The sequence below is a fragment of the Aythya marila genome (assembly GCF_965140915.1).
Source record: "Aythya marila genome assembly, chromosome: 3".
NCBI lineage: Eukaryota > Metazoa > Chordata > Aves > Anseriformes > Anatidae > Aythya > Aythya marila.
The window spans coordinates 19,215,217-19,359,395 of NC_139044.1; the positions used below are offsets into that span (position 1 = coordinate 19,215,217).

A 144,179-nucleotide genomic window follows, 5' to 3' on the forward strand; every position below is an offset into this window, starting at 1 on the left:
GCAAGTTCATAATTCTGATTATTCTTACACATAAAAACAAGTCATATAAATGCCTAAATTAATTGTGGATCTAGTACAGTCTTGTCACAATGTAAACGATTTTCTCTTTCATTTTGAGTTCATCACTGTTTACTTTCACTGCAGCTATGGTTGTGTGCCAGTGTAGTATGATCCTATTGTGAAGCAACACTTTCCATGTTAACATATATGTGTGGATATCTGTCCTTTACAAATATAATTTTACATCTAAAATCTACAATTCAATTCCTATGTCTCTATTTTATTCTAATTTCTTAGGAGAAAACAATCATTAGCAAATAGTTTCATTGCAACTGGAGTCAGTGTTGCTACTTGTATGGTTATGCCTGTGCTGCTGCTGTTGAATGAAGGTACATATATCACAGAATCACAGAATCACACAGAATTTCTAGGTTGGAAGAGACCTCAAGATCATCGAGTCCAACCTCTGACCTAACACTAACAGTCTTCCACTAAACCATATCCCTAAGCTCTACATCTAAACGTCTTTTAAAGACTTCCAGGGATGGTGACTCCACCACTTCCCTGGGCAGCCCATTCCAATGCCTCACAACCCTCTCAGTAAAGAAGTTCTTCCTAACATCTAACCTAAAACTCCGCTGGCGCAACTTTAGCCAATTCCCCCTCGTCCTGTCACCAGGCACATGGGAGAACAGACCAACCCCCACCTCGCTACAGTCTCCCTTGAGGTACCTATAGAGAGCGATAAGGTCGCCCCTGAGCCTCCTTTTCTCCAGGCTGAACAAGCCCAGCTTCCTCAGCTGCTCCTCGTAGGACTTGTTCTCCAGACCCCTCACCAGCTTCGTCACCCTTCTCTGGACTCGCTCAAGTACCTCGATGTCCTTCTTGTAGCGAGGGGCCCAAAACTGAACACAGTATTCGAGGTGCGGCCTCACCAGAGCCGAGTACAGGGGGAAATATATATTAAAAAAAAAAAAAAAAAAAAAGAAAGAAAAATATATACAAACTTTTCACCACCCTCATAGTAAGGAGGAAATTCTTTACTTAGAGGGTGGTGAGGCACTGGCAAAGGTTGCCCAGAGAAGCTGTGGATGCCCCATCCCTGGAGGTCTTCAAGACCAGGTTGGATGGGGCTTTGGGCAACCTGGTCTAGTGGGAGGCATCCCTGCCCATGGAAGTGGGGTTGGAACTGGATGGTCTTTAAGGTCTCTTCCAACACAAACTATTCTGTAATTCTATGATTCTATGATCTTACCTTCCAACAGTACCACAGTAAGAGGGAGATGTGTAATATAGGGACTGAAGTTAGGAGCCCGAACAATTTGATTCCTACTTCTTGCAGTTCTGGCACAGCTAACGCACCTTACTTGTGTCTGCAGAATGGACTAGGATCAGTTCTACCATAGTCAAATGATGTGAGAATGAAGAGAGAGGCATTGTGAAGAATTCAGAGTGTTGGTTAGGTAGAATTCATATGTCTTTGAAAGTAGACAAATGTTTATTTAGACAAATGTTTATATTTCTATCTCTTAAGTGTTGTAAGAGAGAATTTTCCAAACTGCTGTTTTGCCAATGATTTCAGAAGAAACAGTATTACCCTGATAAGGCTTTTTTAAAGAAAAACCTTACTTTGAATATTTTTCTAATGAGATAATGATGCCGTTCTGTCAGCTGTTCATTTTTTCTTTATCCGTATAAATGCCATAGCTGCTATGAATATATAAAATGTGACATTTTTAGGAAATTTACATCTTCACAGGGAAAGAGAGTTGGTATCTTTATCTAAATCAGGAAAACATGCAGTATTTAAATAAAGATACCTTCAGGTTCAGTCAGCACTTTGGTCACAACAACCCCATGCAGCGCTACAGGCTTGGGGCAGAGTGGCTGGAAAGCTGTGCAGAGGAAAAGGATCTGGGGGTGCTGATTGATGCTCACCTGAACATGAGCTGGCAGTGTGCCCAGGTGGCCAAGAAGGTCAACAACATCCTGGCTTGTGTCAGGAATGGTGCAGCCAGCGGGAGCAGGGAGGTGATCGGCCCCCTGTACTCTGCTCTGGTGAGGCCGCACCTTGAGTGCTGTGTTCAGCTTTGGGCCCCTCACTATAAGAAGGACATCGAGGCCGTGAAGTGTGTCTAGAGAAGGGCTACGAAGGTGGTGAGGGGCCTGGATCACAAGTCCTGTGAGGAGCGGCTGAGGAAGCTGGAGTTGTTTAGACTGGAGAAGAGGAGGCTCAGGGGAGACCTTACTGCTCTCTACAACTAGCTAAAAGGAAGCTGTGGGGAGCTTGGGGTTGGATCTTCTCACAGGTGACTAGGCCTAGAGGGAAAGGCCTCAAGTTGCGCCAGGGGAGGTTTAGGTTAGAAATGAGGAGACGTATTTCTTCTCAGAAAGAGCAGTCAGACATTTGCTGACATATTTCTTCTCAGATAAACTTGTCAGGCATTTTGCTATCAATGGGTTGCCCAGAGAGGTGGTGGAGTCACCATCCCTGAGGATGTTAAAGGAAAGGTTGGACGTGGCACTTAGGGACGTGGTTTAGTGGTTGACATTGGTAATAGGGTGATGGTTGGGCCAGATCATCTTGGAGGTTTTTTTCCAGCCTTAATGATTCCATGACTTTGTGATTTATCTGAGCTTATTTAGGGCTTGTTTGCTCAGAAGCTGAGTTTGCCTCTCCAGTTCATGGACTAGTGTGTTTACAGCCTACCTATAGGACTGTTTTCAGATGTTGTGTCTGACGTGAGGCCTGAGAACTACAAGAGGCAGACAAAAACAGCTTACTGAGCACAGACTCACTGTAAAACAGTGTGTGAGCACTCCGCAGCTGTTTCAGGACAAAGACTGCTTAGTTGAAGTCAACTCCAGCAATGTCTGAAACTCATCTGTTTGACTTGGTGGTGAAGCAGAAAGCATGAGATGCTTTTGGAAGCTGCCGAGGACTGATTCTTATTTTATTTCTTCTGAAACAAATTAAGGGATGAAACTATGAGAGAGCAGCTTTGCCAGGCAAGCCCTGCCCCTGGGGCAGCTGTGTGTGTCGCTGTGCAATGGGTTTGAACCTTGGCCACCTTTGGACTTAGCCCATTTTCTCAGATACAGGGAACTGAGGCCAGCTACACCTGATATGAAAGTTAGGGGATGTCTTTAGCCTAACATTTATGGTAACTGGCCCCGTGTTAATTGTCTTGTGATGTGACAAGGGACAAACAAGTGTTTCCTGCTCTTCTTTTTTGGTAGCTTTCCATGCATTAGGTGTGAGAAAAACATCTGAACTTTCTTGAATTTTGTAAACAGGAAAGGCTTTTATTACCTTCTTCAGAGAAGAGTGATTTGAGTAATTTATTTGTAATAAAATGTCAACAGATTTATGTGTGATGGTACAAGACCAAAAAGACACTTGAAACTTTGAATATATTCTTGCATTGTCTTCTCTCAGCTCATATAGCACAACATAAACCTTCTTTAATACGTTCGAGAAAATGCTTCTGGATCTAGACATATATTGCTACTGTGCTCAAATGTATAAATTACTATGCATATGCACTGTATGCAAAGGAGAGATGTTCTGTTCGTGGTAAACCATACAAAATTAGCTGTAGTTTTTGTTCTAAAATTCAATCAGAAAGAGAAACCTGGAATTGTCTGATGGAGTTTTTGATGGAAAAGACGAAAAAGGTAGAATTATTTTGAAGGTTTGAGTATTTTTGAATTGTCTTGAAATGAATAATTCAAGCTTTTGGGGAATACATTCATAACTGCAAATTGTGATCAACACAGGAATAAAAACAACACAGATAAAAGGTTGAAACATGAAAAAACAAAATAATAAAAATAAAAAATACCCAAGCAATTTCATAAACCAGATAAACTTATGGGACTAATTATTACTGTTGTTTTTGTTTGTTTGCTTGCTTTTCATTTTGAATTGCCCTATCTGACATTGTCTTCTGGTATAAATGTATTCTATAGAAGAGACTAAAAAGACCCTGAAAAAGTTTTTTGGTAACAGGTTTGGAGAGAAGAGGGAAGAGGTAGTGAACAGAAAGGAACGAAATAAACATTGAGGGCAAAATGGATGTTGATGTAAGATCTACTAGCCATAGTACTTTTCCAGTCTCGAAAATTCAGATGACTACATGTTGCAGACTGAGATACATGAAGTCAGAGTTATGGCTGTATAGGCTTAATATATAATATATATATATATATGTGATGCAAATATAGTGATATTTCCATTATTTTATGAAAGTAAAGAGAATTTAATGTACCCCAATTCTCAGGGGATAACCCAGCATAGTTCCCATTCCTTCAGGAATTTCAAGAAAACCTGTTAATTAGTCTCTGATGTATAGAGCCTGAATCTCCCCCATCATGAATTTACACTGTAAAATCTTCATTAACTGCAGCAGATTCAGATTAAGTGAATTTGTTTAATACACCCCTAATTATTGTTAGTACCAAGTGCAGGCACACAAAATTTATACAGAGAGTTGTGGCAATTGCTCACAGAAATGAGTAACACAACTTACAGAAATGAGAACAAGCAATTTGTTTGTTTGTGTAATAACCAAATGATCAAAAATGGCCTAAATGAAGAGAATTGATCATCTGAAAGCATTTTTGTAGATGTACACGTCAGGAATACGATTTTGCCTATGGGGGGAAAAAAAAAAGAGAGAGAAGAAAAAGAAAAAAAGATTAAAGCTAAGCAATCAAAGCAGATTTAGAGCAGAAACTTATCCTATGACAAAAATCTCTCTTGATAATGTATGCCTTCATATCGCAGTGTCAGGCTTGCTTTGACCATCTTTGATACTTCTTATAGTTCCAATAACTTATTTTTGACCTAAAATTCCCGAGCCTTGGTTTTCTGTGGGATATACTGTCATTGGTAGGTAGGTGGCAAGATTTAAATGTTTGCTTTTCACAGAGAGACACACATCTGCATTAAAAGACCTGTATCATTTTAAATGAAACAGGAGCAGAGGAGCATTGTCTATCAAAATGGTTGCTGTAAGCAGTTGATTGCAGAGAAGCTGGCATCCTGTACTTCAAATGTACAACATAGAAAAAGTTCTCTAAAGAGCTCCTTACACTAGTGACTTATTATCAAATAATGCATAGCAAAGTCTGCTGCAAGGCAGATTTTCCTACAATATGTATCTATGTCTTCATCATAGTTGTTCAAAAGCTTAGCTATCAGGCTCCTGGTAAGTATAAAGTTTTAAAGTTAATCAAAAAGACTATTATGGTCTTGCTTTATTTGGTCCTTGTCAACTGTGATTCACATTTCCTGCTCTTCACTGCAAACAAAGGACCAAGAAATCAAATTAAAAATAAAAAAGGTGTTCTAATATATTTGGCTGACATCAGGGCTTTAAGCAAAATATTAAATATTTTAGAGCTTCTGGTAGAAAGTTGTGAAAGTTGGGTATGTGAAACTATTGAGGTATCTGTCATAGGAACTCAGATATGGCAGATCCCCATATTAAGAATTTCTATGAAAATTTTAAGAAATTACATCATATGACTGGCCATGAGTGCTGTAATTGCTTTAGTGCTGTCACATATGGGTCAGTTTCCAAAGTCTGGGCCAGATTACCAACCTGTGAAATTCATCAAAAATTTTTGTGTTTAATTAAATGTGAGGGATTGAGGTCTTTGTAACACAGTCTTCCGAAGCTTTTTTTTCTTTTCCTAATATGGTTATTTTTTTTTGTCTGGAGGAGCTTATCTGTTGACCATAAAAGAAGAATTATAAGTAGTGGATCAGAAATGAAGTGTGCACAAATATTCGGCTACAAGTCCCAAAGGTCAAGTCAGATTTTCTTTTACTGAGAATAATATTATTTTGTTTGTAGCTGGATGTCTATATTTACAAGTGGATTCCACAATGTTCAAGTGCTATAATTACATTAATTCTCTTAACACGTCTCCATTTATTCAAATATTTAAGATGATAGATCAGAAATTTCAGGATAAGGTTAAGGATAAGACTGATGTATCACCACATTACTTAAAATAGCATTGCTTGTCTGTTTTGTTCAGTGGCCATTATCACAACTATTCCTATTTTCTAGAATATGAAATAATTATGCTACCTATATATTTTGAAGGAGTTAAAGAAAAAATAAGCAGTATGCCTCAAAACACCGACATCTGAACTTGGTAAGTCCAAGTGCAACTGAAGTTAGGGAACTAAATAACTCAGGGTCCTTTTTCAAAATTCATAATGGAGATAATCAAAATATTGCACCACATGGGAAGGAAAAATGGATAGATAAAATAGATACAAAACTGAAAAAAAAAAAAAAGGAGGGTACAGAAAAAAAAATCAAACCTTGTGAAGAGTATGTTATTCCCTTCTCCTTTGTCCTAATAAAAAACTATTGATACAGTTGAGAAAAGATACTTGAACCAGGTTTGTGACTGCTACTTAGGAAACTCATGAATTAAAAAAGAAATCACAGAATCACAGATGTAGCAATGTAAGTCTTCCTTCTTTAAAGAATGGATCAAATTATATACTTTGAGGCACACCTGACTCTTAAAATACACTGGGGCTCTTTCAGCAGCAATTAGACTACATGCTGCATATGCATGTTTCATGTGAATGATGCTTAAGAAAGGAAGAATTAATGGGAACACTGATTTTGATCTATTCATTTATAGCAAAGAAGCTGTGGCCTTTTAAAGCCTTCTGGAACATTTGAGATACAATTATTCAATCTTTTAAGGGACTCTGGGTAATTTTCATTCAGGTTTCTGTTTCCTAACCTGTTCAATCAGCTGTTATTTGTAAAATACTTTGAAGATGTAAAACATGCTATAAATGCCATGTATCATAATTAGTAACTCACTGGTTTACTTTTATGTGTCTATTGAGTATTTTGGACAGAAAATACAGAAAGAGAACATACATGTATGTGAGAAGAGAGTATATTATGATGCAATGACTTGTTCAGAAGACTACTTAAAGAGAGCCATGAAGGAAATGCTTTATCTAAGACCAAAAGCATGGTGACTTCTGAATATTACATCACCAAATGAGGAACCTACAAGCAAGACATAATTTCTACTGTAAGTACATTACTACAGACAAATATTTAATTTAATTGAACTTTGCAAATTGTAATCAGCTTTCCTTGCTTGAGATGGTGGACTAGAGTGAAGAGTTAGATTAACTGATTAATAATTACATTGGAGAAAATGCCTCAGTGACATATGTTTCATTTATAAATAAAAGCATCTTATTTTAGTTAATTTTCTTCCTTTTGAAATACTGATTGTCTATTAAGGTCTGATTAGACACAAAGTTGTGTATGAGTTAAGGTTTGAATGGCATGATTTAGGAAAATTGCATCAGTTTTCCAATATGTCATTACTGAGAAGGCTTATTTGGGTAGTTGGAGATATCTTTAATGTAACTTTAATACGATCAAAATTCCACTATAATATGGTGCATATTTATTTCATTATAACAATATGACGATTAATTTGGATCTCGGATTAGAAAAATGTTGAGTAGACTGGTATTTATCCAGAAAACCACTTAAAACATGCTTTCACTTCAACGCATTAGTGTAAGTAGTCCTACCGCAGTCACATATTGGAGGTCTTTCTGTTTTTCCTCGGGAATTATCAGCAGGTATGTAGGTTTTGACTGGAAAGTTTTCTTAAGCCCTGAAGGAAAATCCTATCAAAAATCTGAGAGAGAAAGAAATTAATGCTCTAGTGTTTAGACTGCATGAAACAGGAAAATCTGTTTGCAGATCTCTATTCTGCTTGATTCAGACTTGTACCATAGATTTCTGAATTAGTGATAAGTCTTTGAGCCACCACAAAAGGAGCTGTTCTGGGTTCAGAACATTTCTTTTTGCTTTTGTGTATTTAGTGTTCAAGTTTTTGTCTTTTTTTTTTTTCTTCCAAAACTTCAGAAAATGTCTATTTCCCTCCAGTGTGATGTGCTTTGTTCATGAGTAAGAAATATTCTGCTTCTGCTTGGTTGTCTGTAGTCGTCAATGAGCATAAGGCTAAACATAATCTTGAGTAATTTTTTTGGATTTCTGATAAACTACTTATTATCTTCAAAAAGGAACCTTTAATACCACATAATGGAACTTGATTCTTTAATGCAGTTCAGTTGTTGACACAGTTATGAGTCTGATTTGGATCACTGTATACATTTATGAAAGTGAACAAGAATTTGTATTTATTTGGAATGCTTAATTATGCTGAAATGATATCTCCCAAAATACCTGCTTTTTTTTTTTTTTTTTTTTTTTTTTTTAAGGACCACTTTCCTTGAATTAATTAAATGTTTTATTACGTATTCTTCTACTACTCTAAGGTGTGTACTACACATATAAATGCTGAGGTTGGAATTACTGATTAAAAAGCCCAGCCTATGGTGATTTCTCCTTGTTTGACATTCCTTCATTCTCTGCTCTCTCAGAGTATCAGTGATCATGTTATTTTCTCTAGTATTATTTTAACTTTGTTTTCTGAAGCAATGTCAGAGGCTTTAGATAACATGTTAACCATTAGCTCTACATCTGAAGAAGCTAATTAACTCAAGCATTAAATTTTAATTTCTGAAAACAACTCCTCCCACCCCCCAAGTTATTTTCTGTCAAGTTTTATCCCATGATCCTAAAGAGAATGGAAAACAACCGAGGTAAGTTGTACTGAGGGACCAAAGCTGCTGTTGCACCCAAGTGCAGTTGTTCCATAGCCTGCAGCACCACTACAAACTGTCCATGACAAATGAAGAATGCATTTGCAGAGTCAGGAGGAGACCTCAGGCAGGCAGAATGTAATTACCTAACGAGAATTTGAGAAAGGCCTCAGGACCACCTGGGAAGGAAGGTGTTGTTGCAGTTAGTAGGGTGCCAGGCAGAAAATGTTAGATTATTTACTACACTGAGTAACCTACAGTGCAGTCATAATTTAAAATGATAGAACACTAAAGAGAAAAAATGTACAGTGTCAGTAATTTTCAACCTAGTAATGAAGCATAATGGAACAAAGCCATCATGCTATATTATACAATCTGCATTTTATAGAATGTGTGAATATAACTTCAGCGCAGATATTTGCTGTCTATTGGGTAAAATTGCACCAAATTTATATTTAAAAACAAAAAGTACTTTTCAAAAGAAAAGTGAAGGAAGTAACTACTCTCTCTGCTCTAAAATGGAATTGACATATGGACTTGGAGTAGGACACAGTCTTTTTCAGTATTGGTGGCATTAAATCTGAGGGGTACATTAGAGTACATCTCAGAAGAGAGTTGGTGCACCAGATTTAAAAGGAAGGTGGAGGTGAATATTAGCCATGGACACAAAAGCCTTTCCATATGAAAAATAAAACAGTGTTTATGATCCCACGTCTTTAGGGTTATTGATGCTGTTTCAATATTTGCAGGGCAGGAGCTGCAAGAAAAGCTCCTGCAAGAAAAGGAGAAAGGTGAGGATAAGAGCAGAAATAAGGAAGAATCATAAACTGCCTAATATCACAATACCTCAACTTCTTTTTCTGAGGAGACACTGAGATGACAGTCTGTTAAGAGAGTAGGAAAGAGAAAGTATTTCTTGTATTTTTAAATGCATTAACACTAGCTATTATGTTTGAAAGTGAAAGAAAATAAGTAGGAGGCTGTCCCAGAACTGGCAGCAGTTATATGACGAACTGTTCACCTTGCAAATATTTTTTCTCTAACCAAATGATGCTACTGCCAAATGGATGATGTTTTGTTCTTGTGGCCTCTGTTCCATTATTCCATTGCTCTTCAAACTTTCTAGTTTCCTAGATTAGCTAAGGAGCCACATCAGTGAACATTATCCAGCCATGTTTCAGACAACCACAGCTGTGAGGACTTAGTTTGTAGAGACTATTTTAATTTATTTATGTTTAACATGTATGTTTTGTATTTCTGCTGGCCACTGCTGAGAAATGTACTGTAGTCAAGATTTTAAATTTGGAAGTACATGTATACCAAGTGCAGGGCAGGTGAAATCTGAAAATTGTCTGGGACAAGATAATGAAACAGGTTTTGAAGAATTTTGAGGAAAAAATAGATGGATATCATTTCCTAATAACTGTAAAGTATTAAGTCTAAAAGACTTATAGACAGTACTGGCAAAGCATGTTTGAGAAGTAGAGAGGCATCATATTGAGATGAAATAGGTTCTTCATGCTCTTCTTGTATTTTAATGATTGATTACCACAGATAAAATACATAATAGCTTAATCTCTTCATATGTATAACCACTTCCTATCTCTATTAATATGCAATGAAAAGAGAAGATTTACTTCACGCATCCACTTCTGGAAGAGAAGGGAACTGCTCAATGCTTGCAGGCACATTCTTACAACATTCAACATGTTCTAATGCTAAGATCTTCAGTAAGCCACAAAGTAACATGAAGACAACTACCTTTTTGGCATCCTTCCACTGCTTTATTTATTACATCAGTCTTTATTTTTGACTAGTGGAGAGGAAAAAAAAAAAAGTGATTTAAAGCAGTCAAGGCTACTTTTTCATCATTTTTTTCCATCAATTTTGTGTTTTGACACAATATATACTACATGAAACACTGTACTTAATACATACAGATGTCCATGCATGATTTTTGACTTAAAGAGAGCACCGTGTTCTAAAGGGAGGTCAGAGTGGGCTGGGAGAGGGATGTTTTTAGTTGTGCCTTTTCCAATAACGATGAAATGCAGGATAATAGTGAGATGTAATAGACTGTTTTCAAGGATTCTACAGCAGTCTAGCAGAAGTTTGATTATATTTTTTTTCTACATCTTCCTTCATATCCCCAGGAGTTTAGGCTAGGGTCTAAAAATTTCTTTCCTAACAGTTCTGCCTGTTTAAATAAAATAAATCCTTTTACACTGCAATGATGGATAAAGTAGCTAGAAATGCAGCTTTGCAGGTGGGCGCTGCTCTCCAGCTGTGCAGTACATTTAATTTCTGTTGCCCCACACTCTATGTATAAAATGAGATCATGATGACAATACCCCCTTGCTCTTGCTTTTTGTCTCCTTTATCTAGCTGGACTGCAAAGTTCCCACAGAAGGAATTGTTTCTTGATGTGTACTTCAGTATATAAAATAAAAGGATGTGTGTGTAGGGGAGGCCCTGGAAGAACACTGTCCATTCCCAACTGTGCCTTCTTCCCAGAGCTCCTCCTCCTGCTTGATCTCAAACAGCCATGATCAGTGCCTTCTCAGCCTCATGAAAAATTTGGTGGGTGGTTTGTAGGGTCAGGAAATTTAGCCAACCAAGCTCTGTGCTGAGGCTTTAAGAGAGACAACACAGCAGTCACACCTCAGGAGGCCAGAGGTGGATTTGTTTTCAGCTTTCCTGATATTGGAATAATCTAGGGGTGCAGTTGTTTGGGGACTTTCTTCTCCCAAACAACTTCCATACACTTTGGGCAGGTTTTACATCCTGTCAAGATAAGAAATCCAAAATATTTGGACAGAACAAACCAGTGTGATTTTTGTGAATAAGCACTAAGTGAAAAGAGCTATAACTTTGAGTTTTTGCCTCCTGAAGCATTGTTGCAATTGCTGTCTTCAAAAGCAAAATCAATGGCAAAAGTTTCAGAACATCAGCCTGTCATCAGTGTTCTGCATCTGTTCCTTGTGCTTTGCAAGGAGATGGAGACCAGCTTTCTTGGTCACTATTCCACGAAGGAGCATGTAATGGATCAGGTAGATGGTATGTTCTCTGCAAATTGCTGCAAGTGTGATAGATAAGTGCTGCCCTGCAGCTGTGCAGAGGTACAGTGTGCTGCAAGGGCTTGTAGCGGTGGGAGCAGCGTGGGAGGTGAGCTGGCAGCGACCTGCCGTGCTCTGCCTGTACAGCCCAGGGAAGGAGCAGCAGGAACCAAGTACTCATCCAGGCAAGGGAGACCCCCATGTGAGGCAGAGGGTAGCTGGTGATAGAGGTTTCTGCAGCGAGCTTTCAGCTTGTCTCTGTCAAACTAGGTCAAGCTGACTTCAGCACAGCTCTGAGCTTTCCATCTCTCTGTGCTTCAAAGAACTGAAGTCCTTTCTCTGCATAGACTAAAGCAACAGCACTTTAGTAAAATAAAACAGAGACAATTGTGACAGCTTGAGTTCTGGATTGGTACTTTAATCCTTTAGCTGAAACGCAGAGAATTTCCATAGCAGCATTAATAGTCTTTGTCTTTTATTTCTTTCTGAAACTTTAGTAGAATCAGCCCTCTAAAAGGAAGACTGTCTTTAATTCTTGAAATAAATCCACTGCATTGCAAGGACATATAACTAAGTAATCAACATTTTTAATTTTAATTTTTAAAAAACTCTCATGTGTTCTATATTTTGAAACAATTAGAAAGACAAAAAAAACCACTCTCTTAAAATATGTCTTACACATTCTGCGAGTCTGCACTCTTCGATCTATAAAAAAACATGCTGTTCTTAGGCATAAAAATGATGCTCCTTTGCCAGTCCACAATGTTTTACGCAGAAACCTATCTTAACTACTACATTTATTTTAGAAAAATGTGAAAGTAAAAACAAAGCTCAGAATGAATGAAACCACGTGAGACAACAAAAAATATTAAAATGCCAGCTGAGTTTGAAGCATCAAATTTTGCAAGGTTCCAGTTAAAAATAAGTAGAATGAGAAATAGGTTGTTATTTTAAAGAATGAACTTGATTTCTTTGATCCATGATATCTAAAATGTTTTAACTAATGCCTAGGTTAAAATAAAGGCATTTTGTCCTCTACTCTGGGTTGCAAATTAAATATTGAGCTGGATGGAGTGCTTTTTTCTTAAACTGAAGCTAAAACTGCAGTTTTGTTCTTTTCCTGGATGAATAGTCCTCTTGTAGCAGATAACTATGCATGTGGCCAGCACCCACAAAGTGGCACTTGGAAGCAGATTTCTAGACTTAATCTTGGAGCCACATCTTTGATTCTGGCTTATGAAATGGATTTACAAACAAACAACAAAGACAAAAACCTAGTTGTTTCTCTCTTTCTCTCTTTCTCTCTCTGTCTCTTTCTCTCTCTCTCTCTCCTATTTCTCCCCTTTTTCTTCAGAGAAAAACAACATTTGCTATCACTTTTTATCATTTTTATCATTTGCTACCACAACTATCACTTTTTCTCTGAATAAAACACATATGTGTTAAAATGTAACTATCATGAATCATGATAGGTAGTTTTCATTACTTCAGGATATTTGCTTTTGGGAGTAATAGCCAAAAGAATTGTGATTAATGCAAGTTAAATGTATGGCAGTCAATTGGTGGTCCAAGCTTAACTTTTGGGCTGATTTAAAGGCTACTAACATCACATGGAGTGTCTTCAGAGGATTATCAGGCAGACCAATATATCCCATATTAGTTTATTTATTTGCCATGTTAAATGAAGAATGTCTGTTCCTGGTTACATGTAACAACAAATACTTTTTAGTAAAACTATTTACCCTCCCCCCCCAAAATATGCAAAATATATTCTAATATTTTTAATTTTGATCTGAATTATTATTATTATTATTTTTATCCTAGTCTCTTGGTCTCTTGACAAGTTAGAGTAGTCACTTCTTTAAAAGCTTGGTGGTGAAATCAAGTGATGTAACTAGGAAACTTTTATTTACTTTAGGTTCACGATTAATATTACAATATAAATGCTTTTTACTGACGATGTGAGGTGGGAAAAGAAGCCCAGAGAATAACATTTTTTTTTCCACAAAAACTAATTAGTAGTTTTAGAAGTTGTTGTACTGGAACAATGTATTGGACAGAGATAGAACAGCTAGAAAGCAGTTTAAAGGAATTTATAACCTCAGTTTTTCCTGCTATCTGATATGTATATGAGTCTCCATATATAAAATCAGTGGGATTCCATACAGGCATGGCAATCCATTTAGGATTGATTGACAAATAGAAGAAACCATGTTAACCTGACGTTCTAAGCCAAATATGTTGCTTATTTCTGTATTTAAAATGGACCAAACCTCATGTAAAATTAAAAAAAAAGAAAAAAGAAAAAAGTTTTAATTTCATATATTCCTTCCAGTACTTAAAGGGGGCCTATAAGAAAGATGGGGAAAGACTGTTTATCAGGGACTGTAGTGATAGGACAAGCAGTAAGAGTATTAAACTAAAAATGGGTAGGTTTTTAGATATAAGAAATAAACTCTTTACTCTCAATAACTCTTTTGGGTGGTGAGACACCAGAACAGGTTGCCTGGAGAAGCTGTGGATATCTCCTTCCTGGAAGTGTTCAAGGCCAGGTTGGATGAGGCTTTTAGCAACCTGGTCTCGTGGGAGGTGTCCTTGCCCATGGCAGGGGGAGGTGGAACTTAGATGATCTTTAAGGTCTCTTCCAACCCAAACCATTGTGTGATTCTATGATTCTATGTTCATACTGGAAATGTTGTGGAGATATCAATTAGGGGACAAGTAATTCTGACTCCTCTTCCTCAAACAATTGAATTAACATAGTCTGTATAATACTATAGTCTGAGAGTCTGTTAATACAAAATATACCTTTTATATATATATCTTTTTAACCTACAGTCACTTGAGTGATGGAATGGTGGTTGCTGAACTGTTTATTTGAAAGCTCATCAAGTTACATAGTAATCACAGAATATCCAGTTTTGTTATCCTTTATGCCATTGAGAAATGCCTGCTATTTTGTTCTGTCTTTATTTTCATTTTGTTCCAAACCAGCAGTGTATCATTGCCTAAAAATGTGGTGGTAGGTAATAAAGAAAGGCAAGTGAAAGGTCAAATCTCTTGCAAAGTAGTAAAACCACATAACTTAAATTTAAATAGAAACCACAGTATATGATCGGATATGTACAACTTATGGGTTGTTATATTATTTATAAAATAAAGAACATTATCATTAAGGGTGCCTGGGACTGTAGCGGTGTCAAATAAGGCAAAATTCCCATCGATTTGCCTTTAGATGTGTGTTGGGTTCTCGTTTGGCCAAGGTAAAGGTATTTATTTTTATTTTCTCTGTTGCATCGAATATCCCTTCTATTTTTTCCCCACAGTTTGCAAAAATATGTGTAGGAAATAAAAACTCCTCAGTGGCAGACATGCATATACAATGATTTTATCTTGCTAGTGTTGCCATTATTTCCTCAAATAGCTATTTCAAATTTCCTACCTACCACTTATTTTGTATTTGCTTACAGAAAAAAAATAGTGTATTGTGTGCACTTGTGTACACACAGAAAAACTAGTCAAATGCCTACAGAAATTCTGACACCACACTCTATTTTCTCAGATTTGTAACTTTACCTCCAAAGGACTCTTAAGAGGCTGCTCCAGGATGCTTTCAAAGCCTTGTTCTGCCCCCATTCCTTGGTTGAGGAGGATAGCTTCTGAGATGTTACAGCCATACCTGAAGTGGTGGGAGGGCTGCAGAGAATGTACCCAAGAACATAGAAACCAGGAGCTCAGATCACAACCCTACCTATGAGCACATGAGGTTGTGCAGCCTCAGTAGTTCTGAAAGCTGAATCTTCAGGCCCATTTTGGAGTCCATTCATGGTATAAGTCAAGGAGGCCATGACAACTGTTGGCTGTACTTGCTGAACCACACATATGCCAGAAGAGATCTGTCTTCAGCTCCACTATTACTGTTTCATGAAGAAAGCAGAGCCCTGAACACCTGATTACACACTGGAAGATGATACAGACTATTATGGGACCAGGGGTGCCCAGCCTGCTGCTCTCCAACTCTCCTGTTGAAAAGGAGGCAGATCAGCAGGGTAGGTCTGCAGTGTGCACATCTTGCTGGCTGAGCCTGGTGTATGTAGCCTGATCTCTCATACAAATAAATGTTTACTCCCAAAGAAGTCCAGGTAGATAGAGGAGTGGAGTGCAACATTTTGAAAAGCACAGTGAACTTGTATTATATTCTTATTTTGAAGGCGTGCGACTTCCAATACAACCTTGCTATTACTTGGAAAGAACCAGATCAAATACTGCAACTACAGCCACTACAAATTCATAAAGGAAAAGATTTCTAAAGTTTCTTTTCTTGAAGTCATTTTAGAATGCTTTGGATGAGACACTGACTACTTTCAAATGTTGTCATGGTTACTTTAAGGAATTTGGAAAAACATTAATCAAGAAGAATAGGAAAAACACAGTTGTAGAAATAACCTGGCCTGGGATTGAAGTGTGGAAAGATGTACAACCTTCTTGCTGATGTATATGCAAAAATAACACTATGAAAATTGATAGGTATCATCAGATTTTTGCTTTATTTTGGAAAACACGTTAAAAAACAAACTGTAGGAGACTGAAAGTAAAATCCTATTAATATATGAGTCACTGTTGCTTGGATTTGATGGCTTCTGGAACGCAATTTCCTGTGAATGGAACAGTCACAAGAAAATGGCAGAGAAGAGACTCACTGAAGAGCTCTGCTGAAGTAGCTCAACCCTGTTGTAGTCAGTATTTTGGAATATGAACTATGCTTTACCACCTGTCTTCCAAGCCATGATCATCTCCCCTCATACTGTCAGCAAACACACAGAGGCAAGACACTTGGAGGTTGCTGCACTCCACAGCTTCTCTTGTTCTTTGTATGTGCTACTTGGGGTCAAGTCCTTTATGAGACTGGCAGTTGCCACCTAATGTGACTCTAAAGGCATTGTGCTGGTCCTGTGACTTACTGAGAGATGGCCAGCTCTCGGCTTCAGCAATAAAGGCCACTGAATGACAGTAGAAATTAACAGTTCCTGTTCTCTTTAACGTGGGACAGAACTCTTACCTTGGTGTATATGACAAAAGTAAAATTAAATGTCAAACTCCATTGCAAGCAATATAAAAAGTCAGTAAAAGCAATGTTTCTCTGCAGATGCTTAACTAGACAGATTTTCTTCATCATTGCCTGGGCACTGCACTTGGGCTGTGGTGCTGTTCTCCTGTATAACAAGTGTTCTGGGAGCCCTTTCTTTAGCTGCCTAGGGTTGCCATGAGAGTCTTGCTTCACTCTCTGCATAAATGTGAGCTGATATTAAAAAATCCCAAAGAAGCTGATATATAACCTGTACCTTTTTACCAAGGGTAGGAAAAGATTAATTTCATGAAAACCACAAAACAAGGAATTGTTAGGAATGATATACTGCTGATATTCTTAAAAAATATATATACAAAAATTGCATCAGAAAAATCTGTCCTTTATGAATATAAGAAGAAAAAACTGTTCTAGCATAAGTAAAATCATTGGAGAGAAGAATCCATATGTTACTGGCCTTGGAAAATAAGCATACTTTCCATTAATCCTGTCATACAGAGTGTAAGGAGGTTTGGGTCCCCATATTCAATAATTTACTTCAGGTTTGCATATGTGCTTCTGTTCAACTGAGATAAATATCCTGCACAGGAGTACACCACCATGAAGATCTCATCTCGAGTGCTACTGGGTGGTAAAAAGAAGGCACATATGAATGAAATTCAGTATACAAGTTTTCTGTAAGATGAGTTATGGGTGCTGTTGCTTCCATAGGGAACTAAGCACTGGTGCAAGGAAGAGAATGAAGCATCCAGAACACAAATGCAAAGCCATGGAGTAGGGTGGATTAAATGGTCAAATTGAAAACTTGTGGAAAAAAAGTATGAAACATATCTCAACAGAGATATAATGACAGGAAAGAAAAACGTGCTTATACTCTGGAAATACATTTCTCATCAGTGTTTGTAGAAGTGTTTGGGATTTCCAGTAAACCTTAACAGACACTGCTTTCCCACTACAGAAATCCTGTTTTATGATGTGGGTGCAGAATATCTTCTTTGCAAAAGCTCAGGTATGTGGAAAGCTGTGGGGAGGCAGGACTGTAACATGACAGTGATGGCAGAACTATGAATGCTTCCAGCTGCATGATTTGAGGTTGTGCTATGACGCAGCCTGTATGATCTAGGCAGAAAATCACCAGCTCTTAAGCAGAGTGTCTGTCTCAGCACAGACTGGCAGCCTTCAGAGGTAAGAATGAAGAGAAGTCTGTTGTCTTCTCTACTGAATTCCCAGCCATCCTTTTGAAATTTGCTGACTGGGTGGGGGTTTGTCTGGGAACAAAAGCTTTGGTTTCTCCCCAGAGTATTCACTGATCCATTGGGCACTGTGCATTTGTTATTTTAAAACAACGTGAAGGTGTGCATCAGAGCTCTATTTCCCATAATCTCTGGGAAAATCGATGGGAAAGGAACTCATGCATACAGTTTACTTTTGCTGAGTTTATTCAGCATTGTATATTGCCTTACCCATGCATGGCTTTTGTGTAAGGATGTAATTATACGCTGTACTCTAGCTATGAGTGTCTTATTTGCATCGCTGCAGAGTTAGCATACAGTAATAGGATGTAGGCCACTTGTGGAAGACGAATGCCTTCATCCAGGTTGGTGGCAGACAGAACTAGACAGGAGGAATGCAGATCCGGCATAGCAGGGACAAGGCTGTATTGCTGTTATTTGCTGCCATAAATCGGAACTGGTAAATTTTTTTTTTTTTTTGAGGTGTAACAGAATGTCTTTGAAGACAGAAACAATTTTTTTTCAAGAAAAAACAACACAGGAAAGCACTGGTCTAACTGAAACTTCTCATGGGAACCTGCATTTCAGCTCCACCATGGCCACAGTAGCACACCTACCTTACTTGCTGGTGCTGGGCTGGCCCAGGCACTGGATCAAGCAGATTTATGCTGGCTCTTGAGTCTCCAGTGTTCCCAGAGAGGCTCCTTGACCTACCGTCTGCTTTCTTCTGTGGCATGTGTGTGGGTCTTTCACCTAGCTCTTCACAGAAAAAAAAACACACAAAACTTGTTTTAACAAGTTGTCATTCTTACAGTACAAAGAAGAGGACATTTGCATATATGGAAACATCTAGCTCCTGGCCAGCTGTGGTGCCAGTGTACATGCTGCCTTCATAGTCTAGCTTCAGCAATTGCCTGGCTCCTTAGGTCCTTCTCAGCAACTAAGAAGTCATATCAAGCTCTGACTTCCCTTAGATGACACACAGAAAAAAAAGGACTTTATTTACCCAAATTAAGAAGAATATTTCGGAACAGCAGAGAAAATTGGGATGGAAAATCCTGAAAAAAACAACCAGCATTTAGACAACCAAATAACCCACAATCAACCTATTCTCAGTCTTCTGATTCATTTTCCTAACTGTATCCAAAAGCACTTATTTTGTTCTCTCTGACTGCAGTTCCATCCCAGAAGGGGTTGTCCTCCTTTTCACTATGATATTTTCTCTGTTTCACATGGGAACAAGCACAGTCTCTTCAGCAATTTCCAAACACATATTATCAACAAAAGTATGTTGTAGACATAGGTAACCTTGCTAACCTTTGCAAAAATCATAGAAAAGAGTGTGGGGATTATGTTAGAAAAGGTGAAAAAGGGTTGGTAACAAAAAAAAAAAATGGAAAATGTAGGAAAAGATTGTTCCCACTGCTTTTTAAATTTGTCTTTAAAATTTTTACTTGGCACTTTGACAGCTCACAATTTAAATTTTTTCAATCATCTTAATATTTAATCACAATTTTTAATTATACTAGTAACTCCAGGCTACTTCTTAACTCAGCAATAACTCCATCTTCTATTAATAAATGGCACATATCTTCAGCTTTGACACTTACTTGCTGTGAGTGTTATGGCTTTGGTGGAACATGCAGTCCTGGACACTGTTATTGCCTCTTAAATCACAAATCTTCTCAAGTTATCAGTACAGTGTTTCACCCTGATGATGATAACTTAGTATAAAGATATTCAGTTTTCACTGTGGTTCTTAGTGTTACTGTTGCTAAAAAATACAGGAAATTAGAGAAAAAAGTTCTTTAAAAAATCTTGTTCTAGAACACTTTCTTATTTCAGAAGATTTTTATTCTCCTTAGGCTGGAAAAGGGGCACACTGGTATTTGAAAGCTGTGGATTGCAAGGTCATTACATCTCAGTGTGACAGAGAGGGCTTGGGATTATTATTATTATTATTATTATTTGATCTGTATGCCAAATTGGCTCCAATTCTGGGGTTACAGCACTCATGTGGCAGTGGTTTGGAGGCTGCTGGGGGACATGAGCCAATGGGCATGACTTCTTCTGGGATGCAAAGGCCATCCAGCCCAAATCCACAAGGGAACAGTAAATGATCTGGGACTTGCTGAGCTATCCACTCTCCCCACAGCTCTCTGAAGTGTCTGGTCTATGTGGCTCTGTGAAAATTGGAGAATGTGGCTTATGGAGTCAGGAGGGTTCACCAACTCTCTTGACCCTATGAGACCAATCTCTGTTTTTTTTTTTTTTTTTTTTTTTTTTTTTTTTTTAAAGACTTTATGTCAGATAGACCTCTATATAAGCATCTACGCTGATCAGGCTCTATTTTACAATGTGGGTTTTTTGTTCTCAGCCTCCCTGTTGAGAGATTGTTCCAGAAGCTAGCACTTCTCATGCTTTTTCTGATTTCCAGCCTAAATTTATTCACAGAATGGTTTTGTTTTTGTGCCAGCATGGTCCATTAGCTCAAAAAAGTCATTTTGATGTATCCACACACAGCAATCAGATATTTTCTCAGCTTTCATTTTGCCAGAATAAGGTAGATGAGCTCTTCCAGTTTCTTCTGACACAATCCATCTAAAAATATTTTCTGCTCCACATTGGGTTAATTTTTGTGGAGCACCAATGACTAGAGCTAAGTGCACTTTTCCTGCTTCACCAGCTCCTGTGGGTTAGCATGCAGCACTCTGATAGCATTTGCTGGCCAAACCCTCCCACATATATATTGGTGATGTTAGCAAAAATAATCAATACAAAGATGATTTAACAAGACTTCTAATAAATTTGGTTAAAACAGACTAGGAAGGTCTGGCTTATTATAGGTTTGATGGCTTCCTGCTTGAGGACCAGCAACTTTGGATTCATTGCAGGAAGAGCTAACTGTCCCCTTTCACTTATAGGTGATCTAGTGCTGATAAGAATCTCCATCTTGTGGCCACAAAACTTACTTTAGACTCAGGCTGAAGTGAGGAGTTAAGGGTAATTGGACCTTGAATAGTCTTAGGCAGAAGTGTAGCATTCTCTGTAATGCATTGCCTTGAATCAGAACAGCTCAAGAGCAAGAGGAAGACAAGGGTCAGTTTCCCTCCCTCACAAGCTCCAGTGTTACATATACCCGTTTTCTATGTTAGTTTGCATTTGTTAGTTGGAAAGACTCATAAGAATTACAGGATTCAACCTGAGCATTTTCAGTAATTACTTCCCAAAAACACTCTCTGATACACGAAGAAGACGTTGAAAAAGAAACATGCATCCAATGTTAGAAAAGTAGAAAAAAGAATGTGAGAGGTGAAGAGCCTGGAAGAGCAGCTCAGGACTACAGCTGCTGGAATCCTCTAGAAATGCATCAGGCAGAGGGACTGAAGGAGGATTTTGTCTCTTCAAAAGGAAAGGTTTCTAAGAAGAAAGGTGGGCAAAGCTAGCTATTTTATTTTTTTTCCCAGTAATTTTGGGCCAGAGGCATTGGATACAGTTTAATAGCCTACAATTATAGAAGTTTAATTACCATTTTGTGCTAAAAAATTCAGGAGAGTCACGCTCTTAGAAAGAAAGAAATTCAGAGAGGCATTAATTACCTATGAAATACCTAAAGAGAAATTTATTTAATATTTGTAAAAAACTCATGCTTTTTTCAGTGTTTATGGGAATCTTATTTTGAGATCAGGCTGCGGTGGACTTTGGAGAGCAGAACTGAGCAAAAAACATTGTATGAGTCTGACTTACCTTTAGAAGAAGCAGTATTACTTTGTCAGGTTGCGGAACAAGCTTAGATGGGACTGCATTTTTAGAATGAAAAGAGGTGACAGCAGAGTAGATTGGATGAACAAACAAGTCTTATTAAATAAATAATAATAATATTAAAAAGAAGATTGACAAAGTGAAGAAAATCTTCAACAGATCAATTATCATGGGGAGTGAATTTGCAAGAAGTAGTGTGAAAGTTTACACTTGAAGGAAAAAAATGGGGAACAGAACAATGTCTGGCCTTTGACAGAGCTACTATTCTGGAAAGAAACTAAACTAGCTGTGGGAAGCCATACCTAAAAGGAAATTAAGTATAAGTACTTTGCACAGTGTAGAAGATTGTTCTGTGGAAATTGCTCAGATAGAGACCTATTTCAGATGAGTGGAATGCCCTCTTGAACAAGAATGGAATTGTTGTTGCTTATGAACTGGATATTGATACACCAGTCAATACAAAATTTTAAGTCAATCTGAATACGAACAAAAAAGCCCAGATTGTGCAGTGACAAACTATTTCATAATAGCAGTATACAAACTAAATGTAATTGCATAGAATTTTACTTTTTATTGAAGGAGACAGAGGCAGTGTTTCATCTCACAGGGAGAATATAGAAGCTAGAAAGCCAAAAACACAGGCAGAAAGAAAAACATAGATTAAAAGAAGACAACTAAATGAAGGTATAGCAGCAAAGCAAAAAATTATAAAGAAGCAAATTTCACAAAGAAACAAGAAGATGAAAACAGTCATTACTGTCATAAGAGAATGCTAAGGAAAATGTAGAACAAAGATCAGAAATTGTTAAACATGCGTGTAATAAGGAAACATTCTATTATATCCATTATATGATTTGGAGATTTTAGAAGAAAATGTCCATGACAAAGGAGAAAAATGACCCAGTTCTTTCAGTACACATTGACAACTGAGTATGCAGAGAGCTGAGCCACAACCTGATAATTTTTTTTTTTTCCATAGGAAACTCCATATGTAATGTTTTTAAGTCAAGATTTTCTGTGTCCCTTTGATGAAAATGAAGCACTTTTCTACCTCTAAGAATTAATTAAATAAAAATAAATTCACGAAGTTTTACTTGCATATGATATGGTAATAAGGCCAACACATATCTCTAGCTAGACTTGGCAGTCTCTACTTATGAGAAGATTCTTGGTAAGGACTAGAGGAATAAGCCACTTGGAATAATTGCCATTCTGTCCATTGTGAATTAATGGGTGACTGTGGTTTGGCTTGGTCTGTACACCTATTTTTAATATTACATATAAGTGGGCTTCTATCATAGTTCCAGTTTATCCAAAACCAAGCTGTTTACACTTTTCAGGCATGCATTTTTAGTGTTTGCCTTTTGAGTTTTCATGCAGATAGCATTTTCTGAGAGCTGTGCCCTGTTGAACACCCATGAAAACTTCTTAAGTAGGTAGGCTACTTCTGTGTCATGGTATATGGGAGACCTTCTCATTTTCCTGAGCTCAGAATCAGATGCTGGCTGAGTGCCAGCTCTGTACCGGGGCAAGACCCAGGCATGTGCCAAGCCCCTCATCTCCGCGCCTCTCTGCCCAATTCCCATGCCAAGGAAAACTCAAGCCCAGAGCCTGAGCATGAGCCATGGCATGTTGCCACCAGGCATTGGTCTGAATGATCTGTGGAGCAGGACCCTGGGGCGTGCCAAGGCTTGCATGGGAACATAAATATAGCCACAGCCATAGATAATGTGAGAACTGAATGCCTGTAAGTTTTTAGGCTTCCTTTGAAGTTTATGGGAATTTGCCGGAATAAGTTATGTGTAAAAACGGTATAAAAGAGTTCAGTTGTGGCCTGTTAGGACATGGGTGCCAGTAGTAAATGCTTTATTGCCAAAATCATAAGCAGCTAAAAATGTGGGGATTAAGAATACCCCACCCAATGCCTTGCTGGTTAAAGCACTCAAAGGGAGGTAGAAGTTGTGGGCCCACATCTCCTCTCCTGTCTCCTGGGTGAGTGCTTCAGCTACTGAGTTGCACTGAGCAATGCCTTCTAGCTCTTTGTTCTCTTTCTGCCTACCTTCCCGCTTTTTAACTCTGCCCTGTCTTTCAAAATAAAACACCAAATTGACATCTGGAATCCAATGTGCAAACAGATCCTCCCTTGAGAGGTTTAAATCCTGGAGTTTGACAGGGTTTAGTCCACCTCTGTTCCTGCTGTATTGCCCAGTGGCTAGTTCATAGCGGTTCCTGGAAGCTGAGAGTTCCTTTGTAGGGTGACTGGCTTTCTTCTTTTGTTAAACAGGGAACTTGAGCTGCATATGGCATGTTTGAAAGGTGAATAACATTAGACATGTCAACACAGAGGCTGGTGATTTAAATCATTGTGTTGCCTAAGCCCACAGCCCATAAGCACTGAAGTACAAGAGGTAGTGACCAAACCTTGGATGACTTTATTTGTACTGGTGTAGTCTAAGTCAGTGGGATCACACGGATATGCAGTAAAGAGACACGGAGACATGGATCTGGACTGGGAGAAATACTGGGTCACCGCCCCTCGTCTTCCATTATTGCAGGCTACTGGACCATGCAATGCCTTTCACATACAGGTTAGCCTCCAAGAATCCAACTTGGCATTATAAATTCTGTAGCATTAAATGAATATGAGGCTAAGGAACATAAAGTTAATGATTTTACTTCTACTACATCTGAATGATAGCTATGATCTTTGTTGCGTTATAGTAGTGTATAAGCAAGGTCATTAGGAGTATATAAGGAGTGTTTTATCAAGCTTCCTGTATTTATGTCATTATTATAAACTGATTATGATGTACTAATATTATAATATAATAATAATTACAGACTATAGCTGCTAGATAAAGGAAGTACGTATAGATAATACAGAAGTATACCTATCTATAACGTGCAAGTAATATACTGAAGGATATGTTGCTGTTAGTTCATCAGTAATTGTTGTATATGGCTTTAATGTCATTTACTTTAAGAGAAACATGGTTGGGTGTGACTCTTCAAAATACAAGTTGTGTTTTTCCGTATAAAAGTTTCTGTTAAATATTCTACAGAGAATATGTGTATGTTCTTCCCTAAGCAGTCATTCTGAGTGACTGATAGCTCAGCAGTTATTGACAGGTTGCTTTCTTGTCTAAAACCAGAGGAATGTGTGGACCCTTGTACACAGTAAGCATTTGAGTAATAATGAAAGTGATTGATGAGAATAAGATTTCTTTTTACTCTTCTGTCATGAGCAACCTATTGGGATCAAGAGAACACTGGGATATAAATTAATCTTCCTTGAGTTATTCTAAACAGTCATGTGATGGGAGATTTCTTTGATCTCATTCATTTGAAATTGATTAGTTCTGTTAATTACTCTGCTTGAACTGAGTTAGCAGAAGTTTTCTGCGTGTTGCAACATCCTTGATGGTTTATCTGCTGGCATGCCAAACAAGCAAACTTGTTAAAGAATTCAAAGGGAGGCAGTGTCAGTGTGGTGTTTGCTGACTAAGACTGATGATGACTATCAGTGATAAATACGCGTCGAAGTGATCAGATGTAGTTTGTTTCTGTGCTTGGATTTTTCACTGAAACTGTCGCTGGTTAAAATGCATAAGCAGTCCTTGGAGCAGGAACTCATGTCTTCCTCTGCCAAGTGAATACAGAATCACTAAGCCAGGAGGGTTTTCTCTATAACTCTTTGTGTCCTTTACCCACCTCACAAATCCTGAATTCTACAGGAAGAATTGGGATCTCATGAGATCTGTTTAATGCCCGCTGGATTACGGCATTATTGTATATCTAAGGAGGTGGCTTGAATTTCATGCCATCTACTTATTATTCTGATGTTTGTTGAATAGGTTCTGATTAATACTAATAGTGGAAGCTAATTTTCTACCTGTTGTCTGATTTTTCCAGTAATGAACCTCAGTCTTATAAGCTAGAGGATAAACTTGGGGTGTTTGGGACAGTAAGAACAAGATGAAACACACTGAAGCATTTGCCACGTACTGAGGCGTGGTTAAGCATTTGCCACGTACTGAGGTGGTTAAGGTCTGCTAGGCGTCCTGAAATCTGTCTTAGTTCTAATTAGCTTTCAGTTAAAAAAATGAAATTAATTTATAATACTAAAATGTTAAAATAATATAAAATCAGTGACTATATCTGCAGAAAGGAATGAGAAATGAAACTATAAAACATGCTGTAGCTAAATCTCATTCTAGTTAGGCTTAAAGGTGATTTCTCTTTCCCATGTAGCTGGTAGGCACTTGAGCCAAAATACTTTCCAAAATAATTCCCAGAGCTCATAGCCACTGGAATCCGGTCCTCTCACATCCTGCCTGCCATGCGTTAGTCTTTGTTCTGTAGAGATGCCTTTGGAGTGCCCTTCTGTGGCAGCACAGGCTCAGGCAGAAGTCAGCAGGTACCTGGTTCTGAAGAAACCATAGTATGAAGGCAAGACATAATGACAAGCTCAGTGCTTGGCCTGAGGGTAAACAAGTCATTTACCTGTTTTCAGTAAAATTCTTCCTGCTGAAGGCAAAGGAGGGTAAACTTTCTAAGCACCCGTGTAAGTATATTACAATTTATAACACTCGAGTGTAAAACTAATTTTGCACCAGTACATAGGTAAGAACAATAAACAGCTCAGTAATATCTCTTAGTGACTAGATGCAATCACAGGACAGCATGCGTGGGTCCAGTAATGTGTCAGGAATTGATGATCTCTAAGTGTGGCTTGACGGAACAGGGTAAGTCCCAATGACAGGCTCTCTCCAGGAAGGCAACAGATGTAGATTTAAATTCCTGTACACAGAAGAAATTATTGGAGTCCTTTTCTCCTATATCCTGAAAGAGTTCTCTAGTCATTGCACTGTTGCATAAAAACTGGTAGAGGCGTTTATTTTATTTCTGTTTTAAAAGAAAGTGGCAACCGTCCCTACATTTTACATAAAGTTTGTTCTGCTAGCCTTCCAGAAAAGCCTTCCAAATAAACTCCCCTGAGGAGATAAGTAAGGAAGGCTTATTTTCTGGATCAATTGGGCGTAAGAAAGACATTATTGTTGAGCAGCATGGTGGGAAGTGTTTGTGTCCAGAAGCAGAAAGCTTGCTAAAGAACATCACCAGTGAAAACGCGGAAGTTAAAAGAAATAGGGTTCCTGAAGGTCACAGCTCTGCAGATGGGCACCTCTATCCAAGTCAGATGTTATGTCTGTGATGTCTGTATTCTGCACAATGACTTAGGAGAAAGGAAAGTAGCTGGCATAGAAGCAACTCCAGAACTTGAGGCAGCACAGAAATGCCATGGAAGCACTGTATTTGAGCTAGCTTGCCATGCTGAGAGCTACCAGTTTGTGTTGCTGTGAAGACCATACCTGTCCTACCTTCAGGAGCTGCCTATTTTTGTGTTGTGGTGCCACACAAGCTGACGCATGTAGCAGCTTCCTCAGAATACCCACACAGCACCTTGTGGGGGCACTTCTGATGTGCGGGTATACCCATATCCATCATCTGGATTACACCTTGGGCAGCAGATTTGCTAGCAGGATGTGGGACCTACTCCCTGTGATCCTGTAAGGTAGAAATAAGGGATATTTTCTCCTCAAGTCTACTTTACTAGTCATAGTATTGCAATCACAGTTGACTTACCAAAATCTTATAGGCAATTTTTTATGAGTAAGAAAAATCATCGCATCTTTCCTCTAAAACGAAGAAGGAAATTGCCAATGAGTCCCCAAGAATATAGTGCAAATGTTCAGCCTGAGGCTTCCTCACTCTCTGCTTTTGTTGTGTTTCTTCTATTGAGATATTCTTAGTGGATAAAGCCTTAAGTAAATTTTCCGAGTAATAATCTCCTTAATATCTGAAGTTGTTATGAGAGAGAACATGAAAAGCCAGGAAAGCAATAATTTCAGGAATTGATTTCTTTATGTTTTTATTTTTTATTTTTTTTTCCTACTAACTTCTCTTGGCAATTGTGATTCTTAAATTTGTATTTTTCCATTTTTTAACAAAAACGCATTACAGAAAATTTACTTTTTTTTTTTTTTTTTTTTTACAGTAAGTTATTTATGTTCTATCTGTTGCCAATATAAATAATTTAAAAGAAAATAGATTTTATGAAGAAATGCCATTTACTCTGTCATAAAGTATTTTGTAAAATCTCACTTTGACCACTTATGCAACAGGGCAAATGATCTTTTTGGGCAAGTGATTATGAAAATATTAAAATGTTGAGGATTCTAGAAATAGAGTGTCCTTTAAGTCCAGGCTGCTGACATATCACAGAGATTTTATAATATTAATATTAGGTGTTTTATGTGAAGGGGTCATATAAAGTAACTTTCTCACCAGTACCAGTCTGAAGTGTGTCTGGTTCCATTTGATGCCTGGGGTATTTACATCTGGGCTATATTTGTATTTGCTATTCAAAGTGGAAAATGTGGGCCAATCTTCCCCCAATAGTACCTCTACTTTCCTTAGTGCTAGAGACCAGCTTGTGATATTCTCTCTAACAAATGAAAATAAAAGATGAAACTGTACAAAGCAACAAATCAATTTCTTTGCCTGTTTGACATCAGTGGCAAGACACAATTGAAATCCTTATTTCTAGCAAAAAAAAAAAAAATGTCAAGAGATATTTGAAAACTCTCTAAAACTGAAAGGCTGAGTATGAACCTGTAGCTTGTTCTCTTGCTGGCACTGACCATAGCTTCCAGCTCAGGATTCAACCACCAAACCCCAGCTATCAAGGTCTACACTTGAAGAAAAAGTAGGGAAGTGTGTTCAAGGATAGACGTACCAAACAATCCCAGTGTACTGAGGTATGTGTCAGAATAGCAGCAGTTCATACTTCTTGCTGTCCAAGCATGTTATGAAAACTGGGTTCTGTTGATCCAGACTTCTGCCTGCATCGTGCTGGTGACATTTTTACCAAAGCAGAAAGATTCGGTCACTGGCTGGGGCAGGTGATCATTTGGAGATAAAGCTAAGTTCTTAGGGCAAATATGATACCCTGATTCTTAAAGTCAGAGTCTTCATGTGATAAGAAATTATTTTTTCAGCCTTGTTTAGGTGCTTAAAAGCGAATCTAGGAGTTTTTTTTTTTTTTTTTTTTTTTTTTTTTTTCCTAGTTTTTAAAGCTGGAACTCTGTGCTTCTTTAAATTAAATAACCATTACTTGCAACTGCCATATTTTGACATTAGCATTAGTGCAGAGCTTAGTTTCCCAGTGTGATTTGTGAGCTCTGTGCCTGGCATGAGGGGAGGAGAAAATGACAAAATAATTGAGAAGAGATAAAATAAGAGGTCTATCCTTAGAACAAGTGATCAGATTTAAAAAAAAAAAAAGACTAGCAAATGCCTGTCTTTCTATAAAAAATCTGTAGCATCTTTTCCAGATGCATCTCCATGCAGCTAAGAGCTGAGAGACTGCCAGAAAACTGTGTCTTTTGCGCACATTTGAAAATAATTAATATATTACATTGCAACTTTTCTTATGGCTACTGCCAAGTAGAATAAGTTCGATGCTTTTTAAAACGTAGATGATACTTAATGTTCTTCTTTTTCATTTACTCATTTGTATTCTTTATTTCTACTAACAAGTTCTTTCATTATCCCTGCATGGTATTTAGTAATGCCCAGGCCTGCTCTGCTCTGCTCTGCTCTGCTCTGCTCTGCTCTGCTCTCCTCTCCTCTCCTCTCCTCTCCTCCCCCTTTTCTTCTCTCTTCCTCTCTTCCTTTGTTTTGTTTCTTCTAAATGTTATTTGTGGATTACTATACAAGAAAACCACTAATACTATTTTAGGTGATTTGCAGTGTCTGTCTGTATTTTATTTTATTTACAGATTGTTGCACCAAAGGTATGCGTAATTATTTGCAGAATGCCCTAAAATGTGCATGTGCTATTTTGCAAATATAAAACCAGATTCTCAAGACATAGTTTAAAAATGAGCACCTGCTTACTTAAGAAAACCTGCTTTAGTATGAACCTTAGCCATTCTTTTGGTCAAATCTTCATGTTTGTGGTCTTACATGCATGTTCTTTTTGTTTAAAAATATTCCATGCCTTTTTTTTCCATTCTGCAGAGACAGTACAGAGACTAAGTTTCCATGTCGTAAGTCATCCAGCTGTGCCATGAAAATCTATGAGGACAGTTGCATGATTTGTACTAATGGGTGTGGACAGCCAAATATAAAATCTAGATATTACCATTGTCAGTCTCCTATTTTAAAGAGACCACAACTAGCAAAAATTAAAAATAAATTACAAACAGCAATTTTGTAGAACATTTGGATGAATAACAACAACAACAAATAACAAAACCAAAACAAACAACAACAAAAAATTGTGATCAACTCAAAGCAACACTAGATTTCCCTCAAGGAGATTACTAATTCAAAGTACTAGTAAATTTTTCCTGTGCATAAATAAACCATAATAAAGGTGACATATGGCAATTCACATTTATCATTGATGAGAATGACATTGAAAAGTTAGTTATAATTGTTGCTTCGGAAGCTGCCCAAGCATAACAGATTTGTGAAAGCAAATATGAAAAAACAGTGGCAGAACATGTGACAAATAAATCCCATTAGATCTGGTAACACGACACAGGCAGGGAGGAAACCCACTGGGAGATTTGCAAGCCAGTAAAGAAAAATACACATTCACAATATTAATTACTATAGCAAGTACTTTGTGGATCCTAAAACAACTTCCCACTTGCCACACGTGGATTAATAGATAAGAATTACTTGTGATGGAAAGAATTAGAGTGTAATTAAAACTGACAACTGAGCTGTATGAAAATAGATAGGCACATGTAAACATTTTTTCTATGAATTGATGAGGTGCGGAACAATGGCTTTTCTGCTGAACAAATAATTCATCACACTAAAACAGACGCTCAGGGTAGGTAGAACTCATTAATACATATACCAGTTGCACCACGTAATGTTTAACTCATTTAAAAATGTGAATTAAAAGTGTTCATGCATTTTTAAATATTGCCAACTGATAGGTGCAGTAATAGCGTAAGAAGTCTTCAGTCAGGTTTGCAGGAGTCGTGCTGAAGGTTCGTTCTTGTCTATGCACGTATGTTCGAGCAAGGAGTGGGAAGGAGGCATTAAAAGACTCAGATAGTGTGGATAGGATTAAGTAGGGAGTTTGATGTTGTCCATGCCACTAACTGCTGTATGGATTTCGAGAGGTGAGCAAAGGCTGAGTAGGGATTTACTGTAAGCGCCTCCAGCCCAGCACCTTCTCCATGGCCTTCACTGCTGGTGGTGGGAAGGGAGCGTGGCACCCAGACCCCCCCATCTGTCTCCTCATCCACTGGAAGGAGAAACGGGCTGCATGCCTTTAGTTTCTTGTTTTGTGTAAATTCCCTTGGAAGGATATGACTAACAGTTTAGTGGCAGAACACACTGACATAGCATGGCCCTAATGTCATAATTATCCATAAAGAACTGACAGAGATCTTTCAATGTCTCTGACAAAGTCAAGAGACAAGTCATTTTTAGGTTCTGCTGAATACATAAAAATTGCCTAAAAATTAACCTACAAAATAAGTGCAGCAGTATTTCTTCTGGGCTCTGTTGTAATAAAACTGAGCAGCGCCAATCTTTTCACGATTGGTGAGAAGCACTGGAGGGCCACATCCCTGAAGCATCTCCGGGAGGAAGAGAGCCTAAATTACCACCCATGGGCCCAAATGTGCCTGACCCTTGTCTGAGTCTTCTCCTTCTTCAGGGTACAGCAGCTATGGGAAGCTGTGTTTCTGTGCGGAAACCCAGAGATGCTCTTGTGTTGGGAGTAAGCAGGGAGGGAAATGCCCTCATGGGATGCTGTGCCATAACAGCCCCTTGGGGATGCACAAATCCTTGGCAATTAAACATGAATAAAGAAGGCTGGAAGCTGGGATGCCTCCTATTGTGCAGCTGGATAGAGGAGAACAGAATTTGTGTCACCCAGCAGTGGGGCTGCAGAGGAACCCCTTGCTCTGGGCCCAAAATGCTTCTCCTGGTCTTGCAGGGAGGGGATGGCTCCTGTGACTGAAAATAAGAACAGAAAGCAGCAGCAGATAAGGGTATTTTTTTATGTAGGCTTTTTAAATTAGTCTTTCTATTCTTCTGGAATAACTATTTCCTTACAAGTGCGCTTTTGCCCTATCAGATCTATGCTTAGGTCATGTACAGCTGTTATTTGTATGAATATGTGATTGCTATGTTTATCGTGTCACAGGCACTTCCTCTGCCTACTGCATGCCTGCCTCTCTCGGACAAGCCTACTTTCAGCGTTTCAAAGGGTCGAGCAGCTTCCTGCAGCCGCTCTTTGTGAGCACTGTGGCCATCCCAAGCTCATGCCGCCACATTTTAAGACAGCTTTTGTCAGTCCCGTATTTTGCCAGCCTTTCTCGTGTTAGCGTGAAATACACAAACCTGTAGATACTTTGACTTGTAAGCATTTGAGGATTTTCTTTAGTTTGTTCAGATAAATCTCTTGGCACAGCAGCGAGCCCATTTGCTTTCAAGGCTGGAGCTCTGTGCTATAACCCCTTTTATTACTTAATCTCATCCACATTGGTTGGTGGTGTGTTTTGTCAGTGACACACTGCCAGTGACACGCTGCATTTGAGTGTGTTTGTTTAGAAAAGTTCAGGACTGCTACAGGCCTGAACTTTAAACCATTCAAATGCCAGTTCCAAATTTGAGGGTGAAATGGTCACACACAATATTCAAACTGTGTGGTGCATGTTACAATAAAAATATCGGCGGGCACAACTACACAGAATAAATGTTGGTGCTGTAGAAGGCCTCAAGAACATGGGAGTTGTTACACACAATAGCTTTTGTTGTACATTTTTGTTGTACATTTTTGTTGGATGGTGCTTGTTGTTAAAGGTACCATATGTGGAATGTTTACATCCCTGGTGGAAATGCGATTGCAGAGCTGAAGTCCAGTCTAAGTAAGCAGTGATCTCCAGCTGGGTACTGTGGCTGTGATCACTGTAGGTGGAAAATACCAGGCAGTTCAAAGGAGATATTTAAGATGTTCACTAGATAATTACTTGAAATAATTACGTTCCCAGGGACAGCTTTTCAGCTGTCAGAGGTAGGGCACCATTGCAGTCATTTCTGGAGAGGACCTCTCCTGCTACCCAAAATGGTTCCTGCCCGTTTGGTTGAATGCCTAAATGAAAGGCCTGATCCAAATGCTGCTGAAGCTATCTGGAAGCTTCCCATTGCTTTCAAATTGTACTCAATAAGTCTGACCCTTTTTAAACATTTAATAATAATTCCTCCATTTGCAAAAACAAAATTGGATTCCAAATATTTAGATTGCTAAAGAAAGGCATGTAGTAGTATTTTCCACAATATTTTACACAGACTCAGTGTGCAGGAAAATGCTCATGCCTGATTTCCCATAGGATGCTGGAAGAAATCCTATGAAGTGATTCTTTTCCATGAGCTAGGACCAGGCAGTGTTTACATACGCTTGTGGCTGAGACGTCTTTTGGGGAGAAGGGTGAAAGGCTATGATATTTTTTGGTATAAAAAGAGTTCCAGGCTTGAAAATCCTCTATCTTCAAGAGTCACAGGGCTGACTCCTGCCACCATTTGAGGATTTGATTCTTCGAGGATTTGGATTATGTGAACAAAGTGCTGCATGTGATGGAGGAGCTACTTGCTGTGTTGGGCCCAGCATCTCTTGTCACTCAACAGCTGCTCCATCGGCTGGTGGGATGAGGAGCGGTAGGAAAGGATTTGAGGAGAAATCGCAGAGACGCGAGCACGCCAGGGAGGAGCGGCGTGATTGATGCTGCAGAAATGGGAGTCCTAAGGAACTCGGTATTACACTCATTTGTATTATGTCACATTGATATGACGACGTGCTAAAATAAGTGGCTTCTAAAGCGTTTGCTGATGGTGCTGCTGATCTGAGCAGGATTAAAGCCCATCAAGCACCCGAGGTATGACTGCCTTTGGCCGTTGTACAGAGACAGACTCTGGTGTGAAATTCTTGCGACCTACACCCAGTTGGTATGGTGAGTAAATTCCAAACACGTTTGCGGAGACTTTACACAGTGGTGGAAGCAGTTTTGGGTTGTTCCTGGCAAATGTTCTTCTGCCTTTTAGATGAGCGCAGACCTTCATCACCTGGCCATGAACAACGGACCCGTGGCTCACATCATGCGTGGCTGACACTGGGTTTAGCCCGAGGCCAAAATCACGGGGACCAGTTCAGGCTTCTGGGGGGCAGCAGCCACAGTTCGGGCAGCACTTCTGGCGTCTCCCTCGGGCTGGGGTGACCGGCTCGGGGCTGGGAGCCAGGTGGCCGGGGCTGGGAGCCAGGTCGCCCTCGGTCCCTCGGGTGGGCGCTTGGCGAGGGGCGCGGAGGCGGGCGCGGAGCGGGGAGTGGGAGCAGGGGCGGGGGGTTTTCGGGGGCGGCCGCCCCCCAAAAGGGCCGGGGCTGCTCCGCATGCCCCCGGTGCCCGTCCGGAGCCGCGGGCACGCGCGCAGGCGGGCACGCGCGGAGGCGGCGGAGCGCGATGCGCGCCCCGAGGCACCTCGCCCGCCCCGGGGCCGGGGGGAGCCCGCGGGATCCGCGCCGCCAGCCCGCCCGCCCCTGCCGCTCCCTGCGCTCCGGACCCACCCGCCAGCCTCCTCCTCCTCCTCTCTGCCTTCTTCTCCTGCTTCTTCTCCTGCCTCTTTAACCGGCTCCGACTGCACCCGCTCGAGCCCCGAGAAGATGCCCGCCCGTGGAGCGAGGAGAGGGCAGCGGGTCGGTAAATAAGAAGTGAGTAGGAGCACAATGGCGTGCCTCCCTCCCCGCTGCCAGCCCTGCGGATGCTGCGTGCGCCCCTGCCTCCCCGCGCCCCTCTCCACCTTGCCTGGCCGCCTGCCCTGCCCTTCTTCCTTTCCTTTTTCCCTTCCCTTCCATCCCCTTCCCGTCTCCGGAGCATCCCGGCGGGGGTCCCCCGGCGCATTGCACCGGCCGCGGGGAGGGGGCGGCGATGCCCGGTGCCCGCTCCTTTGTTCGCCGCCGCGGCTCGGTGGGGCCGGCCGGGAGGGGAGGGGGCAGCCCCGGACCCCCCCTTCTTCCCCACCGCAGCCCCCATCCGCGGGGGGCTCGGAGGGTCGCCCCCGGGCACGGTGAGGGGTGCGGGAGGGTGAGGCCGGGGGTGCGCAGCGCGGTGCGGACAGGTGTGTGCAAGGGGGGCGCCGCGCCCGGCCCCCGGCTGGGAGGGGGGTCGTGTTGAGCCGGCCCCGAAGGGGGTGAGAGGGATGCGGGGGTGCCCAGGACCCCCCACTTTGGCCGGGGGTCGGGGATAGATGCTCCCCCCCCGCCCCATCCTCTGCCCCCCGCCACAGCAGGTGCCCGGGGTGCCCCTGCGGGGCCATTGGGTCCCGGCTCTGCCAACCGGGGGGGCTCCGCTCTGCCTCCACAGCTGGGCTTCCACCCCCCCGGCAGCTGGGAGCTGTGCTGCGGCCATTCAGCGTGTACTTGTAATTCAAGACAAATTAAATATAGCTTCTGCAGTCAACTGCTGCGGCCATCATCCCGCAGGAGACCTTTACCTGCACTTGATGTGGTGGATTTTTTTTTTTTTCCATTGCCCGCGTAGTTGCTGGCAGTCACATGAGTTATGGAGACACTTGATAACGCGCTCAGCTGCTCGTTTCCTAACCCTGTGGGTTTTCGTAGCTGTAAATAAAAATACCCGCTTTAACAAATGGGTGACTTTTCCAGTAAGTGCACGTGTTTGACTGGTATTTTCCGAAGGGTTTGATCGATACGCAATTAACGCTTTAGGAGCGGTATGATGAAGAGCGCATTGTTTTTATGGCTGCGTCTGGGGAGTTGCAAAGTGATCGTGCAACTGTTGTAAGAGAGCGTTTGTCGGAGCACAGGGTAGAATAGGTAAGAGAAAGACGGCTTTGCATTTTTCTGCTACTTCTGTAATGCCAAGGAAATACAGCTGGAAAGCTGCTTAGCAGTGCTTAAGGCAGTGGTGGACATAAAGAATCTCTGCAGCAAAATGCCACCTTACACAAATACGCAAATAGGGGGAATCCTGCCTTTTGGAAGTGATCATGTATCGTAAAGGGACACACACAGAGAAAATGTTGCAAATGTGGGTGTGAGTGTAAACAGATAACACTTCCCCGAGCAGCAGTTTTGTTGTAAGGCGGCATGGGATTTAAGGGAAAGATTCCACTATGTAAGAATTCCACTTGGAAGCAGTAGAATTTCTGTAATCTCTTGGCAAGAAGGAAGCTCTGTTAACACACGTTGACCAGCCCTGTAAAAATTAACTTTCTTTTTCTGTTTTGTTAGTGGCGGCACCTGACTTGCTGGATCCCAAATCGGCCACTCAGAACTCCAAACCAAGATTATCATTTTCTACCAAGCCTACCGTGCTCACTTCACGGGAGGAAAGCGATTCAGCTATTAATGTTATGAAATGGAAGACAGTCTCAACAATTTTTCTGGTGGTGGTCGTGTATTTAATAATTGGAGCGACAGTGTTTAAAGCCCTGGAGCAACCTCATGAAACCTCCCAGAAAACCACCATTGTGATTCAGAAGCAGACGTTTGTGTCTCAGCATTCCTGTGTGAATGCAACAGAGCTTGATGAACTGATTCAGGTAATCCATACGACACCTTTGTCGCCCTGCCTTAGAGGGACAAATAATGTATGGCAGCACTGCTGGCATACAGGGGGAGAGCTGTCTTAGCCGAGCTCCGTATTGGCCATGCAATGTAACAAGTGGTGAGGCCAGAAGTTGAGCAATAGCATTTCCACGCAAAGCCTCGTGGTGGAAAATCTACTGCTATTTTTAGGTCCAGTGCACTCAGTAGACAGCCTTTTCATTGAAGCCACCCATTATGGTAATTAAATGATTATTCATCAGCAATATATATAATTAATAGTTCACAAAGGAGTTGATATATTGATTTGTGCCTTACTAGGTCTGTCAATATCTGAGAAGCCCAATTCTGAAGAAGAAAATACACCATCCATTGCCTTAAAGGAGTTCTAATTTACCGTGATTGTATCAAGCTAGCTTTCCTTCCAGCTGTATGCTTCTTTTTATTGATTTTGTTTTAAGTACAGGAAAGCACCATGCACTTGCTATTTTGATCTTAAATCTCAATTTTCTGTGCTTCTTAAAGGTGCATCCCCAGCTGATGTAAATCAGTGTGTTCCTAATAACATGACTTTACCCTTGCAGGTCACCTGGCTTAGAACCATAGGAAATACTTATTTGCAGTAGCACAGAAACAGATTCAGAGCCTCGTGAGGCCCTTTCCAAGTTAAATCCCATGTGCCTGTATTCTTATGGCTATCCAGCAGCACTGCGGGGAACAGCAAGGGGCTGCCAAAAATGTCACTTCTGGGAGTGGGAGGCTGGGGTGAACAGCCAAGAGCTGGCAGGGATTGATCTTTTCATTCACAGAAACCGCGGGGCCATCTGGGGCTGTGGGGCTGGGGGTGGGAAGGGGACGAGCAGAAGAGGGTGGGGGGCATCCGTGTGCCATGGGTAGAGCAGGCTCCAGAGCTGGCCCGTGGCATGGGCAGCAGGGCCTTCTGGAGGTGGATTTTAACAGCAGATCTGGCCGAGAGCTTAGAATTTTATTTTAGCTACCTAGACCAACCTGCCTTGAGCATGGCATTGACACGGACACCTGTTTTTTTGCAGCTTCAAATACAAAGCTCTGGTTTACTGAGTTATTTTTATGACACACCACTTCTAAATTTTGAAGGCAAACTAGGAAAATGCCTTGCAGTTTGTGATTTCTGCCCCCCCCCCCCTTTTCCTTTTCCCTCAGAATTATTCCAAAAGTGGAACCCTTTAAAATGACTATTCAGCAATTCCTATCTCCATTCATCCCAACTAGGCATGCCTGAGGAGGTGCTGTCGATCTGTACAATTTTGATGCTATGTAATAAATATGTGTCAGCGTTTTTACCAGCAGAATGTGAGCTAATCTTTCAAAGAGATACACACACATTCTGATTAAAAATAATCTCTTGTAGCTAGTATAAATATCCCATATAAATTTTTTAGGTCAGATCCTGTACTTTTGAAGATAAAAATAGAAATATGGAAGCAATATTATCTTACATCATCTACGAGATGGTCCTGAAGGCAAAAAAAAAAAGTTGAAATTTGCACTGGAGTATTTAGATATTTAAGCATTTATGATTCCCTACCCAGAAGCACAGACTGGTAGTAGAAAATCACTTAATCAGCATTCAAAGCCCATTTGATGTGCTGTGTAAAATAAATGACAGCTTCAGCACAGCTATCAGTGCACAGATACCCATATCAGAATTAGTTCCCTTCTAGCTAGCAATCTTGGCGTGACCAGAAAAAACAAAGGCTTTTGGAGCATGGCAGGTGATGCAGCCACCCACAGCACGTGAATACGAGTTGGTGCTTGTGGGGAGAATTTGCTGTGCTTGTTGGCTGGCTAAATGTAGAAACTTAATTCCTCCTTGTTCCTTTCTGCTGATCAGACCCCTTCTCAGCACTGTGAAGACCAGGGCATGGAGGTAGGAAGGTGCTGTGGTTCCCCCCTTATATGGGGAGGACAGAGGCAAAAGTGAGCCAAGGCCAAGTCGTACAAGTACATGTAACTGCCTTTCTTTCTGCGGAATAAGTGATAAAGGATTACATCAAGTTGTTTAAGGATCTGGAATTAAGTGGCTTGCCCAAACTAAATAGGAAATCTGTGGAAAAGCAGCATCTCAAATAAATTTTTCTCCAGCTACCCTAACCATGGGGTCAAATTTCTTCCCACTTTGTCACAAAAGCTAAATTATTGGAAAGTGTTTTGTCTCTCTGGGCTTATGTCTGACTGTTAGTACAATATAATGCAGTGTTTCTTCAGTTTCCATTGGATGTCTGTATGAATAAAACTAAATAGTGCGTGTAAGGAAAAAGTAAATGATATTTAAGAATTCACTGAAAGATACCAAACTGAAAATTAATACGTTCTAGCGCAGTAGGAAGCTGGAATGCTTAGTGTGTGTGAAGAAAATTACAGAGCTTACAGACTATAATGTCTTCTTTAATCAAGTGTTTACATTGAGTCAAACTATAATGAAATTCATTATAAAATTTTCCTTTTGAACTTAATGTTCTGGGAATTCAGAAACTGGTTTGGCTCTTGTTTGTTCTAGTCTTTGCTCAAGGTGCTTATCATGCAAGGCATTTTCAATATTTACAGTTTTGGGTCTGCCATTTAACCCTTACTCTCAAGCAGTCTTGACCATCCCATTGACTCCTAACTGACAGTACATTGTGTGGTGGTTCAGTCAGGTGAGCAAGTTGGAAAGACTAGCCTGAGAACACAAATTTAACCAAATTCATTTGTGCAAGTGGAAAAGTCCAATTCACTAGCACACAGGTGCTAGTTCCATCGTCTATTGATAAAATCTTGATTTGCCCAAGAGCTGACTACAACACACAAAGTTGTTAGCTTCTAGCAATGTACACAGGTCAGGGAATTTTTGCTGTCTTTCAGTCTTGTTTTCTCTCACTAGTCACAAAAAGCCTTCCTGGCAAAACTGTATATGCTACTGATAAGTTTTCAACACACAGAGCTTTATTTCTCAGGTTCTGAATTCCTGAAACTAAACATTTTCACATTGATTGTGTGGATCCTCTAGGTGTGCTCAGTGGGAATTATATTTTTATATACTTTATATATCTGATATACATGTGAAGCCAGGGGTGATGGAGAGTTGCTATGCAGTGCAGAGATCATGTAAAGTGAATGAAATAGAGTGCCCTGCTGATGACAGCCAAGCAACCTCATCTGCCTCAGAAAAATGACCTGTGTTTTCTTCGTAACTTCTGGGAGGTCAGCCTAGTCCTGCAGCATTGTGTGTGTGCTGACGAAGAGGTGGTCTTCATGACCTTCTCCATTGCTGACCTCCATGCTCTGGTGCTGCAAATCTCTTTCAGTGCTCACTACTTCAGTTCCTTGTTGCCTCACCTCAATAAAATACACCTGAAATGAACAACAGCAATGCATGACCTTGAGGCCTGATTCCAGAAACCATTTTTTTGATATTCCACAAGCACTGCTATTTAGCACCAACCTTCATATGTGTGCAAGTCATGCAGAGGGTTTCTTTGCACCCAAGAGCCCATTTTTTTCAGGCAACTTCAACTCTCTTTTCTGTAGCCTGAAGCAAGTATTAACAACAATATTAAGTGGATCACTGTGTGCTCTACACACCAATGCTGAGCTTGGCAGTGCACAGCGTTAAGTGCTGGTGTACCCATGATCTACAGCTAAAGAAATCCCCCATCATGGAAACTTGTGAACATACAAATGCTGTCTGGGTGAGTCTGATGAGGATGCAACAGCCCAGCTAACTGTGTGTGGTCTCATGTCAAACTTGCGTTACTAAAGTTTCGGCTGGAAGGTCTTGAAAGGGTCTTGGTTTTTAACAGATGAGGAAGTGTTTGGTGAAAGTTGTGTATAATATCTCACACATTATAAAGCTGTGGAAGGGGGTGTGGCCAGAGACTTTGCTACTATTTCTGCTATAAGAAGAAGAACTCTTGTCAATTTTCATGGATTTTGTTTGTTTGTTTGTTTTTTTGTTTTCTCTGTCCATGCCTGTGCTCGGCTTGACCCTGACATGCCATGCAGATGACAAAATAAAAGAGCAGAGGTAGTCAGTCTGTCTGGATTTCATGTATATGAGAAAGGAAAACAAACAAACAAAAAACAAAGCAACAACTACAGAAACAAAACAAACAAACAAACAAAAAACCCGATCTTTCCTCATGGTAGGGATTTTTTACATCTCCATTGGAACTTTTTTTTTTCTCCACTAGTGAGTTTTTTGTTGACAGAAGCTGATAGAAACCTGGGAGTAATCCAAGGAACAATAAGAATTAGAGAATGAAAAAAAATAATCTCTAATTAGAGCACTTGAATATCTAATTATTTTATTCCAGCTTCATTTCTCCTTTAGTGTGTCGACTATTCCCTCCGCTAAACTTGCCAGAAAAGTTTTGAAAATGTCGGAGGCAGTTTCCAAGCTCAGATGCACAAAGTATTGTCAGGTACCCAGAAAGATCTCCTGCTGTATTCATGCTGTATACATGCACATCATGTTAGGATGTGACCAGCATTGTGTATTGTGGGCTGTCTTGGCAATGAGAGACGAGTATTTGTCCTCCTGCCAAAGAGAAAGCTGATTAAAAAAAAGAGGGAGAGGGAGAGAGAAGAGCTTTTTATATAAATAACACCTAATTATGTATTACTCAGCTGTTATCTGTTTTAGGGTTTGCCTTTATAAACCAAAATGAAAAGAAAGTCCTTTTACTCCCCAAGCATCAAGATGTTTAGTGTATTATTGTACAAAAATTGGAAATAAAAGAAATCTCAGTTAAATTATTTTAAATATCTGAAGTGTCCTAGCAAACTGGTGTGAATTATTTTAGTTATCTTAGTAACTTACTTATGAAACTTAATAAAGATTGTTAAAGTAAAAACTGAAACTAACTAACAGAACATATCTAATTTTTGGTTCTTTTAGCAGAAAATTCCTTCAAATATGTTCATTCTGAAGACCCCAACAAGTGGAAAAATTAATATCAGAATAAACAACACAATCTTTTAATGTGTTCCAAGTGCTGTTTGTGGTAACTCTTGTTTTATAAACCTTGATTCAAAATCTGAGCAAGTTTTCATGGTGCTGCACCAAGCTGTCCCTGCAGTAAAGGACTTTATAGAGATTTTATCCAGCCCCTTTTAGAGTATGTGGCTTCCTCTGGAAACTGAATGCGTACAAAAATGCACTTATATTTAAAAGAAAAAAAGAATTAATGAACCGTCAAGATTAGCTGAATTGATCTTGATCACACCAGTTGATCTCCTTGGGTTCTGCATGGCTTTGTGGTTAACATGAGAAGAAAGCTCTCAGGGTCCACAGTCATGTGCCTTGCCTCTTTGAGTTCTGTGTTTGCAAGGGCTAAATTCTCCCATTACTTTGCACTCATCTTTTGGGTTGTGAACAAGACTAAAATGTGTTTTCTATTTATCTCTCTGGAGGAAAGATTTTTTATTTTTTTTTCTCTTTATCTCTCTTGAGGAAAGCCTGATACAGTTATGAATGTCATGGGACCTACATTCCTGCAATTCTTTCACCAAACTTGTATCACCAGAATGTCATCATGTCTTCTGACGTAATTACTTGTTAAAAATGTTTTACTTCAAAATATGTATTTTCTATGACTTTGTTTCAGTAGATTGAAGTAGCTTGGATGTATTTTTCATTATTGTTAACCTCCACCATTAGCTGAAATTATATTTTTTTTCCATAGGGTTTTTTACAACTTGCATCTTAGCCCTAAGAAACTAATTTTGCTGCATCCTCAGAAGGAAGTTGTTTTATTTCAGCCAGATAAGCTCCTTGAACCACAGCCTCTCAGAGTTAAAATAAAGAAGTGCAAGCCCTTCTTTCTCTCCCAGAGATTAGAAGCTTTTTGAGCTTGCTCTCTCATTTTTGGAAATAACAAGTCACAGTTATGTAAAGATTTTGTTTTCAGGCAAAAAGTCACAGATATGTAAAGATTTTGTTTTCAGGCAAATCTGACATTTAAATATAAATTTATTTATTTAATATATTTTATTTATTTTATTTTATTTAATATAAATTTAAAATGTATTGGCTAAGCCTATTCAACTTGAATGAAATTTTATCCATTCTTCGAATTGCAATGTTGATAGACATTCTCATTCCTGTGATCTTTCTGAGGAACTTTTTGGAACTTTTTGAGGCAGTTTGCCATGTACCAACTCAGTCCCTTCCCAGCTGAGACCAGCTTAGATTCTCCCTTTTGCAATTCCTTCCAGCTTCCCCCAAAAGGAACATGAACTATCCCGTCTTGGTCTAGATCCTAGTCTGCAAGCAACAGGTGTTTGTACTTCATAAACCTTAGATCCTTGAAAAGACTGACAGACCAGCATAAAAGAAATTGATGCTGCAGTGTATTTGATTTATTTATCTGGGGATCCAAAATACTGTTGCATCATTTTTTTTAATGTACAAAGTCGTGCTGCTACATTTCAGACTTGAAGCTTACAACAAATTGCAAACACCAGTCACAGAGCTGCCTGTTAATGCTGTTTGTGAAGCAACATGCAATGCATGACATTTAAAGCAGTGAAAACATGAAGTGCAGGAACTGTAGGCTGTGTTGTTACCCTGTGCAAGTGTCTGTCCTTAGTAAGGAGTCTGCCCATCAAAGCAGGTGAGCTTGTGTATTCTTATTTTGAAGTATAGAGGTAGTCCTGGCTCTTTACCCTCCCCTCTCAGAAGTCCCCTCTTCTGTCTCAGCACAGGGAGAGAGGGATTTTTTGCCAAACTTTCTGTTGCCTGGGACCATTCCCATCATAGCACACTGTCAGTACAAGTCCCTCTTCTGTAGTTATTTTCTTCATGGTGGTTAAACCAAAAGTGATTTTTTTTATGCACATGCTCTTTACCCTTCATGCGCATAAAATCAATACAGACTTTTGGGAGAATAATAAATAAATTCTAACTATCCTTTTCATTTCTCTGTTCAAGGAGAGGGGGTTCTAACTTTTTTTTTTTTTTTTTTCCTTGCTGCTGGCGTTTTGGCTCTTACATGATATATTTACTTCAGATGAACAGTTTTACAGGACCAAGAACCTAGCTAGCTTGAGTGCATCTGAATGACAGCTTTTGTCTTAGAAGGGTGGCAGCTATGACTCATTGGTAAGTCAATTTTCCTGAGCAGCTGTCTGAATAATTCTTCCCGTCTCAAGAAGCTCAAGAAGCAAAGAAAAGCCCTCTTACCTAGATGTGTGTCTATACATATGTATATATATGCATGTAAGCACACACAAAATTTATATACACACAGTTTTTAATATATAGTTAGAAATATACATGTTTTTCAATACGTTTCTATATATTTTTAGTTCAAGTAGATTGTGAACATTGAATGAGAAGTGTTCTATGGCATGCTGGGTATTAGCTGGTAGTATAGATTACAATCATAAGTTATACAAATGAAAAAGAAGTACATGCAGTCACAGAAATACAATGCAAACATCATTGCAGTCTCTTTCAACAGTAAAGCTCTAAAGCATGTGCTTTGGGAGTCCAGGGAGTCATTTGATAAGTGTTAAAATCATCCTAGTGTGCCTCTGAACACAGAACTGGGATTTCCATTCTCTGTAAACCAAAGTACGAAGGTAGGACCCATGCAGTAGCTGGGCAGCATGCGGTATGCAGCTACACTGAAGAGAGAGGGAGAGCTCTTGTCAAAATTGCAGCAGGACAACAAAGGTGGAGAACAAAGTTTCCAAAAACTTTGAGGCATCTCTGACTTTTTGACATCACTTGTTAATTGATTGCCAGGAAGCACAAGCTAACTCCTGACAAGGTGGGTAACAGAACACGCTGCATTTTTTTATCAGCAGCATAATTTAAGGTGAATCTATTTTAATCTTTGGATAGAAAAGCTGAGAGTAATGAAATGTTGTGTTACATCATTTCAGAAAAGTGAAGTGACTGCAGTATGGTACAAAAGCATGCATTCAGAGCCTGGTGGAGAAGAAGATGAGAAGGGGCGGCTGGTTTGACATATGCTCATTTCTGCCTCTTCTGTAGATTAGAAAGTGGATGACTACCAGAGGCTATTCTCATCAGTTTATAAACCTCTATGTATTTGTCCTGTGGCAATGTGGACCCCAGAGTAGTGGATGCAGCTCTGTCATCAACAGGCTTGCTTTTGTCTTTCATCTCTGTTGACTCCTTGCAGGGTCAGAGGAACAAAGGTTGAAATCCCTGACCTAGGAGAATTGGAATTATCATTTTTTTTTCTTCTTCCTCCTCCCCCCCAAAAAAAAAACAAAACAAAAACCAAAACCCAAATCAAAAAAAAAAAAAAAAAAAAAAAGAAAAAAAACACACACAAAAAACTGCTTTTTCAAAGGCTGTTTTGTGTGATAAACTGCAAGGGTAGCTCAGCATGGCATCTTCAGACAGCTATCTGCGTGAACACAGAGATGTGATAAACCAAAACTGCACAATATATTTACCGGAAACTGTTTCTAAATTATATAGGAAATGAATAACTGACATTGAATTAAAATGAGATTTTATGTTGTCACTCCTGTTTTCCCCGTGTTCTTGGAAACAGGGTGAATGCAGTGTTTATGTTTTTGGAACTCAGGTCCTGTTTTTAAAAGTAACACAAGTAATGCCTGGCCCACCCATTCTGTGCTCAAACATCTCTGCCTCTTTTCACTGATGCTCTACTGAGGCTTATTCCTGGTTAGAGGTGCAAAACCAGGTAGTCTGGCTGTAGTTCAACTTAGGACCTGAACAAAGCTTATGCCTATGCCTAAAATACATCACAGAGCTAGCCTAAGGGTCCTAGTGACTTAAAAAAAAAAAAAAAAAAAAAAAAAAAAAAAAGAGAGAGAGAGAGAGAGAGAGAGAATTAAGTTCCTAAAGTTTTTAGATATTTGAAAATGTTATTTCTTTCAAAAGAGCCCCAAATTTCACCATTATAAAGACAAGTAAAAAGCAAGTAGTCAAAAACCTAGTATTTTTACTGAACAGACGTAATAATATTATTAAAACTATTTCACATAGAGACAGACCATGATTGGATGCTGTCTGCAGGGTGATCCCTCCTCTGCACAGTCCTCAGTGATCTCATACAAAAGAGATAAACAAATACACTCAAAGAAGGCAAGACAAGTGAAATAATCTACATGGTTTAAGAATGGAAACAATCCACATTCCTATTCTAGTGGTGAGTGGTTCTGTAGTATTGAAGTGGAACTGAGGTTTAAGCCGGAATTTAGTTTGTACATGGAATACTAATAAGAAAAACTAGAAAAATTCCCTCTAAGGCTGTCAATTAACTGTATTGTTGTACTTTTTTTAGAAGCCAAGAAATTCCAATGTTAAGATAGCACAAAGCCTTTATCAGCTACAACCTACAATAAATGTGAAGATTATACAGAGTTTTCATGATTTTGACTCTTTTAGGATTGAAAATGCACAGAGTTAATAATGGTATTTTATAATTTAGGATATTCCAAAGGGCTCAGAAGACAGAAAAAAAGGTTATAAAAAGAAGGAAAGTCATGCCAAACTTGTGACAAATGAAATGGTTGTGTTTGCTCTTGTAGTAAAGCATCAGTCAATAAATAAGGCTGAAGATCAAGAATAAAGTGACAGAGAAAAGTGGACCTAAGAGCACTAACAATGAATAACAACATGCTTTTTAATCATAGAGGGTGAGATCCCGGCTCTTGATGAAGTTGGCAGAAAACACTGGCACAAGACTGAGTTTTTATTCTGTGCTACATTTGTACCTTTGTATAGTGGAGATGATCAAAAAGAAATATCTGCTTTGCAGATATTGCCCTGAAATGCATGTATGTTAGGAATTGTCATATATATTATTTTCTCTTAGTATTTTGGTTAGGAATAGTCTTAGATGAGGACCTGTTAACCGGCACTGACCAAACTAAGGAGGAAAGATAACTGCTGATCCAAAGAATTTAAGATGAATTTACCCTCCCAGTGAAATCCAGAGGCAACATTCAAAGACTTTATGAGATGTTGTTATTGATCACAGTAAACCTGCGACTTTGCTGCTTTTAGGCCTGTCATCCTTCCTTGTTAGTAAGGAAGACTTACGGACAGCTCTGAAGGAATGTAATGTAATATTTAAGACTAGCTTCTCCCAAACATGGCAACCACAGAGAAGAAAGCATTATAGTGTGTATTTGGAAACTTAATAACCAGATGATAAAGAAAGCATCATCTGGCCCTTTCTGACTAAAATTGTATTTAAAATAATGCTTAAGGTAAATCAGTAAAGGTACAAAGAAGGTCAATGAGAATACTGGCAATAAAGAAATACTGATGTACAATATTTAACAGGTTTATTTAAATAGGTAAATACATTACTTAATAAGAAAGAGCCTTTAACTTGGAAAAGAGGCAGCTGATGGGTCTACAAGATCATGAATGTATTGGAGTAGACAAATAAGAAATTTCTGTTGAAATGTTTCTCATAATATAAGAACTTTATTATGAGGAAGCACATACTAATCTCAAAAAGGAAGTGCTTTTTTAAACAATCCACAGATAAATTGCAGAACTCACTGCCACAGTATTTCTTGGTTCCCAGATTGCCACAGGTCTCCAAAAGTAGTCAAATTCTTGGTAAAATGATCCACCCAATGCAATCTTAACACCATGATGCAGATGCAGCCTTCCATTCAAAGTCCATAAAACTTCTGGTCTGAAGCTGTGTGAAGAAAAAGCCACTTTCCTACTTGCCCTAATTCTACATCCTTTCCAAATTAGCTGTTGGTTAAAACCAGACATCAGAATGACTAATTGTCTTTTGTAGCCATATGTTGTGTTTTGTCCGGTCTGACCCACTGACCCAACAGAACAGTTTTGGGTTAAGTTGCTTTTTTTTTTTTTTTTTTTTTTTCCTGGAATTGTAGTATATTGCAGTTAGGAAATGCATGGATGCCATGGATCTTTGAGCAATTCCAATGAGCATATCTTTCACAGAAAAGACACTGATGCAGTCTGGCTTCAAAACTTTGTGGTGGTGATACAAAGTTCTGAAAACATTTTACATCTGGATCTGCATAAAAATTGGTCTTGTTAGACTGCCTAAACAGGTGCATTGTTCTGTATAGGGCATTCATGCAGTACACTAGACTGCAATAAAATGTGAATGGTCCCATAAAATTATATTGATCCAGTGCTTTACCATATGATGTCCTCAGTGGAGAACTCATTCTCATTTGCAGGTACAAGGACATACGGTGAAAATTCTTGGTTCAGTAAAATGAAAAAAAAAAAACAAAACAAAACTCAAAATGTATTCAGTAGGCTTCATAATGCACTAGGGTTTGTAAGTCAAAGGAATATCTGTGATGTGTAAATTCTGAAATCAGTACAATGTCTGGTTTCCACATGGGGCTTAGTCTGTTGTGTCCCTTCCTACAGGAATGTAGACACTTGTCAGTACTTATTGTTGCCAAGTTGTAGGTAATGTACAAATGTAGAAGCAGCATTATTCTGCAAACCCAAAGGAGAATTAAACTCTCTTCCTCTCCCTCTCCCCATCCTTTTCTCCTTCCTCAGTAGGACTGAAAAATCCACATCTTTGATGTCTGCTTTTCTGGTATTTTAAAGCATTTTAAAATGAAAACAGTTGAAGGTATAGAAGATAGAGTGTGTAAAGTCCATGTAAAAGTACCCCAGCTTGCTTTCTGTTGACAACCCCGGGTGCTGAAAATGGCAGCAAGATCCCCATGGCTGTAGAGATGCAGCTGTGAATTTGGAAATGGCTGCTTTGTGCATCTGAGCTTTGACAATGGCAAACTGGAAGCGGGGGATTTTGGTTGAGATCGAACCACTACAAATTGATAGCCTGGTGATCCCAGCACTGATATTTTGTCATGTCTGTCCACAACAACTTCCACGGGCATTGTTTAGAAACAAAAATGGTTTCATTAGCAAATTATTGATGTATTTTATGATTCAAAATAATAATAATTCTGCAAAACAATCTTCCTCTGAAACAGTGGAACAGTTTCAAAGGGTTTCAGTTTCAGAACAGTTTCAGAAACCAAAACAGTGGGTTTTCTGCCCACACAGAAAACATTCTGGTCTACCCTGTCTTTATCTGCAAAGTAATTTTTGGACAACTCACCAAGCAGAAAGAAAATGTTCGTTTTAGCTATGCAGGATTGCTTCCTCTGTTGTTCTTTTGTTAAGCACTAATTATTATTACTATGATCATGATTATGAAATAAATCCTGTTTTAAAGTTTCAGAATGAAATTATAGCTTGCGTTTCTTAAAATATTTATTGTGAGTTTAAAAATACTTTTTCTTGACATGTAGTGTTTAACTGAAATGCTGCTGGTATATACCTCCAATGGAGATAAAACTGCACAGGAATCCTCTTTCATGATAATAATTTACAGTAGGTGACATTGCCAAAATAAGAAATGTTTTGTATTTCTCAAGACTCTGAAAATGCCACAAATGTCATGCTTGTTCATTTCAGCTGCTGGAACTGAATTTTTCAAGGACGACATTTATGAAGTATATAGTTGTATAAACTTGGAGATACGTGTTTAGTACTTGACTCTGGATTTGTTATTAATATAGTGGAAGTTTTATAATCATAAGTGTAATTATAAATCTTTAATTACTGAATCATATGTTCTACAGAAGTGTTTCAATTAATTGGAGTTAATTTGATCCGAAATAATGTATGGAAATTTTTCTTTTAAAATGACTGTGTTTTAACAAATACATCTGCTTACGTAACTCAATAGAGGAATATTTGGGGAAGCTTTACTTGCAATCCTTTGTCTAATGCATCATTTTATTCACCAAATAGTTACAACACTTAAAATAATTGTGTTTGTCATCTAGTTAAGGTGACTTTTATGGACTTTGTGGATTTTGTATTCATTTTGTGTTAGGGGTCTAGAGCTCACAGCTCTGCAGCCTGCTGACATGCTCAGGTGTGCTCTGAAGTTTAATTCCTATCCTGACTGAGTGATAAAACTCAAACAGCCCAACACCCATTCTTTGCTGGTTTATTGCTTTGGTTAAGTAAGTGACTTATCAAAATACTGTGTAATGTGTATTAATATCCTTGTTTCATGAATATTGACAAAAATCTTTTTAAACTTGCAGCAAGTAGTGGCAGCAATAAATGCAGGAATCATACCTTTAGGAAACACATCTACTCAGATCAGTCACTGGGACTTGGGAAGTTCCTTCTTCTTTGCTGGCACTGTTATTACCACCATAGGTAGGACACAGCTTATTATCTTTTCATAGTAACTAAAGAAACTCTTTTGATTTCAAATGTGTGCATATATTTGTCAATGGTATATCTTCCAAATCTTTTTTTTTTTTTTTTTTTTTTTTTTTTTTTTTAAGCAAAGAGTTACTTTTTAGCTGCAGAGGCATATGTGAGAGCTCTCTTTAAGGTAGCTGAGTAAATGACTGCAACAGAAGAAAAAATGTTGCTGTAGGTTTCTGTGAGGCGACTAGAAGAGGCTGTGGAAACATTTTCTAGGGGGAATTTGGTCAACTGTGTAATTGTAAGTGTTAAATAGGGCATGATTTAAAGCACATGTGCATTAAACCTTGATGGAGATGTATGGAGTTTCAGGTCTGTATAATCCCACTCTATGTTTTCTCTGTTTTGATTAAGATGACAACATGGTAAAGATTCAGTTCAGTGTACTCAGTTATGAGCACTGTATTGATGGACGGACTGACAGTCAGGGGCTTACTTTGAGGCTTCTGTTGCATTCAGGAAGGACCAAAGCTGTACGGTGATTTGTCCATAGACACAAGTTCAGTGAGCTTTCTGCATCCTTTCTGCATGCAAGAGCCACTGTCCCTCTGGGCAGGTGTGAGCAGGAGCAGTGTTTGACCTTTCAGTTTCTTCCCCTTGACTAGAATATAGTGCACACGGTAGACAGTTCAAAGATGTAGCATAGCTCCCAGGTCACAGGAGGGGCATCCACAGAGGGGGATATAAATTTGAAGAAATCAGATAAAAACAAAATAAGACCTACATTGTTAGAATAATGTATAAACAACTGTTTCACTGTTGCACTTATTATCTCTGTGTAATACTTATATGCACATTGTGAAGGAAGGGGTGTTCTTTTCACATACCTTTGTTTTTTCTTTGTGTACAAGTGCAAACATAGTTTTGTGTGTTTGTGTGTGTACATGCCTATGCATACATATAAATATTGTGTCTAGGTAGAATATTTTTTCACATCCAGTGAAACTACAACACAGATTTAGTGAAAGCAAAGGGTCAAATTCTGACTTTACTAAGGTTAGAAACAAACTCACTAATTTTAAGAACTGAAAAATGAAATTTTATCAGATTATAACCAAGACAAACAAAAGCTGTGGAAGGATAGCTATACAATCAATCTTATGTTATCTTCTGACAGCATGAAGCTTGATGTTGTAATTTTAGCCTCTATTTTAAACTGCATATTTATTAATACTGGCCAATGTCTTTTGCAGTTCACTATGTTTTGCTTCTAAATTACTTACCCCTTACTCTTTAGGATATTTTAATGAACGTATATCATTGCAAGTATGTATCCATGGTCCTGTAGAAAGTGCTTAGCATTTGTTTCAGTTGCAAATAGGAATAAAAAAGTAGGAAAAATGTCCAGGGAATTAAATGATTCAAAAAACTGTCTGAAAGCAGTGGAACATTTTGTTTCACTATTTCATTTCTAAATAAAACTTTAAGGTCCTTCAGAATCAAAATGTTTCCTGATTTAATTTATTGACCTGATACCACCAAAACATGTGTCCTGCTTAGAGGAGAGAGGGGCATCTGCAAACGGATCCAGTCCTCTGGTCTGCTGTCCCCAGGAGGCAAGATAACCCAATAGGAAATACATTTGAAAATTAGTATTTCAGGTCATTTCTGCAAACCAGAGTAGTCAGAAGGTCAAACTAGACAACTCTAAATCTTTATTTCAGGTTTTGTGATAGAAAACGTAAGGAAAAAGTCTAAGAAAAAGTATTCTGAGAAATATCTTGGCTTTGGACCAACCATGCTTTTCATCAGAAAGCCTTCTGATGAAAGCTCGCAATCAGTTACAGTTTTTGGGTTTGTTTCTTAGGATCTCTGAATTGTATGTGTACATTAATACTGTTGCATATTTGTTACTGTCTTGTTGCTGTGAACCATCTTCCTGATGGTTCAAAGGGCTTGCAATGTGACACAAAAAGGAGGTGTCATGAAAAGCCTTTGGAATTGTGGCTCTCCCAGAAAAATGTTGATGAGCATGATGGTTGGCTGTATTTTCACTATTCTTTATATTATGACAGGCCATCAGCTGCATTTGTGTTCACAACGTGAGCTTTTCATATATGAGTAACCTTTTGAAAGTGAAGGCATTCCTTCCAACTTGGGGGCATATGGTTATCATAGAATTTGATATTTGAAATTCTCAAGAGTCTAAAAATGCAGTTTATGAGCATCTCCAGAGAGCTGCTGTAAGTTTCATCCAAACACTATGGATAGATACTCTCTGTGGACCAAGACATGACCTTATAAATTCGGAAAACAGCTTTGCAGAAATAATTTATGAGCAATATTTATAAGTATGAATAAAATTATAAATATTATGTCCTTCAGACTGAATGCCTCAAAGAAGTACTTGAATAGAAGGAAAAAAAAAATTACTACCACCTACAGAAAATGATAGCTTTCCAGTGTTGCAGCAGATTCTCTAGTTTCCCAAACCTCTTATTACTATAATTTTACCTTATCATTAGCCCACACACCTCCTGCTGATATCTTGGAATCCAAGAAATTTTAGTGAAACCAATAGTTTATTTATGGATAGTTTTTTTTTCCAAACCTTTCCTCAATGACAGTACCATTTGTATCCACCAAATATTTGGTTCCTGGGGAGAGGAGATCATAAATAAAGACTTTAGCACTTACCTAAGCAACAAGTATTGTCTTACAGTTACTGTTATTATTGTATTATACCAATGGCAAGCATGTAAGTGAAAAATCATGACACTGTATTTCAGTGGCTGTTGGCAGAACCATGTGTCCTTTCTTACTGCTCTGAATTTCCTGTAGGCTGCTGAAAGGCTTTCTGATGGTGACGTGTATTTACCGAGGGTCAAAGCCAGCTAAAAAAAGCAGAGGTAATACTAGAGAAAGCATGGTGTGGCATTTTTTAACTATTTTTAAAATTCTGTTTTAATCCTTCATATTATCTAGTAAATGTTACTGTATGTATAATAAAATTTTAAACTCAGTTTTACTAGAATATTATTTGCCATTTATTGCTAGATCTTTCCTAGGAAGTGGATTTAATACAGAGGCCAGTGTCAAACAATTTCACAAGACTCTATTTAATAGAAAAGATCCTTTTTAGCCTTTTTGCCATATTTGAGAGGACTGATTTTGGCTTTGCATTTATTACTGTGCAACAGCATCAAGAAGCTACCTTGTGGGTTATAGGCTTAGTTTGCTTAGTTAGGTTTTCTTACTTGTGGATGTGTTTCTAGGATAAATATGGCTCATCTCGACAAAGAAATATGGAACTATGTGATTACTCTGTGTGTATGGAACACTTTCAGGTAATCCCTAAGAGGGAAAATGGTAACAGAGGGATATGGGAATGCAGAGGTTGTTTGTGAAATATATTGTTGCATTGTTCCCTGGGATACAATGTGCTGCGAAGCACAGAAGACACTCTTTTTTTTCTACCTGAAAATGCCATTATTCACTCAGTTCTGTTCTAAGACCACATGTCTATAGAAAAGAAAGAAAGAAAGAAACAAACAAACAAAAAACAAGATTGAGGGGAAAAGCATAAAAAATGGTAACTCAATCAATCAAATCAGTCAACTAAAGACCGTCATTGCCTTGGTTTGTTACGTGACTATCGAGATGGGAAACTGGCTGGAAATAGTATTGCATTCTTAGTTAAAATCTAAAGAAATTCTCGCCTAGTTTTGTGATTGGTTTTATTCAAAAACCAGCTGAAGCCGGTGCTGAGGAAGGATGGTAAATAATCTTTCTGTCACTTTTTTTTTTTTTTTTTTTTTTTCTGAGGGCTCATAATTGTCCTTCGATGTGCATTTTTATTCTCTAGATTGTTTCCTTCAATAGGTTGCTTAACTCAGAAATGCACAGTTAGCCTCCCCAGCAATTTATATCTTAGGTCCTGAGAAAGTTTCTTATGGGCAACAGGGTAGGGAAGGAGACCTTTCTTGCTGCAAGCTTGAGACCTTTATCTAGAAAAATCAAAAAACAAAGTAGACATGCCAAGATATTTAGTTTAGTGGCCTTTCTCATAAGTGACTGCTGTCTCAGCACATAAACAATGTCAGAAACCATATAATGAAAACTTCTAGTAGACTCCTACAGATCAAATAGCCGTACTATTTCTGCTGTTATTCCAGTTGGTCTGTAATGACATTTTCAAGCACCACAAGCAGATATATAGTAGAGATGGCACTTCTTTGGAGTCCTGTAAGATGGAGTATCTTGAATAGCAGTTGTGAGTGTGTCAGGAATCCCAGCAACCTCCTCAACAGTTGTAGTTTTCAGGAGCATGTCTTTCCAAACAGAGCTGCGTCTATGCAAGGATGAGTTCTTGGAGCTCCTGAGTACCCGAGCACTAGATGATACTTGGCAGCTCTATTGATGTCCAAATCCCAGAGTTCTTAATAACTTTCTCAACAAATCAAAAAGGAAGAATACATAATTTCTTTTTTGTCCTTTCCCACTTTCAATTTATTTATTTATTTTTTTACTAGCCCTTGATTTTTGAACCCAGGCTTCCCATAGGCACTTGAAATTGAACCTCTAGAGAAGTTCAGTTCTGACTGAGCTTTAAGTTAGCTTCATGTAGCTACCTACTGTAGTACTGCTATGTTCTTTGGGTCCAAAGCCTAGCAACGATCATTGCAGAGTGCAAAGGAATATGAATCTTAAATAACAAAACCAAAACAATAATGATGATGATAATAATAACAACAATACAATTATTTCTAAATATTTCTAAATATTTTAGGGAACAATTTTGAATAGCAAACAGGTAAAACTATGAAATATGTTTAATATTTTTAACTAGAAATCTGAACTCAATTTGTCACTTGATTTGCAATTAGTTATGTAGGTTCAAAAGCAATTTCACTGTAAGGAATACTTTTTCTGCCATTTTCCAACTGCCTGGACACAAGCTTCTCCTGTGAAGTCAGGCTATTTTAAAAGGTCTTATTACATTGCCTATTAAGTTGAAAAAATAATGAAATTCTGCTGATAAATCTGACCCTTCTGGCACAATTTCACTGCCTTTTTGAAATACAAAGTAAAAGAATAATGTGTTGATAACTGAAATACACAAAATATGTTTGATGTTTTTGAAGGATAAATACTGTTGGTAATCTAAATGCGTTACCTGTTATGCTAGATAATAAAGATAAAAACTGCAAGTGATGCTGAAAAAATTGTTCCCTTAGTTCAGAAAAGTAGCAAGTATCACAAATGTATCTTAGAATGTTTTTTGCTGTCTTTGTTTTTGTTTTTGTATCTGCTTTTGTCACCAAAGAAGAGACTGAGTTTTTCTCAGCTTTTCTTGTGGTGTGTAATTTCACTAAAACAGAAATAGTAACAACCATCTTTAAAAACAACAACAATAAAAAGACCTTTAAGTGTCCACTTTTTTTTTTTTTTTTTCCTAAAAAACTTTCCCTCCAATATCTCCTAAACAAAATAAAGTGTTCAGATTATCTTAAATGTCGATTTTTTCATATTTTTCAGTTAGCTACCCCTCAGACTTTTGAGTGGAGTTATGGACTCCTTCAGACTTTCTTTTCAATCTTCTTCTGTGATTCCTGCATAAGAGACCCACATCTACCATACAGCACAGACCACATGTTGAGAACTGGAGCAGAACTAGGCTGGGAAGACAGTACACCTTGGTTATTTCCAAAAGTAGATGCTATTGAGGATGACCTTAAAAAAAATTATTTCAAAAGATTACTCCAGTTTGCTGGATATCAGAATATAAATGCTGGGGTTTCTGTGCCTTGTGTGTTTGAAAGGGAAAAGTGGTGAAACAAACAAAAGAGAATGAAGTGCAAAGGCAGAGGTGATTGAGGAAGGGAGTCATGAAAACCTCCTAAAAGTACATAACATAAAATATATTTGCCTGAAAATTATTCTGCTACATGATTTTCCCCATCAGATCTGCATTTGGGACAATGACTTACGTGAGCTTGGCTTCATGGTGGACACTGAAGCACATGCCTTTTGAGGATCTGTTTCTCTGAAGGTTCCTCAACTCAATATCATCTTCTTTGGCTCCCTTTCAAATGCAACAATTTAGGTTTCAGTAAAGTAGGGCCATGGATCTTATGGATCTTAGCTTGGATGCATGTCCAGGTTTCATATAGCTCCCAGTGTAGGTGTACCAGGGGGAAAGCTGAGTATAACCAGTTGGTTAGACCAGCTGTAGAGCAATGCAGAAAAACAGTGGTTAGGAGTTAGAAGATGAAGATGCAGTAGTGAGAGATTGCTGGGAAATGAGGTGGAAATGATCCTTCTGTCTCTTACTCTATGGAGGAGTCTGTAGAAAGTAACAGTAATTTCATATCTGCTTGCAAAGTGTGTTAAATATGTATATCTCATTTGACCAAATATTAATGGAAAGAACAAATTTGTTTAAAAAAATCCCCCAAGATCTCTTCAGAATTCAGTCCTTTGTCTCGGTTTGTGCTGTGCCCCCTCACTGTGGTTCCAGAGAGAAGATGGTGGAGCTAAAACTGCTTTTTTCTCTCCTTTTTTTTTTTTTTTTTTTTTTTCCATTTTATTTTTTCTCCTTCAATTCTTTTATTGCTCCTGTAAAGAATTTGACCCACTTATTGGCAGTTGACAAATAGTGGCTCACTTGTGCTCTGAGGATTTGACAACAAAATTCTCCAGATATTTCATCCTTACTGAGCATACTTCCTTCCAGAACAGTACCAACTAAGCAAGATTTCCTCTGTAATTATTTCTCCAAGGAACAGTGAGTAGAGAGCGTATTACTACCGTGCCCTCAATTTTCTCCTGCATTTGTTCAGGCAGTATGAAAGAGAGCTTATCTGACTCCAATGGTGAGGAAATAACACTTGGACCATACGAGGTTCAGAAGTAATAAATTAGAATAACACTGCTGGGAGTTAGGGGACCTGGAACAATGGTGCTGGAAACACTATGGTGAATAGCTGAAAGGAAATAATATTAGATGAAGAGCTCAGTCAGAGACATTGAAGGATTGTGTATCAGAAAAGGTGTGAGTAGAATGAGAGAAAAGGTGAGCCTCACTGACCACAAAGACTGAGACTAAGAGAAGGCGAGGACCAAGTTTTCCTTGTGCATGCCAGAATACCTCACAATGCTAAATTTGGCTCTAAAAGCTAAGAAATGTAAGTTTATGGCATGGTACACAGTTTTAATTGCACAGATACTTGCTATTTTTTCTATTATCTCCTTTTTGGTACACCAATGTTTGACATACAGGTATCTGATAAACTGGAGGCACTTGCATGTTCTGTGGGCCATATTCAAAACAGAAAGCTTATGATATTTCTTGTGATATTGTTACTTCAAATTATTAGCTATATCAGAAAAGCTCAGGCCAGTATAGCCTCTTAGTAGTGTGAATGTACAAGGGAATTTCTGTTGACATGACAAGATTCTGGAGAGAAACTTTACAATGGTTGGTATAAAGGAATGCTGTCTCTTGAGAAAAAGCAGTAATATCAATGACATTTTGTATCACCTTTCATATCTTTTTTTTTTTTTTTTTTCACTGATTTTTTTACAAATTTTTGGTCTTTTAATATTGATTTAGAGGATTACCAACTATTTACTTGCCTTGTAAAACTGAATTTCCAAATATATTTGTACTCTGAAATATTTTTTTGCAGCCACTGGAATCTTTTCAGCATTGACATGAATTCATTAAAAACTGTTTTTGTCCAAGTAGCCTTTTTATTTTCACTGAGAAACATCCTCCTAGGCAGCACTGGTGATTTTATTTTGGTTTGGTGTCTGTTTCTTGTTGGACCTTGCAAAGGATGGAGATGTAAGATTTCTACAGTTTGATGTGCATGCACATTCTAACCTTTTAATTTTCCTTTTCCTAAGAAACAGCAAACAGTTGTGTTAAAACAAATTGCCAGGCACGCAACTTTCCATGCTTCTTCTGCATCTTCTGTAATTTCCTAAAAACCAGACTACATGGTTCTGCTCTAGTCCTGCTGTGGAGTGAAAATGTCAATTTGTCAGTTGTGGCACAGTCCCCAATTTACGCTGCAAATGAGCACTGAAATTTTCACAGCTTACTCTCTTAATGCTCGTGTGCTAATGGAACAGGATTTTATTTTCTTTATTTAGATTTCTCATCATCAACTGATCAGTGCAGGGTTTCTGAGCCTACCAATTGCATCCATTTTAATTTCCAAGTTCCGAAAGCTTGTTGTTATCAATAAAGGAAAGGCTGCCAGGAAGAGGTGCTGAATACAGTTACACTGTTTGCAGAACACTAGGATAAGTGAAATTATTTCCTGCTTCCCTTTTTGTTTATTTTCATAATTACATCAGTAGCGGTGCAACTAACCACGAGAACCTCAAATCCTGAAAGCAAACAAGAAGCACAGGATTTGGGAAAATTCAGAAAGAAAAAAAAAAGTAAACGTTTTGTGCTTTGTTTCTACTAGCCATGAAGTAACAAAATTGGAGCCACTGAGTGCACAGTGCTTAGAGATCAAAATAAAAGCACTTGTATTTGTATATCCCACCAGGATGATCTGCTAGTAAACTCTGCTTTGACTACGTTAATCTCTTTACCATGATACACTGCTTTGTTCAAAGCAGTTTGCACTTACTATTTAGTTGAGCTAATCAGGACCAGCTTTTAAAAAGGGGATGGCAGCCATAATCAATACCAGATTTTTTTTAATTATTACTACTCTCTAACAATCTAAGATTAGCATGTTGGGCAGCAACCTGCTTTGAAAGTGAAGCTGATCATCTCAGCTGGGGTTCCTACATGCTGATTGCTTTAAAAAGCAAGGCACTTACCTAGCTGCCTTTTAGCAGAAAAGTTCTGGGTTCTGGAAGCTAGAATATCTGTTGTTAAGTGGTTTTGTGAATCTGTGCAAAAGGCATATTGTTTTATATCAGGTGAGAACCTGCCCACTGTAAGGCATATTGTTTTCACAGAATCAGAATCACAGAATTTCTAGGTTGGAAGAGACCTCAAGATCATTGAGTCCAACCTCTGACCTAACGCTAGCAGTCCCCACTAAATCATATCCCTAAGCTCTACATCTAAACGTCTTTTGAAGACTTCCAGGGATGGTGACTCCACCACTTCCCTGGGCAGCCTGTTCCAATGCCTCACAACCCTTTCGGTAAAGAAGTTCTTCCTAACATCTAACCTAAAACTCCCCTGGCTCAACTTAAGCCCATTCCCCCTCGTCCTGTCACCAGGCACGTGGGAGAACAGGCCAACCCCCACCTCGCTACAGCCTCCCTTGAGGTACCTATAGAGAGCGATAAGGTCGCCCCTGAGCCTCCTCTTCTCCAGGCTGAACAAGCCCAGCTCCCTCAGCCGCTCCTCGTAGGACTTGTTCTCCAGGCCCCTCACCAGCTTCGTTGCCCTTCTCTGCACCCGCTCAAGCACCTCGATGTCCTTCTTGTAGCGAGGGGCCCAAAACTGAACACAGTGCTCGAGGTGCGGCCTCACCAGAGCTGAGTACAGGGGGACGATCACCTCCCTAGCCCTGCTGGTCACACTGTTCCTGATACAAGCCAGGATGCCGTTGGCCTTCTTGGCCACCTGAGCACACTGCTGGCTCATATTCAGCCGACTATCCACCATCACTCCCAGGTCCTTCTCTGCCTGGCAGCTCTCCAACCATTCCTCTCCCAGCCTGTAGCTCTGCTTGGGGTTATTGCGCCCCAGGTGGAGGACCCGGCACTTGGCCTTGTTGAACTTCATGCAGTTGACCTCAGCCCATCGGTGCAGCCTATCCAGATCCTCCTGCAGAGCTTTCCTACCCTCAAGCAGATCGACGCACGCACCTAACTTGGTGTCATCTGCGAACTTACTGAGGGTGCACTCAATGCCCTCGTCCAGATCATCGATGAAGATATTAAAGAGGACTGGCCCCAGCACCGAGCCCTGGGGGACGCCACTAGTGACTGGCCTCCAACTGGACTTGGCTCCATTCACCACGACTCTTTGGGCCCGGCTATCCAGCCAGTTTCTAACCCAACGAAGCGTGCACCAGTCCAAGCCACGAGCAGCCAGTTTCTTGAGGAGAATGCTGTGGGAAATGGTGTCAAAAGCCTTGCTGAAGTCAAGGTAGACCACATCCACAGCCTTTCCCTCATCCACCCAGCGCGTCACTTTGTCATAGAAGGAGATCAGGTTTGTCAAGCAGGACCTGCCTTTCATAAACCCATGCTGACTGGGCCTGATCGCCTGCTTGCCCTGCAAGTGCTGCATGATGACTCTCAGGAGGATCTGCTCCATGAGTTTCCCTGGCACTGAGGTCAAACTGACAGGCCTGTAGTTTCCTGGGTCAGTCCTCCGGCCCTTCTTGTAGATGGTTGTAGGTTTTATACCAGGTGAGAACCTGCCCACTGTAAGTCTCCCTCTGTTCAGTTTGTTTACTTTAAATTACGTTGATATGGTGGCCATGGTATGTCATGGCAATTTTTATTCCTGTAAACTAAACTCTGAAAAAGATTGCTTACATTGCATGGAGGTTTACTTGGTCATCTTCTCCCAAGCCCCAGGAGCACCTCTTGGTGTCCTGGCTGGTTGGTGCAGGGGAGTGGCAAGTGGCCAGGGAATAGCTGTGCCTGGGTATTCAGTGTTGCACTGAACTGGAGAACCAGCATCCACCAAACAATAGACTCAATTGGTTAGGATAGACTCTTGGCTACCACTTAACTCAAATGTGTGAATGTGATCCAGGCTGTATCATTCCAATCACTATTACCCACGTCCTGAGCCAGCTTTTCACCAGTGTGCTTGCCAAATGCATTTACCTCTAGGAGGTAAATTCTCAGGCTGTGTCTAGGTCAGGAAGGTAGCTATGCTGCAGAAACATCTAAAACTATGTTCAAAGAGCTGGCAAACAAGTAAGAGTCTAACATTAATATGTATTTTATCAATTGCTTGTTTGTCTGGAAGTGAGGTTTATGTTGGATTTGAGACTGCTTTTTTTTTTTTTAGTTTCAGTGCTACATTAAAATGTAAGTTAAGTTTCATTGCATTCTTCCCTGTGTAAAACAGTATAAAGATCACCTATGTTTTTTTTTTTGTTTGTTTGTTTGGCTTTTTTTTTTTTTTTTTTTTTTTTTTTTTGTGGCTACTTTTTGTTTTAGCTCTAACTGTAGAAGCACAGGACATAGAATTTGGTTCTGTGAAATTAAAAAATGTCTTTCAGTTCCTGTTTTTTAAAAGCTGCATACAGTATCTAAGACATTCAGTCTATATAACCTGATATGAGAAAGTACGTCTTAAACTCATGGGTTCTGTTTTAATGATATTTGAGATATCTTTCTTTTCACATTCTTTGGAGGAAAAAAAAAAGTTATACTGACAGTCTAGAATGACTTAGGGGTATCTTGAAGTGAGATATGGGTAGTATAAAATCTGATGTGTTGTGCCCCTGGCATTAGGGTGTAAAATAGCATTAAAGTATCACTACAGTGTGTGAGAATATCCATTAGCATTTTATAATAGCATTTCTTTTTTTATACATTGAGAACTCTCTGCATTTTATAGATTTCTCATTATTACTAGCTTGGTTCCATTAAAAAAAAAAAAAAGTCAAAAGCAACAAAAAAAAAAATCTGACCCACAACTGGAAAAAAAAGGAGGAAAGCTAGTTGTAAATGTAGGCAAAGAAGAAATTAAAAAAAAATACTTTTTTCTTTTTTCTTTTTTTTTCCCCAATAAGTATTTTGCAGTATTGAATCCTATGGCACTTTGGAAAATCTCATCTACTGATCTCCATCAGTTGGTGTGACTACAAGTGAAGTTCCAGGGTGCTGCAGGCTTGATTTGCTCACGTCTCAGTGTGGGTTTAAAATCCATATTTTTCAGCAGTACAGTTTTATTTCTACATTAATATGAATATAATCTGCATGTGCAATCTTTCAGATAAAGAGGATAAAATGTGTTGAAAACTGATTTAAACAGCTAATGAAAGTATAATTGAGTACCAAAGTTATTTTCTGAAGACTTCATTCTTTTCATTTGGGAGGAACAGATATTTGGTAGTAAAGCGGGTGATAAAAAGGACTCATGGAATGTAGGGTTTAGGTGACAACACAGAAAAGTCCTGGTCATGCTGAGTTTGACCAATGAATGCTTCAATGCTTTTCCAGGTGTGAGAAAAGGGGTGATGTAGGCTAAAGGAAAGACAGCTGTCTTCTACATAGTAGCTAATAATAAATAAATATGTGGGGTAGTAGAACTGTTAGCCTGTAAAACATATGATATATATGTATGATTTTTTTTTTTTCTTGAGACATTCATGTGTGAGTACTGGTGATTAAAATTTTAGTCTGGGCTTACATATGAGGATGATGAATATCATAATCTCCTTCTGGTTAACCTACCTGTTTAGTTCTAGCTAAGGCAGTCTGATTGGTGGTTTTTATTTTTATTTTTATTTTTAGCTTTTTTTTTTTTTTTTTTTGAAAAGAAGCAGCCAGCGGTATTCTTTGATATTAATAAGTGTACCTTTTGCATTTTGGTTTTGTGGGGACAAATCTACAGACAGTTTCACCATTGTGGTTTCACTAAAGATGTGCTTTTCTTGCTTTTCTCCCACTTGTGTGGGATTCTGATGTATTTTGCTGGACTGTTACCCACGGGCTGGAAAATGACAAGAATAATTAAAGAGAAGAGATTACTTCATATAGACATCTTTACTGTGAACGTTTCATAGCAACCGCACAAACTGTGTAAATTCAAGTCTTACTTGGCAAACAGGAATTTGGTGGTAATCAGTCACAGTGAGGCCTCTCTCACCTACAGTGATCTTTACTCAAAACCAGTTGTCCATCTGTAATCAGTAATTCACTATGCTCAGGTACTGTGGGTATGGGCATATTAATTTCATATTTAGATAAATAGAAATTAACAAGCAATCTGAATAGGAAAAATAGCTCAAATCTCAAGAATTAAAATACTTTACAAAATCCATCAAAACTGTTTTTCTTAAGCTTTGAGTATAACTACTTTTTTTTTTTTCCCCACAGAATTTGCTATTCTTTTCTATAAAACATGTTTAGGTATCAAGTATTAAGACTAGATCTGGTTAAGGACAACGTTATTTGAAAACACTGCTTTTCTTATCTCCCAGCATGCCATGAAGATGCCTGAAACTGTAACTAGAGTTAGGCATGTCACTTGGGTTTTCTCTCCTCTCTGATGGCCAGACTCCAACTCCTGAATAATTATTTACTTGCTGTCATCACCTGTTGCTATATAAATTTTTTCATCTCTCTTCCTTTCTCCAGGCATGTAATCTGAATTAAATACTTCTCAGGAATAGCCTGGTGCCACTTGCTACTTGTCAGGCTGACAAACTCTTTTCTATCATTGGGATTAGTTGTACAACTTATTTTAGTTCATGAGAGCTTTCTTTTAAAAAATTGAAACAACAAAAAAGATGGTTTCTATTAAATCTTAGTAATTTGTTGACCCATATAAAAGTTTACCATCTGAAAAGACTGCATTGGAAGGAAACTTTTTGCTCATCTACAGTTGCTGCTGCTTTTTGTCCAAAGTCAGAATATATTTTTTTTCTCCTCCTCAACTCCCAGAATTAGGCATAGTGAGATTTATTTGTTGACCTGTAATTTTTGCATGCTTCCATCATTTATATCATTGGGTCATATGTTAGTCATGACCTGCTCGGTTTACTAGCATTCTTTGGTTAATACGGCACAAAACAGTTTTCAGGGGAAACATGGTTGGATGACCTTTGTTTGCAGGCCTTTGACTATTTTTGCTGTGTGATCCATCACAGAAAACAAATGATTGAGAAAACAGCATGGTGCTTGCCATCAGTTGTTTGGATCCCTTTGCTGCTCTGCTCATATGTCTGTCTTGCTTATTTGGATCACAAGCTCTTTGAAGCAGTAGTAACAACACGATGGAGTATCCCAAGTAGCTGTATTGCTCAGTTTAATTGATGACACATTAAGGACATGTTTTACAATATACAGCTAAAATTGCTAAATTTAGTTCTGGAATCAAGAAAAATTCGTATATCAAAGATCCCTGAGATTGTGTAAGTTAGAAGTACAGATTCTTTATCTAATTTTATGTGGTAGTTGAACAATGTTTCAAGAAGCAGACTAATTTAAGAAGACTGAAACCTATTTTTTCAATGTAGTAGTGAATCTTTTAATCTTGATAATCTTTTACTTAAATAAGGGAAAGCGAAGGTAGAGGCCATTAGAGCCTCTAACTTTGCTTTTTAAGTAGGTGATATTTCCATGGCCTTTGAGCTATTCCCCATAGGAAATAACATCCATAATTTTGTTAGCTTAGAAAGTTCTTTGATAACATATTGTTGGCACACACTCTAACATCATAGCAGTTTGACCATAGCAGTTTGGCAGTCTGAGTCTAATTTTAGATTTTGACATAAATTTGCTGAAACACATCTGGTGTCACCAAATGCTGTTTCAAATCCACCAGTGTCATTATTTGGTTAAACCTTTTCTCTTCTTGAAACTGATCTGAAGATAGCAATTTGTGCTTTTATTATACCACAGATTGATAAGCTTCACTCTGATCAGAAAAAAAAAGATTTGCAAAACCCAGCATTTTGGCTCTTGGTGGACAGCTTTGAGAGCTGCTTGGAGAAATGGCTTCAGGGAAATATATTTGCTAGAACTCAGTTAGTGCTAGGACACCAGACCTGTGGCAGTGCTCCTGGTGGGGGCAAAGAAACTTCTGCTCTATGGCTTGCTCTGTTCTTTCCCTGATATAAAAAAGGATGGTGAATGTGAGAGGAGATATGTTAGGGGGTGTAAACTTTGCTCCACACACTGGACTGTGTAATTGGAAAGTGTAATTCAACAGCTTGAGAACAGAGAACCTCTCTGGCCACATGTCTGTCTACTGTCTGGTTAAGCTCTGGCCAGAGAAAATGTGCTTACCAGAATAAGAGTCCATTATCCAATTCACTGCTCCATTATACACTGTCAAGACTGAGAAATTTTAATTTTTTGGTGTCTCATTATGGGATTTACTGAGCTTCAACTGAGCCCTGAAGTGGTATTTTCTTAGGCTACATAAAAAAGTAATTTAGTTTTGCATTTGTCTGAAATACTGTATTTTGCTGTAAGGTGATTTGTAGATTATCTGTGTGAAGAGAGATCTATAAATTTGTAATGACTTATGACAGATTAATATATTGTTCATCCTGGTAAATAGCTTTTAAGTCTGCACTTGCAAGCATCACATGCAAAATAATCACCCTTTTCTTCTCTGAACTTTTGACTGCTAATTAGTAATTGCTGTTAAATTCTTCAGAATTTTCATGTGTGCAAATATGAAACATAGATTTGATATTCAGCTAAACTGGTAGTCCCCTTTGTCTACTATAAGTCAGTGAAGATTTGGAGCAGTCATTATTCTGTACTCTTTATTCTGTGTTTTTATTCCCACAATCTTCAAGCTATGTTTTTCTCATGATTGGATGAAAGGAGCAGTAGCCAGTGTGGTTCTGCAACAGTAACTGAAGAAGATATTAATCGGTGTTGTCAAAAATCCACACATTAATTGAGCAATTATTACTAGAGGAATATTAGTATTAATAGAGTTGGATGAGAATGAAGATGCTGAAATGCAAAGATTAAAGATGTCATGTGAAATACATGAATTTCTGAAGCTGTCATATTACCAATGGAGTGGTTTTGGTAGGTCTAGCATAAAAAAAAGGGGAAAAAAATCTGTATACTTCTACTAAAACAATTCATTTAGGGTTAGTATATGGGTCAAAATATTTAAATATTTATTTTTGTTGCCATATTTGCAGGAGCAACAGATGTTTACATGGACAGATTTATTACTGAGCAAGCAAAACTGAACCTTGTGTCCAAGGGTACAGTATAAATTTGTCTGGAACTTTGTGCAGTACATTTCTTTGGTATGAAAGAACATGAGTATGTTGCAGAGACCGAGGACCATGTTCCACTTGAAGAGCAAGATTGCAGGAACCGCAGTTGGCAGATATATCGAACTCCAAGACTGAGTATTTGAGCTTATAATAGAAATGATAATTTACAATCTTAAATTCAACTTTTTGTTTCATGAAATTTAGTAGAATTCAGTAATGTGATTACTCTTCTGTAAAAAGAAGTAGGATTCGTAGGGAAAGGGAGTATCTTACTAGAGCCACTCAAAATAACTGGAAGTACAGATAAGCTTTTGAAGCATAGCAGGGGAATGTTTCATTTACCCTGAATACTGTTGTTTTTCTAATTCTATCAGGTACTCTACTAACGATCATTACCTTTTCCTATCACCTTATCCCACTATGTTCTTTTATTATTGACTATATAAGTACTATTATTATGCCCTTCTAGGAAATGTTTGAACCATGTTGCAGATGTTCAGAGACTCATGTCCACACTCTCATAGTAAAACATTTAAAAGTTCATTATTCTTTCTTAATTTTAAAAATGAGATTTCTGGAATGGTATGCTGCTGAATCATCATACAAATGATGGTCAAGTATAACGCTGGCAGTGTAAGTGCAGACAGACTCGCATCTGTGCCACTCAACTTTTTTTTTTTAACCAAGTTTAATGTTTACGGCATCTCAACCTTAGTGGCTATCCAATATTTTTCTGTGAGTGGTAATTTACAGGGATGAATTTGAAACAATCATTTTCATGAAATCTTGAAATCAAGAGAACAGGTTTAGAAAAAGTAAGTTGAGAGATGATTCATAAAATGTAATGAAGCAGTCAAAATTATTTGTCAATCAAATCTATTTGTATTGCATCAGTTTCCACAGCAGAAACATCCCTTCTTCAGACTCTGGCTGGCTGAGCAAGCCCTGTCATGTGCTCTGCAGCCATGAAAGGGCAATAAAGGTGGGAAGCAGAGAAAGAACCAGGACAGCTTTCCCCTAGAACTAGCAACAAAACACATCATCAAAATGATGAGACCCATATTCAGGTCTTGTTATCATTAAGAAGTTCTATATTAGAATTTGAGATGAATGAGCTCACACTTTTTGAACTGATAGCTTTACACTGTGGTGCTTTTTGACTCCTGTGTGTGCATATATGTCTGTGTCTAACATTGTCCATGCAAGCACCCTGCCAGCAGTGAGCAGAATGTCTTTTCTGAGGACAGAAGCTGTGATGAGTTTCAGAAGAGCAATAAATGGCTCATCACTGGCTGGCCAACCACTCCTGCAATTTTAAGATGGTTCATGTGCTGGCTGTAAGGTTAGTACTATATTCTCATTCTCATATACATCCATAAAGTTCAGGGGTTTTCAGAAGATAAATTTTTGTGTTCTACTTAGAGCACATCTCTATAATGCTGGGATAGAAGAATGAGGTATTGAAAGCTCCTGGAAGACATGAAAGCTCTTGGAAGACCAGATGCTTGTTAGAACAGCATGTCACTAAGTAGTCACGCAGAGACAGGATGGCAACTTTGCAGACCTCCATGGAAATGCTCCAACAGAGATCTGCTCATTAACAGGCACCAAAATAACCATAGCAGGGGAAGCTGGAAAAGCAGCTGGGATAGAGAATACTTTATTGATGAAGGACCACTGGATGCAGAATAGTGCAAAGCATGTTCCAGCTCTGAGGATGTGCTATGCCTCTCCCTGCCACGTGGCCTTTGGAGAAATTGTGAAGGAGAGACACCTACCACGAGCATCAAAACTGGGATGTTCCCTCTAAGTTGTCTGGAAGCTCAGGCAGGTGCTCTTCATCCTGTATTCAGTGTTTTTTCCAACATTCCCCCCTTCTCTCTTTTTCTTGCAATCTTTTCATCTCGTGTTCATCACCACCTGCTTTTCTTGGCCTCTTTCCCATCCACCCTTTGCCTGACCTCACCTGGAAAAGTAACCACAGAACTAACAGAACACCTCGAAATGAAGGACTGTGACCAGCATCTGAATGGGGCTTTGAGATGGTTGTTGGCACCATTTGGAGATGCTTCTTTTTATCATGAAACATTTTTAAAGCACTTAGTTTTTGATCTGTTCTAGTTGTCAGCTACTAGTAATAAATTTGTCATGTATAATATATTGCATATGGAGCTATCACTAGCATTATGGCTAAACACTAAGCCACAAACTTATAGGGGAACTTAAAATCACAAGATTCCAGGCAGAAAAGGAGACTTGACCATATTGACACATACAGTTAGTAAATCAGTAGTAATCAGATGGAATCATATCCAACCATGAACATTAAAAAAAAAGAAGTATGAAATGTGTTAAAATACTAGGTCCTAAGTCTACAAACACTTCTGCATATGCCTGACTTCAAGACTGTGAGGAACTTTTGTGTGGTGAGCTCTCATGGAGGAGTGATGATGTTGAGGGCAGGAGAAGACAAGTTGTGCTTGGTGTTTCCAGTGGATTTGGTATTTGCTAGTTCAGTGATGTCAAGTCCCAGATTTTTCCACTCTTGTGGAAAATCTTTTTTTCCCTTGTTAGTGGTGTATGCATTCTGTACTCATGTCATTTTGTGTTTCCTGTGAGTCAGCCTTTAATATTAATACAAATCAATATAAATACATTAGAAAAAATAGTATTAAACAAAATCCTTCAATCTGGTGAATACTTCCAGGATCCAATATAAAAGTGGTTTTACTGAAACTATCTCTAAGTTACTCTTAGTAACTAACAAAGTTAGTCTTAAATGTTTCTTCAAATCAGTGCCATTCTATTTTTCTTTTAGGTATTAGATGAGTATACCTTAATACTGCCTCAATGCTCACTGCCCCTCTTTATCCTTTCATTTACATGTCAGAATTCTATTTTTCATAGAAATTGTATATTTCTATTGAGTTAGAGGCTTTCAGTCTCCACAAAGCATGTGAATTCAATGATCAGCTATCATATACTTCACTTATGGTGCAGTTGCTACCCATGTTTGTTGTATTTTAGACGTCACCCACTAAAGCCAATGACTTGGTGTAGAGCAGAGATGCTGAGTTGAGACCTTTGTGGTGCTTTGAGTGCTGCATATGCTGCCCTAGCTAACAACGCAGGTAGGCTTCTAGCCCAACCTTTGAAGGTACTTTTGCATTGGCAGGTTTCAGGGATTTTCCATCACTTGCTTTAAGAGTGAGCGAGATGTTATTTTGTATGGCAGTTTTTATGTTGTAGGGCAGTGTATGGGAACAGGTGTTCCCATAATTTATCCCAGCTTGCTCAGAGCTATTGGGAATTAAAATAACTTCACTGGAACAGCAAAAGACCTCCACAAGGATGTGTTTTCTATGTAAGAATATGAAGATTTCCTGGTATTTGGCTACAATACCAGGGCTCAGCCATTTGATAAGAAGAACTGTATAACAAAACCTGTATGCAGTAAGCTTTTTAAAATTTTCTTACTGCACAAATAATACAAAATTTTTTAAGGTATGAATGTATGTTTACACATGTATTTGCATCATGGTCTTTTAAATACATATATGCATTGGCATCTCAACAAGCATTATGTGGCTTTACCTGGGGACCTACTGTCCGTATCCGCTGATAAGCGCATGTTAACAACTTTTTGTTCATGCAGAAGCTTCTCTGCATGAACATGATGATGTAAAGGTGAAGTGGGGGCACATGAAAGAAAGTTTACTTATTAACCTTGGATGAAAAACTTCTGCCTCTATTCTTTCTGCCCTTTGCATTCTCCCTTCTTTCAAGCCTCCTCAGCCAGGGCTTCCCTGAGACTTGTCTAAATGATGTTGTTTCCTCTTCCATATTAGCTAGTACCATGTGGCACAAGGGTGGTGGTAACTGAAGCCAGAAACAGAAATGTTGATGGTAAAATCACAGGAGGGTGAGTGGCCCAGGACTGTCCTTTGTGCCTTTTTAGAATAACAGTGGGGAAAAAAAAATGCATTTGGTGTGGCCTCCCTGAGGAAGAGAAGCGAAGTTAGCAGAGTGTCCAATTTTCTTTCCTGAGCATGAAAAACATGGAGTAATCTAAAGTAGCTGACTCTGTTCATCAACATGCTTAGGGGAAGAAGCGTTATTACTTAACATTCTTAATTTTATTACAGTACTGTCCAAAGGCCAGAGTTTGGACAGTTTGGAGCTCTACTGAATTTTTCATATGTTAAGCTAAACAAACGTATGACAATATTTTTGCAAGGAGATTTTTATTTGTAAATCAGCTTGAGACTGGTAGGGGTTAAAAGGAGGGAGACAATAAAAGAGAAGCATTAGCCACTTTGAGGAGTGTGCAACTTTTTTGTCCAATCCTAAACATTTGATTTGGACATTCTTCATTCCTTTCTCACTTGCACAGGTTTCCCATATTTTTCACCCCTGTTACAGGGGGTAACGGTACACTTCACCCTAAAACACCAGTGCCTAATAAGAAAACACATTTCTCTTTTTTGTTCTTGTTGCTGACTAAACGTTGTAGTATGCAAAGAAGATATGATTAGAAAAAACTTCTTCTTCTGAGGATATTTGTATGTGTAACATCAACATTTGTGTAGCATCAGCTATGTGTATTTCCAAGGCTAAATTGTTCAACTGAGTGGTCATTTGAGTGTTCAAGTTTCTAGATTATCAGTTTGTTGAAATTATAATAATAATGCTGTAGAAAAGGCTGGTCATGCACTACATGTTCATTAGAGCTCTGTAGTGTTTACCAGCAGTTTATGAGCACAGGGCTGTATGACACAGCTGAGGCACCAATGTGGTTTTCAGCTGAAAAGAGGTTTCACTGAAAAACTCCATGCCAGCATCTGTTAAGGACAGATTGGATTTCTCCACTGCAGACATTAGATTTACAATTCTTTTTTTGCAGTTCTTCTGATAGATGAAAATGAGCATCTGGAGGCTATTGTTCAGGATGGAAGAAGTAGCATCAAGTGGCTTAGTCATATGCAGTAGATTTTTTTAAAAGATGTGCAGGGAAAGAATTGTGGTATGTAGAGCCAATTATTCTCTCTATAATATTGAACACAGCTATTTCCAGTTCACAGTGTGCTCTATGCTAGGAGGAAAATTGGATTGGCATTACAGATTTTGTAATTTTATGGATCAATATAACCTGCAAAATATGTAGTTAAAATGGTCCTTCCCCCCCCCCCCCCCCTTTTTTATTGTTCATATAACTATCTGAAAATATGCTTATCACAAGGAAAATAATTTACCCTTGAGATTATCTGTACAAAGTTGTGATAGTATTGTACTTATGGTTATTCTCAGAATTGATGCTTTTTACCTGGGAAACTCTTCTCAAGATAAGGAAGGTGATTCATATATTTCATGAACAACATTGTATGATATTCATGCACTATTATCTACCCATGTTGAGGATCCTGCTTTTAAAATCTGATTACAATTCACTTTTTTCAATTCCACAAGTATGAGACTGTCTCTTGGTGGGCAGAGTCATGATTTTGTCTGTTTGTTATTCTTTTTGTGTGTATTTTTGCACAATATATGTGGATCATAAAGGCAGAAGTGTTAAAGCTTAGTCTTAATATCTTTTTGGAATGGTGTTTCTTTAACTAAATAAACACACTAATATGAATTCATAAAAGTATCAGTTATTGCATTACTGGAGCAGTTTGATTTAGTACCATTGTCTGAAGTAATTTTTTTGAAGTGAAGACACATCTGTTGCACTTAATTTTGTTATGACATTACATGAGTGTAATAGGTGGCGTGGAAAGAATAGGTTACAGTTATGAAGAATATTTGTGCATTCTGTGTTTTGTGAGCCTGCCTGCATGACAGCCCCAACCCTACATATGTTCATAATGGTTATTCCAATTAGAGAGAGCATTGTCCCACTCAACTCTGCTTCTGTGACTTTGGGAGGCATGCATAAACACTTTATTCTACTAGGAAAATGCAATTGGGAATGGTATTTCTTTTGAGAATGAGTTTCACCTGTAGGCATTTCATTAAGAAGTTATTTCTGTTGCAACCTTTCATCTGGTTTCACCATTCTAAACTGTAGAACTAAGAGGACACTCAAATTGCATAGAACTGTTTTAAAAACATTTCTAGTCTATTTATCATTTTAATACATTTTAATGTATGTAGTGCTGTAGTATTTAGATACTAAATAATCTAAATTGCCAACGGTTCCATCTGGAAGAACAGTGAGTGTCATTCATTGATTTATAATTCTTGCTGTCTGAGTGGCGGAAATGCATTTTCTGTTATGCTTAGAATGCTAAAATACTTTATACTGATTTCAGGAACTATAGTACGGAAAATCCCTAGGTCCTAGAGTTTCATCCTTCTTGTTGGAGCTGATGTTTATTGGATCACAGAAACACAGGCAGCTAATCTTTTAGTCTTTTTTTTTGTGTGTGTGGAAAAAATGGCTGGTGTATAAGTCCTTTGACTGCAGCTTTAACACCTGGGGTGCAGTGGGGATTTCATTACTGGCAGGTTAAGAGTTCTAAAGATTTGTTTTAGTATGCTGGGTGATTAAAAAAAAAAAAATCACATTTGTACATGATCACTTAAAGACTCAAAGTCTTGTGAGTCTTGGTGATGTGGATAGACATATGATAACTTTCATCTATTCATGGTATGTGTAAACAAAGAATTCATGTGATAGTTTTTTCTCACAAGTCACAAAACTATGCTGGAAAAACAGAATAGCAACAAGCAATTTGTTTTCCGTTTTTGTGCCTACAGATGAAGCTGTGACACAGCAAACAGACACAGATTGCTCTCACAAGCATTTCTAGTCCTGGGAAAGAGGTCCTGGTTAAAGCAAGACAATCTTTAGACTTCAGTTAATAATAATTAACTTTGTAACAAGTAATTAGCTTGTTAAATTTGGAGGATTATGGTGCTCTTTTGAATGAATAGTGTGTAGTGGAATCAGCTAATTGTAGTGGAAACAAATGAATTTAAGCTCTTTAGATAGACTTATAAACTTTCCTTGATTTCCAAGTTAGGTTTCACTCTGGTTGCTTTAGCAAATGAGATCTAGCTAGCAGAGGCAGCTGGAACATGACATATTTTATGGGTACTAACCTTTGCAATGATACTTCTATATTAAATTAAAAAGGAGGCAATTTATTTTGCTAACATATTTGGACACAAACTACTTTAGTTTCCTTATTCAGAATAAGTGAAAAGTAAGTAATATGGATAAGGGAAAAGTGCATTTATTCTATGCTTTGTTTCCAAGTTTGTGTGGTTCTGCAGGTTTCTGCAAACATGCTTATTAGCTGCTACTGTTTATTTATCAAAAAAAAAAAAAAAAAAAAAAGAAGAAACCATTATGCAGCATTTCTCTTGTTATAAACTATTCAGCATCAATAGTTTTGGTTATGTTGGTGTGATTCTTCAGGGTGATATATTCCTAAATAAATACTGAAACCTTTGGAAGGAACAGACAAAAGTGTGATGAGTAATACAAGAGTATTAACCTAGATATCTTATATCTGGGTTTTCACATTATCCCATCAGGATAATATGTGGAATAATCACAAATACTTATTCGGGATGGAAATGCTTGCAAACAACAGTAATTTTCTAAATAATAGTGTGAACAAAAGCTATATATGTAAATGATTTAAGTGTTCTAAAAGACACTGATTCAGATATCCAAAGACTGATCATGAACACTGATGCAAAATAGTAAAAGTCTAAAAATTTTCTGACTAATATTATACTAGAAAATAAATTTAAGGATAATTAATGTAGACTTATTTTTATGTACAGGATTTTTCCTTAAACGTAGCAGAAGGAATTTTAGATTACATGCATATTTACTGTTTCAAACTGGAGTGACTAATAATGGAATTCACAGCAACTAAAACATTAATGAAACTTTTCCTACAATTAAGGATGAGTCCGAGCTGGTAGTAATGGAGTAGTGTGGACCTTTAGTGAGGCTAAGAGTTATGTTCTCTTTTGCAATGCATTTGAGTGCTATAATAAAAATAGAGGAAAAAAATCAATCCATGTTATCTGCAGAAATACTGTTAAAAATATTACTCCTCTACCTCCACCTTACTTCTTTGATTTTTAAGGTTTAATAAGGTCATAGGATATACTGTAATGAAAGTAACTTTTTCTCATACCAGGAGTAGTGCTATTAAAAGTCATTAGGATTTACTGTTCTTAGATTGCATAGCTGCTGTGCTGTTCATATCTCTATAGGCTTTAATGTTTTATAGGGAGAAACACAGTATTATTTTATTCAGGAAATGGTTTTTCTTGTCGTTCAGTTCAAAGATGTATCGTGCCTTTGATGAAAAGGAAGATGTTGTTTTTACAAGATGTACTGACACTTAAGAGGAGACAGCAAAAAAAGTAAATTGATGCTTTTGTGTTTTAAAACTGACATATGGGTGAAGAGGCTTGCCCAAAGTAGGAACTAGATCAAACCTGAATCCATTAAGTCTGAAACTTTTATTTATATTGAATGACAGTAATATGTGCTCCCCCAAAGTGATGTCTCTTTCCTTTTCCAGCTCCACTTTGTTTGGCAGCAGTGATGCACTCCAAGACTTCATTTTTCTCTGTATCTTTCCTGAGTCATCTTGTACTTTCATATGGCTTGGTGGACACCAAAGGGCTTCACCCTGCAGGGTGTGAAATGCCCACATGTAGTTGGGATTTAAATAAGACATAAGGCTTTTAGCTCCTTCTCACTTGTGGAGACCAAGGTCAGAGAATACCTGGAGGCATTTTGGGAAGGCTGTGGAAGAAGGAGGTTGTGCCTTATGCCTTGCAGTTGTGAGGGAGAGGAGCACTATACATTTGAGATGATTTCTTTTAGCTAAGTTCTCCAGTTATTTTCCTTTTGATTTTCTTTTTATTTAATAAATAGCTTAGAGTTTTTCACCCCTAATATATGGGGACTGTTTACTCAAGAAAATAAGTCATAAATAACTCCTCTCACTTTTTAAACAAATTTTCACCCCCTTCAATTTCTGGAGAGGTTTAGCTGGTGTGTTTGGTTTAACTGAGATTGTATTACACCTGATCACACCTGATTTCAGGAACTAATACAGATCCCATAGACCAAGCAGGACTCAAAGAACTTTGTTTATGGAGTCAGTTCATTGTACGGTAGCTGTTTTTATTCTAGCCTAGGGTTTTGGGTGGTAGGAGAAAAAATGAAATAATGTCTGAGAAATGTTTTTTACATGTGGTTGAAATTATTGTTCTGTTTGGAATTTTTGGTTAGAAGTGCAAACTTTTGTGATAAATTTCTTTATTATTTTCAACATTTCTCCACCTTTGGACTTCTCTTTTCCAAAGAATTGCATGAGACTCTCCACTGTGCTAGCTTACTGAGTGGCTTGGGTGAAGACATGAAATTAAGCTGGGGGTTGGTATGATGCTGGTGAGCCACAGAATTCCCAGGTTCCTCTGCCTTCTGCTCTGACACCCACTGCAGAAGAAAAAACCCACACCTGCATAGCTTAAGGTCTCTAAAAATTGCAAGCTATGGAAGAAGAAAATTAGTCTTTGCTCCTTTGAAGGATTTTAAATATTTTTGCAGTCTTGTAATTGCACTTTCTTCAATTGCTAGGATAATGACATTATAACAAAAGAGTTTTTTGATATGCAGTGTGAAATTCTGGGAAATTAGAGAACTCGTGACAGCATGATTTCCAGAACTGATTTCTGCCACATCACGACACTGTTGAAAATCAATTAAAAATCTGTTAAGCGTTTCATTTGACAAAATATATATATTTGTCCAACTTTGCAGGTGTATATGCTGACAGTGTGAATATTTAAATGCTTGCTGAATAGAGATAAATTTAAAGGTATTCTTAAAGTTTAGCACATGCTTACTTTGCTGAATCAGGAATATAGCCTATAAGTAGCTAGAAGCTGAAATGTGAAGTCAGTAGAAGTTACTTATGCATGGTGGATCCTTCTTTATGTTATTTTCTTTAACGTTTGAATATTAGTACTGATTATAAAGATTACTTGAGGGAATGGAAAACCAAAGGACAAATGACCTCACACTTTCAAACCATTTTCAAAATGGTGAGCCACAGTGACAAAAACTTCTTTCTTTTTAAAGAAAGTAAATCTATGAATTGAGATATTTAGTCTTTTGTTTTAGAAATTTGATAATGTTCTTTTTTTAACCTTAGCTATTTGAGGAATTTTTCTTCTTACTACACTGGTATATGTTACAGCTATCTGTGTCAAGGCATTTGTATTACTAACTATTTGATGCTTAACAAAACAACATTTATCTATCAATATAGGTATGCTTTACATGTATGTATGTACATATTTTAACCTTTTTTAACCTTGAAAAGCCCTTCTTTCTGCCTGCCTTACTAAGATTAAGCAATGAGGTAGTTAGATAATGTGCAACAGAGGTTTTTCCCCTTACTATCAGAGTCAGTTCTGTCTCCTCCAGCCTGCTTGCCCTTCCCCAGAATTTCTCTGCCTCTCTGTGACTCAGGGCAAAGGATCTGGATATATGGGCTGTGTAATTGTAGTTTATAAGCAAGAATAAACATAGGAGATATGCCCCATCTTTTCTGTCAGAATTAAAATTGTAAAACATTTGTGTTTTTGAACACTGAACTCATGAAGCCTTTGTGAAGATGAAAAAGGTTGTGTGAAGAACAGTTTAAAGCTACAAAACAATATGTTTTGAGATGTCTTGAATATGTGATTTCACTGAAATCAGTGTGGGATTGCAGAATCTGTGCTGAGAACTGGTGGTGCAGAGCCAGTTCCACCAGAGAAACTGGATACTCTCACCATGAGGAACAGCAGTGCTCCTGGAGAGGCAGGGCAAGTGGTAGAGACTTTATATATTTTAGCTCTTAATTTAGTGCTGTATGTTTGCTGTTGTCCTTAACTTGCATGTGTTTTTGCCATACTACTTGTAGGAAACAAAAAGGAAAGGCATTAAAGAAAGCTCTAAGCTCTAGGAAAAAAAAAGGTATTTCAGACTTCCACTAAAGTTAGTGTCAGAAACTTACTTATCTATTTATAATTATTTTGTTAGTGCATCTAAAAATCCACAGTTTTTGTTTTTCTTTGGATCACGTGTCAATGTATTTTATCAATACATTGATATTTCTGATGACTTTAGTGCAGAATGAGTGTTATTTTTATCACATTTGCTGTGTGTTTACACTTGGTAAGAAAATGTGGGTAGTAAAACTTCCATGACATTGTGAGCCATTAACTTTTTCTTTAAAGTATGTTATTATTATGTTGCCAGTTGTGTTAGTCAAACACATTATTCCCATGGAGCAATCTCACCTAAAGGAAAAAAGAGACAAAACAGCAACAAAAAATCACAATAAGTGGGAGTTTTGGGCTTTTGAAGCTGATTCAATCTTACTCAAATAAGAATTAGAGGTAAAAAAGGGTCCAAGTTATAACACACAGACTACAAAAAAAAAAAAAAATGGAAAAGGGACAGAAGTCTTTGCTGGGCAAAGTGACAGCTAAATGAATAAGGAACCTGTACCAGGGGGCAGAGCATCTGATGTTTAAGTTTTTAAAAGGCTTTTAACAATTATTACCCAGTTCCTTCAGAAATTGCCTTAGCAACTGTATGTGCATTACTGAATGTGGCAGCAGCTTCTGCATTCATAACACTGAGACTTTGTTTACAATGCTCCTTCAGCTCCCAAACATAGCACTTTGACTCGAAGGAAACTTGCTTCCCTTGAATATATATATAGCCTGTTATTTGAAAAAGTTTTATTGATTTGATTACCGTTCCCTGAGAAAGCAGATGAAAAGAAACCACTGAAAGGAGATTAGCTTCTGTTTTGTCAATTCTTGAATATTACACATTTTATTAATGTCAGTTTAGGTTTTCCTGTTATTTTTCATAGTTGAAAAGGTAACGGAGATTTTTTCCATTTTTTTTTTTTTCCAGGCTTGAGACAGAACATTAGAACCTTCAAAATGATAGATTGATATTGTTGTGACACAGAATTATGGACTAGTGCTAAAAGTCAGAATTTGTAGGTTGGAATCCAATAATACCACAAGAAGTGCTGTGCTGAACGCTGATATTAAGGAAATAACAGTACTGTGTGACAACATCCTTCCCAAATCACTGGCTAGAGCTATTTGAAGAACTGGCTTCTAGGAGCTATAGTGACCAGTAAAGAAATTATGCTGAACTCGTGTAAGATGGATTTGAGGTTTTATAACAGGCCACAGTTTAAAACAGAAGTACCTGCATCTCTTTGTTATTGCACTGGGTGCTTCCTTCAGTGGGATTCAGGCTGTGACTTCAATAACTATGTGCATAGAAAAGTATTTTCATTTTCAGTGTGGAAAATTAACTTGGAGGAGAGCTAGCTGTATGATCCTAACAAGGATCCACAGGCAACAGCTTGTGGGCAGTGGCTCTAAGACACAGTAACTTCTGCATGCATTTGTTGGAATTTATGTATGTGTGTAACATAAAAACATCATGCTTTTATTCAAGTGTATTAATATCTCATTCAATCAAGTGTTCATACTTACAAGTAGTCTTTGTCTTTATTCAGCCTTCAGATTACTTTGCACTGTGCTCATGAACATGTGCATGCATGTGTGCCTGTGCCCAGCAAAAAGGAGAGGCCATAGATGCACATAGTCACACACAGATATCTGGTCAGCCTTGAACAAGTTCAGTGAAGGTTCTCAGATTTTAGAAGTTAAACTTTCCTTAGTTTGGTGTCATTGTAGAGTCATTGCATTGTCCTCATCCACAGATTCAGTGTGAATTAGGGACCTAAATGCTACGGAGGATTTTGGACTTTGTGCTTCAGTTACCTATTTATGAAAAAGGGGAATATCGGTTCTCTAGCTACCTAAAGATGTTATGAGGATATATATATGGGAGACTGAAAATTCTCTTGCACTATACTTACCGAAGTCATAAAAAATGTGACATATATCTTTAATTATACACGTGTATGACATGGACATACACCAGTGTATCATATTTTGGAGAGCAGGGCAGAGTTAGAAAGAAGAAAGGAAAGAGGATTGGTGTAAAAATACAGTACTTACCATGCAGTGAACAAGAAGGTGCAGTTTTGAATTTTCTACAGTATATGCAGAGATTTCCACAGAGACAGTGTGGGTACACACAATACCTTCTTGTTTGATTATACTCACATATGACCATTATTTCTACTAAAAGAGATACCTATCTATGAATAAGTGCATATCTTTGTCTTGGCACCGACACTCTGGCATATGTTTAGATGCTAATCTCTGGAGCCTGAATGGCACTCCAAATGGGGGAAAATAAATAAACATGTCTTAGCTACTAGAAATTCAGTGAGGTACCTTTCATAAAGATTTTATCAGATAGCTCCTTAGGGCCTGGAAAAAGCGTCTTTTGATCTCTTAAAATCAATATGACATTCAGTATCAAAACACACATTCACCCTTTGAAAAGGGTAATCACTGTAATCAAGCTGCGTAGTCCAGCTGGATGCAAACCTATGGCAATATCACTGCCTGTTGCATGAGTGCCAGGCACAGCCACCAGGCAGCTTGAGCTGAGGGCATGGCAGCCAGGTTGTCTGGATCTGACCTCATGGTTCAGCAGCAAGGAGTTCAGCATCTTCTCAGTCTGTGCAGTCTTTGCAGTACCAGGTTTCTGTAATCTGTATTCATGTAATTAAGGATGTGCATGTTCACCATGGAGTTTATCTTTCAATATTAACCTGTTGGATGAATTGCCACATAGCTGAGCTTACAGCTGAGAGCAGTTTCTCATATCTCAAAATATGTGACATTATTTCTGTATCATTCTCACTGTTCGCTACCTGGTGAACAATGTCTTGTGTAATCTCAGATATGTCAAAAACAATGGGAAAACATTTACTTGCTTTTGAATATACATTTTCTTGTTAAGAAAGAAAATGTTTAAAACCTTCCCCAGACCTTTCAATCCCACTTGAGCTATTTGATACTAATGAAACATAAGTGGTGACATTTTTCCAGTCAATTTTGCAAGTGAAATGTAGTCCTAGAACTCCCCAAAGCACCTGTAATCGCTCACATAAGAAATGCTTAATTGTAGCTAACTACTTCCAGTAGATACCCTTCTTTGCCCAGGAATTCTCCATTAAAATATATTAATTTGGAGTCTCTATTCTTCTATCTCTGCTTTGAAAATGGGTATCTAAAAGAGCTTTCTGAAAGAGTGAGATCCCAGTGAACCACAAAGCAAAAGGATCTTTTCTCTTTTTGAAAAGGAACTTAGATTTTTTTTTTAAACCAATTGCCAGTCTAACTTTTTATGAAGGCTAGAATGCAAAGACAGTCTGATTTCTAAACCTGAACAAAAGTGCCTCTTGTCAATTGTATGAAATATAAACTATTGTCTCTCACAGGAAAAAATCTTCAAACACTTTCTGTTTTGCTCAAAACCAATAATGCCCTTGAAGTTAGCACAAAGTTACTAATTTCTACTCAATAGTCCATCTATACCAGATAGAAAAGTTAGACATCTTCATTCTTGAAGAAGTGTATTAAAAAAGAGAGGATATGAGGGGGGAAAAAAAATACATATTTCCCATCAAGTCTCTCCTGAGGTTCCCAAAAGCAATTTGCCATTTGAATCTTGGGGGCTGTAAGAGTTGTAGAGCTGAAACCATAGAATATGTTATTTTGGTGAATGGAGCAATTAGTTGCAAAGTATTTACAATGGACTTATATTCTTTATTCACGTAAGCATTCGGCAAGCTCTTTTTAAAATGCATTTCTTGTCCACAGCTGCTTGTCAGAGACAGCATATTCTAAATGCACAAAATCCCTTGGGTGTTAAAGGCATGTTAGGTATTTAGCAAGACATGAAAGGGATTTGGTGAAACTAGGAGGCAAATTGTGCTCCTGGTTATGGAAGGGAAGTGAGGGGGGGGGGGCATTAGGAAGGGCCGCTTGTAAATGGTACTGACATTACCTTGGGTGAAACTTTGTTCTGTGCTGCTCCTGCCCTGTGTGGGGAGGGGAGGTGCAAGGTACACAGTGGCAGTCCTGTGGCCCAGTGCCTGAAGTGAAGATTTCCTTTGGTTTTACTCAACAACAGCATTCTGCTGATTTTCCTAAGAAATTAATAATACTTTTAAAACTTTTTTTTCTGAGACAAAGCCCTCAGGAATTACAACAACCATATGAAATATAAATGTTTCCTCTCCCATTACATAAATGATGGATTAGCTTTTTGCTGAAGAAACCAAGAGAGTAGGATGTAAGGACAATTTTTGTAACTCGTGAAGTAGGCTGTGGTGTGTGGCAGCAGACTGTTATGAAACATGACACTCCAGGAAATATGATTAATGTGTGATGGAAACCCCTTGGCGGATCAGTTCACTGAAGCACATGTCCTGTCGTGATAGTGCCATGGCTTGTACTGTGTGCAGTGAGCATCTGGCCGGAGATAAACTGTACTGCCTGCTGGAGTGTTATTTTTTTCCAGCAGTGTTTGTGAGTTTTTTTTTTTTTTAAGTATAACTAATAACACTAGACCTTCTTTATGTCATTTATGGAAGAAAAGCATTTGCCATTTTCATCAAAAAGCAAATCCTTGCAACAATTTGCTTTTTGATGAAAAGCAACAGTTTCAGGGTAGAAAAAAAAAGTCCCCATCCTTTTCTGAAGCAAAATATGCCTGTGATTTAGAGCAAGAATGCATAGAGCTGAATGTGAACTTCTTGTTCTCGTACCGATTAGCAGCAGATGAGAAATATGCCACAGCAGCAATCATCTCTGTAATAGCTGTGGGATGCAAGGAAACTGCCAGTTTGCTTTATGAAGTAAAGTAAGTAAAATTGCCTCCTTGGCTTGTGCTTCACTGGGCTGGTATTTTGTCACTATTATGCTATCATTTTTGTGGAGCTAGTGAATACAGTTCTTAAACCAAGAAAAGGGAGAGCTATTTCCAAATCCCCCAATATGAATTTTATAAATCTGGTGTATCCAGACTCAGGTTCTGAATTGCATTAAGACTCTGCAGGAATTACACCCTGGCAGCTATTCAAGCTCCTGTTGCTGCATAAACAGAGATATTTATGAAAACAGAGTAGCTTGGATCTGTTTGTCTCTTTTTGGTTGGTGATGAGCTAATTTTATTTTAAAACTCAAGAGTCTTTCCTGCTTGGTGTATGAATGCACAGAGTGAACTCAGTGGAGCTGAAATTTCCTGAATTATAATAATCAGTAATTTTACCTCTGGCTCCAGGTTAGGGAGGAACGCTAGGTTAGACTAAAGGCGCTCTGACTTTATTCCACTTGACTGAGTCAGGCATTTTTTGTGCATTATATTACTGCAGGGAAGATTTACAAAGGTGGAAGACTCCACGACTTGCAATTGATGATGTTTCCTGTAATTTTGTCCCTTATATTTAACTGACTCTATTTAAGAGACTGTATTAGTTAACATTTTGGGAAAACTTTAATATCAACATAATTTTCCTCACTTTTTTTAATTTGTAATGTAACTAAACTCTATTGTGACGTTGCATTTGTTTTTCTCATGATTACTATTTCTAAACAGATATTACAGCAAAATATCTAAGAGTAAAATATATTCCAAATATGTTTTTTTTTTTTTTTTTTTTTTGTTTTTTTTTTTTTTTTTAGTTAGGTTAACTGAGGGGTAGGTCTCCTGTGTACTGAAAGAAAAAAGTTTTGGTTTAGCTTACCTACATAACAGCAGAACAAAAAATTAAGGTAATATAAATAGGTTTCATGAAGAAAATACATATTAAACCAATATGCTCAAAATAGTTTTTAAAAAAGAAAACACAACACTTATAGGTGAGATATTCATTAAAAGTGCTTTGCTTTGTAGAAGCTGGTGGTTGGTGTGCATGAATACTAAGCTATTTAAAAAAAAAAAAAAAAAAAAAAAAAAAACGAGCATTTTCTCAATAGAGCTGATAAAATTTGTCAGCTTTTTCAAAGGAAAATGGGATCTTCATTGAGTTTTATATGTTTATATGAAAAGTATCTTTTACGCGCAATTTTAATATTAAAGATAAACAAATGTCTCAATTACTTGCTAAAATATTTTGCTTTTTATTCACAAGATATCTTTTCTACAAAAATGGTAATTTCTTTTAAAAGCTTTTGCTTAATTTCTCCATGGAAAATAATCCCTTTTTTTTTCTGCAAAGTTCTCCCTCTGGCCTCCTTCAGACTGCACATTGTTGTGCTGAAAAGTGAAATAATTTCAAAAATACTGATGTGTTATTACTACTGCCCTGCTACTCCCCCAAGACTTCAGAGAAAAAAAAAAGAATTAAAATGAGGACTGATGCTCATGAAACAGTGCGACCTTGGACATATCTCCAGGACTGATGTTTAAATGATATATTTGAGGGCATTTCAAAGACAGTGGTGTCTAAGGTCTTCATATTTTGGGATTTCTATTTAAAGTAGAACAGCAGCAATGGAGGTATCATGGGCATATCAAGGGTGTGTTTTTTCACAGGTTGGTGAAAATTATTTCACTTTTCAAATGGAGAAGAGTCCTGAGCTGTAAACTGTCTCTCAAAGCTCTGTTTGCAACAGTGAAAGAACCTGAGCCTTTAATGAGTGTAAGCAATTCCATTTAATTTAGAGAATCATATTTTGATCACCCAAATGGTTTCTTTCAGGCTGCTTTGCTTTGAAGCACAGTGCACCCAAAAATTGTATCTTGTTTTAGAGTAATGCAGCCTGCAAATTAAAGTCCAATAATAGATGTTTCCAGAAAACAGAGGCTAAAATATAACTTAACCAATTTGTGTTAACTACATGTATTAAATGTGGAAAGTTATAATTTATTAGTGTATATGTGTATATATAAAAATATAAGATTTATTTCTCTAATGATTTTTTTTCTCCATATTATGTACACAATATTTTTTAAAAAAAGCACAACACTTTAATTTAGTTCAAAGAGGATTATACAACACATTTTTATTTGATTTTTCACGGTGTTTACTGTATCATATGGTTAACCTAGGACGTGTTTGCAACTGTTCTGTTCCTACAGTCCTTTTAAAATGTTAAGTGTAATATATGTAATTTCTTTTTAAGCATCTCAAGTTGTTTGTAATTTAGGCTTTGGAAACATCTCCCCACGCACACAAGGTGGAAAGATATTCTGTATCATCTATGCCTTACTGGGAATTCCTCTCTTTGGTTTTCTCTTGGCTGGTGTTGGAGATCAACTAGGGACAATCTTTGGAAAAGGAATTGCCAAAGTAGAAGATACCTTCATTGTGAGTATGACGGCTGCTTGCTGTTCTAAATTCAACAAGTGTAACACACAGGGTATAGCTCATCCTTGTAACCAAATGTCTAGCAAAAGGTACAGAGAACGCTGTAGAGTCTGTACATGTTGAACATTAATTGAGAATCGGATGCAGTCCAACATTTTCTACAATAATGATGACTGCAAAGAGCAAGATCCAAAACTTTTTTTTGTTTTGCCCTTAAAGTACTCTTAAGCTTACTGTGGTGTTTACCTTTAAAGACTATAATATAGACTGTGATAGGAAATCACTGGCATGTTGAGATGGAGGAGTGGAACTGTAGGGGTAATACATGGAAGTTATTGCTGCTCTGGGTTGATTCACAGAAGATCTTTGGTGTCAGTCTAAAATCACAGTCCTTAAAAATCTGTACACAGACATCAGCAAACTTGAGGAAGCGTCAACAGCCTGCAGACACCTATGTTTCCAGATTTATGGGGCTATAGGTGACTAATGCTTTGGGCATTCAAGGGAGCAGGAAAGACAAAATGATACAGAACCTCCTTCCCAACACTGGACTCCTGTTTGAGGAGGCTTTGGTCCCCTCACTGAGCTGCAGGGTGTTCTACAGTTTTAAGGTATTTTCAGCTTCTGCTGAACCATGTAGCACAGCCTGTTGAGATTCATGTCCTTCATTTTGTTTGATCCACAGATCTTTAATTAGTCCACACAGCATGGCACAGCTTAAGTAGAGGAAGGGACCCAACAAGACACTACATAAGCTTGTGCAGATATTTATAAAGTTAAGACATAGTCAGTCCTTAACAACCAAATGCCTTAAATTATAGCAGAGGAACTTCATTGCTTATCTTAAAGTCTGCTTTACACATGATACTTTGAGTTCAGAATCAGAAAATTTTAGCAATATCATACTTTCTTATTACAGTAATTAAAAATATTTTTACTGATATTTTTGATGCCTAGAATAAATGACACAATGAAATATAAGAAAATGAGTTAAGTATTTTATTAAACTTTAATGAAATGCTATAGGTGTAGCTATTACTATACTATGTTCAAAACATTGATGAAATACTATGTCATTTGATGTGTAGAATGTATCATATATGGTGAACATGTAGTAAGTACCATAACTTCGTAGCTGTTTGCATCAAACCAACAAGTGTTAAAAGGACTGATTTTTTTTTAATGAAAGGCAAACTGGCTGTGCTGATATATTAGTTTACATATATATCATACGTACATAAATATATCATACAGACATATGCTGATATACATGTATATGTTTACATATGCAATATGTAAACACAACCTTGAAAGCCAATGTTAGGAAAAAGCATAGCTGTTTTTATATGTGTGTGTTGTTTTCCCTTTCTTTCCTTTTTTTTTTTTTCAGTTCCAGATATCAGTTCCAATCCTAATTAGTTACTGATAAATAACATTTAATTTCCACTGAGACTTGGCTAGAAAGGGCATGAACATTCCATGAGAACACATTTTTATCCTTTCTGTTTTTCTGCTGTAACTGAATTTTAGCTTTTGCATAAAGGTACAAAATATGAGACCAATTTGTTTGTGTCTCTTAGGCTATCACTTAGAGGGATAATGGGTTTCCCCCTTTTTTCCCCTTTCCTTTGTTTAGTAGTGTATATACACAACAAAGATGCCCTAACACAAAAAGAAGCAACTTGCCTCCTTTTGGCAATCTCTGAATTAAAACACTGATCTTTATGTTGCAGTCTGGAACACTCCTTCATTCATTCTTTAAAAGAAGAACAAGGAGACACTGATGGGTCAGAACAGGGCATTTACTGTTGCCATAACCTGACCAGCTACTGGGATTTGGGTTACAAAAGCTAGACTTTGGTCCTGCTGACTGAAAACATATTTTCCATTGGCACTTAACATAAATAAAAGAAACCATGAATACAAGAAACCATGCATCGTGAATAATCTGGTCTCTTTTTGGTCTGCTTTTTTTAAAGGTTACAGTTTTATGCAGCCCCTAGTTTCCCTTAATTTAAAGCAATATGCCCTGGATGCATGGAAAACTGTGGAAAACTGTACTGAGAGGAAAATTGTCAAATTGGTAGGGCATGTCAAACATGACTTTGCAATGGTCTGTTTTAGATTTGGTACGATTAGAAAAAATAATAAATCATTAATAGTTTACACAACAGACAAAACACTTTTCTCATTAAATCTAGAGATGATCTCAGGCTGCGGAGAGCTAAAAGTTGGAGGACAGAATTAGAATTCAAAGTGATCTTGAAGATTTTGAAAGGCAGCATGAATATATAAGATTCAGTTCAAAAATGACAAATTCAAAAGACATGAAAGAATAATGAAATATTCAATTACATGTCAATAAACAGTTGTCTGGGTGCAGTTTTGTAGTGATGTTCTGAGGCCTCTAGGGGCTCTTCAGCTAGTACTGGAGAGTGTTGTACTGTTGTGAGAAAGTGTAGGTCACAGTTAAAGGCTTAAATAGGAGTATAAATAGATTGGATGAAAGGATCCTTTCTTATGTTCTGTTTTGCTGTAGTATGTCTCACTTTTTGTCCAGTTTTGAGAACCACATCTAAAGAAATGTGTGTATTGGCTGGATGGAGGTGAGCGATAGCAACGAGAGTTGAGTGGGTGAGATTAGACTTGAATAAGTGCATTTTTTTGGACTAAAGAATATATGACAGAAGACACTGTAAAAGCTTGCTGGAAAGAGTGAAGTAGCAGTTGGTCTGCCCTGGATGAGACCATAAGTAGTAGACTTAAACAGAAGCAAGTGAGATGCAGGGTAAGCATTGGGAAAACTTTCTACTGAAAATAAGCTAACCTTGATTGCATTGCCTCACATGTCTTGTATGCCGTGGCTTAGGTGTGGTCATTTTTAGTTTTGAGTAAGGTTTGGAAGAGAAGATCTCTTCATGTCTATTTCTATTTCAACTCTGTTTTCTATGGTTTTGCTTAGTTATCTCTTTCATTAAAGAGAGAGATATATGATAAAAATACACCATTTTTATTTAGTTATTCGTGGATGCAAAAAAAGCAGAGAGATACCAGGTGCGAGCACTGCTTGAAGCTTACTCAAATTTTGTCCTCACTCAAACTGTATCATGATCAGCTGTTAATATTAATGAACGTTGCACAAGCCATCCACCCATCTGACCACAAAGAAGAGTCCAGCACTACTTTGCATTTCCTGCCACCAAATGTTTCCTAGGATAGTCATATTTGCTTTGAAAACACTTTCACAATAAAACAATGCTTTGATTTTTCTGTTTGAGAACTAGAATGTCCTCTTGAGCAATGAGGTGCTTATTGTAGGTGATAGGTGCTTATATATAGCGGCACAGTTTTATTAACAATGGGTTTCCTCTCTTTCTCCTTCCCTTTCTTCCATAGAAATGGAATGTGAGTCAGACAAAGATTCGCATAATTTCAACAATAATATTCATACTGTTTGGCTGCGTGCTGTTTGTTGCTCTTCCTGCAGTTATATTCAAGCATATAGAAGGCTGGAGCACGCTAGATGCAATTTACTTTGTGGTTATCACTTTAACTACCATTGGATTTGGTGACTATGTTGCAGGTAAGATTTTTCTCATTGCTCTTTATCTCATGAAATTTTGCACAGCGATGTATGTTTTGCATTTTTATGTCTTTTGGGGGGAGCAGGGGAACACTGACACAATGATGGCAGGGGTGGTTTTACCATTCTCTCCCAGTTTTATCCTTCATCGTTCTTGTGTCAAGCCCTGAGAGACTGCCACCTTGGATCATGTGGCTGACTACAGCCACTACACTGACTACAGGAGGTGGGATGATGAAACAGTCTCCCTCTGACTACATATACTCCTTTTTTTCTCTGTTGTACTGTTAAAAAGATGTTTTACCTGATTTTAGATATGTTTTGGCTTTACAGATTGAGAGAAGTACCAGAATAATTACAGTATTTCAGTCTGCTAAGTATTTTTACTTTAGCAGGAGTCCTTTAGCGTCTCATTTTGCTCAGTTATATATGAAACTTAGTTTTTGTGTGCACATTTTGCTTTCAAAGTGTTGTTCCAGATTTATTCTTCTGCTGTTGAAATTATGTTTCTGTTTTATCTTTCTCTACTTTGTTTGCTCTGTATGCATTTGCCCACGTGTGTTTTACAGTATAAGAAGTTGTAGCACAGCGTATAGATGACATGACCAACACCTGGTTCTATTAATCTAGACTGGATTAGTTAAAAATAAATTAGACAAGTTCAATTTGAGAAATAAAAATAAGCTTTTTTATTATCTACACCATTTTTTATTTCTTGAAAAGGTGTAAGATCTCAGAGTAGGACAAAGTATGTGCTGTCTGTATTGAGAAGGTGTGTTGAGCCAGTGAGCTGGTGTGGTTAGGATTACAAATTCAGCTTCATGCTATGAGTCCGAGACTTGCTTTCCTCAGCCAGATTGTTCTTATTTTGATTTTGTCTTCAAGAATTTGTGGTTCTGAACAGATTCTGACTAGCACCAAATCAAAAATTTATGCTATTTCAAAGCTAAGAGTACGGGTGCTTTAGACTTTCTTTCCTTTGGTGTACGTGTGTGGCAGGGAATAAAAATAATAATGTATAAATGCCTGGTTATATTTACTGTAAGAAACCATGTGAAATGGCCCACTTTACTCTAACTGGAACACCGAGTACATTCATCATTACTCTCATTATAAAATTTCTGCAGATTTTCTATTTGTAGACCACTTGATATTGTAATTTGTTCCTACATGATGTCTGGGTTTTAATTTTACCAGGAAACACGTTCCCTTTCTACAGAATGTTCTTGAATTATGTTGATCTATACCTTGTGGCCTTTTATGGTCTTTTTGCATATTTTTAAGTTCTGCTTTAATGGTGATATTGAAATGCTGTGAATATTTTCTATTTACTTTTAGAGCAATATGCAAGACACTCATTCATTCTGTAATATGTTATTGCCTTAGAGTTTCAGTGTGTAGGAATTGGACTCATACTTGAAGTGAAGGCTTAAGCAAAGAGGTTTAGACCATCTCCATCATCACCGTGAGGTTAATGTGGCCACTAGATTGTCAACTTCATCTCTGACAAAAAAAACAATAAGCTTCATTGTTATCATCTTTGTGTGGACTAACATACTCAGTTGACAGCAGATGACTAGATGACTGACTCCTGCAGTTGACATGCAGGAGAGAAGGGATGCCATCCAGAAGTACCTTGACAGGCTTGAGAGATGAGCCTGTGCAAACCTCATGAAGTTCAACAAGGCTGAGTACAAGGTCCTGCACATGGATCAGGGTGACCCCAAGCATGAATACAGGCTGGGAGATGAGTGGGTTGAGAGCAAACGCAAGGAGGTGGTGGTGGATGAAAAACTCAACATGAGCTGGCAATGTGCACTTGCAGAAAGCCAGCCATATCTTGGGGTGCATCAAAAGAAGCATGGCCAGCAGGCCAGGGGAAGTGATTCTCCCCCTCTACTCCTCACCTGGAGTAGAGCATTCAGCTCTGGGGCCCCCAGCATAAGAAGGATAGGGGCCTGCTGGAGTGAGTCCAGAGAAGGGTCATGAGGAAGATCAGAGGGCTGGAGCACCTCTCCTATGACAGGCTGAGATAGTTGGTTTTGATAGTCTACAGAAGAATAGGCTCCATAGAAACCTTACGGTGGTCTTCCAGTACCTAAAGGGGGTCTGTGGAAAAGATAGGGAGCCTCTTTATGAGGGAATATGTAGTGATAGGACAAAGGCTAATACTTTTAACGTAAAAGAGGGTAGATTTAGATTAGATATAAGGAATAAATTCCATCATACTAAACTATTTTAAAAGGAAAATTCACACTGCAAGTTTTAAATCAAGCTGATAACCTAGCCCTTAAGACAAATGTTTTCTTATTAATTTTGAGAAAACGTGCAGAATATTTTGCAAGCTACCAAATTAGTAAGCTGTCTTTATGATTTCTTTGTTTCATTGTGGTGTTTTGTTTGTTTGTTTGTTTGTTTGTTTGTTTTTAGGTAAGCCATAACCACCTTGTAGGCATTAAATACCATTGGTGTTTTGTTGTAGACCTTAACTAGAACACTCTAACACAAAAGTTTAGAAAAGCTGAGTGCCAGAAAATAAGATGAAGCAAGTAGGGATAAGGCATGTGTTAGTGTAAATGGCTGTAGGTGAGGTTGTCATGATGGAACACAAGTATTTCATCTGGCAGAAGCATCTGACATCGTTGTGGATCTAGAGCATGACATTTCTTGGTTTTGGTTTGTCACAGTGAGTCGTGCATCAGGCAGAAAGCTACTGCAGTCCACTTATAAGTGCTTAGGTGAGCAGCCACTTGAAGAGGGAAAAAAAAAAAAAAAAACAAAAAAAAAAAACATTGACATTAACTTAGTCCTTTTTTTTTTTTGATTTTTTTTTGTCTGGGAAGGCATGTTCCTTAAATAATATTTGGAGTGTAAATTGCCTTCTACCACTCAGAAGAATAGTCAAAACTAAAGCAGAGTGTCATTTCAGTTTGCAATTATAATGGAGTGTACTTCTAGAACAACAACAACAAAGGCAATTCTTGTAGCAGATAGGAGCTCCATGGGATATTTCATAATTATGTATGATAATTATGTATTATTATATTTTTTGTTTCATAAAGTCCCCTCAAACAAAACAAAATTCCTATTTGAGAATTTCCAAATATTCTGGTAATTATCTTATCTTTCTGGGAACTGTCATCCCAGAGGAAAAAACAAGTCTGAAAGTCCTGGATAGTAATGTCATGGCTGTGATAATGGGTTAAGAGAAATATTTCTCACAGTATTTCTCTTTTCACTAACATGGAATTGGCTGCTGCCTGGCACCACTGGATTTGAAAGCCAGAGAGAAGCCTTGGAGAACTTTTTAAGAAGTAAAGGAGAGTGTTTCCAAATAGCTGTACCAGAAGGGAACCAACAGGAGAACATGGGATTATGGATTGTAATGGTATTAAAGGTTGTAGGGCTGGCTCTTACAATATAAATTCTTGTACAGTTCTCCAGATTCTTTCTACAAGTGTCTTCTCATTTTTACTGGAGAACAAGCATTCAGTTCCCAGGAGCCACAAGGCCAAAACATCCTCTTTTGTACTGAGAATCTAAGTTGCCATTTGGACCCTATGGAAATTTTAGCTTCAGTTTCAACTAGCAAGAGAAGTCCTAAGGTAGATGTAAAAGGCTGATCATTAAGGGTGTGTGCAAGGAGATAAAAGGTGAACAGTTTTTGTACTGCATGTTCAAGAAAATACATGGATAGTATTCCAAAAAAAAAAAAAAATACCAACAAAAAAAGATTTTTTTTCTTTTTAAGTGGGGGTGGGAGGTGGGGTTGATTTTTTTTTTTTTTTTGATGGGGAGATTGAATTTTTAATGTATTTTTATTCTTTCTTTAAGAGTTTTTTTTTTTTTTTTTTTTTTTAATAACTGAAGAAAGTCTACCATTGTAGCTTTTCACACACGCAAATACACACAAAGCAAGTAAGAAACTGTCTCTTGAAAATCATGCCAAACTGATTTAAACATAGCTTATCTTGTTTTCAGGGGAGACAATGAATAATACTACAGGAAAAAAAACAATCAAGCTATTATTATAAATATTCAAAAAGAGGAAAGTAAGAGGACTTCTCATGTCATTTTTTAGTATAATGAAAGATAATGTTGTCTACCAATGTTAGCAATGAGGTCAAAATATATGTAACATGACAATGCATTGGTCATATGTGCAGATAAATCCTTAAATATTTCTGGAGGAGATAGTCTAGCAGCTATCAAATATAAAGTAGATCAGATGCCCAAACTTGACAGAATTATGTGAGGGTCAGAAATATTAATAGCACATCAGTAGTCTGTTTCACTAGCATAATGAATAAGGTTATGCTGCAATCAGTCCAATTTAAATAATCACAGAGTTTTGTGAGTCTTCAATTTTAAAATGTTTTCTAAGGCATTCTTTTTATTTTTTTTGTTGATCTGTGATTTTAGCTTATCGCTTCTTTACTGTTTTGGGCTGTAATTGAATTAGGTTTATTGCCATTTTAATATATATATATATATGGGTCTGCTCTGAATTACTTGGAGGGAGAACTAATTTGTAGAACACTTTCAGAATTTTAGTCTCATTTAACGTCACTGAACTGAAACATCTTACCTTCCGGTCATAGCAGTCCTATTGATCTGTGCTCTTTCCTGCTGGCATTGTCTTTTTTGGCATTCAGAAGTGCTCTTTGTCACCTCAGGAGTTCACATCTGCTATAAGGGCTATATAGTGTGAACCATGTAGGCTGTTTTAAGCTTAAGTCAACGTGCAGTGTTTCACTCAATTTCTGTACAGGACAGTGTGGAAAGGGTGTTTTATAGCTGTGCCCTGTATTCTGAAGTAGCTCTCCATTTTCCACTGAGTGGTATCAAGTAACTTGTATAGCCAACGTTATATTCTTTCTTGCAGATGGTGCAAATGTTGTCTTGTCCCCAGCATGCCGCTTCTTCAGGTCTCTGCATAAGCTAGCCTTACTCTGTCCCTTTTTGCAGTTCTTCGAGGTAATTCCTTTCAAGGTACAGGGCCAAACCTCCATGTTTCTTTGGAATGGGACAAATGAAGTTTCTGGATTATGCCAGTTGCCCATGGTGCCAGGTTTGTCATGACTGATGGACAAGCTACTGATTGAGGGATGGCTACTTGTCAAACTTTGATTTAAGTTGTGCTTAAATTTAATCACTTTTTTTATGCTCAGAATGTGTACTGTTAAAAAAATAATAAAGGCCATTCCTGGTCTGAAGGGCTAGTTTTGGAATAACACAGAAGTTTATGCTAACATGGAATTAAGATACTCAACATCAGTTTTTTTCATTCTTTATATTCTTATAGTTTTGAAGCAAAAATGTGAACAAAAAGATACTTTAGAGATAATTATTCTAAAGTCTCTAAATCTAGAATTCTGTGTTTGTGTCAGCTATGAAAGGATAGAGAAAAGAGTGGCAATGATAGATAGAGAATACTTTTTACTTAAATTATGTAATTGTTTTATGTAAATATATATATATACATATGCATAAATTTAAGCCCAATCATGTACCCTATAAACAGAATCTGTCCTAATGTACATGTATGTCTGAAATCTTCTTGAATGCCATCCTTCACTAAAACATAGAACTTCTTACCTCAGAAAGGAAAGGTGCTTGGGCCATAAAAAAAAAAAATCTGTCTTCCATGAAAAATCCTAAATCATTTAAAAGTTGTTTGGCAGATGTAAGAATGGTGGTAGCAGCAATCTGTGATGAAAGATAAATCTGTGATGAAGATAAACGAGAAAGCTCTTTGATTTTTTGTTGATTTCTAGGGAGTTTGGAATCAAATCTGTACCACAAAACATCTCAGCAATAAACTGAGGCTGCTCTTTGTAAAGATAAAGGCAGTGAAAATTCTAGTTAGAGCTGGTGCACACCAGTTGACCAAATCTCTGGGAAGGTAGATATATATCTTTTGTTTGTTTAAAACTATTTCTGGTAAAGTCCAAACAAAGTCAGACAAAAGTTTTGTCCCCTGGCCCACAAAACAAGTTTTGCCAAACATTGAAATTCAACTTGCTTCTCAGCATTTTGCTTCCTAAGGCGTTATGTAAAATCTGCTTTGCAAAAGACAGATGATAGCATTACTAAAAGTGGTGCTATGAAAAATTCATGCAAATCTATCATGTTGATATGCTTTTTACAGTGTTACTGGTAAATTCATTAGACTAATTATCTCACACTTCAGTACAAATATATTTACGTGTACATATACATACACAAATATATTTGTACACATTTCTGTATATTGCAATTCAGTAGTTAATGAATTTCATTTACTTTGAACTCAGTACAGTTGATTTTGATTTTGTTTTCCTACCTATGATATTGTGTTACTCTATGACACTTGAACATTTCTGCTGAATTCCTCCAATAGTTACAGAAGACAATACTTATTTCAGGATGAATATCCTTAGGTATATCTTTCTCCCTGGTCTTCCATTAAATTGAGACCTCACCAGGAGTCCCTGAAATTCATAGATTCAAGAGCTGATGAAGACTTCAGCTGTCTAACCTTTCTAGAGGGTCCCTTGCAAACTTTGGGAAAGCTGAACTCCTTTGGGCATGGCTAGATGGAGCCATCTCCTGGTCAGACAGCAGAGAAAACTCTTAATTGAAGACCTGATCTGGTAATTAACCTTGCTGTAAACAAACTACATATACATGATGAAGGAAGTGCTGCCTGCAGACGGATATATTTGGGTTCCAGTTCCCACTTACAAACTTCACACCCTGGAAATTAGAAATCTGGCGAGTGGATACCTTACATTGTATGTCTTTGTGCATTGTATGAACATACGAAGAATGTGAACCAAGGAGTGTGGTTCAATGCTTACTCCTGATAGAGCTAAGACACGGTGGTAATCAACAACTTTTTTGAATGACAGCAGGACAAGTCATCTGTAAATCCTGTTTTACTGCATTGACGCAAGGTGGATGTTAACATATTTATTTCTCTGATATTTTGCTTATCTTGGGGTGTGACAAACTCAGCCTTTTGAGTGAATGGCTGTCTTCTGTTCCATTCTGATAAAGCCCTGTCTTGTACTGTATTTGTGACTGTACAAGTGTAGAAGTATTCATTTTTGCAGTATGGATTTCATCTCTTAGGCAGTTGAATAAACCACTACAGCTCAACAAATTTTATTTATGAAAGGGTTTATTGACATGAGAAAAAATTTCCATCTATGAGGAATCCCACACTAAGATACTCGTCAGTAAAATTCTTTGTTTGCATGTAATCTGTGTGGTGATTAGATAACAAGAGCTAGGAAGAACACTGCTCTTCATGAAGGGGTGTAAAGAGCATTTTCTTTTGGCTGTTTCAGTAAGCAGACATGCAAATTTCTGTTTTCAGCAACTCAGATGAAGAGTATTTTATTTGTCATAGTATAGCTGATCTGCAAGTTTAAAACTTGTGTTATTGTACTGCAATATGTGAAATGTGAGTTACTTTGTGTTGTCTGAGAACTCTGGATAAACATAACTTCATTTTATTTTTTTATTTTTATTTTGGGGGAGAGTGGAGGGTAGAATAAAGCATCTGTTCTTTATAGTTGTATTGGACCTAAAAGTTCCATTACAGACGTCTCTGAAATTTATCCTTTTTTACTTCAACACTTGGAAAGAAGAAAGTGTCTGGTTCTTATGGCAGCGGGATTCAAAAAAAAAAAAAAAAAAAGTTGCCTCCAGCTGCCAGATATTTTATCCTCTTACTTTTTTTTTTTTTTTTTGAGTATGATCAGCTCACTCAAGTCCCTGTAGCCTGGTTTCCTCTTCAGTAAAAAGGAGATGGCAATGTTTGAGTGCCCAACAGGGACATTTGGTAATGCAGATATTATTCTTCTCTACTAGGGTTAAAGGATTCATGTAATTGAGATGTGCTTCTAAGTCTTTGCAAAGCCAGATTTCTCAGCATAAGAACATACTCCAGAACAAAGCTTAATTTTGTACTGCATGTCTATTTGCAGCAGGTGGGAAATCCTTTCATTCAAGCTGTCCTCAATGACCTTAAGCATCCTCCACCTTAAGTGATGGTATCTCAAAAGCTGAATCAGTTTGTCAGTGTTCATTTTAAATATTGTGAAAGATTAGGAACTATTGTGTACATTCGCATACTACTGCTGATCTCTCTTTTTATTTTTTATTTTTAGAAAAAGAATTAATTTTAAAATAGTTTTGCACCTATAACAATTAAGTGTGCTTTATTCTTAACTTCATTGTTTTTCAGGGGGATCAGATATTGAGTACCTAGATTTTTATAAGCCAGTGGTGTGGTTCTGGATCCTTGTTGGGCTTGCTTACTTTGCAGCTGTCCTCAGCATGATCGGAGACTGGCTAAGAGTCATATCAAAAAAGACAAAGGAAGAGGTAAGAACATTTTGAAAGGAGAAGAAATACTGTTTTTTAAAAACTTTGATTAGAAATCAGGTGAACTTACAACCCCTTTTATTCTTAGGGAATGGGACAAAGCTGTCTGTATATTAAATATATGCTGCAGCTCAAATGGAATTGTTGTAGCAGTCTAGTCCAATGTATAGTGAATTTTATGTGGCTGCATATAAATTTAAGTAAAATATTGTTGAGTGGTGTTTACACAATTATGACTGAGTTAGAGGAAGATTTATCTGAAAGAATTATTCTAGAAGGTAGAATAGAGTCGGTGATTTTTGAGGCAAAAAAAATCATTCTGCTTTCGTTGTTTCTGTATGGAATGCAGATATGAAAAAACACAACACTGAATAGTTATATTCAAGAAACCTTTCATCATTTTACACTAAGAGAATGTTTCCTATTATTTAAGGTATTGAAATGAATTATTTAAATATTCTTGGGTGTATTTTAATATAATTATCTTCAGCAGCATGCATAGCTATTAGTAGTCAGGTGCGTTGTAAACGTGTATTATTTCAATAATGATACAATATTTTACCGTGAATCTTTTTTTTTACTTTTAAGTGACAAAATTTACTTCTGTCACTTAAAATATTCTGGCTTCTAAAAATGTTAGAGGATAAATAAAACTTTGTTTGGTGACAATTAACACAGTTCAAGTTTCACTAGAAGTTTCAGAAATATATTAATTTTGTTTTAAGCAACATATTATTTCCCTCTAATTTAACTTCAGTTCCTCTGCACGTGTCAGTTCATTTGTGTTATTTAAATAGAAAAAATCTTTTTTGGTGAAATGAATGGTTACTGTGCAATGGCCTGCTACTTATATTTCTTTAAATTGTCTCTGTAGCTGTAGGGCATGGCATCAATATCTAGATGTAATCTTGATGTAAATGTAATCTTGACATTGCTTGAGTTCCCAAAGTCCTTACTATAAAGGGTAACTTACACCCTTACATCTTCACTCATTACAGGCTCCTTGGATCATTCAGGGTCCCTGCCTCTTCCTGACCAAAGGGCAGCAGTGATAGTAAGAGCAGGCAGGAGGGTATGAGATGGGCACTTGGGCAGGATTGCTAAGTCCATTTTGAGATCTGTAGCTTTTTTGCATTGCTCTTGCTATGCTTAGAGCTCTTACAGCTAGTGACAGCATTGTGGCAGGCCTGTTCTAAGGAAATTTTTGCTAAGAATTTCATAAACGCTTATCACAATAAAAGAATCAGGAGCTAACTAATGAGAGAATGTAGCTCCAAAGCAAAGGACAATATTTATTTGATCAAATTTATTTAAAGTATGAAAACTCATCTTTTGCCTCTGCTCTGCAAATCTTAAATTACATTTATAGTTTGGTTTACACAACTAGCTGTTCTAGTGTCCTTCACAAATATGGAGTGGGATGTATTGCACAAGTGTTCTCATTTCCAGATTCAACACTTCACAGGATCACTATCTTGTGTTCTGGAAGAGCACTGAGGGCATCTTTATCAGTCAACCTGCATTATCTCCACTGTCTGCAGGGAAACCAGCAGATCACTTCAAATGGCATTAACCTGTATTGTTTTTGTGTATTATTTTGAATTTAAGAATTAATTCCATCTAGCCCATTACTTAGTCTGCACTGAGAAAAGTAAGAGTTGGACAAGTACATGTGGTGTTTCCCTATTGTCTAACTGTTCACAACTTGGGTTATTTCCTAAACTGCATTTAGTTTCAAGAGTGGTATTAGTTCTGGGCTCCCCAGTACAAAAAGGGAGACAGGAATCTCCTGGAAAGAGTCCAGAGGAGGGCCAAAAAGATGATACGGGGCCTGGAGCATCTTCCTGATGAGGAAAGGCTGAGAGACCTGGGTCTGTTCAGCCTGGAGAAAAGAAGACTGAGAGTGGATCTCATCAATATGTATAAATACCTGAGGTGTGGGAGACAGGGATTTGGCCAACATCTTTTCAGTGGTTTGCAGGGACGGGGCAAGGAGTAATGGTCACAAGATAGTGTATAGGAAGGTTCCACACCAACATGCGGAAGAACTTCTTCACAGTGAGGGTGATGGAGCACTTGAATATGCTGCCCAGGGAGGTTGTGGAGTCTCCTTCTCTGGAGATATTTAAGGCCCATCTGGACCCCTACCTGGGCAGCAACCTGCTTTGTCGGGGGGGGGGGGGGGGGGGATTGGACCTGATGATCTTTTGAGGTCCCTTCCAACCCCTTCAATTCTGTGATTATGACTAGGGCACTATGACTTGGGGCTATGCAAAAATACCTTGTTCAGGCTTCACTTTGCAGCACTTCCTCATGCACTAGTGACACAAGCTAGTTCTTCATGCTACTTCCTGAAACAAATCTGGTCTTTAATCTTACTTTTCTCATACTCTTCTATTAGGCAGTAAGATCTCTGGATAAGATGCTATCTTGACTGTATAATTGTACATAGCACTGAGGGTTTAATCTTGTTTAGAATGTCTCATTATCCATGTTATTATAATGATAATGTATTAAGAATGTTTGAATTTTGTCTTTTTTCTTATACTGGAGACATTTCAGTATAGGCTAAGAAACATGAATTGAACAGTCATAGATTTCTAACATATTAAGTATATTCCTAGTTATATGAAGCAAAACTCAAAATTTCCCAGGTTATACAGCACAGCGCTATGCCAGAGTTTCTTTCCTCAGGCACCAGGAATGTATCTCCTCTTTCCTCTTTCCATTCTTTCTCACCTTTGTAGCCTAAACAAGCATATTCATTTTGTCTACAAAAAGGAAAACATAATTCTTCAGATATATCCAAATTCTCTTGGCTGATGCGGGTATTAAGGATTTTGCTGTATACAAGTGTCTCATGTGTTTTAGGTTAGATTAAAGACAGACATAACATAATTCGTACCATTTGTTCAATTAATCATATCCCTGTTGTTCAGAAATATTCCCCCACTTTTTAACCCATTGCTTAAGCATGTCTGAAAAAATGCATAACAAAAAATGTTCTAGCAGTAACTACTACAGTGTCAGAAATGTGGGAACAATTTGAGAAAACAGAATCATGGCACAGTACTATTTGTGTGCTAGTTAGGAAAAATGAAATATTTCTGGATTCTATCCTAATTTTGTAAGAAGAAATTTGTGTTCAAATACAGTGTATTTTGCTGTGAGATGAACTGTTTGATTGAACAGAAGCATTGTACAAGTATTCACTTTACAAGTAACGTTTTATGACTTTAAAACTGCTGTTCTCAGCTCATCTTTGCTATCTGTCCAGGAAAATTCGAGTGAAAAAGTTGAGACAGTTCAGTGGAAATGTAGTCATTAAATCTCTTCTTTGCCAGCAGAAGCCAGAGGACACTCTGAATTTCTTGAATTATCTGTTTTTTCAGTTAAGCTTAAATTTATGATGGTCTGTTCCAGCTTCTGTGGATGCAGATTATAACAGAAGAATCTATCTGTAGTTCAGATAATAGAAATAAGTGCAATGGAAAATCCTAGTCATAAACATGACTTTTTCTTTTTTTTTTTTTACTGTTTTTTAAGGAAACATTTTGTCAGTTTTTGGGGGGAATAGCTCATTATTCCCAGAAACAGCCTTTAACATTGGAAGCCATGCTATATACTGAAATCTACTAAGAGACAGAGGCTATGATAAAATCTGTAGGATATATCACAAGGATCACTGAGTCCAACTCCTGGGATCCCAAAATATGACCACCCTCCACCCCAGCAAAACAAAAAATGTTATTGTTTACTTGGAGTACATATTATGTAAGGAAACCTCCATGTTCCAAGAAATTGTTGATTATGATTATCATCTAATTTCCTGTTCACATTTTTCTCTTTACTAATGCCATTTTATTGTTCTTAAAAGCAGTTTATATGAGGATTTGTGGTAATAATGCATTATATTCAACAAATAAAAAAAATATATATTTTTTCATGATACCACCAGAAGAGTTTCTCATATGCAAAGTGGAGTTAAGATAAAAAATAAAATAAAAAATAATCTGGTCAGATATTCATTGATCCACAATAATGCTGTATTTTGATATTAAAATGCAGATAGCCAGAATGTCTTTCAGTTACTCAGGTGGCCTTTGTCTCCTGAAATATTCTTGAGAGTTTTGAATGCCTCAGATGGGGAGGGAAGTGAAAGACAAGTAGAGGCAGAAGTGGGAGTTTTAGAAGGATAGATCTGCTGCTGGAAGCAGTTCATACAGTAAGATAGATGAAGTGTCAGAAAGTCATTGGAACATGCTGTGTGTTAAAATCTTAAGTAGGCGATCTGTCTCTGAAGTTCAGCTTCAGAGTACTAGCTTGCCTGAAACTCCCCCCTATTCATTATTCTCTGTACTCTGATTACTCAGAGCACTTACATAGTCTTCTGATTTTAGTCGCTTTGAAAGGTAAAATTTCAGCAGGATTTTTTTTTCCTTGTCATATTTTTCTTTTACCTCAGTATGCAGCAGCTTCTGAATGTCAGTGTTTCCTGCAAAGATGCCTGCCCAATCAAGAATCTTAGTTATTTAGGCTATAATTTTCAAACTCCCATTTATAAGATTAAGTGCTTGCATCCCTTGGCCTCAAGTTGTTTGTTGGCGTTTGTTAAGCTCTAGTCCATTCAAGCTCTAGACTCCATTTAAGTCAGTGAAGATGTGATTAACCTCCACTGTAGATTTTAACATCTGAACTAGTCATCTACATTGTCTTTATAGTCACTGGAAGGAAATAACTGTTTCTAGTATGATCTGTTCAAATTTTTTAAGGTATCTACCTTAAGGTGATGAATTATATCCTCAAAGAGCCTGTTCTCTTTGGCATATATCAAGAGCCCACATGAATGACGTGTGTTAGATATCAGCTCAGTTTGGACAAGTGATTTTTCATTCTGGGTGTCGTTCCTTTGAATTCAATGACATGGATCCAGCTTTAATGACCAAATCTAAAACTTCATGAGAAATAGCACATTCATTTCTTGTGAAAATTCAAAAGATAACTGTTATCTTTGGTATTTATAAACAATTTGATTCATCTGAATCATCATTCTGTTTAATCCTTGGCACCAGTGGCAGATCTGTCACTCATGTCTGTCAAAACAGAATTAGGCTTGTCATGATGATGCCATGGAAATTATTGCACTCTCTGTAATATTTGTTGTCTTTTCATTTTACTATAGCTTAAGGCTAAATGCGTTCATACAGCATAGGGGGCCCAAACTTAAAGAGAAGGTGAATCTCTTGTATTTCCTGAATGTAGGCATTATGCATGGAAATGGTACGGTATCTCTGTCTTGTTTTATTATTTTTATTTTTTAAAGGAATTAAAATTAGTCATGTCTGACTTGACAAAACAGCTGAGCCAAATTTGTTGCTCATCCATGCTGAAAACACTGGCCTTCCTTTCTCCCTCCTTTATCCTCTGTCCTTCCCCTGGCCTTCTTCCCAGTTCTCTGTAGTATGTTACACTTCTGACTTAATAATATATCTGGTGCTTATTTAATTGTAAAATGAGTGGACTCAGCTTGCTAGAAAAGGGACATAAGTTTTGCAAGACTTCAGTGAATTCAATCAGCTTAGCAGGCAAACAGGCCTCAAAACCTGCTCTGTGAGGGTATGTGACTGAGGAGGAAGGAGGCTAACAATGAGCTCTTAATTTGGCACTTGCTATTTTATGAGACAACATCCATTGAGTTAGAAATGAAACCGATCAGAATAACTCTTCAGCCTGGTGATTAGAGGCTTTTTACAAAGATATGAACACATTGCTGATCCCTTGCATGTTGCCTTAAGCAAGTTGCCTTAAGGAAAACAACTCAGGGCTTTTCCTTTTCTTACAAACAAAACAGAATACATTTCAGTAATGCTAACGATTGTCTATTCATAAGTTCAAGGAGTTGGGTAGAAGAACTTGGTGCGAGCATGTTCCTAGCAAGTGCTGAATCAGAGAAATATTTGTAGGAGGCAGTCATAGCGCAAAAGCAATTGCAGATGAAGTCCTTTTACATGAGTGGTTAATGGGGGTGACACAATTCTAGGATGTGCCAGCAGGGGATTGTTGAATTTCTGTAGGAAAATGGTGTTACTACTGCAGATGTTACAAAAAGGAATATTGCCAGAAAACAGTCCCTAGCTCTGTGGCCTAAGAGTCAGGAAGAATGCAGAGCTCTACAAAAAATGGCAAAAAAAATAAAGAGCTGCCTGAAGAGAAGTCTGCCTAACTTTTAAGTTCTTCTCCCAGTCCATCCAAAATGTGCGGAAATGTGTATCTGAGAAAGAATTGCAACATAGAAAAAAATTATTGTTTCTAATAATTTGTGTCAGATGGGGAAGAACATGAAGTATTAGGTCATAAAATATTTGTGTAATAAATGCAGCTCTAGGCCTCCAGTCAAACTTGAATAGCAATAGGACAGAAAAAAATAAATAAAAAGATGGGACTACATCCCTCCATAATTTTTCTCAGTCTTAAAGACATAGAGTGGTATTAATGTAAGAAAAAGGAAGAAATGGCTGACCTGATTTTGAATGAAATTTGATCTGAAATTTGATCTAATTCTAAAAGATCACGAGTATAAGCTACCCAGTTGTTTTCTAGGTCCTGCCCTTGCAACAGTCTGGTACTGAGTTTCTGTGTTGATCACTCTTTTACAAGTACACCACTGTACTCTGTACAATAAGAAATTTGAAAGGATACATTATTCTGTTAGTCTGAGAGAAACTATCTGCTGATTGGTTTTGACACTTTATTTCTTGAGATGTCTTTCTTCATAGCTTTGTGTACATCAGACACATGATGCCTGCTTAATTTAGTCTCAAATTCACTGCACACACAAAGGTAACACCTATGTTGTTATCATATTGTGTGGCTTATATTTATATCCTACCTCTTAGCAGAGGATACTAAAGCTCTTTAGAAATGCCTATGTTGTTATAGTAAGTACCAGGTCCCTAAGTGATGTTGGTGTGGTGTTGATTACAAGAGAAGTGCTACCCAAATACACCTTTGTTAGCAACTTGGGCACAGTGCCTGGCAAGGGAAGGTGGGCACTGAGGGCTATTGAATTTGCAAAAATAAAACTGGAGCAAATTACTTACACTTCATAGCAAGATAGAAATTGATTAAAGAGTTCTGTTATAGCAATGGCATTTCTCAGAGTTATTTATACACGAAGACTCACTGAATGTAGGTTATCACCATTTACATTAGCAAATCTTAATTTTATTTTATTTTTTGGAGACAAGATGTAATTGATCCTTTAAGCCATTGAGACAAATGTACCTGTGACTTAACTGTATTGACAGAGTGATATTTAGTCTTGAATGTCTTCAACCATAATCCTCATCATTAACATTATTGAAGACTTTATTATTATTATTTATTTATAATGTTTGTAATCTCAGAGCTTGGATATTATTAAGACAAGACACTAGAACATGTTAGCAATAATGAGTGTGTATGCATTTGATAACTTTCTTGTGGGAAACTCTTATGGAAGAGTCCTCGGACAAAGCCAGTTCAGCAGAATAACCTTGCATCTTCAAGAAGCCATGTTGATAATGAGGAAATTATGTTTTTCAATAATGGATAAAAAGGACTGAAGACACTATGGAATACTTTTTGTTACAAGGGGTAAACACAGTTGAAATACTCAGGTGGAACAACTTTAGTGCAGCTTTAATATTTCACAGAAATATTACTCCAGATATCGATACTGGAAATTTAAGGATTAAGCAATTTTTGGTGGGACTTGACCATGTAAATACAGTAGCCAGTCTTTATTTAGTACCAAGTCAAAATTAGGTCTTTTGTTTTTATGTTCTCTTCAGCATATCTTTATAAGGAGAAAAAAAAAAAAGTTCAATGAAATTATGAAAGTTATCTTTTATCCTGTGGGAGAAATTTGAGAGAGCCTTTCAACTGCTTGTGGCTTGGATTTTGTTATGCTTCTAGTATAATTCTCAAAATGTTTGCTATTTCTGGCTGCAGCAAAGTCATGGGCTATAGAGAATAGACTACATATTGGCCTTCTGAATTACATTAGGGTCAGCTGATAGAGCTTCATGTAAACTTAAACTTCCTTGTGATTACTTCTTGTGATTCTTGTGAGTGTAATTCACACCTACCATGTTGAGAGGGGTTGGATGCTCTCTGAGGTAGATAAAAACAGCTGAATAGAATGACTGATTTTGATAGGAAAATATAATCATCTCTTTTTTGTTATGCCTGAAAGTTCATTAGCAAAGTGGAACACTATGGATGGAGCTAACCAGACCAATAGCTTGTGTGCAGTAATAGAATATAAACATGTAGCTCTATGTAAAGAGGTGTCTGATAGGCAGTATCAGGTACCTAATATGGTTGGTTTATATTTCTGGAGGAGGAAAAAAAAGAGGTAAACCAAAGCAAAAATGTGGTGACTGTTGTATTTGGCTCTGTTTGTGATTAAAAAAAATAAATTTGTAAGCTACCTGTTTCTATTTAGTTGAATCAGACCATGAGAGATCAAAAGGGACACTTCTGTATCTGCCATCTGTCATATCTCCACAAAATATACTCACACAGCTGCCACCATAGATGTGTCTCCACAACAATAATCAAAATTTGCAGGCTCTCTGCATTCCCATTGGGTAGTGTGGTTTATTTTATCCAAGGTATCAGATGTTCTCATGGAAGTTATGTGGGTGAAACCAAACAGTCATTGCTCACTGGAATGAACTCACAAACATTATTTATTAAAGGATTGAATAATCCAGTTACCAGTGGGAGAGAATTGTTCCCAAAACACTTCTGACCACCATGTCTACAAAAATATCACTATATAATTTAAATGTTAGTCCAGAAGATGCAACTTCATAAAACAGAACCTTTCCCCTCTGATATTTGGCTTTAAAAAAAGGGATACCTGTCAGGGGATCCAAAAGAGAAAACTACTGCTTGATTTGTACTGTTCAACTTGAAATTTAAGTTCGGTGGCTTAAAAACTTGTATAAGAGTTCTTTGCTATAGAGCTGAGGTCTGGGAATAACAAAGGAATGGAAGACAGTGATTAAACTCCTGGGAAAGCTTGGCATAGGTATCTTGTTAGTGCCTGTGGTCTTTCCTCTCTCTTGTGTTAAAGACAAGTAAACAAGAGTCTTCTCTACCTATTCACCGATTATAGCCCAATGGAATTAGCATATTCTCTAATAATGCTATAATTAGAAAATGCTAAACACCATATACTGCGAATGTGAATTTATTTACTTTGACTATAAATTCTTGATATACAGGAAAAGAATGGTGATCAATCAAAATGTCTGTGAAACCTATCTTTCCCTATTCTGCAATGATGAACATAAATTTTGGGCAGAAAGAAGTGGCCTATGCTTCCTTAGGCCTGCAGGAAAGTGAGAAGACAGACAAACCCTCCTACAGAGAGTCAGCCCATCTAGCAGCTGCATTGTTAAATACATCTAGTATCTCTGTACCTACATTTTTTTTTAATTTCACTTTTTTTAAGTGGGACTTTTTGAGAACAATTTCTGAGAAGGCTGGATGAGTTTCTTGAAAGCTAAGACAAAATGTTATGTACTCTACTCTGCTGCTGGGATAATGTGACATGTACATGCTCTTTCTAGTTTTGTTGCTGAGTAGCATATAATGGAGAGGTTAATTGGATGTGTTATTTTTAAGTAACAGAAAATTACATTGAGATAGAAAAAAGATGAAAAACTTTGGAGAATGCATTAAGGATAAATGTTAGAAATCATATACTGAGGAACATCTAGAGCATTAAGAACAGTAAGGAAGGCCACTTTTTTCCCCCTCCTAAAATGCAGTCAGAGGTATATCACCTGGTAATTTTTAATTGATTTTTTTTTTTTTTTTGGTTTGCACTAACAGTATGACCATCATAAAGTGTATGAGCCCTGCATACCAAAGGAAACAACATAAAGGTACAGATATCAAATAAACTACACACTTCATTTAGAAATACATATAGTCTCATTTTCTTGCACAGTGTATGTAATGTCTATGTTTTGTTTAGTACTTAATGGTATAGTTCCTCCTAGGCATATCTTTCATATCATACCTCTGAATTCTATCCAGGCAATGATATCTTCCCCTTCTGTAAACAGCAGAAGATTAACTGGTTATACTTCAACATTGGAATTTTTCAAGAATGACCCTGAGAGAGAGAAGCAAACTAAGGCAAAGTCAGAACAGTGTGTATTCACTTCAGTCTATTTAAGGAGGTCCTTCTCTGTTTGCTTGTTTGTTTCAATTTTATTTTATTTTATTGACCACAGCTGTGACTTAATTCAAAGTGCAGACTACTCATATGTAAAGGTTATGGCTACATGACTTGTACTGTCCAGACCATACTTAATAGGATGAGCAGTCTTCCTGCATATTGGGCAGTTCTGTTTATATAATTATTTGGTTATCTGTTCAGAGCATGTCCAGAAAGGTCCTCAAATTCCTAATAAATATAAGGAATTAGAGTAAACATAATGAAGAACAACTCATGTTCTTCAATACCTTCAAATATTTTTTTCTTTTAGCAGTAGCATCCCCTTGGGCATGCTTACATTCAGGATTATGTGATTGGCCTCTATCCAAGATCTGAGCTCAGCTAGAAAACAAGAAATCTAAAACATGGTAATGAAAATCAATAGGGAAGGTGTTGGTCTCACCCGTGGTACTGACTGAGAGACCCGCACCAGTTTTATGTTGGTATTTAGATATTTTTTGTCAGGAACAGGAGAACAAGTGATTACTTAATGTCCATGTTTTTTCCTAGGCCCATTAAATTCAGGATGTCCATCTTTAGATAATATTGTTGATAAGGTATCTGCAGAGTCCAGGAACTGTTTCATCATTCAGAAAGTTCATACAGTATTCTTGGTGTATAGTTTTATTTATTTTTTTTACACTGACTTTAACAGGAATGAGAAGCCACACTTCAAAATTGCTCAGATACTGTTTCCACTGTATACTGGTTGAAAAATTGTGAAATTAAAAAGCTGACTGGGTGGCTGCGCCCAAAGAGTTGCAGTGAATGGAGTTAAATCCGGTTGGAGGCCAGTCACTAGTGGTGTCCCCCCAGGACTCAGTACTGGGGACAGTTCTCTTCAATACCTTTATTAATGTTCTGGATGAGGGGATCAAATGCACCCTCAGTTTGCAGACAACACCAAGTTAGGCATGAGTGTTGATCTGCTCAATGACAGGAGGGCTCTGAAGAGGGATCTGGACAGGCTGGACTGATGGGCTAAGGCCAACTGTGTGAGGTTCAACAAGGTCAAGTGCCAGGTCCTGTACTTGGGACACAACAACCCCAAGCAGCATTACAGGCTGCAGGGGGAAGAGTGGCTGGAAAGCTACCCAGTGGAAAGGGTCCTTCAGGTACTGCAGAATCTGAAGTTGTGTGCTGTAATGAGGTAAGAGAATTTGAGAAAAGTAAATAAATGTTACAGAAGGTATGTAGAGATTTTTTTGAGCAGCATAGGCAACTGGCATTTCAATCGCTTTGCATAAAAGATTTTGTGGCTGTCAGTGCCCAGATGAAGAGGAGCTATAATGCGGTATGAAGAAATGTCATACCCTAAGGACAGAAAGAACCTGAACATAAACAGAAATGTCCATATGGATAAAGGGAGGATCAAATTTTGAGAGCAAGTTGCTTATGTTCACTGGCGGTTGAAAACTGCACATTTCTTTTTCTGTAACCTTTTGTACTTGAATCTGTAAGTGCTATGGAATTGAGAGTTTTATTCTGAAAACATAACATTTTGAGTGCATTTCAGTTCACACAAAAGCAAAGCAATAATTTGGGGTACACAGAGTTCACACAGCACTGAACTTCTAGTTTCTCCTGCTGTGCCAATTACCTCTGACTTACTATTAATGTATTTCAATTCTGCTTAGCAACAGCACAACATTTTTCAATGTTTTCAATGATTTTAATATAAAGTTGAAATTGTGCCAAGCAGCATCATAGCTCTGGTATATGGACAGATATGATTGAGGCCACCATGTTCATGTTCCATATCACCTTAATTGGAACATGAGTCTGTCTCCAAAAGGCATATCTAATGATGTTTTTCATCTAGCTGCATGTATTTGCTTCCCTAAAGAAATCTAATTAGAACTTAGTAATTAAATATCCTAACAACTACAGTTTGAAAATTCTCCAGAATAACTAACATGCATGAGTTACACTGCCTGTGCAAGACAGCTCCATCACCAACATGTGGTGAGGGGGACTGGTGGGGTAATTCGGAGTACGTACTAAAGGTTACATGTACTTGCTATTGTCAGAGGCATGGCTAGCTGTTTTTTCTTTGCTGGGAGAACAAGAGAGAAGCAGAAACTGAAAACTATTAAAAGGCAGGTTAAAAAGGTTAGGGGGAGGCAATTCAAGATGCTTGTGGCTTCCAGTAGGTTGCCAAGACACAATTTTAAAACTACTAATCTGATAAAATCCATTGAATGTGACTATGTGAAATGGCAGAGGTGTGTATATGAGAAAAATAACTGGAATGCTTACACAACTGGTGAAAGCTACAAATATGCTGGGTAGAATAGAATATATACTGGCTAATTGCTCCCCCGGCCAGTAGCATGGTCCAGAATCTGAGCAGCCTGCCTTTATACAAGATTTGGAGCAGGACAGAGCTGCCCTGGGGTGTGAACTGATACTTTTTATCATATTTTTATTACTTGTTTACTACAAATAAAAATATTGTAGCAGTTGAAATGTTTCAGCAGTACAGATTACATTATTTTCAGATCTGAAGTGCAGTGTGTCTGATCCTAATTGCGCAATTTAAATACTAATAATCATTCAGCTGAGAAAATCCTCTGTGTATTACAGATAATAATCCCTGTTTTACAAAATATACATAATGGGTCCACATTAGTCAACGGGTGTAATTCATTGAAGCTGAGACAAATGTAATAAAATGACCTCTGGGTAAAGAGAGTTTTTTGTTTTGTTTCTGGAGGGGGGAAGTTTTCCTGAGACCTTGTCACTCCTGAGTGAGCTGATTATTTTTTACTTTCATTATATTCCTGTTTTCCACTGTACTCTAAAGCATGAATAAGCCTTTGGCCACTTTTCTCTGCTAGCTTACCCCCCGTATTTCTCTTTGTTAATTTTTATTTGATTTCTGTGCTTGCCAAGTCCAAGCTTGCTTGCCAGTGATTGAAATTCTGGACTGAGCAGTACCAATTAGACTAATTTATTTAAGTGGGTTAGTTCTTCTAAAATGCCTTGCTTTGGAGTTATATTTATCAGCAGTCTATCTTCCCTATGCTATACCTTCCAATTAATAAGCTGCCCACAGAGACAAGATTTAAAGAAAAACGATCTATTTTCTTAGCCCTTATAACAAGATAATCTCCTCAAAATGTGCCTCCTTTAATTACCTATATAACTTGATATTGTAATGGTGCTTTGGTTGAAATACAAGAGCAAAAATATAAATAGCATATAAATTACAAGGCCATAGTTCACCTCTGACTGTTATATGGGTAAGCTGCCAAGTCCGTCTCATGATCTGTCCAAGGATGATGAGGATAATCTGAGTCTGTGCCAGCAGCTGCCTCCCTCAGCAGTAGTCTCAGAGTTTGGGCTTATAGGATATTGCATTTTTCCCAATACTGAAACACAGAAATGGTGGAAAGGAAACTTAAAGGGTAAAAAAAAGTGGTAGTTTTGATGAAAGTTTAATGAAAAATTGGTAGTTTTTAATGATAGTGCCTGTTATATTGACAGGCTCTATAGAAAAGATACATAGAGTGAGGGAACAGGAGCTAAGTGTGTGACAGGGATGTACATGCACAGAGTCACAGAATAGTTTGGGTTGGAAGGGACCTTAAAGACCATCCAGTTCTGACCTGCTGCCATGGGCAGGGACACCTCACACTAGAGCAGATTACTCAAATGTATACATACAAGAAAAGATAATGGTTGTGCAAACCTAGCACCTTGCAACCAAACCAACCTGACTGGAGATCTGTGCACGAGAGGGGAAATGCCACCAGCTGTATAGTAACTGTACCACAGCCCCGTGTGCTGACTAGCGGCCTCCATTTACTCTGGGTGTAAATGGTGACAGCTCCAGGAGTCCCACACTGCTATTGTGTGTGAGTTGTTTTAGCATGTCACTTCAGAGGAGTCGGGGTGGTAAGCAGACATGTTGCTGACATGAAGCTGTCACTGTACTGGCACTGTGTTCGAGCAAGCACAAAAAAAAAAAAAGAGAATACCAGCAGCTGATGCTTTCATTTATAAAAGCTTTTCTGTCTAAATTTAGAAAAGTCTTTGCCAAGTCTCCTAGGGATCTTTCTGCAGACAGTAGAAGTGCTCATAAATAACCCTGCACCCTGGTAGCAATACATAGCACAGCCTGGATTGCTGGGATTTCAGCATCCCCTGACCAGCTGGGTACTGTGCAGCTGGCAGGGCTCCAGAGCATCTCGTTGTTCTTCGCTGCCTATAATTCAATAACAAACTTCAGCAGAAAATATATATATATTTTTTTAATTTTTTTTTTTTTTTAGAATTGCTGTTAACTCTTCCCAGTGCATCATTTTTTCTTGTTTAGTTGCTGTCAATAAAGAAACAAGTCTGTGGGATGAGAAATCTGTACCAATTGCAGCAGCTCTGCCAGCCCAGAGACACATTGGGCTCACCAGGCTTTCAAGCCTACATGGTCTTTAATGTGCTCAGCCAGGTTATGCTTTTTTTTTTTTTTCTTCTCATTTTTGCCGCAGGTAGGGGAATTCAGAGCCCATGCTGCGGAGTGGACGGCCAATGTCACTGCAGAGTTCAAAGAAACGCGAAGGCGTCTCAGTGTGGAGATCTATGACAAGTTCCAGCGGGCTACCTCCATCAAAAGAAAGCTCTCCGCTGAACTTGCTGTAAACCACAATCAAGACCTGACTCCTTGCAAGAGAACCCTGTCAGTCAACCATCTCACCAGTGAGAAGGACATCTTGCCAGCTCTTACAAAGACGGACAGCATTTATATGAATGGTTTGACACCGCACTGTGCAGCAGAAGAGATAGCCGTTATTGAAAATATTAAGCAGCTGTGACTTTGGATCCCACCCCATGAGAAGCTCTTGGCTTAGACTAGCCATATACCTTTTTTTCTCCACCCTGTCAATGATCAAAGCTAATAGCATTTTATATGTGTGCATGAGTTCCACAGAAACTACAGTCCCAAGTTACCATCACATCTCTTCAAAGACACAAAGATGAATGGCACTTCTGTTATCAAAAGATGCTGGAACAAGCAACGTCTTCTGCCTTTATCTGCCCAGACTGTTTTTCACTTCTCCTAATGTGCCATATGGCCTAAAGAATGAATCACACTTGTTTATGGTAACAATGTAGCTTTGAGGGATCAGTCCTTAAAATTTCAGGGTCTACCTTACTGAGCCTAGGAATGGACCATATATGGACTACAACACATTTGTAAATGGCAAGAAATTCTTATGCAGCCTTTTACCTAAGAAATTTTTGTCAGTGCCTTATCTTTTGAAGAACCAGAACCTCTACACTTCCTGTATGGTTTTTGTTTGTGTGTTTTTCTTTTTTTTTTTCTTTTTTTTTTTTTTTTATGAGAAGTGTATTTTCTTTGAGCTTTCATTCTTCCTGAAATGATGGTGTTTTAAAGGTGTCTGTATTGAAGATACCAACCAGCATGAATGAATGCCAAAACTCAACAATCATCAAATGATGTTCTTAGCTCCAAATTTAAAGGCACTGCAGTCTTAGAAGTTTCAAACATGTCCCCCAGAAGCATTTTGTTTTACTCAGGTCCAGATGATACTTGTTCACACTGACTTGTAGAATTTGCAGACCCTATTTGGTCTTTTTTCAAGCAGTGTTTTTCAAGCAGTTTTTTCTCTGTGTCAGGTGTACCAAAAAAAAAAATAAATAAATCTGCAGCTTATCAATCACTAAGTTATTTGGTGGATGACAAGCAAATAAATATGGCTATTTTAAGGAGAGGCAGGATAGGCTTTTAATTGCTGTATTCTAATAACCACATTCAGAAAACAATGCAGAAAAAAAAAGTGTTTTTTAAGAAGCATAAACCTTCTGCCAGATATTCGCTCTGTGACGATGATTCTTAACTTCCTCTTTAAGTCAAGTCGCACCAGATGCCATATGATATTTTACACAGGAATCCTGCTGGAGTGCTTTCCTGAATGTCACACTGTACAGTGGCTGCCTGTGCCGGAGCTGTGACTAACGTGGGAATGCAATCGAAACTGGTATCACTGTGACTTTGTACATTTAAAAAGAGATGGCTCTGAATATAAGTGCAGGCATGAAGAAGAGCTGATAAATAGCACAACCTGAATACTGGTGATTGTTCGGAAAGGATAGGCTGACGAGAAGTAGATCTAAACCAGACTCTGGGTTTTGTTTACTGGTTTTAAGAAAACACGTTAACTTTGATTTTACGTCCTCTATTTTGCTTATAGGTGTACATGAGATTCAGAAGAAATGCAGGATGGAATGGATAATTTTACATTCTTTTCTTATGTTAGTCTATTGTAACCTGGCTGTACATAAAATGAATTGAACAGGCCTTAAAGAATAATTTAGGCTCTGTGAAAATTAAAACAAAAAAATCAAAAAAAAGCAAAACACAAAAACAAGGCTTTGCTGATTGGGCATGATTCAAGTGGCAAATCTTACAGCATCTCTGACCATTAGATAACATGCAAGATATGAATGTTAATGTTTTTGGATGCTTAGCTTGTTTTCTAATAAATATAAGTTAATATGTAAATTCAGTCAATTCAGTGTAAATATCAGTCAGTTAACATTTACAGAGAGTACGCTTTTAAAATTAAAGAAGTTCCATGAAACAGCACAGAGCAATGCTCTTATAACAAAGACCCTTGTCTCCCCAGCACAGTGTTCTGAATGTCCACATGGCAAGAGTTCATCTTGCCATGTATAAACTGTGAATTGTAATGAAAAATAAAGTTTTTAATTAAAATATGTTTTTCTGAATCTCCTGCTTGCTATAACTGGAATGCTGAGAAATCATTTGTGAAACTGATTTTGTGTTTTCACTGGTTAGAGTATAGCAGTTTGCCACCTTCTTTAATTTAAGCTGGTTTAGCAATAAAGGCTTGACTCATCCAGCACAGGAATATATTTTTTTTCTTGATATTAAAAATAATGTTCTTTGGATGCTGTACCCAATCTTGTGTTTCTTTCTGTTTTGTTCAAAAACTTGGGAGGATAAAGTTTATTCTGTCACGTGCTATGGAGCTGCTGGTGATCTCTGTCTTTTCACTGATGGAGATGCGGGATGCTGTGCTGGTGGTAGCCTTGTGCAGAGGTGTGTGAACCAGCAGCCCTATGGGCAGTAACCTGCTGCACCAGAATAGTCATTCCGACAGTGGATGATTTACAGTGGCCTCTCTATGTTTTGGCCAAACGATCATTGACTTGCAGCTGTGTGGTGGTAAGTAAAGACTAAAGAGTGTTATTTTACTAAATTGTTCCAATCTGATTTGGATGGGATATCTCAGTGCCTTTTGGAGGGACTGGTAATGTTCAATGTTTACCGTATTTGAAAGCAGATGTGATATCTTTATAAGGGTGCTGAGGCACAGGAACAGGCTTCCCAGAAAAGCTGTGGATGCCCCATCCCTGGAGCTGTTCAAGGCCAGGCTGGATGGGGCTTTGGGCAACCTGGTCTAATGGAAAGTGTCCCTGCCATTGGTGGGAGGATTAGAACTGGATGGGCTTTAAGGTCCCTTCCAATGCAAACCAAGCTTAAGTCCTTGGATCAATCTTACTAGTTTGTATCAATTTACCAACCTATAACAGTGAGTGCCTACATGGTTTCTTTAATTTTAAAGAAACTTTCAGTCATTTCAAGACCTGCTGAAAAGACTATATTGTTTCAAGAATTTATGACAATATTAGTAATACTATGGATATGTGTTAAATACATTGAGCATTTATTTGTCTTGATTCTTGCATGTGATTTCTGGGAAAAGAACCCTTGTTATTTATAAGACTTTTTTTTTTTTCTTTCTTTCTCTCTCTTTTTTTTTTTTTTTTTTTTTTAACTTCAGTATTTGATCTAAAATACCCAACCTTATCAGAGATCTGTCTGTTTGGAACAATACATTAACAAATAAAATCCTTAACTCATAAGATTAATAACTGAAGAAGAAAAGATGCAACAGTCCAGCTGGGGTAAGTATGTAGAGTCATCATAGGTCTAGAGCCATTAGGTTTATTCCAAAATCTTTTTCTCCCTCTCCAAGTACAGTGATAGATCTGCTAAGGATGGTTAAGTGAAATTACAAAATTTCATGATATATGTGAAGATCTTTCTTTTTTCTCCTGTAAGAGCAAACTTTTTAATTAAAACCCCATGCCTTTCATGTCTCTGGAAATCCTGTGTAGCTCTCTTTTTTCCGTACCAAATGTGGAGCAACAAAAACAGGAATTAAGACTTCATGAAATTCGACTTGTCCTCCTTCCTCTCACACATGTGATGTTTTCAGACTATTGGGATGCTTGTTACTTAAGCAAGTTTCTGAAAATGGTTATTTCAGTTTGGTAAAAGTTTATTTTCTCTTTTACTGCCAAGCAAATACCATAAATACAGATGTTGAAAAATAGTTTGAATGATAGATAAGTTCTAGCGCATTCCTATATGTAAAGGCACATTTGCCACTTAACAAAATAGTTTATTTCTCAATGTTAGAAGAAACATTAATAAAAATTATCTGGAATCTGTTGGAGAAGTAGCTAATCTGTATTGGTGGTTGTTGCCTATGTTCTGCCATGCATAATAATATACATATTTTTTAATTCTCTGTTGTAATTTGTATCCTCGGACAAAGTATCCAAATTGTCTACTTTGGTCAAAGCCTCAATTCTTCATTAGCCCTGCATAGGAGGCAGGGAGACTGAGACTGAGTCACAGAGAATTTGTTCTATGCCCCATCCTTGCTCGAATACCGTGGGAAGAGCTTACTTTTGCATTTCATCTTTTTTTTAAACTCTGGGCTGGCTGTCCCCCTTTTCCAATATTTAGGCACCCTTGTCCCCTGAGTTGCAAACAGCCTGAAAGGGTCAAAGCCAGAAGCTCACTGAACCTTGTGAAGTCATGCCTTTCTCTCTTCACTCCTTCCTGAATTATTTTTTGACGCAATAGGAGGAAAGCTGGGGAGTAACATAGGAACCCACAGAAGTGCTAAACCTCCAAAGGGACCAGGCTTGAACTGGAATGGACCTTCCTTAGGTCACTAAACAAACTGTGAGACCAGGATGGCAGATGGGAGAAAATCTGGCTTGTGTGTTTGTTTTGAGTTCTTGCTCTTCCAGCATCATTTCTACACCACTGATCTCTAAACAGGAATACAACATGTCCAGTAGAAGAAGAAATAGAAAGCTGCTCTACTTACTCAACCCTACATGCTCATGACAAGTCTACATATGTATATAATTTTATTTCCTGTGAAGGAAATTTTCCTGTCAGGGAAACTACATATAATGTCGAAATACAGCAGTAATATTTCTAATAAATTACTGTCATACAGTTATGGGGTAATTACCTTTTATTTCCTACCTTGCAGTGTTGTTTGAAAGGAAAGATTTTTATATATTTAAAAAAAGTATACATTTTACATGAATTTGTCAAAGTTAAGTTAATTATTTTGTCATAGAAATGCATGTAAGATTTTTGGTTTGTGCTGCCCTGCAGACTTAAAAAAAAAAAAAAACAAAAAAAAAAAAACAGCACAACCTTCCTGTGAACGCTATGTTCCATTTGGGAAAAAAAGAGAAGATGCTGATTTACTGTTATGAGAAATAAAAAGCTGTTGGGCTACTCATAGATAACAAAAATGTCACCTCTTAATTTGAACGAGCATTCTGTACTTTGCCAAATTGTTACAATTGTAAGGAGCCTGTGTAAGAATCAGTTATAACAAGTTTATTGCACTTTAAAAACTTGGAACACTTCAATTCTAAGCCATTGATAATTATGCATTCACAAACTTTCAGAGGATTACGTTGAATAAGTTTATGAACAGGTACTTCAGTTATTGCAGAACATCATTTTTTTCCTTATATAAACAGCTAATATATTAGCTTATACAGCTTTTTATTCTGGACCCATGTACCTGTGCTTTCAATGTGCATCAACGTTGTATAATCTTAAGATGACTAAAAAATCCACTTTGGTAAATTCAATATTGTTTCATGTTAAATTAGAGTTTTGACAATGTAGCTCAATTTAATATCAGTATCTTAGAAAAACAATAGACATCACATATTTTCATTAATTTTAGCACTCTACATTTATGATATAATAAATAATCCTTTTTTTTTTTTTTTTTTTTTTTTTTTTTCCTGTTCTAATTGTTTCTGAATGTTCAGCTGTTTTTATGGTCTAGCTGATATAGACAGATAATTACAGAGAAAACAACTAATCTCTGGTTTGTAAATAATACAGTATGACTAGGCTACCAGTATTAGATTTCTTTATGACTGAGTTTGGGATAATAGTTTGTGTTCTGTCTCCACTGTTGCTAATTATTGTTAGGATTCATTGAACACTGCATATACTTTTTTTTTTTTTTTTTTTCCTGTGATTACCTCAAGAATGTTTACGAATACCCTCACTGAGAAACTCCTTGAGAAGGATTTACTTTATTAACCCCTGTTATTAATTCTAGCTAATACCCAAGAATATACAGTCAGATTTTCATCCTCCAGAGGAAGGTACGTGATATGCCTATGTACTATTTGTCATAAGTAATAAATAAGAATATACTTCAGAAGATAAGCTGCATCCTGAAATGACTTCTTCAATAGCAGTTTAATGATAGTTCTTAATTTTTTTTTCTTTTATTATTAATTTGATTCTTCAAATAAAACTGTGAGGACTGAGAAGTTTTTCTGGGGAAAGCATCTTTCACATTAAGTATAATTTAGTCTACTTTAGCTCCAGGGAGATAGAGACTAACTTTGCTGGATGACTAGAAATATGAATCTATTTGTTAATAATTTTCTCATGGGAACATGAGAGAATCCTGTTGGATCTGCCTTTTATACTAGTCACAAATTTGCTCTCATTTTATATGGATTTTGCATTTTATCTAGGAAAGAAGTATTGTATTCAGTATTCATGCATACTAAAGTAGTGTGATGTCATTCCTGAAGATTTTTGTTTGTTTTGTGTTGTTTCCTCCCCCCAAGAAATTGATTTTGTTCAAAGTTTCTTTTTATTTCCTACCATAATAAATGAGCTGATAGATGGGTACCAAATCCAGCAGGAGTATTACTGGAATGTAATACTTTGAAAGGGACGAATATGGGATGTATGTGTTCACATGAAGCAGAGTGCATCACTGCAGTGGACAATTCCTGATTGAAGCCCACTAGATCTGACAGAAATCATGATCAAGGAAAGTTCTACTTTAGCATGGCCATATGGCATGGCATATCCTTCTGCCTAATGTATAGAGTATTTAGAATACTTTATGTCACCTGTGCCTGCTCTGTAGCAGGAGAGAGGAAATTTTACAACTGCAAAGGCATTGTATTGTACAGCTGGCCAGGATATTAGCCTAAGAGTCACAGTCTAGGCCCTTCTGGACTGCAGAATGAAGAGCCATAAAGTCTGAATGCTTTTTTTTTAATAGAGAATACCTCAGTGGTTTGTAGTGAAAGGAGGATTAAAAATTAGGCTCCACCACGAAAAGTTGAAGTGGGAGTAATATGTCATGTACTATTGTGCACTTTATAAAGTGGAGGTGGTACAAGCACAAAGACCTTTTCATTTCCCAGTGTCCTTAGAGACTGTCAGAAGAGAGGCAGAGTGCAGTCTGCATTATATCAGCTTACTCTTGCTCTTCTGCAACACTTTTGCAAGCTCTGAATGTGCACTGGCTATGAATGTATTACACCCTTCTGGGTGCCAGCTAACTAGCAAAGACCGGGTAGCTTGAAAGGGGACAAACTTCTTCTCTTAGTCATACTCTACAGGTAGAGTAATAAGAGAAATTTTACCTTTTCAATATAAAGCCCTTTGAACAGAGTTTTGTGTACAGATAGTATTTTGAAAAAATCAGACTCCCATCTGCTCTGTCAAGACCAGAACAGAAGCTGCAGTTTTGTTTTATCACTGCAGCTGTATGCTGCTTGTGAGCTTGGCCTGTCTTAACGTGCAACAGTTTAGTGCAAAATTAGCAATAGAAGTTGTATGTATTTTATACTTGTGTAGGCTGAAAATATCAGAAAACAGTTCTTTAGAAACTAATAAAGAAAAAATTCCTCTAAACTCTCACTGCTGCTTGGTGATCTCAGAAGCAAAGTTTAGTTAGGCCTGAAATGAGTTTTTATTGACAACATAGAGAGATTACATTCCTGCATTCACACATCAGTTTATACTCTGCTAACCTCAATGATGTTTTTCCATACTTGCTGTTGTCTAACAGAGCCTACCACAAAGAGTAAAGGATTACAATGTAGAATATGTAGGGCCTGTAACTACAGAGCATACCATAAAGCTTTCTTCTTTTTCATTACAAATCCAAACCCAGTTACTCTGTACTGAAAAAATGAATGTAGAAATGCATAACTACATGTAGATACAAAGATATGTCAGGGTACTTTCCTTTCATTCTTTCTTTTAATTTTGTTTTCATTTGTCTGTAGACTATAGTTGCTTCATGCATTTTTACATTTTCTAGTTACACCTTGCATAATAAACATAACTCATTGAAACAAATTAATGTACTGTGTGACTCTTGTTTGCACATTTCTGATCCTATTAGAAAGGAATAACACAATATCAATGCAAGTGGAAAGGTTTATTTATGTAAGAAACATATAAGGAACTGTAAAGTTGTACTAAGCACCTGTTTTTTGTTTGTTTGTTTTGTTTGTTCTTTTTTTTTTTTTTTTTTCTTCTTTAATACACAAGAAATATTGAAAAAATATGTTGCTCCAGATCTTGTGGCATTGCGTGGTGTATGAAGAGGACAATATGATCATGTGCAGCTCCATGGGTTGCCTTTTCCTGCAGCGCTTCAGGCAGTGGTTGGGATTGCATGCAGCCAAAATAAAGCTGTTTTGCCATCTATTCCAGCTTTTCACTTTGTCTGCCTGCCAGTATGGTAACTCTGCAGCTAAAAGTACTTTGAAGTTACAGAAAACTGGCCTGAAAGGATCTGGGGGCAGCTGCAGGGATTACACCATGTTTTCCAGAGTTTATAATCCACTTGTGCTATTAGGGAGCTGTGCAGGAGAAGTAGTTTGATAATTGAAATATATAATCACTGCAAATATATAGCTTGGGTTGAAAGTGTTTGCGAGCCTCTCTGAGAGAAATAACCAAAAATGAGTTCAAAGTAGCAGGGACAATTCTCAGGATAGTAATTATTTCAGGAGCTTCTGATGATCAGTCTGTGCTCTGTCTGTGCTCTGTATCTGAGCTATATTTGAAGTGAGTGATCCTTAAAGCAGATCCAGAGCATTACAAATCAAGATTCTCTGCCCTTTCCATCTGACTTTCTATCCTTCCATCATCTTACAGATGATGTGAAAAGGCAGAACTAAAAACCATTAGCCTGAAAAATCATTAGCCACAGAATCACTTCAACAATTTGGAAGAATTCCTTCTTCCTCGTTCTTTTCTGGCAACGTTCCACAGCTGTGATGCTCTCATTTCTCTCTCCCCCTCACTTCATTTATTTTTATTTTTTTGTTTTACTATTATTATTATTATTTTAATATTTGTTGTGTTGTACAGCAGTTAAAGAGGGGTCTGTGAATTATTAGGTTTCTTTGCTCTATTTCAGTTCATGGCTGATTCAGAGAGCAGTAATAAGAAACACTTTAGTATAGTTAACACTGTATTGGGATGTGTCTTTGAAAATAAAAGAAAGTGTGTGGAACACCTTACACAGAAAGCTTTCTGCATTGTCTTTTGTTTTCTCTTTGCTGCTGCCATTAGTGCCACGTTCATAGCACTTGCTTCCCCTCATGATTCAGAGAAGTAAATCTTTTTTAATTATGATATTAAAAATTACTGTGTATTTGTGGATTAGGATAATACTTTAATTTTCAACCAATGCGTATTAGTGGGAATGATTTGTGGCTATGTAATGAATAAATAGGATCGCTGTAGTGATAAGTACAGAAACCACAGATAATATGTTAATTTTGTTTGTCATGTTAATTTGAGAGCACTTTAAACATCTGTCAAGTCACTGTAATGACAAGCATGTAAAATAAGAACCAGCACTTGGGGTCTGGCCTTCTCCCCAGAAAAGAGCTGCTGGATTACCAAAACTTCATAGTGCTAAGCTATAAAGCAGTGCTCATTAAATGTCACAATTTACTAAAAATAGGCAGCCCTTAGAGTACAGACTCTTGGAGAGACTATAAAGAGGAATAGACTTTAGACCTACATTGCAAGCTGTAACAATGGTTATCTCCTTATTCCCTTTCACGCCAGATGACAGGAATTATTAATTGACTAAGAGCTATGCTGCCAAATTTCAGCAAAACACTGGATATGGAGCCACTTTGATAAATGAGGTAACCAGATTCTAGACATGCTTCAGAGGTTCTGTTCCTGAGAAATCTGAATACAGGGGCAGGTACATGAAATGGGAAAAGATACAAGAGAAAGTATAAAAGGAAAGCTTTATTTTGAGCATTGTTACCAAGACTCAGAAGCCCAGGAGGCAGAGTCTTTTTTTTTTTTTTTTTTTTTCATCAAACAAACTGTCACTGGAGGAAATGTAAATAAGCCTGTTTCCCATAAGAAGGCTTTTAAAGGGATGTCCTTCCATCTGTGCAGGGTATCAGGCCACAGTCTCACCTCTGTACCTCTTTGACTAACTGTCCCCCAGTCCCCTCCCAAAGTATGGCAAAAGAGGATAGTTCTATCCAAAAGAGCTGAAGGATTGGGCAAGAAAACAAATACGATGTGTGGAGATAATTTCAGTGCTGTGTGCCTCCCTATGTTTCTAAGCTTTAGATGCAGTGTGTTGTTTAAGTGCCTGTTCAAACATTTTTTAAATCCCCTTCTTGAAATTATACTTCAGTCTAGCTCCTGAATAGAAGCAACACACACAAAGTTTTCTTGTAGCTTCTCATTTGCTTGTCCTGTTTAACCTCATATATAACTATTACCACTGCTTAGGCTCCTACAACCCCCAGGGTAATACTATCTTTAGAAAAAAGTGGGAGACCAGGACATCGCAGGAGAGGGCTTGCTTTAAATCAACCAGAAGTCTCAGTTCTCTATTCACAAAGGCACGATTTTTTTTGCAGTGAGGGGGGGCTTATTAAAAATGCAATTAACTGTAATGATATTGCCAATATGCCCAAATGTTCATTCATCTTAGCACTTGAGGCTACAAAATCAAGTCACTCACATTGACTGCATGTTTACTGGCAGAACCTACACACTCAGCAGTAACTAACATTGGCAAAGGAATTAAGTACACCAGAGCTAATGTAAAATGGAAATGGAGCCCTGGCTATACGAAATGTGTTGCTATTCTAACACACCAGAAGAAGGACCCACCTTTTTTAATGTGACACAGAAGGCATTTCCTTCAAATTGTAATGGGGAAAACTGACATTCCCTATTTTGCAGAGCAGCCAAACCTTCTGAAGCTACATTTCCACCAAGAGTACCTGTCCCATCTTTGTCAGTCTTGTCTTATCCCAACTGAAGGAGTACAGATAGGCTGGCAGATGAAGGTACAACTGTATGTTTTGTTTTGTTTTTTAATAAATTGAGCTATGAAAAAGAAGTTAATAAAAGGGGAAACAGCTTCACCTTCTGCCTCCCGTGATGTTAGGTGGCCTGAAGATCTTGTCACAAGCTTCAAGCCACAGAACAATGGTCACAGGCCATGGTAGCACTTTTCTAAATGGAAAAAAAATGTACCGAAAGAATGTTTTTTAAGGCAATCTTCATACATATAAGATCTGCTGAGGAAAGGGCACAATATAGATACATTTTGGTTTGTGAATCATGTGGAGATTATGTGAGCACAAGAGACGAGCTTGGTATATCATGGGGAGGGATTGATCCATTTTGCCTTGCCCCATTTTTGAGTGACCTCTGTGCAGCTGAATTCTTTCTTTGTTTAAATAATCCTACTTACTGCCACTATTCGTTTGCTGTAGAACAAAATTAGCATGCATTTATATAACTTTTAGCCCTCAGCTTTATTATATTACAGAAGTTTCTTTCTAATTCATAAGACCTCAAGTTTAAAATACCAAGCTTGACATGAAAATATATGAAATGGCAGAGAACGAGAACAGGCAGAGATTTCTGATCAAATGAGTGAATGCTGAGCTTTTCAGCTAACATGAAAGACTAATTTCTGAGGTGATTCTTAATAATTGATGCCTTCATTTGGTATAGCTCAGAAATTTAGGTCCAATAAAGAATTTATGTACCTAAAAATAGTCAACACAGAACTTATTTCCCATAATTTTGTCCCCATATAGAGACACCAAACCCTGTGCATGTGATTGAGGCCCTGGAGCAACACAGCAAGTTTCTCAGATCAGCAGACGATCGTCACCTCAGCCTCCCCAAAATTTGCAGGGCTGTATGTGACTCTGCTAACGATGCCGGGGCCATAGCAGGGGAGCTGAGCTCTCTTCTGCCATCTGATAGAAAGCAACAGGATTTGCTAACCTACAAGCTGCAGTTTCCTTCATCTCCATGTTGAATCTTCCTGTCTAGATGCAGTTAAAAAAGGGAAATTTTGGAAATAAATGCAAGTGTTATAAAGATCTATCTGAGGATGCTGAGATGTGCTTCTTCCCAGTCCTTGAGCTAATGTTACCACAGTTTTGTTTTGTTTTGTTCTTCCCAAAGCACTTAGCAGGACCATTTGATGTGTAGTCAGAGAAGGTGAAGCAGATTCTGGTACCAGCCCTTTTTATACAATAGCTCTTACCCAGCAGCTCTCTGGGAAATTGAACTTCCTTTGCTGGAGGGGATAAGTTCACATGTCCCTGAAGAGCAGCTGAACTATGGGGCAACAGGTCAGGCTGTCAAAATAGGATTTTTACTCCTCCTGTTTGAAACTGTACTGGTGTGCAGCACATCGTGGAGGCAAGGAGATGAAAGCTCAGTAGCTCAGATGCTGGTTAGTCCTACAAAGCTGAGCCCTTTTGCTGACCCACATAATGCAAGGTGATGGGCAGACAATCTGTTTTGGGGATGGATAATAGCAGCCAGCTCAGTGGACTTCCAGCCTGGGAGAGGTCTCTGGGTACTAGTCTGAGTCAGGCTGCTTCCAAAACATAGCCCAACTCCAGAAACCTGGGACCTCACTGTTGAACTTCTCAGGAAAGGACCCTGGTGGCTGAGGGGAGCAAAGGACATCATTGGGCCTGGGCCCCACCTGAGTCTTTTGGTTTTTCCCTTTTTGATAAGTTTTAGAGCCGCTGTGAAAACAAGGTAGGAGAGAAAGAGGTTTCTCTGAAGTAGCCAGACCAAAATGATTTGGCCAACCTTCTGGTTGAAGAGGTTTTGTGATCTGCAGCAGGACGTGGCTGTGGCTTCATCAACCTCCGCCCCTGGCAGCTGTGGTGGTGGAGGTGTTATCAGGTGCTGATAAGGCCTCCTAGGTGAATGGGCTACATGGGGATTTGTCAGTATGATTCCTACAACTGTAGTATTCCTGGAGAACTGTAAAAAATATCCCACTGTCGTTTTGTAAGCAAGATGATGAGTTCAGTGGCCACCATACTGCAGAGAAAGAAATCAAGGAGCAGTAGCACGTGAATCAAATGCATAAAAGGAAAGAAAATTAGCTGTGCAAAATCAGATGAGTTGCCTGTTTCACTGCTTCACATTTGCTATGTTGACAGTTTACTAGAAAAATGCTTTGTCAAGTTTATTGCTGAAGGCTATTTATTCAGTATGTTTTTTTTTTTTTTTTTTCCAAACATAACTGAGAGCACAAAACAATTATCAGTGTGCAACTTGCTTCTGTCTTTCAGAAGAGCAGTCAAGCAAGCCCACATTTTAGTACAGAAAGAAGAAAGGTCACATGCAAGCTAACTTTCCTTCAAGTTTCCCTTCTTTTTGGCCTTTTCTATTCTATTTTGTCTTTGATCCATAAAGATAGATTCATCTGTACTGATGCAGCTTGAAGAGTGATACCTAAAAATACGTAATCATTCCCAGTTTTATTCTTCTTTCTGTTTGTGTGTTTTGCTTTATTAAAAATAAAACCTAAAAATTGTGCATCTGCCAGATGCAATGTCTTCCTCTTTGTGCTCAGTATAAATACACATTCCTTCCCTCTTTGTTTTATCTCATTTTATTGACTCTTAGAGGCACAAAATATCTGTCCAAGAGTAAGTTGTCACCAGTCAAGAGAAGTGATAAAAGCTGATGTCCCTGATTCTCTGTCACATGCAAGTGATCCTGGTCGGACTGCTTGGTCAAGCATGTCTTAGTGTTTGTGGGAATATGTGTCTGGGAGAGAGAGTGAATGAAATCTACGACAGAGTGTAAGTGACCAAAATCTACTTAGAGAGATGGTAAATAAAGAGCATCTTCCCTATTTCTGAAATCCTGTGCTGAGTTTTGTTACAGTATTGTTCCTATGTGGCTAACAAGCTATCTAGTCTACGCAAGACAAATTGGACATTTCCAGCAACTAAGCAATAATTTAAAAGTTTCTTAGATTCAACTTGTTGATATTTACTTGAATCAAGGCTGCAGTGTCCCCACTGAGTCCTAGGAAGTGTTCATTGGTCTGAAATACCTCAGGTGATAGAGCATCACTTCTTTGAAATATTTGCTTCATGCAATGCTACTTTAGCAGGAAATTGACTGGGACAAGGACTGAAAAAATAATTTAGAGCACCTTCTGTGAAAATTTAGAAGGTGGTCTGACAATCTCAAAAACAGGAAGTTAAAAGCTGCTACAGGATTTCTGTCACTATGAAGTCAGGCATTGTTTTCTGTTGCAAATTGATGGGAGAATACACCCTCTGACATTAAGCTTCTATTCATCAGTGCCTAATTCTGGAAAACACAGCAAGTACGTCAATGAAGGCAACTAGTTGGTGAGATGATAGCATGACTGGGACTCTGTAAAGGCTCATAAAGGTTTTGAAGCCATGGAAATAAAGCTGTGTAAGTGTCTGGTAAATGAAAGTTGTCTCTCTGGAGAACAAAGTCAAAGCTCTGCAGACAACTGAAGTTGTCTATTAGACTATTAGACTATTTAGTTATATAGAGATTAGTTGTGGAGTGCCATGAATTTAATTCATGCCTGATACTTGAATACCCTTATTTGCAAATCCAGAAACAGAGCAGGTTAAACAACAAAACCTGAATTTTCAAGTCAGCAATTTTGAGCTTCTATCCAATAATCTGCTTCTCTTGGTAGTGATTAACTTTATGAGAATTGTGGGAGCACCTGCTTCTGCACCTGGGCTTGAAAGCTGAAAACAAAGACAAACCAGTTGTAGTGCTTCATAGATAAAAGGATGAGATGATGGCTTTCTTAGTGATTCCAAGCAATAGGTAGTGTTAGTGCACTAAAAGATGGAAGTATTACAGTGGATAAATGTATAACAGTATATTTGCATTGTTTATTTCCAGTCGTAATCTTGCTATTAATGAAGAATGAAAGGGGAGTGGGTAGAGAATGTTGCTAAGATTTTACCTTTGAAACACCAATTCTCTGTTCTGTTGACTTTTGATTATTTTTGAGATTGATCTTAACGGATTAAAAATAAACCAATGTCCAGGACAGCTCTGAAGAGTGTTAGGACATTAAGATATATTATTTTGTCAAGAGGAAAGGACAAAAAGAGGAAACAACACCAGCATAATGGGCAATATGGTCTCAATAACAGTACAGCTCTGAAAGGAACTACAACAGTTTTAAGTGTATTTGCTGTTGACAAATACTAATGTTGGCTAGAAATTAATGTAACCGAACCACTGAGAGAGGGTAATTGTAGTATAATAAGAAAAATGCAACAATACGATAACAGACCAGGATTTGAAGGAACCATTAGCAACACATTTCAACATTTCAGCAAATAACCAGTCTTCAGAAATGTAGTTTTATATAGTTTCATTTCTACCATCAGTGAAAATAAAATTATTGAAATTTCCAGTGAATAACATCCTCTTTGATCTGTTCACTTTCTAAATTATAACCAAATTATAATTCATCTGTATAATCTAAAGCTTGTCAGAATTTCATCCAAATTTAGTTTTTCTTTTAAACTATAGAATAATTGTCCTGTTACACTCACTACAAGTAACAATAAAATCTGCAAACCTATTCAGCTTTCTGCTCTTCTGGTGCTCTAAGTCTGGTTTCCAATTTTGGTTCTTATTAGCTTAGGCAGGCAAGTCAGTAGGAATTAAATGTGAGATCAGTTACATGCTGCATTTCCTGGTATTTAAAAGTGCTGATAAAGCCCATTATGGGTTGTGTGGATTGAATGTCATTAGTTGCCAGACACCTTTGACTTCTGTGAGCTTTATATCAGGGTTTTGGCAATGCCTTTGAGAAATGTATACCTTCACCTGGAGTTACCATTAGGTTAACCAGTACCAGAAGGAGGCTCTTTAGAAAAGAGGAAAGCCCTTTGTGCTCCAGGAAGGCCAATCCACCCAGATATGGGATTTGTATGTGAATCATTCCTTTATTCATCCACTTTCCTCAAACTGAAATAGGATGTGAACAGTGGAACAGCATGGTGACTGGAGAAGTATCTGGTCATTTCATTTTACTGCTAGAGATTAGATAAAATGTAATGTGAACTAAGGTCACTTCTTTTTTTTCACCTAATCTTGAGTCTGCTGTTCCTGAATGATGTGAAAATGTATAGGTCACTTTGTCACTTTTAAGGGGCAAAATCTTAGTCTGCTGAAGTCAATTGGCTCCCAGATTTTAATTATAGCTTTATTGCCTAGTCACAGCTAGAATGTTTTAGATGATGTCCAAACCAAGTGATTGAAGAGACCAGATAAACCCTATGGTGTTTCTTAGTTTCCTTAAAGCCATCTTCAAGAAATAGTGCAAGCATCCTGAGATACAGCATGCTGATTAGAATGGAAGTTCAACTGTTGTGCTGTTTTTATTAAAGCCTTGCTTGTCCTTTTTATTTATTTATTCATTCATTCATTTTTAAAATAAGGTCTATAAGGGAAAGTCTTAGAATGCAATAGTTTTGAGGACATCAGACATTGATTTATTTGTTCTTGTTTATTTTCTGAGAAATAAGAAAGCATGGAAAGCCTTGCAGTCTGGATAAAATGAGGTTCTTCACCTCTCTTCTATCAGGGTACCAAAACTACAAATGTTGTTCAAACCAGTTTTGCTTTTTGTTTTCTGAATCTTCATCTCACACCAATGGTGGATGATGGTGTAAATGTATAGCTATCTGTCTGATTTGGAAGTTAGCCTGGATGTTTGGTAATGGCAGCATCCTGTTTCCAGTGCTTCTGGATGTACTACTAGTTGAGTGTACTTAAAATCACCCCTCTTTGCAAAACCTGGGTTTATATGAAACAATATAAATATCCTACAGTGGAAAACAAATTCTGTTTTCAAGCTAAAAAACTAGTGATTTTTTGGTTTGTTTTTTTATGATCAGTTTCTGATGATCCTTTCTTCTTTCTTTAAACTGGCACCGTTGCAGTCAATTTTACAGGAGTAAATGCACCTTTGCAGTAGTGACAAATCTCTGACGTATCAGCACTAGTCTTGTGTTGCAAAAGGGGGGATCTTTTTATAGTTTGGTCTCAGCCAAACAAACTTGTCTTAGCTGAGAATTGTGCTAAAGTGACAATATTTATTTTTTTTTTTTTTCTGTTGTTGACTCCTTTTGCTTTTATATTTCAATGATTAATGTCAGGATAGTATCCTTTGAACCAATAAGTTGGAAGTTCAGCTGAGAATATTTATTTTTCTCTGGATCATGTCTGTTTTAATAAAGGATAAAACCCAGAACACATATGCTCCTTCAGTAAGGTTACAAGAGTTTTCATGACGGTTTGTTTGTTTGTTTGTTTGTTTTGTTGTTTTGAGTTAGTTTCCTCACCAATTAAAAAAGTTTGGAATACATATTGCACTTTCTCCTAAGATGGGTATTAATTTGCTGCTTGCTGATGATCACTTCTGACTAAGCTCAGGAACTGTAACTGTGTTGATGTCATTGGATTTAGTAATTCAGTGTCTGATTCTGCTTTTAATTTAGGTGCAAGGACAAGCAGTACAATTTAACTTCTGGTTTTGATTTTTATATTTATAGTTGGTAATCTTAAGAACTGGACTCTACAAGGCTATTCAGGGTTTTTCCTCAAGCTTTGAAGTTAAAATTTAATTACTGTACAACTAATTCTTGAATGGGCACCAGCAACTTGACAAGAATGATTTTTTTTATTTTTTTTTTTTTTTCTGTTGGCTTTCAGAAGTAGTAAGTAGAATAACTGGCACATTTTTGTTAAAATTACTTTGAGCTCTAGCAGTGTACCTAGAGATACCTGATTTGGTTGAAATGTATCCTTTATTTGATTTAAACTAAGGAAATATCTGATTCACCTTGCAGAGAATTCAAATCACTGTGGTCATTTTCAGAGTGGTAGATGATCAAAACCATTTAAATCAGTGCTATGGAGCCTAGATCAAGGTTTTAAGCCACTTTAAGCAAGTGAGCTTTTAGCTGCTAATTTCTGAAAGCTTATGTAGTGTAAATTGTGTCTTGGAAATTATATTCCAGATCTCACTGTTCAAGATTAGTTTGTAATATAACATTAGAAAGCAGATACATAGAATCAAACATCCTGCTCATCTTACTCTGAAATCTTTTTCAGATTTCATGTTTCAGAATCTAGAAGTAATGTAGATCAACTGATGTTGCATGGATTTCCCTAAAGACCTCTGCAACTCCACTGTAAATGCAGAGTGAGCTTGTGGTAGCAATACACTGTGTATGTTCATTTGTGTGCTGTGCTCGTCAATGGATTTGTGCTCTAATACGGGGCTTTCCTGCCAAGTATATATCTAGAGATAGAAACAGTTTTCCAGCAGTTTAACAAAATAGAATCAAGGCTTATTGAACAGGAAATTAAGCCCCATTAACAATCGTAAATGGATGTCCTACTAAAAAGTTAAATGCTAGAGGCTTTGTTGTGTATTTTGGAGTAAGGAATAAAAAAATAAGTCTTATGTTCCTCTTGAGAGAAGAGTCTGAAAGACTCTTGGGGGGAAAATGAAGCTGCTGATTATTGAACCTGTGCTTATTATATCAGTTCAGGTTCATCTTGCTTAGCTACAATCATATAAACCTAAAAAAAAAAAAAAAACTTTTACTTTTCTAAATGCCAGAGAGGAAAGACTTGTTTTGAACTACCCATCAAATTGATTTGGCCATAAACTTTAGATAAACCCTTCTATGTTGTAATAATATCTTGCACTGTAAAAGAAAAATCTCTACATAATACAACACACACAAAAAATAATACACACAATAGCATTTAATTCTATATTCTAATTATATAATGCATTGTAATGTACATATAAATAAAATGTGATGTATACTATTTGTTCAAGAGGAGAACAGTTCCCTTCACTTAATTCAGTTAAAATTCCTATTCTTTAAGTTGCACTGTAGGAAGGAAAAAGATCGTATTTTATTTTAATAGTTAACCTAGCCGACTGTGTCTGGCTTAAAATTTGATTTCTCCCAAACTTTGAAAGTATACAAATACTAAATTTTGTTTCAGATCAAGCTCAAGAGTTTTCTCTGAAATCCAGAGCAATTTTCAAAGCCTACATAACTGTTCCTAATCAAAACATTTTTGTTGATGGTGCATGGGTTGTTGCTAACACTTTTTTGCTAAGGTAGTTTTTCTTAAGATCCTTTCAGTGAAGACCGTTTAATCAAGTTAGTTATTTCCCTGTGGAATTGGAAAAAACAAAACAAAACACAATTTGCTAACTTAGCTGCTGACAACTCATTTGCAAACCAGTAAGCCTAGCTAGTTGAGCCTTTTGCAGAGTCAACTATAACTTCTGCTAATTAATGTGACATGAAAAACTAAACATCTAATGAGTTGTTTAGGTATGAAAAGTATAAATAATGCTTCAGGTCTGAGCACGTCATCCTTCTCCCATCTTATATTGCCTTATTCTTCAATAATTAAGCTCAGACTTAATCAAAGGCATTCTGAGCCAGCTTTTTGTACCATACTACCATACTAGCTATGAAAGTGCAATTCTCCGTTTTGTTTGTTTGTTTGTTTGTTTGTTTTTTAATCTCCCTATTATTAATGAACAGTAACTACAGTTGTATTCATGATGGAGGCCATTCACTTCTTTTGTATATATCACTTGGCTGTTATGCACCAACTTTTCTCTGCACATTCAAGCAACACTGGGTGGTGGTGAAGTGGAGCACACTTTTGTGTATGCTGGCCTCACTTCATAATTTTGGGGTGGTAGCATTTTGTCATAGAGAACCCAAAAACAGCGAGATGGATTTCTGGTGGAGATCAATAAAAATTCTTTAGGTGATTAGCTATATTTATTTCAAAACATATAGCAACAAGGAAAAAGTACACAAAACCTTTAAGTAGATAATGTTATGTGTAAACATATAACATCATATAGAGATTAGCCAATATTTACCATTTGCAATCAGAAAAGTAACACTATGTATTCAAAAGCCTTGTAAATAAACTTCTGTTTCTCTCCACAGGCAGAGTTCAAACAGGCAAGTTTGAAGTTTTTAGGCATTTTTTAAAATGTCCAACTTAATTGCAGTTATTGCTGTTCAAGAATACATACAAGCATATATAATTATGTACAAAAGAATATATGCTTCAATTTTCTTAGACAAAAATAAATAAATAAATATCAAAATCAGGTGTTACTTTTAAGTTTAGTATTTATATTTTTCTCCTGACATCATTTTCTGGGGCAGAGCGGGAGGTGGGTTGTGTATTTTGTTCTTCTAATTTTGGGAGGTAGTTGTTTTATCTGAAGAACTGAAGTTGCTCCAGTTGTTCTATCTGAAATTAAATGTTCCCTCCTTAGAGAACAGCAGTTCCCAAGAGAACCTTTTTACTATTCAGCTTCCATTTCTTTTTGTAAGAATTTCTTTTTGTCAGTAGTCATTATACCTGCGCTGTGTAGCTATTGTCCCTCCCAGAAAGCAGAATAAGAGTTGTCGTGACTACATACCTTATATCCAATCAGCCATTTCAATGCTTTGATGCACAAGAATGAGGGGGGAAATGGTATGTATTTGGGTGAGAGTATCTTTTAATTAAAATAAGCAATGTTTCTGAAGTGATGATTATGTTTCTGAAGTGATGATTCCTGAAATAAATGGCCGTAAGAACCATAACCATAAAATATCTTTTTTTTTTTTTTTCTTTCTTTTTCAGCTTCTAATGCTCAGAGAGTCAGCCAGTCTGTAGTACTAGAAGTCCATAGTGGTTACCTGTGAACTATGTCCTTGGTGGTGAAAATGGCAACAATGATTTTTGAAGTGGTTTAAGTGGTACAAAATAGAGGCCTGGGTTCTGCATGCAAGACTTTCTTTAGAGATGTCAAAGTCTCAACAGCTGGAAGAAAACTCATCATTTTCAGTTATTTTAACAGTGACATAGTGTTTCTGAGTCTGCACTGGTATTCTTACACTATCGTGTGGAGCAGGGGAAGGTATGAAGATGAATAAATATGCTTGAAAAGCTATGAAGTAGGTAAAACTTTCTACAGAACCAGTTTTCCCATCGTATTTTTTCATTGTTTATCCACGTAAGTCAGATAGTCATGGTAATAATGGTCACGGTAATTCAAGTAGTCTGCAAACTGTACCTAAATGTACTGCTTTGTGGGAATAGCCCATGAAGTAGCTGTTAAGGGCTAGAATACGCTCAACTTCTTTCTTAGTCTAAAGGATGTATGAGCTCTTCAACAGGAAGAACTACGTTATACTCTCTATACACAGAAAGATTTGTAGACATCTTAGTTGTCAAAGTCCAGTTAAGACTCTACTAATTACCTGCAGAAAAATGACTCTTAAAGACACCTCTAATAAGGTCTAGGGAACCTGCATTCTTGACACAAAATCCATTATGTGATTAGGATTTTGCAAAGTCATGACTAACTGCAAGTAGGGTATTGGAAAAGTTCCCTGATGTCTTCTGTTATGTAGTCGAGGCTGGCCGCCTTGCAGCCGCCGCAGCCGCAGCACCTGTCCAGGCATTACGGGGGCACCTGGGGCCCTCAGTCGGCCAGGGCAGGCCCGAGGCAGTGGCGCGGCCAGGCTGCGGGGGCTCTCAGAGGCTGGCAGGGAGCAGGTGGTGCCAGGGCCACAGCGGCTGCACCCATGGCCTCTGCCCAGAAACAGCCCTGGGGTGGTGGCGCCTCGCAGGGCCTGCCGGGCACAGGGAGGGTGCCCAGCACCTTGTAACTGCCCACAGCACAGCTGGGGTGGCTGGGGGAGCTCCTGTGGTGGGACATGGGAGGTCTGTCCCTTCCTTCCGAGTCCATGCTATGGACTAGCGCAGGAGCTGGCAGGACTCATCAAGGAAGGGGATAAAATGGCTCGCCAGAGAAGTGCCCAGGAAAGCAGTGCTGAAGGTGGCAGTGAGGCAGATGCCTCATCTGAAGTGCACCTACACCAATGTGCGCAGCATGGGCAGCAAACAGGAGGAGCTGGAAGTGATTGCGTGACAGGCTAACTACGACCTAGTTGCTATAACTGAAATGTGGTGGGATCACTCCCACAACTGGAGTACTGTGATGGATGGCTACAAGCTCTTCGGAAGGGATAGACAAAGAAGGAAGGGTGGTGGTGTGGCTCTTTATATAGGATATCCCCAGTTGGAAGGGACCCACAAGGATCATTGAGTCCAACTCCTGACTCCACACAGGTCCACCCTAAAATTCAGACGATATAACTAAGAGCACAGTACAAACACTTCTTAAACTCTGACAGGGTTGGTATTAAAGAGCTTTTTGACGTTGAAGAGCTTGCAGTTGGGAATGATACAGTTGAGTGTCTATGGATAAGGATCAGGGGAAGGCCTGTAGGGGTGACATTTTGGTGGGGGTCTATTACAGACCACCTAATCAGGATGAATAGATGGATGAGGCATTCTGTGAGCAGCCCACAAAAGTTGCACAATCGCTAGCACTTATTCTCATGGGAGACTTCAACTTCCCTGATATATGCTGGAAGTATAATACTGCGCAGAGGAAGCAGTCCAGGAGGTTTCTAGAGCATGTGGAAGATAGCTTCCTGACACAGCTGGTTCAAGAACCTACCAAGGAGGTGCCTCGCTAAACCTGCTCTTCACTAACAGAGGACTGGTTGGTAGAAGTGAAAGTTGCTGTCTTGGGCAGAGTGACCATGAAGTGGTAGAATTTTCTGTCCTTGGTGATGCCAGAAGGGTAACTAGTGAAACTGCTGTCCTGAGCTTCCGGAGGGCAGTCTTTGACCTATTCAGGCCACTTATTGCAGGAGTCCCTTGGGAGTCACTCCTGAAGGACAAAGGGGTCCATGAAGTTTGGATGCTCCTCAAGATGAAAACCTTATAGGCACAGGAGCAGCCTGTTCCTGAGTCCCGTAAGGAGTGCCAGAGGGGAAGAAGACTGGCATGGATGAACCGGGAACTTTTGTTGAGACTCTGAGAGAAAAAGAGAGTCTACGTCTGCTGGAAGAAGGGACAGGCTACTTGGGGCAACTACAAGGAAGTTGCTCAGATATGCACAGTGGAAGTTAGAAAGGCAAAAGCCCAGCTTGAAGAAGGGCCGTAAGGAGGATGTGGGGAAGTAGAGGCCTGTCAGCCTGACCTTACTTCCAGGGAAGGTTATGAAGCAAATCATCTTGGATCAGATCACATGGAACTTGCATGGCATTCAGGAGATCAGGCCCAGCCAGCATGGGTTCACAAAAGGAAGGTCATGCTTGTCCAACCTCATCTCCTTCTATGGCCATGTGACCAGACTGGTAGATGAGGGAAAGGCTGTTGATGTAGTCTACTTAGACTTCAGCAAAGTCTTTGAGATGGTCTCCTGCAATATTCTCCTGGGGAAACTGGCTGCCCATAGCCTGGACAGATATATTTTTCTCTGAATCAAGAAATCACTGGAGGGCCATGCCCAGCGGGTTGTGGTTAATGGAGTTAAGTTCAGCTGGTGTCCCATTACAAGTGGTGTCCCCCAGGGGTTGCTACTGGGGCCTATCTTGTTTAATATCTTTATTGATGACCTGGATGAGGGGATTGAGTGTACCCTCAGTAAGTCTGCAGATGACACCAAGTTGGGAGGTAGTGTTGATCTGCGTGAGAGCAAGGTGGCCCTTCAAAGGGATTTGGATAGGCTGGACTGCTGGGCTGAGGCAAATGGGATGAGCTTTAACAAGGCCAAGTGACAGGTCCTGCACAATAACCTCATGCAACGCTATAGGCTTGGGTCAGAGTGGCTAGAAGAAAAGTGTGAAGAGGAAAGGGACCTGGGGGTGTTGATCAATGCTCAGCTGACCATGAGCCAGCAGTGTGCCCAGGTGGCCATGAAGGCCAACGGCATCCTGGCCTGTATTAGAAATAATGTAGCCAGCAAGAGCAGGGAGGTGATAATCCCTCTGTAAGCAGCTTTGGTGAGGCTGCACCTTGAGTACTGTGTTCAGTTTTGAGCCCCTCATTACAAGAAAGACATTGAGGCCCTGGAGCATGTCCAGAGAAAGTCAACAAAACTGGTGAGGGATCAGGAGCAGAAGTCTTATGAGGAGCATCTGAGGGAGCTGGGATTGTTTAGTCTGGAGAAGAGGAGGCTCAGGGGAGACCTCATTGCACTCTACAACTTCCTGAGGGGAGGCCATGATGAGGTCAGCCTCTTCTCCCAGATAACTAATGATAGGACTTGAGGAAATGGCCACAAGTTGCACCAGGGGAGATTTAGATTAGATATCAGGAAAGACTTCTTCCATCAAAGAGTGGTCAGGCACTCTGGAACGACCTGCCCAGGGAGGTGGTGGAATCACCGTCCCTCATAGTGTTCAAGAAGCACCTGGACAAAATGGTATGAGATATGATTTAGTAGCTTAGTGGGTAATACTGGTGATAGGAGGATGGTTGGACTAGATGATTTTGTAGGTTCTTTCCAACCTCGTGTTTCTATGATTATAACAGATAGAGCTACGCAATTCTGGGAACAACATGGGCTGAAGGTCTTGCAGGAACTCTGCTGTGGAAGGTCCTAAAGACTGAAAACAAATTGTTTGAAGAAGTTGAAATATGTAATGCTCTAAGAGGAGGGGTTGGATTTACTTAATATACTTTTCTTTTTTTCACTTTGCACCTTACTTGAGGAAAGGGCCAGTATTTTGTCTCACTAGTAAATTCTTTAAAATAGCAAGCCGTGAAGGATCCTGAATATTTCTCTGGAAAATGGCACAAAAATGAAGAATACCTCACAGTTCTCAATTCAATATAAGTACCCCAAAACATACAGGAAAAGCACAGAATGAAGCTGAGTGAGGTGAATCATGAGGGTGCTCACTCTGTCAAGGCACAGGAGGTGTCCCCAGGTTGATCACTGCCATTTTCTTCTCTGCTTGCCAGAGAAGATAGCAGTGGCTGGTGAGGCAAGGAGCAAAGCCCTGCTGCTGTGTTGTGCTGGAGCTATTGCCTTCCAAAAGAGACCTGACTCACCCAGGGCATCTCATCTTTGAGCAATGTGTAAGGGCACCACTAGAGATGGAGAGCTGAGCTCAGTTTCTTACCTTATATTGAACTGCATTTCATGCTACATTGAGCTGTGAAATGCTGGCTGTGATCTGCTGTTCTAAAACACTATTGTATCCTATGTATTTTACATGCTATTTTAAATAGAAACCGTATATCAGAGCAACTAATATTTCTTAAAATTACCACGAACTTAAAGCAAAGTTACTTCCAGGCAAATACACTACTTCTTCCCACCTGTTTATACTGGCTGGTAGAACAATACTTCTTGTTGCATATGTAGAAAGAAAACAACTGAATCTAATACTCCCTGGTTGAATCTAGGAAGGGTAATATCTTTCAGCTGAAAGAGATTTGATTACTTGGGACTACAATAATGATCATTATGAAATCATGTGTTCATATCCTTGGCCTTCTTCCAAGTCCCATTTTATAGTTTGTAAAGTATTCAGTGTAGACTAGAATACTTCTATGGTTAATTTTGCTGTTGTTATTTATTTACTTTTTGTTTTTAAATCCAAAGTGACTTTGATCTCTTTGAACAATAAACTAATATAAGTGGAAAACCAAGAAGTAAAGGCACAGGTCCTTTATGTTCTCCTAAATGCCTGTGAATGCAATAGGACGTGCTAAGCAGAATGAGGACTGAAGCTGATATTTAAGTTCCCTCACATTCCTGCTCTCCTAAATTAATCTTTTTCTGTCCAGTGTAAGTTTAGAGACTTATTTTCTGATACCAGAGCAACGTTCCCAGTTGAAGTAACAATGACTTCAGAAGGAACTGGTTTGGTTCCTTGGTGTAATCTGTAAATTGGGGGGGGTGTGGGTGGAATAAATTCACCTTCTTCTTTCTCAACTAATTTTTCTGTTGTGCTGAAAAGATGAGAGGAAAAACATCAAAAACATATTGAACTAAGAAAAGAGATCAGCATTAACTTCATCTCTCTGAAGGAGCCAGTAAGCAGATGAAAAAGGTGCAAAAATATGTTTGCAAGTTGCCCTAATATTTAGACGTGCGTGATTGCTCTATTGACGTCAGCTGGCAGGACAGGATGGCATTCTTCCAGAGCACTTGTTTTTTCTCTCATTAGCAAGGAAGAGCTATCAACCTTTTTTTTGATATTATGTCTAATTGAAGCCACAGCTTCTGCACCATGTTTTCATTTCCAGCTACTTGAAAGGATCAAGGCCAAACTAAAGAGCCTCCTGTGACTTGCAGAACATTAAAGCCCATAACCGCTGGGACTGATTTTAGAACTTGGTAGGTTTGTTTTTTTCCTCTCCAAATATCTTAATGCTTTATGGAAAAGCATTGTGGGACCCAAGTTGATGAGCCATGTCTCCTTTTTTTTTTTTTTTTTTTTTTTTTTTTTTTTTTGTTTGTTTGTTTGTTTGTTTCATTTGGCTTTTTATTTTCCTCCAGATCAAAGCACCTTAGCAGAATGTCTTTGATGTCTTTTTAGCTCTAGCTGTATTATAAGCAGTTTGACAGAGGTTTGTTTTTTTTTTTCAAAAAAAAAGCATTTGTTAAAAAATAATTTTCCAAACAAGACAATTTTTTGCTTAAGAGGCTAAGAAGCATGCACGGGGTAAGGCTTATACAATTGGGCTTGCTTTTGATTCCATGCTCAACCTTCAAGGAATGGAGCACTTAACCATGCTGTTTTTTATTCCTGCTGCCTTTTCTTCTTGAGGTGCTCATACATTACCTCTCAGAGCCTCCTCTCACCCTGACAGCAGAAAGCCTGCTTATTCCATCAGAATTGAGACTTAAACAAGCGTGAAGCCTATTGTAAGGAGGAGGAAAATCAGGCCAAGTGTGTTTATACTATGAGTTGTTAATAACAACAACAGCTCTTGGCTTTTGTAAAGCACATGTCAAGCAAGGAATGCAAAGTGCTTTTAAACCAGGCATTAATTAAGGCTGACAGCCTCCACCCTCTTCCCTTGCGATGAGGTTAATACAAGCAAGGGCCTTTGATTGGCTTTTAAACTTGCTTCCCAAAGGGTGACCTGTGCTCCCAGCGATGCAGGGCAAGGAGGGACATCAGCTGTGTCCCTCCTTGGGACAGTGATATAATACTCACCTAGCCTTTGGGAGCCAAAAGTCTTACGTGACCCAAAAAGCAACTTGGCTTTAGGGTCGGGGGGGAGGAGGAGGAATTTCTGAGATGGATTTTAACCTGTCTCTAGATGTGGCTGTTGCTTCTTAAATGTCAGAGTTGGGACTCAGTCTGTTAACCCAAGGAGGGAAGAGACAGATTGCTCACAAGGTAATTGGGGCATGGTGATATGAAAATCTCAGTCAGGTTGTTGCTCTTCTCTGCTGGAATTGACTGTTCTGCTGTTTTGTTTATTGGTAGAAAAATAAAAATTAAAAAAAAAATATCTCTGGAGATATGGAATTAAATAAATTAATAATAATAATAATAATAATAATAATAATAATAAAGTCTTAAATTCTCTTCTAGAATACAATCACCTTCTCTTTCCTCCTGGCCTTTAGAGGCTGATTGCTTCACAGATCCTGGGTAAAGCGCAATTAGGCCTGCTCAGTCTTTGCCCTTATAGCAGCAGAATTACAGTGGTAACTTCTTAAAGCAGATCCACCAGCACCAGGTATTTCATGGAATTGTGCCCTTAGCACAATAAGCAGTGTATTGCTAATTATGATACTATTAAGAAGTGAAAGTACTTTCACAGACCATAATAAAAGAAGACTTTGCATTACAACTAAAAGAAAATGAATTTTTATTGTTCATGCTTATGTTAATGTTTGGCTTCCTTATTAGTTATAAACCATTATTTTTGGCCAGTGTTTTCCTGGCATATTGAAATGTATTTGCCAGCACAACAGTGAGACTTCTTTGTCTAAAAGTACTTATAAAGAGGAGCTGAAAATCATGAATGCCGCCCTTCGCTCTACTTTCAGTGACTGTAGAGGGAACTATGACCATGGAAGCTTGGAAAGATGTGTTATGGACGTTGTCTAAGTTAGGTATTGATGTTAGGTGCTGTGGATATGATCCTCTAAACCGTGATACAATGCAAGCATGAAGGCGTTGGTAAACTTCCACTGGATTTAGCAGGGTTTGTACCAAACCAAGGTTTCACAGACTGACCTAAGGAGCCTTGCTGTCCCTGTACACAAGTCTGAATGTTTTCATAAAGACGTAAGACTTCCCTTAAGCTGTGACAGGGATCCTTTGGGCTATCCTAAGCATCTTACAAATCCAACAGAAAACAACATACTTCTTTTGCTCGATTCTTTTTCTACTGAGATTGTGAATTGAACTAACTTACCATGAGGGACCTGTGGAAGGAGGTCTGATGAGTAATAGATAGGTTTGTACAAACAGACCTTGGATACCAGTTGGAGGGGAAGCAGTGGGACCCGTCTTTCTCCTGACAGCATTGGGTTGTAAAATTTGTTCACCCCTCTGCAGGACTGCTCTGATGTTGATGTTGAGTGTGCTGCAAATCCCATGTGAAGATGAAAGTTAATTTCCCAGTGGTGCTTTGCACTATGTGAACTCCATCATTGATACGTACTGGAGTGATGAGCTATGCAACACTTCAACTATTACATGAAAGCTGATTGGGGGAAAAATAGTGAAACTGTATTTCAATGCATAAATGTTAAAGAGAAGAACTCCTCATTTGTTTACCAGAATGCCCTCTGAGGTGCAGTGGCATTTACCAAAGTGTTTTCAGTTTTGGAACCTTCCAGTTTCTACCATGTTATCACATTGCTTCTGTTAGACTCTCTCTTCTCTTTTGTTTACACATCAGCTGTTATTTGATATAAATCAGCTTGTTGAAGAATATGTAATTTATAAGCTGCTTTGGAAGCTTGCCAAGTGAAACATCAGCACACAGAGGGTGTTAAGAGTCTCTCAAGTAGTAGATTATCTTGAAAAAGACCATTTTTCAAAGGGAGTATGTTTTGAACACATAAGTAAAAGTTACTTTGTAAGAAGTAGCTAAAAATATTTAGCTAGACAGAAATACAAATCCCTGGATTAATTATCTTAAATCCTTCAGTAGGAAATGTTACTGAATTGAGAAAACTTGCTAAGTGTGTTGTGGGAATATAAAATATATTAAATTAGATTTCAGATTTCACCTTCCTCAAAAAGTTCTTTGCTAAATACTTTAACTGGAGCAGTCAGCCCCACAAAAAAATTCCTTTTTTTTTTTTTTTCCTTTATTTATTTTTATTCCCTGTGCCATGAAGATAAACAATACAATTCTTGGGTCAAACTCCAGAATCTGATTGATATTTCTACTCACCTCACCCAGCTTGGAGGGAGCCTGACTGAATAATACCAAGGTTATAGTTGATAGATTTACTACCTTTAAATGGCACAAAATACCTTTTTAACATCTTTAGATTTTAAAGTTCTTTTAGAGTATTCGTAACAGCCTGATACAGATTGCCATCTAGACCTCCATACTAATTGAAATGTTCTAATATGCCAATTATTAATTATTTTAACATGGTTATAAATAATATACAGAGTATAGTTGTTTTACTGTTTTTTTTTTTTTTTTTTTTTTTTTTTTTTCTTGTTAATCTTTCAAGCATCTGAGAATCCAAACCATGGCTTATAAATTAACAGATTCCCTGGGAAAAGAAGACATAATGTTCAATGGTATGAACACTACTGCATTGTTTTATTAAAAGGGAAAGGATTTGTTTAAAAAGAAATGAACTACAGAACTGTATTTGATGGAATTAGGCTGAAATAAAGAGCTACTACATCAACACCTTTAAAAAAAAAAAAAAAAGGCAACTATTAAGCAGTGTATTTTTAACATATGAGATGACCACGCATGCTCAGTTTTGACAGTGTCCATGTTTTTGTTGTTGCTGTTTTGGTATAAGTAATTATGCAGAGAGCAGACACAGTCTGTTTTGTCCTACACCCTGGCCCTACAATGGGCCATCACTTCTTACTTCAAAGGAGAGTATTCCAAAAGAGGAGAGATTTTTTTCCATATTAGTCCTCTCCCTGATCTTTAAAAGCTATGATGTGTGGTCATCCCAAGGCTTGGAACCTTCCAGGCTTTTATAGCTATGACTGATGTAACTTTAGGAGGAACTAGTTGATTTCTTCTACTACAACTGAATTACTGATGTAGTATTTGTGTATTTTTGTGCATTTTTTTTGTGTGTATTTTTGTGCATTTTCTATTAATAATGATCTGGATTACAGCAATGCAAAGATGTGAGAGAACTGGTGATGTGAAACAACATTAAGTGATGCTTGGAGAGAGGGAACACTTCAATATGATTTCCACTTACAGTTTAGTAATAGAAGCAAAAATGCAGATACAAACACCCCAAACAGAAATTATGTTAGCAAAATGAGGTTACCTTTTGCGTTTGCTTTTGTACCTCAGAGTATGTTGTCCACCAACTGATAGTGAATTTACAGCCCACTGGTTTGGCAAAATCAATGTTCCAGTTGGGCAGCTCAGCCCTTGAAATGCATGTTAGATATGCCTTACAGCCATTATTTCAGACACATTTGTAATAATCCTATATAATGTATATGTACTTGGTCTATATAGACAAATAATTCTGAATAGTATGACTCAGCGCAGCAGTATCTGTAAGGAGTGTATTTTGACTTAGAGGAGTAACTTTTCAACTTAACATTTATCAATATATATATATATAGATTTTTTTTTTCTCAAATAGGAAAAATACCTAAACTGTTTTCATCTCTTTGCTGGGGGGGAGAAACACCAGGATTAAGAAAAGAACAATTACAATACATGAAGGAATTGCAATATGAGCAGTGTGGGAATATAATGACTTGATTAAAGAAAGAAGAATGCTTACAGCAGACTCTCACTGATTTGATTTATTTTCATAGAGTCCTTCCCTCCTAGGTAACTTAAGAATGTAACTGGCTATTCTGAACCTACTTTGTTAAGCGTTCTCCCCATTTCATGTTTCCTGTGTATGGCACCTGAGAAATCTGAATTTATATTGAATTGTCAAGAGTGCCAGTCACACTAACGATGAAGTATAGAGTCCTCGTGGTTTATTTTCTGTCATTTACTGAACGGTGAATTGCAATTCATAAAATCATTTTTTTTTTCTCACAGTGTACAGTGCCCAACATTACTATGATCATTTGATTTCACAAATCTGATTATGTTCATACTATTTCTGAAACAAGACATTTCCCTTTCTGTTATCTTGGCTAATACAATTTCCAATGTGCATTTAGAAGATCAGAGAACATCAATGACTACAGCTGCTCCTATTTTTATGGTTAATATTGGTCATGGTTCTCCACAGCTAGAGATGACTTAGTTATCTGCTTCTCATTATTAAGCCTTATAATAACATAAGGCATGCTATACAATCAATTACAATAAATGACTTTATTGCCAATATCTAGCAATTTCCTGTAATTCTTATCTCAATTATTTTCAACGGAACAAATTGCCTAAGGGAGATTATGCATGTTTTATGAGTGGATCAGCGTGACCTTAAGGCTGCAGGGGCAACAAATGAAAATGGGTACAGAGAGTCTTGAAGGTCCTCAGTTGTCCTTGCTCATTATTGCATCTCACCATGGGAAATCTGAAAGGTCTCCAGCTTGGTTGGGCACATCATAGTCTTGAGTCCCTCTATAGACTGCTAGCGAACCAGCACATACACGGTAGTCAAAGAGAGAAGATTATGATTATGTTGAAATAGGAAGAAAACAAACAAACAAACACATATTTAACCATTTCATTTGTTTTCTGAGTGTTTTGCTATTCCTCTGAGCAATATGAACTAGAACAGTGTTTGAGAGAGGACTGAGATTCTCCTGTCACCTTTCTGCAAAATAGTAAGTAGAAAAGATCACAGGAATTACACTGAAATGATGCTAGCATTTGGCAATGTGCTATGCATGAATTTCTGGCTCTAAAGAACTAGGCTGACATGACAGGGCTGTGCTGCAAATGGCCATCTTGTAAATGCGGGGAGAAATGCAATTGCTGTATCAAAGAATGCTTAATCTTGACAAGGAGACTAACAAACCATGGAGTAAGTTCATTTTAATAAAATAAATTGAAACTGAAAGCAATGGAATAATTTGGCCTAAATCCTGTGTGTTCCAGGAATTAAAATGGAAAAAGAGGTCCGTATTTCAGTGTCAGAGACTTAACTAGAAAGTCCCTATTCCTTTCCTATGTGCTGCTAGTTCAAGAGCAGTGAGACTGTAAAACTGCTAGAGATCCTCCTGCCACTTGCACATCCAGCCCCATTCACAAATTTCAAGGCTCTGATATCAGGCAAAGAGCTGCTGTGCTTTCTCTGAAGTGGATAACACTTGTTGCCATAATCCCATATTTGATGATTATCAAAAAGTGGTACAAAAAATACAGTATAAAAACACAGCCTCCATATGGAAATTGTACCAAAAAGAAGCATGGGATTATGTACCATAAGGAGCTACAGTGACATCAATAGTTTATTTACAGCAAAAAGTGAGAATTTGGGAAAGATTTATTGGACTAGGGTGAACATACCATTCAGTATGGATAAGGATATAAAAATGCCCAGAAATTGCTGTCTTCGAATTAGCCCAGACTTCAATTAGTTGTCAAAAACAGAACACCTGAGTCAACTAATTGTTGTTATAATGAAGACAAACTCAAGCTTTCCTGTTCATTATAAGAATGCTTCAAATGGATTTTGCGCTATAGAAAATTAATTCATTTTAATGTGACAGGTCTAATTATCAGAACTTCTTAAGTTTTTCTGTAGTGATAACTGAGGCTTGAAAATGTATTATAAAAACATTTTTGTATGGTCAGGTTTGAACAGGCTTGGAAAGTGGTACAAGAAAATAGAGCAGGCTAACTAGAGAGTAAAAGGGAAATTATTTGCTATTCTTTACAAAGATGAATTCTTTATCTGTTTCCATTCGTGCAAAGTGGAAAAAAATATAAATCGAAGTAGGGGAAAGTAATGCAGTTTTAAAGTAAGCAATTTTTATGACAATAGGTAGATCATTGTTTGCTTTCAGTTTTCTGATTTATTTTTCAAAATGGAATTGAAAGTCCATTTACTGGGACCTTTTTAGGTCAAATGAAGGAAGAGTTTAGGTTTGAACGTCTATTCCTTTTTATTCATTTATTATTTCTTTAACTTATTTTAAATGTTATTTCCATGCATGAATAACATTTCTGTCTCAAAACAACTTTCAGTGTTGTGTAAACTGAGGTAGAGAGAGGGCAAGTCTGTTGAAGATATATTTTGCTAAATAAATCGTAATGGCAATTCCATTGAAATATGGTTTGCTAATTAGAAGGATGCAGAAGTCAGGGATCTTGTGTACATGGGCCCAAACTCATTCCACCTACCTAGGGGCTCACTTTAAGTGCCCAACATCTTCAGGCTGCTGGGTTAGCAGAGAGCTGCTGGGTTGGATGTGTTGCCCCCAGAGGGCTCTCCACATTGATTGTGGAAGGAAGATGAACAGATGGGTTTT

General features: G+C 37.9%; 1 protein-coding gene across 1 annotated transcript; it reads left to right on the forward strand.

The window, feature by feature from the left end:
* Positions 1–7,049: 7,049 nt before the first annotated feature.
* KCNK2 (potassium two pore domain channel subfamily K member 2) lies at positions 7,050–113,057 on the forward strand (the record flags this gene model as incomplete). The annotated part of the gene is made up of 7 exons (XM_082757744.1): positions 7,050–7,083; positions 36,155–36,465; positions 49,586–49,703; positions 83,768–83,928; positions 87,325–87,511; positions 95,748–95,887; positions 110,657–113,057. 7 exons carry the CDS (start codon positions 7,050–7,052, stop codon positions 110,978–110,980), a joined length of 1,275 nt encoding a protein of 424 aa, XP_082613870.1. The 3' UTR covers positions 110,981–113,057.
* Positions 113,058–144,179: the final 31,122 nt, after the last annotated feature.